The sequence below is a fragment of the Tursiops truncatus genome, chromosome 5 (genome assembly GCF_011762595.2).
Source record: "Tursiops truncatus isolate mTurTru1 chromosome 5, mTurTru1.mat.Y, whole genome shotgun sequence".
In the NCBI taxonomy this organism is placed as follows: Eukaryota; Metazoa; Chordata; class Mammalia; order Artiodactyla; family Delphinidae; genus Tursiops; species Tursiops truncatus.
In genome coordinates this window covers 44,357,563-44,475,960 of record NC_047038.1, presented here as the reverse complement: position 1 = coordinate 44,475,960, position 118,398 = coordinate 44,357,563, and the positions used below count along the sequence as shown (strand labels likewise).

The 118,398-nt window shown below is 40.7% G+C and overlaps 1 long non-coding RNA gene across 2 annotated transcripts; it reads left to right on the top strand.

The window, feature by feature from the left end:
- Positions 1-3,913: 3,913 nt before the first annotated feature.
- LOC117312390 (uncharacterized) lies at positions 3,914-71,694 on the top strand. Of its 2 annotated transcripts, none has more exons than XR_012331947.1 (3): positions 3,914-6,014; positions 28,681-28,769; positions 62,820-71,694. It is a non-coding gene; the product is annotated as an uncharacterized lncRNA (long non-coding RNA). The 2 variants fall into 2 exon arrangements; XR_012331946.1 differs by lacking the exon at positions 3,914-6,014 and adding an exon at positions 16,511-24,629.
- Positions 71,695-118,398: the final 46,704 nt, after the last annotated feature.

Here is a 118,398-nt window from a genome sequence, read left to right as displayed (position 1 = left end):
CTGTGTCCTGAGGAATACTCCCAAGTTAAGCAAGTCCCTTTCTGGCCTCTGCCTCAGTTTCCTAGAGATACATTTGCTCCATTTTCAGGGAGAATTTCTTACTAAAATTTTTGCCAATTACGTTACCTCTGGATAAAGTAATTTGGACTAGAAGTCTGACTGAGAGAAAAATTAAATGTCCCACTTGACTGGTTATTTAAGAAATACAAACTGAAACAATGAGATGGCAGTCGTACTAGGTAAATGCAGGGGAGCAAATTTGCCAGGGAAACATGTATACCTTTGGCATGAGGATTGTTTTAGGCTGATTATCTTTAAGAAGAAGAAGATTCAGGAATTCCTTCTTTTGACCTCTCCCTTAGCTGCCTAAAGATAAATTTAGACTGTTCCCAGAATAGAGCTACCACCAGAGATATCTGCAAAGAATAAGGGCGGGGTGTGGTGGGAGAGAGATCAGAGTCCACTCTGTGTCCCTTGTCTCTGCAGGGCCTAGCAAACATTTGTTTATCACACATTTTCTTTTTCATCTTCATGTGAATTGTCCTTCTCCCCTTTGAAGTCCCCAACCACTACCCTCAATGTCCTCTTTTGTCTTTAGCTAAAGATGGTATTTAAGGTGAGGGCTTCGGCCATTTCGGTGAGTTACTACTATTTTCCTGGGTCTCTCCCATGCATACATGTTATTAAACTTTTATTTGATTTTTCCTTTTAATGTGTCTCATGTCAATTTAATTCTTAGACCAGCCAGAAGAACCCAGAAGGGTAGAGGAAAATTCCCCCCCCCCACACAAACTAGTAACTAGTTTTAAAGCACGTGCTGACATGTGTTTTTGAACCCTGTTGGTGGGAGGGCCACATAGAACTGTTTAGGAGAGTAACTTGATACTCTGTCAATACTCTTAACACTTTTCACCATTTGATCTAGTAATCGCATATCTTAGATTCTATGAAATGATCAGAAACAAGACAGAATGGATAAACAGCAAGGCACTACTGTATAACACAGGGAACTATATCCAATATCCTGTAATAAACCATTATGGAAAAGAATATGGAAAAGAATGTATATATTGATATATATGCATCGCTTTGCTGTACAGCAGAAATGAACACAACATCGTAAATCAGCTATACTTCAATAAAATAAAAAAAGAAACAAGGACAAGTAATATAACAAATAAATTAATTCCTGCATCATTAATTACTGCAATCTTTGAAACAACTCAAAAGATCAACAATAAAGTATTGTTAAGTAATCACTGTAGCTAACATTTATTGAGCACTTTCTATGCTGTAGGTACGGCTTTACAAGGATTAACAAATCCTCACAATTCTATTGAAGAAACTCCTAGTTTTAAGTCCATTTTACAGTTGAGAAGAATGAGGCATAGAGAGAAGTTACTCACCCAAGTTTACACAGGAGGTAATGAGAGCCAGGATTTGAAGAGGCATTTCGACTCAGTGTTTGTGTTCTCAGCCACTACACTACAGCAGCCTGCAAATAAACCATATGATTAGCACAATTTAGTTATGCCAATAACAAATATAATACCATTATCAAAGACCACATTTTCAAACAATTCTTCTTGATATGAGAGAATCCTCAAGGAATGTGAAAATTATCTGTTGTGGAGAAATAGATTTTCGGTTAATAAAGACTTCATGCAGAATGCTTTTTTTTTTTTTTAAGCATATTTATTTCCATGGGCAGAAGCAGACCCAGTATTTTGAAGATACTTCTGCAACATCACTTTTTTGTAGTGTTTGTTCCGAATTCACAGTTTTCCTGTCTGATCTTCTAAAGCAGCCTTCTCGGGAGGCAGACGGAGGGGCTTGCAGTTTAGGAGGCCAATAGCTGGTTAGCAGCAGAGAGGCAAACAAGTTCTGAATCAGCAGTTCAGCCCGTGGTGACGGTGGGCTTTTAGCTGCTTGTGACTTCGAGTGTAGAAAAGGGAAACACTCAGGTGAGAGGAGTTTTTGAAATGTCCACTTGGTGGAGCTGTCAGCTTAGGTGGAAGTGTGATTGGCTTGCTTACCTGCAAGTAATTTTCAGTGCTATTTCAATGACTCTTGGAAATGGATGCCCCAGACAACTCCTAGCTCCTTCAAACCCAGATTCTACAATGAGAACTAAACAACTTGCAACGAGAAGATGCGTAAGTTCTGGGGATCTGATGCACAGCATAAGGATTATAGTCGATATTGCTATATTATATACTTCAGAGTTCTAAAAGAGTAGATCTTAAATGTTCTCACCACGGAAGAGAAATGATAATTCTGTGATGTGATAGAGATATTATTGAAAGCTATAGTGGTTATCATATTACAGTATATAAGTGTATCAATCAACATGATGTACACCTTTAACTTACACAATGTTATATGTCAGTTATATTTCGATAAAAACAAAATCCCAAACCCTAATCCAGTATTTGGTGTGATTATTGCCTGTTGCACCCACAGGACTGTAAGCTTCATGGGGGCACTGAATGTCAGGGCTCCCAGATACTGCCTCAGTCCGCTTCTCCCTCTAACTTTAGTTAGTTGTCAAAAGGACCATCTAGGGAGCTTATTACAAATGGATTCCTGGGACCCTCCCCAGATCTGAATCATAGTTGTAGGGTAGAGTCATGTATTGGTTGTCTGCTACTGCATAACGAATAGTGGCTTAAAAGAACAGTACTTATTATCTCCCACAGTTTCTGTGGGTCTGGAATTTGGAAGGGGCTAATTTGGGGATTCTAGCTCAGGGTGTCCCATGAAGTTGCTGTCAGATGTCATCTGGAGGCTTGACTGGGGCTGGAGTATCCACTTCCGAAGGTGCTGGGAAGTTGGTTCCAGGAACGGTACAGGACAGGAAGGATGTGCTGGACTAGTTCCGATATATTCAGCTACACGTGCTGTCTGGGAATGGCAGAGTTTTAAATGCTGGTTCTTTTGTTGGGTGCATCCCTGCTGGAGTCCTCTGACCAGCAACCCTGAATATAGTTTGTTCCTTGAGCAGGTGTAACCCTCGGCTGCTAACCTGCCATGGTTCCCTTCTGCGCTGGGCCACTTTGTCTTTCCAGGCCATTCTGCTGGGCGGTGTCCTTTACAAGATGCCGCGAGCTTGGCTCCTTCTCACATGGCCCACATCTGGCCTGTGGGAAAACATAAGCCTTTGCCTCCTGTCGCTTACAGAGAAGGGAAGGGACGCGCCATAGCTCTCCAGTAGTTCTCACCCAGGACATTGTCTCCCCGTCTGCAATCTCTCCTCTGTCACAGACTGGAGGTGGGTGTCCAGGACTCTGGTAATGACTTCCCAGGCTCTCGATGGGCCCTGCATAAATGATCTAATGCTGTGTCTGGGCATGTGGGGACCTAGTACCTATCACGTTCTCACCTGTGGGCATCAACAGAAAAACTGACACACCAGGTCCCTTTCAACTTCCTGTTCCATCTCTCGATACTCCAGCGCTAAAGCTTCCTAGGAGCTGCTTCACCCTTCCCACTTGGGTGTCCCAGAGGTAACTTGAACATGATATGTCCAAGCTTAGTATCCATCCCTGTCTTAGTCCATTCTGGCTGTCTTGGTTGGCAGGGGCTGGATCATGAAGGATCTCTGTTCAGTGAATTTTGTCTTGCAGGCATTGGGGAACCTCTGAAAGCTTAAAACATTTTTTTCCACTGTGAGGCTTTCCGCCTCCTTGCATTTTAGAAACTCCAAGCAGTGTGAAGAACGTCCACAAGGGGGCAGGCGTTGGCAATAGATGGGAACATTGGTGTGGAAAAGCAGCGTGTGAAACTGGTTCAATTTTCATTTCCTTGTGGGGCCTCTGCTCAGCTCTCTGAGTAGGTCTGAGATGGACACGTAACCTCAAGCACTGGAGACTAGCTGCTGTGCATCCTGACTTTTTTCTCTCTCCCCGCCTTCCTCCTTTCCTCTCACCCTTTCTCCCCTGCATCCTCTTGTGTACTTTCTTCACTGAAGTGGAAAGTCAGGTTTAAAAAAGTAGTAGATACTTCCTAAACATGGCCAAGCTTGCAACGTCTTAAAAGCCCAATCTCCATGCAAACAAATGACGACACACACACGAGAAACAACAACAGTTCAGACTGCTAGAATGTACACAAGCCACTGGGACAAGGACCTGTTCCCTGTCAGTATGTCAGGAGTCCCTGTAAAGTTCCCATCACCCGTACACGCTAGGAGATGGTTATTGATTCCAATTCAGGTCTCACTGACGTTTACTGAATGCCTACTGTGTGTCAGGTTAGGTGCTGGGAGATCGAGACTATGTTATTTCACTGAATCTTCACACCAGTACTTTGAGCTCAGTAGGCCTTTCCCTATTTACACATAAGGCAATTGAATCTCAGAGAGATCATGCCGCTGGCAGGTCACAGAAACATAATATAAGGCAGAGTGTGGACTTCTTACTCTAGTGTTCCTGCCATTAAACCACACTGGATTGCTTGATTTAGCCCCATCTCCCAATGTGAGAATGATTCAGGGTGACCAGTGTGGGGAAGAGAGAGGCAGCTTTTTCTTCTGATGTCAACTAAGCTCAGTGCCTAGATGCTCCAGAGGGAAAGAAGAGGCATGAGGGGACAGGGGCTGTCTATGTTCTTTTTCACTCCAAGTCAGTCAGAGGCTGGAGGGCTCAGTCAGGGGAGCAGACTTAAGGGAGCAGAGAGTGAAAACTTTGGACAACTTGGTGGTCTGTGACCCTTTGCTCAGCCAGGGACTGTCCTGGATAGTCCTGGTGGCCAGCATAGGGCTGGGGTCCAATAAATATTTGTTCCATCGAACCCCTTGCACAGATGAGAAGACAAAAGACCAGGGGTCTGGCTATGACCAGATTAAGATCAATGAATGGTCGAGCAAAGTGTGGAACTCTGGGGGCTTTGAGTGTTTCCTTACACCAGTTTTCCAAAGTATGAGCCATTCCATCGGGGCATGTGTACAGGGAGATGTGGGGTGGGACACAGGAGAATGCTTTCTATTTAATAATCATCTATTTTATATAAAAAATATATAGTAAGCTTTCAATTCCATGGATATTATGGCCAGGATGCAACTAAATTAGATAGCAAGTAAAAAGTGGATCGATTTAAATGTTACATAAAGAATACACCAGGATAGCCAACACAATATTGAAGGAGAAGAACAAAGTTGGAAGACTGATGCTACTTGACCTCAAGGCTTACTGTAAAGCTACAGTAATCAAGACAGTGATGTACTGATGGAAGAATAGACAAACAGATCAATGGGACAGAATAAGGAGCCCAGAAATAGACCCCGATAAATACAGTCAACTGATCTTTGATAAAGGAGCACAGGAAACACAACAGGGCAAAGATAGTCTCTTCAACAATGGTGCTGGACCAAAAAAATTAATCTAGACACAGTCCTTACATCCTTCAGGAAATTCACTCAAAATACAGGATCATTTCCCCATTTCACAGGCTTAAATGTAAAATGCAAAACTATAAACTCCTGGAAGATACCATAGGAGAAAACCTAAATGACCTTGGTTATGGTGATGCTTTTTTAGATACACCAGCAAACACATGATCCATGAAAGAAATAATTGATAAGCTGGAGTTCATTAAAATTAAGAAGTTCTGCTCTGTGAAAGGAAATGTAATAGAGGCGGAGCGGGCATGCAGCTGTTATCGCGAGACTCTGTGAGTCTCGCGGGCGGAGGTACGGCTGTGCAGGCAGTCAGTGTGGGTCTCGCGGCAGAGAATGCGGGAAGAGGCGGATTGCAGCCTTCTCCCCGGGACCCTCCGGGCCCTCTGGCCTTGAGGCCGGCGGGTGAGCTGGGGGTCCCGGGGAGAGCCTGAGGGCTGTGTCCTATAGAGCTCCAGAGCCGTCACCACGGCCGCCGCCTGGCCGGGCCTAGGCCTTGAAGCAGCGGTGACCCTTCTCCCCCCATCCCCACCTCGTCGACCTAATGGTGGTGGCAGTCAGCATGGGTCACAATCCACGGAGGCCTCAGCAGCTGGAGTATATGGACACGGCCATTAAGGTAACATTTTCAACCAGCTTCCGTCTCTCCGTTCAATTTTCAAAACTTGGTACAGCTGAGATGAGTTGTCTGCTCCCAGGAGGTGGCCAGAGGTCAGGGTTAAGGTGTAAGGACACTGCACAGCATTCCTTGAGGTCCACCCCTGTGGTTAGGGCTTTTCTCAGAGAAGGGCCTCTGGGAGCTGGGAATTCACCTGCTGGGTATTTGCTCCATTTGAGCCTATACAGGTGATTCTCTCCAGCTTAAATGAAAAGCCTAAGGACCGATAGATCCTGGGTGCCTGGCTCCCTCAGTGATGACGGCTGGGCGGGGTCTGGGGACCTGGCCCTGAGGGTGCCGACAGCTGAGATCTGCCTCTTTAGTCAGGCCTGGGCCCGTGCAGGAGGATCCAGACTGGGTGCTGGACGAATGCTCCTGGGCAGGGTACCCGGCCCGTGCAGCGACCCTCTCCTCTTAGCCAGGGCCTGGACCTCAGAGGGGGAAAGTTGAGCCTTGGGACCTTGCCCCTTGTCAGAACAGAGAATAACCTTTGTTTTGGAGGAGATTTATGGGAACTCTGTGACCTGACCTCAAAGAAAGGCTCTGACACCAAGAGGTTTGCAGGGACTAACCATGCCCCTCCCTCACGTTTCCTATAAAAGGGCTTTGCTGGAAGCTTTCGAGGAGTGCAGGGTTTTTAAGGCATGAGCACTCGTCTCCTTTCATGGGCCTACAATAACCCTTTCTCTGTTCCCAACTCTGACATTTTGGTATTGTTTGGTCTCACTGTGCTTCAGGCACATGGACTTGTGTTTGATAACAAAAATATCAAGTGAATTAGAAGAAAAGCCACAGACTGGGAGAAAATATTTACAAAAAACACATTTGTTAAAGGACTGTTAGCCAATATAGCAAGAACCCTTAAAAAACAACAGTAAGATAACAAACAGCCCAATTAAAAAATGGATCAAAGACTTCAACAGATGCCTCATCAAAGAGGATATACAGCTGGCAAATAAGCATATGAAAAGATGTTCCATATCATATGTCATTAGGGAAATGCAAGTTAAAACAATGAGATATCACTACACACCTATTAGAATGGCCAAAATCTGAAACAACGACACCATGTGCTGGTGAGAATGCAGTGTGGTACAGCAACTTTATAAGACAGTTCGGCAGTCTCTCACACAACTAAACATACTCTCAGGTACGATCCAGGAATCACCCTCCTTGGTCTTTACCCAAAGGAGTTGAAAACTTACGTCTACACAAAACGCTGCCCATGAAAGTTTAGAGCAATTTTAATCATACTCGCCAAACCGTGGAAGCACCCAAGATGTCCTTCAGTAGGTGAATGAATAAATGAACTGTGGTCCATCCAGACAATGGAATAGTACTCAGTGCTAAAAAGAAGTGCACTGTCAAGCCATGACAAGACATGAAGGAAACTTAAATGCATATTATTAAATGAAAGAAGTCAATCTGAGAGGGCTACAGACTGTATGATTCCAACTATATCGCATTTGGGATAAGGCAAAACTATGAAGGTAATAAAAAGATCAGTGTTGGTGGCGGGGGTCGGTAGGAGAAGAGATGAATGGGCAGAGCGTAGAGGATTTTGAGGGGAGTGAAAATACTCTGTATGATATCATACTGATGGGTACATGTCATCACACATTTGTCCAAACCCATAGCACCCTTAGATAAACTATGGATTTTGAGTGATTATGATGTATCAATGTAAGCTCATCCTCTGTAAAAAAAGGTACTACTCTGGGGAGTGATGTTGCTAACGGGGAGGCTATGCATGTGTGTGGGCTGGGAGTTTATGACAAATCTCTGTACCGTCCTTTCAATTTTTAGGTAAACTTAACCCTGCTCTTGAAAAGGTAGTCTTGAAAAAATACATTACCTAAAATAGGTTTCCTATTGCTGCTGTACCAAATTACCACAAACTTAGTGATTGAAAACAACCCAGATTTATTATTTTGTAGCTCTGGAGGTCAGAAGTCCTAAAATTAAGGGATCAGCAGGGCTGCATTCCTTCTAGAGGCTCTTGGGCACACAGCATCCCCTAGAAATTCAGATTATCAGTTATTCCTTTCATGAACTGTATCTTTGATGTTTTATCTAAAAAGGCATCACCATACCTATCATCTAGGTTTTCTCCTATGCTAGGAGTTTTAAAGTTGCATTTTGCATTGAGGTCTGTGATCCATTTCGAGCTAATTTTTGTGAAGGGTGTAATTTGTTTCCTTGCCTTTTCTAGATTCTAATCGTGCCTTTCTTGACTTGAGATCCCTTCCTTGCATCACTCCAGCCTCTGCTTCTGTTGTCACGTCTCCTTTTTCTGACTTTGACCTTCTCGTCTCCCTCTTATAAGGCGCCTTGTAATTACATCGGGCCCACCCAGATAATATAGGATAATTTCTTCATTTCAGGATCCTTAATTTAATTACATCTGCAAAATCCCTTTTTCCATGTAAGGGAACACATTCATAGGTTCTGAGATTAGGACATAAATACCTTTTGGGGACCATTATTCTGTCATAGAGTAGAGATGGTATAAATATATGGTGAAATCACGAAGGTCTTCTTTGAATGACTGAAGTTTGGGAAATACTGTCTCACATCCCAGCTGCTTCCTTGGAGAACGTTTACAGCCATGACACCAGCTTCCTTAGGGATTTGTGTATTTGAAGGGTCAGGTAGAGGAAAGCTTTGCTATCTGAGGGCATAATTGCCTGTTTTTTTTTTAAAAAATTATTTTACTGAAGTATAGTTGATTTACAATGTTGTGTTAATTTTTTCTGTATAGCAAAGTGATTCAGTTATACATATATATATATATATTCTTTTTCATATTCTTTCCATTATGGCTTATCACAGGATATTGAATATAGTTCCCTGTGCTATACAGTAGGACCTTGTTGTTTATATATAATTGCCTGTTAATGAGGGCAGGTCGTGCCATGGGAAAGCCCTTCTGAGAGCAGGTAGACATGGAGTTTAATTTGGAAGTGGGCGCTGGAAAAAACTGACTTGTTCTATGTAAAAGCATGAGAAGAATTACTGGGAAGGGTGATGCACAGCCTTGTACAGGTGGTGTGAGGCTGAGGTACATTTAAAGAACAGGATGTTGATATCTAATCTAGAGTTGTTTTCATTCTTGCCTTGTCACTCCTTCGTCTGGTCTCATGCTTGGGGTGGGATAAACATGCTTTATACATTTGTGAACCTGAGCTTGAAAAACGTTATTGGCTCCCACTGGCCAGCATTTTATCCCCGGCCCCTCCTCTTCCTAAATAAGGGAAAGACTGACTTACACGTCCAGGTCTTGAGGGACAGATTGTGAACAGAACAGGTGTCAGGACAGTGTTATAGGTTGGACCAAGTAGAGGGACCCGAGAGAGTAAAGCCTTTGCAAATATCTCAGGGGAAGTTTTGGTCTTCCTTGTGGATTATCTCACTTAATGCCCACTAGACACTCTGAGACCCAGAGACGTTATGCAGTGGACTTAATGGACCAGCTGGGTCTTTAGTCATGTCTGTGTTGGCTTGAAGGCCAGTTCTCAAATTGGTTGTCATGGGCAAACATGCCTGGTTATAGCATTTTAGAGATAGGGTGGTCTTGAAGCTAGAGCTCAGGCCTCACCTGAAACTCATTGTTACATCAATTATATTGTCCAGTATCAAATTTAATGAGTTTGCTCTGAAAATTTATAATGTACGGATAACTATGCCTGTAGGTGGGGTATGGGGCATTGTAATGGATATGCACCTGCACTCTTTCCCAAAGTGTGTTCCTAAGAACACCATTGTCTCAGGGTGGTAATAGGTCTTCGTGACAAAAAGCGTTCCTACTCAACCATAAAAAAGAATGAAATTTTGCCGTTTGCAGCAACATGGATGGATCTGGAGGGCATTATGCTAAGTGAAATGTCAGTCAGAAAAAGACAAATACTGTATGATTACTTATAGGTAGAATCTAAAAAATACAACAAACTCCTGAATGTAACAAAAAAGAAACAGATTCACAGATAATAGATAACAAACTAGTGGTTACCGGCTAGGAGAGGGAAGGGAGGGAGGGGCAAAAAAGGGGTAGGGGATTAGGAGGTATAAGCTGTTATATATAAAATAAGCCACAAGAACATATTATATAACATAGGGAATATAGCCAATATTTTACAATAACTATAAATGAAATATAACCTTTAAAAATTGTGAATCAATATATTGTACACCTGTAACTTATATAATACTGTACATCAACTATACTTCAATAAAAAAGAGATGGTAAAGATATTTTTAAAGTTTCCACAAGGAAAATACTGAGAATCAATTTATCTATCCATCCATCCACCCATTTTTTGCCTATCTCTCATTTATCTGTCTATGTATTTCTTATAGAACTTCTTAGAACCTCTAATATATGCAATGGGAATCTCTAAGAGGGAGATATAACATACAGCATTTCCTTGGGGATCAATATCTAGAGAGAATGAGTGCCTGACACAGAGCAGGTGCTCTGTGAATGTGTGTGGCATGAATAAACCAGTGGGTGAATGTTACAGATGATGTAAGGAGTTCCAGGAGGGGAAAGAGAACTTCTCTGATCAATACTCAAGACTATGGTAATGATTGAATCCCAAAGTATTTATCAAACATTTACTATGCCAACAGCTACCATTTACTAAGCACCTACTGTGTGCCAGGCATGATGCTAGATGCTTTCTTATATTATCTTTTTTAGTTAAAATGGGATCAAGAGATATAATCAGTCATCTGGGAGGACTTCTGTAGGGTCGGCCAATAGAAGTAAGTTTTACAAGGCAATAGTGGTAGCCCCACAAAGACTTAACATAACCTGCAATCATAATAGGAAGGACTAAAGACCAGGTGACCCTTCAAGCCACTTGAAATACTAGCACTTAAAAGCAGAATGTTATGCATAATTAGACAGGACTAGTGTGCAGCTCTTTTAAAAATGCAGCATTTACACTGAATGTCAATATTTCCTTTGGTCAGGGAACCACCAGTGTATGTACGTTGTTAAGTGAAAGCAAGCAGCCAAGTTAAATTCTAATTAAATGTTACCATTGTTATTTGAAAAATAACAGGTTAGTGTTGGTGTCAGATTGGCTTTTATCAGCGGATGGAATTAGAGCATTTTGTCATTTTAGGGTTGTCAAATACATGTGAATAATGTTGCCCAAGAAGGCTTCCTTGACTTTAGTTAAGGTTGAAACAAAGAGAATTAATTTGGTGAGGATGTAAATGAGAGTGTAATTAGCACAAGAAGAGGATTATGTTGTATCTGGTTTTCTTTGAGCCTCCGCAGATGCTTTGTTAGCGGGCTGGATGTTTTCCTGTGCTGTGAATTCCAAATGTAGCTCGTGTTCGTGGTTGGCAGTGCAGTGGACAAGCAGATCTCCTTCCTGGGTACAACTTCCCTAAACCGGCTGTCTGAGCAGGGAAATGAGAAACTTTTCCCCAGGGGCAGAAGGATAAAATATGAAAGAGAATTTGAGTTTTAAGAGAACAGGTACTTATCAAGAGGACAAACTAATCAAGAGTCGTTTTAGGATGGGAAGTGAATACAAGGCAGAGTTTCAAGTCTACAAAGCTGGCAGGGAGTTGGCATGATGCCAGCACTGGGCATCAGCGATCTATTAGTGGTAACTGGTCAGTCCTCCTGTGTGCCAGCACTGTGTGGTTTCCTGGTGATTCAAGACAGTTACTGCCTTTGAAGACCTTAAGATTCCAGAACAGTGGGGAAGACCTACAGTGGAATGTGACTCTGAAGTGGATGGCAGAATCCAATTCCCAAGTCTTTCCGCTTCTATCTATGTGAATTTGGACACATGACTGCACCCCTGTGATTCTCAGATTTCTCATCTGTAAAATGGGAGCACTGACACCTACCTTACAGGTTCTTTGTGGGGATGAAATGATGAACTGTATTGATAGTTTCCTGCACACACATAGCTGGCCTTCAGGAACCTGCTAGTTTCCCTTCTCTGAATGCGTCCCTTCTTAGATTAAAGAATGACATCGATTGGACCTGTAAGAAGAGGGTTGCATCAAGACAAATAGGTCACGCCAGTTCCTAGTTGCTGATAAAGAATGAGAAGGCAACTCGATCAAGGGGTTTTGTCTCTTCTCACTGGGGCTGACATTTAAGCACATCCCATTCCATTTTTGTGAATGATCTCAGAACGACGGTATTGTCCTGTTTTATTGTCAACTTAAGTCACCAGTGAGTGTTGACATCTTTCATTCTTTTATTCCACAGACATCCATAGACTACATGGGTGGTGTGGGTGAGGGACGGGTGATTGACAGAGAGCTGGGAGGGGCCAGTGCTCTGGAGTCAGGCTACTTATTGGTGACATGCTTAGGAAAGTCGCTTAACAACCATAATACATGAAGAATAATTTCTGCCTCATAGGGTTGTTACAGTGCTTAAATGAGACAATACACTGTATGGTTAAATGAGACAATATATGTTGTGTAATTCATCTGTATAGAATATATATGTGCATATGATAGAGAAAGAAGTTGGTACCCAAATTTACATGTAATATTATAATATATCTTAAAGACTGTGAGCTTCTAATGCACAGGCTGTGTCTTATTTGAAAAGCACTGTACTATCGTGGTTAAGTGCATGTGCTCTGAGTCAATCCTGGAGTTTAAACCTTGGCTCTGATACTTACCAGCTGGTGTTCTTGAGTAAAGTGCGTGTCTCTGAAACTCAGTATCCTAAAATTGAAAATTAGGATAATGATGCCACCTCACAGGGTTTTGCGAGAATTCAGTAGTACATAATGAAATTCTGCTGAAGGATGAGGGCGCAGCTAGCTGATAAGAGACTAACCCTGCCAATAGCAAAAATAGCCAAGCTGGAAACATTACAAAAACAGCTGTTTGAAGGCATCAGAGGACAACCAAGGCAGCAAATAAATTTTGGTAATATCCTGTTTCTTGATCCAGGTAGGGGTTACCTTGTGTAGATTGATAGAGCTGTACACTCATGGGCTTTTCTGTAAGTCAGCTATATTTCAATAAGGACATTTACAAAAATGTGGGTTGGATTGTTAGAAGCACTGACTATGGCACTAGAATGGAGTGTGTGCATCCAGATGTTATCTGGTCTTTCTTTTTTTTTTTTTACGCCCAGGCCTCGTCCTGTCCTGTGACCTACACGTAGATGTTCAGTAGATTTCTGTAGAGTCTAACTGAATTGAATGCTCTGTTTTTTCTTGGTGCCTTTTGAAAATCCATTTCCTCTCCTTTGTTTTCCCTCTCACTCACTGGCATATCAATGTCCTCTTCTATTGTTTATAGCAAGTTGATTATTTTGGCAGAAACTTTAATCGCACCCCTTGTTCCTGGGAGGCATCAATAGAATACTGAGGTTTGAATATGAAGAGATGTAATTTCTCCAGTACTCTGAAAGTGTCTGTCAAACCCAGGGCTGAGTTTTCAACACACCCTGAATGTGACAGCAAACCCCTGTGTGATGTCCTAATGACCATCATAGCCAGTCACCAGTGGCTTCTCCAAGAAATGTGCTATTCTCACCAAATCACACCAAAATCAAGGGCAGCAGATTTCTATAAAGTAGAGAGACTCTTGAGCAGGTGACCATTTTCCATATTCGTGGTTAAGCGAAGGAAAACAAATGTTGATACAGTAAAGAAAGATGAGCCGTTTCCTTAAAATGAGTGCACTGCTCTACTTTTTAATCCTTGAACTAAAACACTGAATTGGGAAGAAACCTCACATGAACTTGGAGCTTGGAGGTATTCTGGATAAAACATCTGAAAGCAAGTAGGCTTCATCACCCAATGGGAAGAGGGGTCACAGAGTCTGGGTTTCACTCTAAGACCTTCCACTCACCTTCCCCCCTTTCAGATACTCCCCTTCTGAACAACAAATTAATTTCAAGTTCTTCTCTACAAGTGAGTTATAGCCCTTTGTAGTACCAGCTTTATATGTAGCTTTATATGCAGCCAACATTAGAAAGGGGTAAAAATAATAATTGGCCACCTTGAGCAGACTTGGTTTTGCCTCCCACTCCTTCTTTCCAGCCCATCACCCAGGAAAGTTCAGGGTCTGTGGGGTGCAGCAGAAAACTTCAGTGAAAGTTTTAGAGCTCAATTACCTCCTGTTTTTGTCCCGTTTGTTTCTATACACTCCTTACATCTGTCGCAGCTTACCTAATGATGCATTTTATTTATTTATTTATTTTAAAATAAATTTTATTTATTTATTTATTTTTGGCATCATTGGGTCTTCGTTGCCATGCGCGGGCTTTCTCTAGTTGTGGCGAGTGAGGGCTACTCTTCGTTGCAGTGCGCCGGCTTCTCATTGCGGTGGCTTCTCTTTGTGGAACACGGGCTATAGGCACGCGGGCTTCAGTAGTTGTGACACACAGGCCCAGTAGTTGTGGCTCACAGGCTCTAGAGTGCAGGCTCAGCAGTTGTGGCGCACGGGCTTAGTTGCTCCGCGGCATGTGGAATCTTCCCGGATCAGGGCTCGAACCCGTGTCCCCTGCATTGGCAGGCGGATTCTTAACCACTGCGCCATGAGGGAAGCCCGACCTAGTGTTGCATTTAAAAGATACTTTTTAAAGATTTCATTTCACATTTTAGTGATTCTTCATTGGAAATGTAGTTCAAAGTACCTCGTCTGCCATCCTGCCAGAAATAAAAGTCCCATCACTGTATCATCCAAAAAACAGGCAGTTCTCTCCCCAAGAAGAGATCAGCTCCACCTTTTGAAATACTTTTCTCTCACTGCCACATCTCTTCTCCTATGTAGATCTGGTCATTTATTTATTCATCAAATATCTGCTGAGAGCCTACTGTGTGCCAGGTACTGCTTTGGATGCTGGGACACAGTACAAAACTACACACTGGCATTATCCGAAGAGTGTGTATAGTGGCTACTGAAAATGGGTATAAAATCAAATGTAAGAAAGTCTAAACATCAGGCTTATCTAGTATAAGGGAGGGTTTGTTCTCGAAAAGTCCAACAATATTATTTACATCTTGTCCTTTAGTTGGAATTTTGCCAATACATTTCCAACATTTCAGGATGTTTCTAAATTTGTTTTTGCTCTTCCATAATTGAACCCACCATTGCTTATGTTAAGCTCATGAGTCTGAAGCTAAAGACTTGCTGCTTTAGACACATGTATAATGATCTCCATCTACATCTCAGTTCTATCAGGTTTATGATATTTATACTTCTACCAGAGTATTAGGATTTTATTATTTTCAGATTTTTACTCATTATATGAGATAAGTATCCAATGTTCTACAACCTTGCCAAATAACATAATAGTTGATCTTTTTTATAAACTGCTTACTTTGTTATGGACACTTTGTTAAGTGAGCATGATTTCATTTAATCCTGGGGTTGGAGTTACATGGCATCTCTGGACCATATAGTAGAACTGCATTCTGTTCAGTGAGTTATTTGAGAGAAAGGAAATTTGATGTAGTTGAAAAGATCATCATGGCATAATGAATAGTACACAAACAAGATGATTAACATTCTTTCAAATTTCAAATAGAACTCTAGTTATTCCAGTGAATGAATAATCTCTTGATTATACTTTTCAAGTATATAAAGTCTAAAAATCAGGCTGTAAGCCAACAATTTCTAAGTTCTAATTAATTTGAAGTGAATATGTGGGATTCCCTTATTATGAGCCAGATAGATGTGGGTTGAGATCCCCCTTTCCCACTATTACCAGCCATCATCTGGGACAAACGACATAATTCTTTGAACCACAGTTTATTTGGCTCTACAATGGGAGCAAACATGACAACCTCAAAGTGTGGTGCAAAGGATATAATAATTTATTATTTGTAAAGGGCATAGACTGTGAAACTTGGAACATCATAGTTGTTCAAAAAATGCGTGGTTCTCCTTTTTATGCAGTCAGGTATATTGTAAGTATTTATGAATATTTATTGGAGGTTTTGAGTTATGATATTAATAATCAAAATAGGGTATAACGTTAAAATAAAATTAGTTATTGAAGTTGGAAAGAAAGCTGAAACCTTTCAAACTTAATTCTTTCTTCCTTTCCTGGTCATGGAACTCTTCAAGGCCATATGTCCTGGAAGGGGCAATTATTCGACTACTTGCTTTGTTTCTAACTACCCAGCTGGTTAGAACCCCTCTGTTACAGGAACATGACTCCAGGTAAATAAGATCATAGATGAGAAAAGAAGGGGGATACACTTCTTCCTTCCGTTCTGTGCAGTTGCAGTGTCTGATTCAGGAGATGCTGAGGACAACTTTCCTGGCTTCTTAGGTGTGTTTTAGGACAGAAGGCAAAGGTGAGAGAAGCAAGCTGCCTCTTCCCTCTGCCTTCCCTCTGCCAGTTATGTGTAGAGGTTCACAAGGGGAACAGGCTTGATAGGAAGGGCACTTGCACATTTTTAACATATAAAGTCCTTGTGAAGCCTTGGAAGTAGATTGCACCAGAGCTCACTAATACCTGGTTTCTTCTCCTTCCTGGGTCCACAGAGGACAGCGCTTCCCAGCCTTCATGCCTATTAGTGGGGTTACCTGTCTAGTTTTGGCCGAGGGGCTGTGGCTGAAACAGCATGTGTCACTTCTGAGTCAAAGCAAAGGACGTGCAGACATGAAATATCCATGCTCTCTCTTCTTCACCTTGTCTCAGAGGCACCGGGTGAGTCACCTGCATCATTGAGTTAATGCATTAGTCACAGCTGCCCTGGAGAATTGCCTGGACCCATAGTGGACTTTGCAAAAGTGAGAAATAAACTATTAAGGTGTTAAGGCCCAGAAATTTATTGATATTTGTTACTGCCTCATAATCCAGCTGATCTTGACCAGCAGAGACTCTTTAGGAGGGTTTTTAATAGGGTTGGGAGCATTCTATGCTATCAACAAAATATCTTATATCCAGACAAATAGTCCTGTCTTATGTTACGGGGGATCAAGGCTTGAGGTGGGAGGTGAGAAGAATGGAAGCAATGAATCAAGATAAGCTGCAAGAGAATTACAGCATTAAATAGTGCCTGATTATTTCTTCTGGGTTTTGAATTACCGTATAGACTTTCTGCTTTCTGGAATTCTCAAATAAATTCTGTACTCTTTGCCCAACTCAGAAGAATCCCCCTGAAGACCACTGTTTTCAAAATGCCTTGAAGATTGCTCACAGCAGAAAGCAGCTGAGTGCCTGTCTGTGGCCAGGCTCCTTTTCAAGCTGGGAATGATAATCGGGAGACTTCAAGCTCCTGTCCTTCATTCACTCGAAGTGAACAAATTTGGCTCAACATGTATGGGTTGGGGGCTTACCACATCAAGTCAGATGTCTGGCTCTGGGATGCAAAGATGAATGAGGCATGTACCCTCCCCTGGAGGAACTCACAGTGCAGTGGGAGAGAAAGATGCAGACATAACTAGCTGCAAAACAGGTTAGCCTGGGTAAGTGCTTCAATGGAGGCATAAACACAGAAAGCCAGGGTCTAGAGGAGAGAGAGATTCATTGATGGGGTGAGGGGGCCGGAGGGCATGGTGGGAAGACTATATGTTTGAGCTAGTGCTTGAAGGATGAGAAATAGACCTTGACAGCTTTCTGTGAGAAATGAAGAACAGCCAGTGTTGTATCTCTAGCTTTTTGGATTTTTATTTCTATGCTGTGGAAACACTAGTGCAGGAGTTGTGCAAGTTGGCCATTTTCAAAGCCAATGTAACCAGAGATCTGGACTAATGGGAAAATCATTGTCACTGAATGCAAGAACTTGTTGATATATTTTGCTAAATCGCCCTTATTAATGATTCATCAGATCTTTTTTGCTTTCTGCACTAAAAAAAATCTTGCTGTAGAATTTAACCCACACGTATACGCACCCAGTTGTTGGCCCTTGGCAGCCTTCCTAAGCAGTGTGCTTTCCAGATGTGGTTGTTGACAAGCGAATTTTGGAATTCCACAATAACGAATACGTACAAGGGGGATACGAGGCTCAGAACAAACCTACAATATACAAAGATCAATGTTTCTTAAACTGTGGTCCCCAGAACATTATTTTTGGAACTGTGAATAGATGAAATAAAAAGGGTTTATGTGGTGTGTTTTAAGTCAGCACTCTCAGTTCCGAATTCACCCTGACTACTACTAGCTCTGTCATGGAGCTTTCAGTAATTCTCCTTTGTAGCGGCTGTGATATTCAGCTTTGTCAGTAGAGAGCGCAGGAGAGTCACTGCAGGAAGAAGGAGATGCTCTTGCGTTTGTTTCTTCTTGCTTCTGATGCACCCTTGTCAGCAGCACTCATTCCCCAGCTGCAAGCCCAGAGCATGCGGTTCCCCAGCAAGCTCACAGCCCCTGACGAGCCTGGTGATCGCCTCACACAGTCGTCCTGATGTAGACACTCTGCACTCAGGGTTTGTGCTACCTGCTGCCCGGACAACCTTGCAGCCTGCCCCTCTGCTCTCTGGAGGGGTGTTTCCTGCTCACCTTGAGACTGTGGGCCAGCTCTAGCCCAAGGCCTTCTTGGCCATCCAGTGTGCTTCAGCCACAGCTTTTCCTCTGAATCCCAGCTGTGGGGACAGGCCCTGTCTTGCAAGATTTTGTCCTTCCTTCATTACTCTTCCTTGGTCTAGGGCATTATTTAGAGTTCTTGGTTCATTTTTATAGTTACTCCATTATTATGTTGAAAAATCCTTTATGGTTAGTAACTTTTATGTTAAGCTTTCCCTGTTCAAGTTTCCCGTGGCTTCTGTCTCCTTCATGGCTCTTGACCTTGACTACACAGCAATAGTTCTTAAACGTTGATTCTCAGGACCCCTTTATACTCCTAAAATTATTGAAGACCCCAAAGAGCTTTTGTTCAAGTACGTTGTATCTATTTTACTTACCGTATAAAAGTAAAACAAAACTTAAACACATGTATTTATTAATTCCTTTAAAACGATAAGCCCATTCATTCATTACATGTTAAATCATGTTGAAAAATATTTATAGTTTTCAAACCAAAAGTGTTAATGAGAAGAGTAGAATTGATTTATATTTCTGCAAATATCTTTCATAGCTGGCTTAATGAAGACAGCTGGATTCTCATATCTGCTTCTACAGTCTCCTATGATATGTTGTTTAGTTTGAAATTAATGAAGAAAATCTGGCTTCTCACAGATATATAGTTGGAAAGGCGGGAGTATTTAAGATAATTGTGGATATTCTCTGATGCAACATAAAAATTCAACAAGTGGTAGTTTTCAAGAGGTTAGTTGCAATGTGAAATCTGAAATTAAAATTCATTGATCTCTCTTGTACTTTGAGTGTCTTTTACCCATGCATTTCCAATTTCAAAATTGGTCATTTGGAAAATACTGGCTCACTGAGTTATACCGATCTTCCAAGTGGCGACATATTTCATTATACAATATCAGAAAACCACATTCATTAATATTACCACCGATCTCATCAGAAAAAAATCTTTATAGAAAAGTGTCAAGATCACAGTGACAGATACAAGCTTAAGAAAATTCAAATACTCACTTGAATACTAATATTCTAATATTCTAACATTAATGTTCTAATATTAATTGAATTCTAATATTCACTGAAGTGTATTATTGGCAAGAAAAATCTCTGACAATTGACTAAGTCTGAATAACCATAGCTTGTCAGTCATCCTTTCAAATAAAAAGAATTTTTTAAATGAAAGAGTGACTAATTCAGCTTGCAACTCAAAACAATTACAAGTGCCCTTCCTCACAACACAGCGTAGTACTTTGGTATTCAGCAAAAGAGCTTTATGCCCACTTTCCATTTCATCACAAAGAATATTAAGAAGATGTGTACTCAAGGGTGAGATTTAATAAAATTAGTCCTTTTTTCTGCTCCATTAAGTGATAAAGTGAAACTTGTATTTTTTAAAACTATGTGTGCATGGGGGTGAAGGATACCATGAATACTAGTACAGTTTGGTGTTACTGCTCTGATTTGTGATAAGGACCAGCTGTTTTACCCACCATTACTTTTCCATCATTAATGTAAGTGTCAACATGGTGGAAAAGGCAAACAATGCCTTAGTATTATTATGAAAATAGTTTTGACTTCTTGGATACACTGAAATCGTCTGAGGGCTCACAGGAGTTGAGAACCACACTTCGAGTGTGTTATGCCTTGATTACAAATGATTACAGAACCTCAGGGGCTTACACTGCAAAGTCTCTTTTTTTTAAAAAATACATTTATTTATTTTATTTATTTATTTTTGGCTGCGTTGGGTCTTTGTTGCTGCGCACGGGCTTTCTCTAGTTGAGGCGAGCAGGGGCTACTCGTCGTAGCGGTGCGCAGGCTTCTCATTGCAGTGGCTTCTCTTGTTGTGGAGCACGGGCCCTAGGCACATGGGCTCAGTAGTTGTGGCGCATGGGCTTAGTTGCTCCATGACATGTGGGATCTTCCTGGACCAGGGATCAAACCTGTGCCCCCTGCATTGGCAGGTGGATTATTAACCACTGTGCCACTAGGGAATTCCCAGGCTCATTATTTCTTGCTCATACTACATGTCCATATGGAATGGTTAAAGGTTTGCTCTGTGTCATCTTCACTTCAAGACCCAGGAATTGGAGCAGACTGTTTCTGGAATATTGATGACTGTCCTGGTAGAGAGAAGACACAAGAGGAGCTATGAGCTGGCTTTTAAGACTTCTGCACAGACATGGCTACAGGCAGTGATAACATGTCACTTCCATCCACATTGCACTGGCCAAACCAAGCCATATGGTCATACTTGAGCTCATCAGTGTAGAGATGTATATTCTTCCTTCAGGGAGGGAAAATGGAAACATGGCAAATAATTTTGCAATCTATCACATTAGTCATAAGAGATTAGAAAATATTGCATAATATACTTCTTCCCTGGAGAGTCACAGTAAACGAAGGCATTTTAAGAAAGACATGGAGAAATCCTGCAGTAAAGAAACTCTGCCTTTGGTTTAATTGAGAGGAGGGGTGCTGAGGGGATAGTTTAGAATTATGCCCTGGATGCTCATTTCCCCTTTACTCTTTTACTCTTTGCTGTTCCTGAGCTGAGAAAATGCCAACCTTGACTAGTTCTCTCCCCCAGGCTCAGCAACAGGTGCAAGAACACTGGGGTCATTACTCAGTGACTGACCAGTAGGGCTAAGTGACTGACCAACCGAGGCTCACTCCAAGACTTCCCTAATTCTTACCCACTGCTGTGCTAGTCAACAAGACCCCTGGATGGGACTACTTGTATCCCAAATACTGTTATTAAAACAACTAATGAGATTTGCCACCATCATAGTTTGGGGGACTTCACAGGTGGGAGTGAATCTGAGAAGTTGAATAGCAAACCTATGTCAGAGAGGGGATGAGCCACCAGCTTCTGGAAGGGCTTCATCTGTGACACCCTAGTCCTGTGACCTGCTAGGGGTCACCACCTGTTGGGACCTAGAAGTCGTCATAATTGTCTTTGGTTGTCTGACACCCTCTTACAGGGCCCCAATATTTAGATAACCTAGTTTTTAGTTCATACTCCTTTGATCATGATAAATCTTGATTATTGCCTATAGCTCAATCAAGTCCTAACTTCTCTCCAAATCTAAATTAAACCCTTCCCCATACTGGTTGCCCTTTCTCATAGCACTTTGCACAGCACTTATAACACTTTGAATGATCTCTCTATTTGTGTGACTGTTTCCTGTACATGTCTCTACCTAAACTACAAGCTCCATGATGACAGAAGTCATGTCTCTGGCTCGTCACCGTGCCTAACTCTGTGCCTGACGTGTGGCAGGTTATCGATAAATATTCCCTGAATCGATAGATGAGTAAATGAACGGACAGCTACCCCTGGAGTAAGATTTCTCTTTTTGTAGACGTCTATGGCATTTCTTGTTTGCACCATTGACGTGGTACTTATTATTGGAAGTCCAATATCACCCTAACGAGTGCCAATATTGCCCTAATAACTGAACAGTAAATTGGTAGACAGTAAAACTCTGATACTTGTAGATGGTGGGGAGTATTTGCTAGAATAACCCAGTAAATAACAGTAGTTTGTTTTTCCTTTCCCTCCAAAATAGTGGAAGCCTTTTGAGATCTTGAGAACAGTTTAGAACATATATATATGTGTATATATATACATATATATTAGAATTTATATATATATATATAACGAAAACCCATTATTGGCCCGATATTTGATGTCACAACGTGGAGAAAGTGGCCACTGCAGCAGGAAATGTTGCAGAGTATAGTTGGAGAAATATGAGCCTCCTTTATTTCCACCATTACATGGATCTATGTGGTATCAAATCAGTGGTAATAATAGCTGCAGCTTAGAAATATGGATGCTGAAGCCTGTGAGCAATGGCCGAGAGAGAAACAGAGAATTTCTCTCAACGAGCTGGTGAAATGCTGTGCAATGTAGCCATCCTTCCAGTGTAGCCTGACATATGAGTAAACATGGGAATTAAAGGAAGGTCCTTGAAAAATGTTGAACAAGGAACACAAACAATTGGATCAGGACAGGGACGTTTTTTTCCCTAAGGAAATAGTTCCCTAATAAGGAGAATTGTAGTTAAAGCCAGAATTGCACCATAGTTAAATATTTCTGTTTTGGTCATTTAGTTGTATATAAATAAGCTCAAGAAAACTATGTAGGAAACTGTGTGTAATCATCATTTCATTGATGAGTTTACTTTTACTCAGCTACTGTCTTCATTGTTCTTCAGAATGTAAATATTGAAAAAGAGCCATGCCAGGATGTTTAAAGGAAAGGATAGGAATTAGAGTGACCTGCCTATCATTTATATTCAAGATTCTGAATGGGCAGAATGGATAAGCTGCACTTCTTTACAGCATTGCACCTATTCATGTTTGGATGTGCGAAGTATTACATGATTCTGAATTAATTTTTTTAAAATTTATAGATTATATCAATAATTCTTTAAGTTCCTTGAAAACTAAGGATCTTGTTCCATTCTTCTTTTCTTTTCTACATGGCACCAGTAGAGTTGCTTGGACTTAATAGGCGCTAGGTAGATATTTGATACTTGTTGACCATCTCTTTGGCCCTTTCAACTGTTCAGGCCTTTAAAGTGGGCCTTGAGTTATAGCTGCATTATGAAAGTCACTGTGTGAATAGCAAGATGGCTTCACAAATGCCATTTTCATTCCTGCCTTGAACTTTGCTCAGGCTATTCTCTGTCCTCTCTTCTTGCTCCTCTCTCTTCAAAGTCTGGTTCAGGTTTTACCTTCTCCGTGCAGCCTTTTCCCACCAATGCAGCCCATGGTGATCTCTGATGCTACTAAATACCTCGCCTGGGTGGTTATTTTATCATAAAAAGCTAATGACCTTTAGCGCAAAATGATCAACTTAAATTGTGAATGGACTCCTGGTTTGACTTGTTTTCCTAAGAATATAATTAGCTTCATGAAAGCTAGGACTAAGTCTCATCTATTTCTGGGCAGAGCTGGACCCGCTGCTCAACTGACATCATCAGGAATCAGGTGGCTCTGCCTCTCTGTGTTGGCTTTATTCTCAGGCAGGTTATTTCTACTGGTGACAAGATGACAGATCCAGCCCAGCAACCCTAGTGGAGAGGAAGCAGCTCTTTTCTGAGACTTCCAGCAGAACATCTGGAGCTCATTCTCACTGGTTCAACAAGAGTCATGTGTTCAACTTTGAACCAATCACTGTGACCCAGAGGTTGCAGTGTTCTGATAGGCTGGAAGCTGTGCCCACCTCTATGTGTTCTGGTTTGCATGAGATGGCCCCCAGATTTATACCTGTTGGCTTTCCTAAGCGGTTTAGCATTTATCCTTGTTTCTTTATTTTTAATAAAATATTATTAACAGTGACCAAAAAAATGGGTTTGGTAGATCTCCACTTTGCACTTCTACTTTTTACCACGGACTCCTCTAGTTGTGTGAGAGAAGCATATATAGTGAACAGACTTTTGACTTTAGCCCATGGCTAAATTTAAAAGGCACCCAGTCATGATGATTCTCTAGTCTTGAGCCTTTTCTAACATAAAATAACTAACACCCCCTCAAGGACTGCAAGCAGGATGCTTGGAGAGGAGCTGCCAGGGCTTGCTAACTTTTTTGGTCTTGGGTGGTAGTGGGGTAAGTATTCCAGGCTGCTGTCCCTGCTGGTCAGGTGGTTTATAGGTACCAGACAGAAGTGCTGTGGCTTGTGCCAGGCCTCCAGCTGGCAGGATCAATGAAATTATAAGTGAGGTTTAAGTGAAGTAATGTGGAGGAAGCGTGTGTATAGCACAGAGAGTCATCTGCATGATCTTGCTACTGTGGTTTTTTCAGTTATTGTGTGGTGGAATCTGCAACTATTTATTTCATTGTCAGGTAATACTTTTCTGTTTTACGATGATATTTACATTCTTTTAACAACAATGAACTTAAAGGGAATGTTTAACGAAAAGTTAGAAAATGAATTTCCATTTCTCAAGAAAGTTGATAATGAAGATTAACTTGTACCAGATATTTGTTGACATTTATCATTCACAGTGGGGGCCATAATATTTCCCTGACTACATGATGACCAGAGGTACAAATCTGCTGGAGTATCAGAATCTACTTCAAATGTTAGTAGTTATTTTAATAATATTGTGGCTAATAATGATGAATTGATGTGTGCTGTGGCCATAGGTGCTTTTGCGTATACTCTGTGAAGCATGGCTCTTCATTTAGATCAAGTGACTTCTCTTCTAAACGAAACTTGCTCATCTTTTTTTCCAGGTTTTCCCGTGCAATAGAAAAAGTAATACGATAGCTGTTAATGGGTTGACTCCAATAAAAGAACTTTGCAAAGAGTTAAGTGGTGCTAACTTTATGTCCATGTCCTGAGATGCTTCAAATAGAAAATTAGTTAATTTCTGTAATGGTTTGAATTTTTTACCCAAATTATTGGAAACTAAATAAATTTGGAAATTTATTTTAATGAAGGTGAATCATATGATATTATGGTGACTCTTGTTGTAAATTAAGTTCAAAAGTTCAACATTAAAAATAAAATGATTTGTCTTAACATAGTAAGAGAAATACAATTTTTGGTGCCACACAATGTCAAGGTAAAACAATATTTTTACTAACTTATGAAACCATGGAGCAAATTTTTTACTCAGAATTGTTTGATTGTATACATGATTCAAAATCGCATCCAAATAAGCTGTGATATTCTACTAATGAAAATAGAGCTTTACTTGTGAAATTTTATACAGTTTTTTTGTACATACACTGTTTGAGTAACTGAACAACCCAATTTTTTATAATTAAGTTAGTGTTAGATTTAAAAAACCCTCAGAATATCAGGACATACCTTTTTTCTTAGCTGCCCACTAATAATCAGTATCTACAGACAAGTGTCAACTGAAGTGTTCAACAACTTCAAACTGATTAACCATATAATGCAATTTGGAAAAATAGGACAGGCAATTTTATGAAAACATTAAAAATGATAAAACTGTTAATTATTTAGAAAATAACTTTGACATTTTACTAGAGACAGATATGGTTAAGAAACTGAAGTATTCAATGTGTAAAGAATAATTATGCTGCCTGTTACTTTGAATGTTCAGAAAATCAACATAAAGAAAATGTCTCCCATTTTACTCTAATGGTCACAAATTTTCTTTTTAGAAAATATTTCTATATCTGTGACTCTAGGGGGAGGGATAAACTGGGAAATTGGGATTGACATATACACACCACCATATATAAAATAGATAACTAATAAGGGCCTATTGTGTAGCACAGGGAACTCTACTCAATAGTCTGTAATGACCTATATGGGAAAAGAATCTAAAAAAGAGTGGATATATGTGTATGTATAAACTGATTCACTCTGTTGTACACCAGAAACTAACACAACATGGTAAATCAACTATACTTCAATAAAAATTTAAAAAATAAAGTATTTACTTTTGAAAACAGTTTTTGAATAGGACAATTTTATAGGTCCACCAATTGAAGAAAAGCAATTTGTTGGTCAGTAAATAAATATTTCAAAAATTATGTAATTGTCATCTTAAAAAATTTAGTCTCCAGAATGCCCCAGTTTGTGACACTGCAGAAATACAAAGGATCATGAGAAATTACTACAAGCAACTATATGCCAATAAAATGGACAACCTGGAAGAAACAGACAAATTCTTAGAAAAGCACAACCTTCCGAGACTGAACCAGGAAGAAATAGAAAATATAAACAGACCAATCACAAGCACTGAAATTGAGACTGTGATTAAAAATCTTCCAACAAACAAAAGTCCAGGACCAGATGGCTTCACAGGCAAATTCTGTCAAACATTTAGAGAAGAGCTAATACCTATCCTTCTCAAACTCTTCCAAAATATAGCAGAGGGAGGAATACTCACAAACTCATTCTACGAGGCCACCATCACCCTGATACCAAAACCAGACAAAGATGTCACAAAGAAAGAAAACTACAGGCCAATAGCACTGATGAACATAGATGCAAAAATCCTCCACAAATTACTAGCAAACAGAATCCAACAACACATTAAAAGGATCATACAACATGATCATGTGGGGTTTACCCCAGGAATGCAAGGATTCTTCAATATACACTAATCAATCATTATGATACACCATATTAACAAACTGAAGGAGAAAAACCATATGATCATCTCAATAGATGCAGAAAAAGCTTTTGATAAAATTCAACACCCGTTTATGATAAAAACCCTCCAGAAAGTAGGCATAGAGGGAACTTACCTCAACCTAATAAAGGCCATATATGACAAACCCACAGCCAATATTGTTCTCAATGGTGAAAAACTGAAACCATTTCCACTAAGATCAGGAACAAGACAAGTTTGCCCACTCTCACCACTATTATTCAACATAGTTTTGGAAGTTTTAGCTACAGCAATCAAAGAAGAAAAAGAAATAAAGGCAATCCAAGTTGGAAAAGAAGAAGTAAAGCTGTCACTGTTTGCAGATGACATGATACTATATATAGAGAATCCTAAAGATGCTAAAGAAAACTACTACAGCTAATCAATGAATTTGGTAGCAGGATACAAAATTAATGAAACCTAGGGGCAGGACCGGAATAAAGATGCAGACGTAGAGAGTGGACTTGAGGACATGCAGAGGGGGAAGGGTAAGCTGGGACGAAGTGAGAGAGTAGCATGGACATATATACACTACCAAATGTAAAATAGATAGCTAGTGGGAAGCAGCCACGTAGCACAGGGAGATCAGCTTGGTGCTTTGTGACCACCTAGAGGGGTGGGATAGGGAGGGTGGGAGGGAGACGCAAGAGGGAAGGGATATGGGGATACATGTATATGTATAGCTGATTCACTTTGTTATAAAGCAGTAACTAACACACCATTGTAAAGCAGTTATACTCCAATAAAGATATTAAAAAAAATACCACTATAAAAAACAAACCAAAAATACCCCAGTTTGAAGGATAAATTATGTGGTCATTCTTGGGATGGGCATGATCAGTCCCACTGGAAATCCACAAGCTGAGAACAAGAGATGAGGGACTCTAAGGGAGATTAAAGATGGCTGCTGGGTAGGCAAAACCAACTGTGAATACCCACGTTCCAGAGTAGGACTTAGGTTTTCTGACTACACCTTTGATGCTCCAGAAGCAAGTTTCATTTTCCATTCTCCTCTACTCTTTCAGGTTATAACATACATTCCCCTTGGCCCTTTTTTTGCCAGCTCCTTAGGGCAGCTCCAAAGAGCACAGCTTCCTTTAGTGCCCTGACAGCAGCCAAGAGGTTTCCTCTTTAAACATTTCTAAAAACTGCAACAATCATGTCTCAGTTCATTGCAAAACAAATTCATAATGCTTAAATCACTGTTCTTAGCAACGTGAGTAAAAATGGAGCAGCGGCAGCAGCTTTCAAAAAAAGCCTCAGGAAAATGAGAAGACTCTCAAGTACTTACTGTATTGTTTAAGTAGTATATGTCACCTGCTTCTCCCATTCTCACCCTGTAGGGGTTCCCCACTTGCATAGTAAGTTGTAGCTGCCAAAGCAGAGCAGTCACTCCATTAATTATAAAGTAAGGAAAAAAGTGGATATTGATCTTAAGCAGTTCCATTCTACATATTCAGTATTAATTGAAAGTTACTCCTCTGATGCCACTTAAAAGAAATCTGAGGCACTCTAGAAAATAATGTTTAAAATATTCATTCACGGTTAAGTGAACTCAGAGTTGAGCTTCTATAAGCAAGATATTTAAAAATCTAAACTGGATTTTATGTGAGTGACAGTTGATTTCTGAGGTCCCTTCAGATCTCACGGTTCAACAACTTACCTGCTTATGTGCATGCCTGGGGGTGGACATAGTATATCTCTGCCAGTGCAAGGGTAACGCATTTTGCCCCTTACCCAGAAACTCTCCTTGTGAAAGCAACTTCTGTTCATTCACTTACTGATTTATTCAGTCACTCTTTCTGAGCACCAGGATCTTGGTGAGACAGCAATTGAGGTATATAACATTATGCCAATCTGGGTATAATACACCAATCTAGGTATAGACATATACCAATCTGGATATAATATTTTGGCTAATGCTTATGTTATGCTGACTACATGTAATGTATTATTCTGAATGCTTTATACGTATTAACTTATTTAACCTTTAATACAGCTTATGAGGGAAATACGATTGTCAATACCTCCGCTTTTCAGAAGAGGAAACTGAGCTATGAAGATAACCTGCCCAGGGTCACATATCTGGTAAGTAGTACAGCCAAGATTTTGACCTAGGAATCCTAGTTTTAGAGTCTCTGCTCTTAATGGCTACTCTATACCATAGCTATGCAGGTTATATTTTCTATCTGCAATAATATCCAAGATGTTCTTTGATGACTTTAAAACGGTTTGTTGAGAATTTCCATCCCCACGGTCTGGAACAAGAACTGAATACAGCCAGTGTAAGGATAATTTTATGTAATGACTATGACGCAGTGGACTTTTGAGAAATACTTATTTTCAATTCCTTTTTCAAAGAATTGGTGAATACCTTTATGCAGAAATGGCTGTCTGTGTAGGTCAGTCAGTTCTGGATCATGTTTTTTTTTTTTACATCTTTATTGGAGTATAATTGCTTTACAGTGGTGTGTTAGTTTCTGCTTTATAACAAAGTGAATCAGTTATACATATACATATGTTCCTATATCTCTTCCCTCTTGTGTCTCCCTCCCTCCCACCCTCCCTATCCCACCCCTCTAGGCGGTCACAAAGCACTGAGCTGATCTCCCTCTGCTATGCGGCTCATGTTATTTTAATTTTTTTAATGGAATGCATGTAGATTTAGGAGTAAGAAAGACCTAGTTTGCTATCCAAGCTCCACCACTGGTTTGCTTACTAGTAAAATGAGTATATCTATGTCAACTTTGCTGGGTTGTTTTGGGAGTTAAAAGAGACTGGCGTTTCTTGACTCCGGGGACATTCTATAATTTATTTTTTGCTGTAATTCAGTGCCTCACTTAGTGTCTGTTATATCACAGGTATAATAAATATTGATATAATAAATATAATATATATATTATATTATATAAATATAATATATATTATAATATAATATAAATAATATAATCAATATCAATTGAGTGATGAAACAAAAGCTATTGGACATTTACTAACTTGGAGGCAATGAGGCCGCACTCGAAAGACTTCATTTCACTTTAAATTTTGAACAATATTTTTGCTAAGTATAGAATTCTAGATCGATACTTTTTTCTTTTACTACTTTAGAGATGTTGCCCCAATGTCTTCTCACTTGCATTGTTTCCAGTGAGAAGTATGCTCTAGTTATTGTCTTTGTTCTTTTGTATGTAATATGTCTCTTTTCCCCTTTGGCTGCTTTTAAGATTTTAAAGTCCTCGTCTATTAAGTCTACCATCTGTGTCATTTCTGGGTCTGTCTCTGTCGATTAATTTTCTTCCTCATTGTGGGTTATACATTTCTGCTTCTTTGCATGCCTAGTAATTTTTTAAAATAAATATTTATTTTTTTAGAGCAGCTTAGGCTTACAATAAAATTGGGAGAAAGGAACAGAGATTTCTCATATAACCTTGCCTCCCACAAGTGCATAGCCTCCCCATAATCAACATCACTCAATAGAACGGTGCATTTTTTCACCAAGGATAAACCTACATTGAAAATTATCATCACCCAAAGTCCATAGTTTACCTAAGGGTTCACTCTTGGTGTTCATTCTATAGCATTGGACAAATATATAATGGCATGTATCTACCATTATAATATCACACAGAGTATTTTCACTGCTCTGAAAATCCTCCGTGCTCTGCCTGTTCATCTCTCTCCCTTCCCTACCTCTCACCCCCAGCAACCACTGATCTTTTACTGTTTTGCCTTATCCAGAATGTGACATAGTTGGAACCATACAGTGTGTAGCCCTATAAGATTGGCTTTTTTCACTTAATAATATGCATTTAAGATTCCTTAATGGCTTGATATCTCATTACTTTTTAATGCTTAATAGTATTGCATTGCATTGTCTGGATGTACCACAGTTCATTTATTCATTCACCTATTGAAGGACATCTTGGTTGCTTCCAAGGCTTGGTGATTATGATTAAAGCTGCCATAAACATCCATGTGCAGGGTTTTGTGTAGACATAAGTTAACTCCTTTGGGTAAATACCAAGGAGGGTGATTCCTTGATCATACCATGAGAGTATGTTTAGTTGTGTGAAAGACTACCAAACTGTCTTCCAAAGTGGCTGTACCACGCTGCATTCTCAGCAGCAGTGAATGAGTTCCTGCTGCTCCACATCCTCCCCATCATTTGGTGTTGTCAGTGTTTCAGATTTTGGCCATCCTAATAGGTTTGTAGTGGTATCTCATTGTTGCTTTAATTTACATTTCCTTGATGACATGATATGGAGCGTCGTCTCATATGCTTATTTGACATCTGTGTGTCTTCTTTGATGAGGTGGCTGTTGAAATCTTTGGCCCATTTTATAGTTGTTTTTTTTTTATTGTTAAGAGTTCTTTGTATATTTTGGATAACAGTCCTTTATCAGATGTGTCTTTTGCAAATATTTTCTCCCACTCTGTGGCTTTTCTTCTAATTTTCTTGGTAATGTCTTTCACAGAGCAGAAGTTTTTAATTTTAATAAAGTCTAGCTATCAATTATTTCTTTCATGGATTGTGTCTTTGATGTATCTCAAAAGGTATCATCATACCCAAGGTCGTCTAGGTTGCATTTAGATCTGTGATCCATTCATGCCTGGTAATTTTTGATTGCATGCCAGACATTGTTAATTTTACCTTTTTAGATGCTAATAGTAACATCTGTAGTCCTGTAAACGTTCTTGAGCTTTGTTACGAGATGCAGTTATGTGGAAACAGTTTGATCTTTTCAAAGATTATATGTAAACCTTGTCAGGTAGGACTAGAGGAGATGTTAGGTCTTACTACTGAGGCAGTATCTTTCTAACCACTCTAGCTGATGCTCCATGATGGGCAAGACTGTGGAAACAAACTATTCTTGGCTCTTTCTGAGTCCTGGTAATGATCCCTGTGCTCCTTTAGAGCATTTATCCTCCCAGCTTCAGGTTTCCTCAAAAGTATCAATAATCAGTTGAAGATTTCATGAAGAGCTTGCATAGATCTTCAGAGCTCTCTCTCTGTCTCTATCTCTCTTTGCCTCTGTCTGTCTTTCTGTCTCTCTTCTTCCTCTCTCTCTCCTCCCTCTCTCTCTCTTTGTGTATGTGAAGTTCTCTACTTTCTGGTACTCTGTCCTGCAAGATCTAGCTTTCTTGGCCTCCCTGGACTGCCAGATTTATCAACTCAAATCAGAGATACTGCCAGGCTTCTCCTATCTTTCCCCTTCCTACACTGCAGCCTGGAAATTCTCTCCAAGGGGTAAGCTGGGGCACTTAAAGGGCTTGTTTATCCTTTTCCATGGATTACTGTTCTGTGCTGCCTGATGTCCAAGAAAACTGTAATTTCATATCTGTTGTCCATTTGTTTTAGTTCAGGGCTTTGGAGTTAGATAAGCCTGGGCTTGATCCCTGGTCATAGTGCTTATTATCAGTATAACAGTGGATTATTTATAATTATCCTCATTGACCATGTTTCCTCACCTGCAAAATGGGAATGATAACACCTCCTTTGGAGAGTTATTGAGGGGATTAATGAGATAATAATGTATGTAAAACACAAAAAATAGCTCATATGAATTAAGCAGTTATGTGTTAGGCTTTTTATAGGTATCAAACAATTTAATCCTATAACAATGTCATGACATAGATACTATCATTTTACAGAGAAGGAAACAGGGAGTTTGTATAATCAGAGCCAACTTTCAAACCTAGGCCATCTCGCTCCAGAGCCTGTGTTCTCAAACACCACCCTCTACTGCCACTGTAGTCATATAGCAATTACTTAAGAAATGATAACTGTTATTATCATTCAGGGCCTGGAGTATCCAATCTTTATTTGGAATTACAGCATGTTAAGAAACCCTAACTGGTGTAGTGATGAATAAAAATGTATAAAAAGAAATATTACTTACATAAAGCTTGGAAATTGAGATATTTCAAAATAAGAAATCCACTGGGGGATACTTCCTCTCCATTTATGCTGTCCCAATCTTAGTATGGGTCTGGGCTATGATAAGCTCATGTGGTTATTTAAATTAAAATTAAATTCAGTTCCTCAATGGAAATAGTTACATCTAAAGAGCTCAGTAGCCCCATGTGTCTACCGGTCATCACATTACAAGGCATTTCCATTATCACAGAAAGTTCTCTCGGACAGCACTAGTCTAGGTTTTTATAGTTTCTCACTCATACTGCCATCTCCTAAGTGATGTCCAGGTTCTTAGTATGCCTTCCTAGTTCATTCAGTAACTATTTATTGGGCATCTCCTATGTGTGAGATATTGGGGGATGCAATGATGAACAGAATCAGACATGGGCCACCTCCCAATTCTTACAGGCTTCCTCCAGCCTCGACAATCTCCTACAGGTCATCTTCTATTGGCTTCCCAAGGCATCTGTTTTAGAATATAAGTCTGAGTGTGTCTCTCTTCTCCTTGGAACATTCTAGAAGAACCTCTTTCCCCACAAAATAACCTCATTGCTCCTTAGCATGGAGCAAGGTCCTCTAAGATCTGGCTTCTGCCTTCTCCAGCCCTCAGCCTTCACTAGTCGAGGGGTTCATGGATTACCTGCTGCCAGGGGCCCTCCTGGGTGCTGTGACTCCTGGCACCAGCGTTTCAGACTATGCTAAGCTCTGTGGGTGCAAAGCCAAATAAGACCAGTCCCTGCCTTCTAAAGAGTCCACTGAGCCACAAAATATAACATATAATGTGACACACAAGGTAATGGAAGGAACATAAAGCAGGGGAGTTGAGAGATGTTGTTTAGATAGGGGCAGTGGCTCATGGGAGACTTCTGTCTAAACACAGTGTTTGTCACATAGTAGACTTTCCATAGATAGTTGTGGAAAAAATAAGTGCACGACAATAATAGCCAACAGGTATTGAGCACACATCATGTGTCCAGCCTTGTAAGTGGCTTTACATGCATTTTATCACCTGTTCTGCATAACCATTTGTGAGTTATGTATACTGATACCATTTTACAGGTGAGGAGACTGAGGCTTAAGTCCTTTGCCCGCAGTCACCCTAGCTAGTAGGTGCTGGAGCAGCATATCAATCTAGGATGGTCTGACTTTAAAGTTTGGCCTTCTCATCACCGTGCCAAACTCTTGCCCATTATGAATGCAGTAGGGTTTCGTAGAATGAGTAGGAGTGTCTCATCTGGACAGCCAGGGTGATGGGCATTGAAGGTGGAGGGAAAAGCAAAGATAGTCTAAAGGTGAGGCTCAGAGAGGTTAACTAATTTGCTCAAGGTCACACAGTGGGGATTGAGAGTTTGAACATATTTCAGAGAACTCATTAAATGTCAAGGCTGGAGATGATGAAATGAAAAATGGAAGAAGTTTTTCTTTTTTTAAACCCCTTTTACTCTCCCACTTGCTATGTAAAAATGAAGGGACTATTGATTGGTCAGGCCGAATGTGCAGTTAGTAATAAGATTCCCTCTGAAAATCCTTTAAAGTCTCCATAATTAATTTTATTTGGGAGGTGAGACAAACCATGCACGTGAAAAGAGTTAAAATTATTAACAGGCTTGCACGGGGTCCATTGCCTGAGGCCGCCTGGCTCAGCTCTGCTGTGGCTTCTGCCCCTGTTCTTGCCCTGCTGGGTAGAGCCAAGAGCAGGGGGTATGGAGGGGAGGGCAGAAGCCCTTCAAGTCAGGCTCAGAACCCTCTACGCCATTCTCCTATGTTGCTTCTCTGAGTATATCCAGTGGAAACACATGTGATCGCAGGAAATCTAGCTACCGAGAAGCCTCTTATTGCACGACAGGATAACCTGGTTTAGAAATGATGCATTAAATTCAAGAAAAGGCAAAACTAATCTATGCTGATAATGTATCTGGGTGGGTGGGGTGTTGGCTGGGAAAAGGACATGGGGAATTTTCTGGGGAGATTGAAATGTCTGCTTTGATCCTGATGGCCTCCTAGTACAGCTAAAGTTTGTGCATTTTATTGTATGTGAATTATACCTTTAAAAGGAAAGAAATGAACTGTGTTTTATAACCTGTCTTGTTTTCTTCCAGTATAGAAAGGTAAATAGTAATAATAATAAATAATGGCTAGCTCTGAATGCATACTTTATGCTGGGCATTGTTCCAAGAGTTTGTTAATTTAAAAATTATTAAGACTTTATTTTATAAGAGCAGTTTTAGGTTCACAGCAAAATTGAAGTGAAGGTATAGAGATTTCACATATACTCCCTGCTCCCCTCCCCTCCAATGCTCCCCCATTATCAACGTCCCCCACCAAAGTGGTACTTTTGTTACAATTGATAAACCTACAATGACACACCATAATCATCCAAAGTCCATAGTTTACAGTGGGGTTCATTCTTGGTGTTGTACATTCTATGGGTTTGGGCAAATGTATAATGACATGTACCCATCATTATGGTATCCGCTTTTTGGGTTTTTTTAAATTTTTTTTTACTGCCCTAAGAACTTCTGTTCTCTGCCTATTCATTCCCCCTCTTCCAATTCCAAGCATTTAAAACTCTGTCTAATCCTCAAAACAGTTCTGTGTGGTGAGTTTATTATTAAACCCATTTTACTGATATCAAGTCACAGAGAGGTTAAATAATAATCTTGCTTAAGGTCATACAGTGACAGAACCAGGGCAGGGACCCTCCCCTGCTGTTGACCGTTATGCTTCCTGTGACCCTGCTAACCCAGGATTGTGTGCCTCGTTGACTTACTATCCCAGGGGACAATTAGCAACACCGTGTCCTCCAACACCAGGTAGTAAAGCTGGGGCTGGCTGGGGAGAGGGTGATGTTCAGGGTGGAGACGAGAACTCCACCCCCGGGAGAGTTGATCTGGGTGATGGAGAGGTGAGGATTATGTGCTCTATCCCCCAAACAGCACACAGTTGGCAGGACCTCCAGCAGAGGGACTGCATGGATGCCAGGGTACCGGACATCTGCAAGCAGCCTGGACCCAGTCAGGGCAAAGGTCCCAAACTTGAGTCTAGTGCTGAGAGACTAAGTGCTATGGGCCGTAGAGCTGTCACCTCCTGTCACACCATGCTGGCCTGAATATTGAGCATCTCAGGGGCCTCCACGAGGAGCTGAGGACCTGAGGCACCTCCCCGGGGTTTCCTGCTAAAGCCCTAGGACCCTCATTTGTCCAAGTGAGGGTAAGCCTGCCACCCAAAGGCTGGGATTAGGATTCCCATCAATGCTGAGATATAAAATAAGAAACATATTTTATCTGAGTGCCCCAGAAAAAATCATACAGGTTACATGGTTTTGCAAAGCTTTTTTTTTTTTTTTTTTGCGGTACACGGGCCTCTCACTGCTGCGGCCTCTCCCATTGTGGAGCACAGGCTCCGCACGCGCAGGCTCAGCGGCCATGGCTCACGGGCCTAGCCGCTCCGCGGCATGTGGGATTTTCCTGGACTGGGGCACGAACCCGTGTCCCCTGCATTGGCAGGCGGACTCTCAACGACTGCACCACCAGGGAAGCCCTGCAAAGCATTTTAACAAATGCCATCATTTAATCTTAACAGCAACCCTGCAAGAGAAGGATTATCATTCTCATTTGACAGATGTGGAGAGAACAAAAGCTTAAAGAGGTGGACACTGGCTGAGGCAACGTTGAAATCCAGGAGCCTAACTGCAAATCCATTGCTTGCTTTCTGATACCACGGTGTCGAGGGCATCCTTTGAGGAGACAAAAGAATTGCCCAAAAGTGTCCTATGGGAAATCATCTCGCTACAGTGCTAAATCTAAGGGAGGCTGTCGCAAAGCTCTTATAATAGAAAGGCTCAGGAACCAAGTTAAGATGCTTGAATCACATGGTTTAGTGTAGGAATTTAAAACACACAGTGCAAAGCAAGAGGAACAGGGTGGGTATTTGATGCGTTTAGTACAGGTAGCAAGTAGGGGAGAAGGACCACATTGCCCAGCAGAGCCCCCATGTCCCATCTCTGCCTGCTTCCTCAGCCTTCCCTGCTGATGGAATGGTTACAAGGAGCAAAGTTGAGGCTGAAGAGGAAGCTTGACAAATGAAAGGGGCCTGGGACCAACACAGTGTATTTGTTCTATCGGAGGGATGCAGGAGCAATTACGCCTGGTTCAAAGTTGCAGCTCACCAGTTACCCTGATAAGCAGCTATGGCTTTCATTTGGCAGACGATTCTTGGGGCCCGAATGGGAGTCACCAATGGGTGGCTGATTTCAGACACCATAAATGTTGAGTGCCTCGTGTATATTGAATATATTATGAGTATTTGAAACCTCAGGTGCCTCATGTATATTTAGTGAGTCACAAATATTTGATGCCTCTTGGTCTTTCATCCCTTTCTATGTTCAGCACACACATGCTCTCCTTACTTTATCTATGCTAATATCTCCCTATGTAACTTATTTATATATACTTAACGCATCTAATGAATTCTGCTTGTGTCTCACAAACTATTAGCTTGGCCAAGAAGTTTGTTCGGATGTTTTCCCGTAACAGGTTACGGAAGAACCCGCAAGAACCTTTTGGCCAGCCCAATATTTGCTTCTATGCTTAGTTTCGTTTATTTCCCTTGTTTGTGTTTCTGATTTTACGTAGCAGAATTGAATATCTTAAATAATACAGCAAACACATTACAAATGTGTAGGGGAGTGGGTGCAAGAATCTTTGTGGGGACTGGAAAGTAGGAGCCTTTTGGACTAATGGATACTCAGAGGCAGTCAGATGCAAGGAATGTCTGTGAGTTTTGGAGTTAGACCTGGACTTGAGCCCAGCTCCATCACTGCTTGGGGCACGTTGTTAACCTTGCTGACCCTGTTTCCTCATGTGAAAAGGGTATAAGTACACCTACCTCCCAGTGTTGTTTGAAGATTTAATAAGATAATATGTTAAGCATTAGCACAAGCCTTGCAAATGCTCTATAACTGTAGTTTTAGACTCTGATAAAGGATTCACCTCTTTCCTGTGCCTTTTAAAAGAATTGAGAGATAATTGACATTTAACATTAGTTTCAGGTGTACAACATAATGATTCAATATTTGTGTATATTGAGAAATGATCACCACAATAAATCTAGTTAACATTTGTCATCATATGTAGTTACAATTATTTTTCTTGTGCTGAGAACTTTTTTTGTTTGTTTGTTTGTTTGTGGTATGCAGGCCTCTCACTGTTGTGGCCTCTCCCATTGCGGAGCACAGGCTCCGAACGCGCAGGCTCAGAGGCCATGGCTCATGTGGGATCTTCCCGGACTGGGGCACGAACCCGTGTCCCCTGCATCGGCAGGCAGACTCTCAACCACTGCACCACCAGGGAAGCCCTGTGCTGAGAACTTTTAAGATTTACTCTAAACTTTCAAATGTGCAATACGGTAGTTTTGTTTTTTTTTTTTTTTTTACATCTTTATTGGGGTATAATTGCTTTACAATGGTGTGTTAGTTTCTGCTTTATAACAAAGTGAATCAGTTATACATATACACATATCTCCATATCTCTTCCCTCTTGCGTCTCCCTCCCTCCCACCCTCCCTATCCCAGCCCTCTAGGCGGTCACAAAGCACGGAGCTGATCTCCCTGTGCTATGTGGCTGCTTCCCACTAGCTATTTTATATTTGGTAGTGTATATATGCATGACTTAGTTATTTTATAACTGGAAGTTTGTATCATTAACCCCCTTCACCCATTTTGCCTACCCCCTATCCGCAAGCTCTGGCAACCACCAATATCTTCTCTGTATCTATGAGTTTGCTGGTTTTAATTTTTTTAGCTTCCACATATAAGTGGGATCATATGGTATTTGTCTTTCTCTGTCTGACTTACCTCACTTAGCATAATGCCTTCAAGGTCTACCTATGTTGTTGCAAATGGCAAGATTTCCTTTTTTCCTATTTTTTCTAATATTCCACTATCTATCTATCTACCACATTTTCTTTATCCATTGATCCACTGATGGACACTTAGGTTGCTTCCATGTCTTGGCTATTGTATATAATTCTGCAGTGAACATGGGCGTGCATATATCTTTTCCAGTTAGTGTTTTCATTTCCTTCAGATAAATATCCAGAAGTGGAATTGCTGTAATCATATGGTAGTTCTATTTTTAATTTTTGGAGAAACCTCCATACTGTTTTTCATAGTGGATGCACCAATTTACACTTCCACCGACAGGGCAAAAGGGTTTCCTTTTCTCCATATCTTTACCAACGCTCATATTTCTTTTTGCTAATGCCCATTCTAGAAGGTGTGAGGTGATATCTCATTGTGGTTTTGATTTGCATTTCCCTGGTGATAAGTGATGTTGAGCACATTTTCATGTACCTGCTGGCAATTTGGATATCTTCTTTGAACAAATAACTATTCAGATCCTCTGCCCAGTTTTAAAAAGAATTGTTTGTTTTTTTTGCTGTTGAATTGTGTGAGTTTTTAAAAATATGTATATTTGGGATATTAATCCCTTATCGGATATGTGATTTGCAAATCTTTTCTCCCATTCAGTAGGTTGCCTTTTCATTTTGTTGATGGTTTTCTTTGCTGTGCAGAAGCTTCCTATGTCTTATTAACCCCACTTCTAACTCTCCTGAAGAGCAAGGTTTTAGTTACCCAAGGTTACTTTTCCAACCAGAGACTATGACAGAGAGGTATTTATATTTGTTGAACCCAGAGCAGCCATTCTAGGTGCTGTGTGCCTACTGTGTTGCTATGGTCCCAGTGGGGAGGGATGCACTGGTGTTGTGTGGACACAAGTTGCATAGTCAAGAGCAGGCGAGCTCTGAGTTGAAATTTGTAGGCTGAGCAGGCATTGGCTGATTAAAATTGGGAGGTAGGAGGTAGGATGTCCTCCTTTAGGCAGATGGAGTGGCAGTGGTAAGGACTGAAGTCAAGCCTAACGCATGGTAAAAACCTGCAGGTGCCTCCCGCGAGGGGCATAATTGACAAGTGACTTCTTGCCTCACATGGGCCAGTCCTGAACTATGGAAGGTCCAAAGATGGAGGTAGAGTTGAAAAAATTATATGTGCCTTTATTCAAGTCTAAGGAGTAGGAACTGCAGTGAAATTAGGAAAATGGATGAAGAGGAGGAGTGAGAAGTGTTCGTGATTATGGAGATTTCATTTTTTTAAATGTGTGAGATGGTTCTAGCCTCCAATGAATACTACCCAATGTAATGGGTCTAATTTTATGTCAGGAGGGTGGTAGGAATAGAGGATCTGAGATGTCTCTTCCAGGATTCTTAGTTAACATGCATGAGGCTGAAAAGACAAGGTACCTATTCAAACCTGGCAATGGTGGAATTAAAAGGCAGCTTCATTTTTTCTCCCCCAAGGGAAAGTAGAAAGATGGAAGACTTAGCATCACTCAAGTTCATTCTGATTTCTTCCTGTTGGAACGTATCTCCTGTTCAGTTGCAATAGAAAGTGGCCTTGAGCGATGGAGTGGAGGTTAGTTTAATGTTTATGTTAATGTAAATAGAACTTTAAAAAATTCTTCCAGGAAGCAGCACTCAGACAAACTCTCTGACAGGTCTGAGATTTTATTGTATTAAGTGTTTCTTCCTGGGAAAGACGCAAGTGACTCTGGTCACCTCTTACTCTAACACAAGCTTTCTTCAGGAAGGGACACACAAAACTTCATTAGGGAAAGCAGAAGGCCCATTACGAATCACTTTAAAATAGCTTTTATTTGGTTGGCCATTTGTTAATTTAATAAAGATTGCATACGCCCAGTGGCTGATACTCAGAAATCTGAGATGTCAGTTCCTGAAGGGCTCACTGGAGTAGCTTAAAAGAAAGCTAAAGATGCATATTCCAAGTTTTAGAGAGGGAGGTGTGTCTGGCTCATGTTCAGAAGGAAAAGGCCATGAGGACCAAGAGAACAGTGTACCAAAGACACTGTCGGGGGTTGGAGTCCTGACTTTGACATCTTCAGGTTATGTGACCTCTCTGGGTGACTGTACCTCTCTTGAGTCTTAGCTACCTTATCTGTAAAATGGATATAATAATATCTTCCTTCTAGAACGGTGAGCATTGAATGATGAGGCATATAAAATGCTTAGCTTTATGTTTGCAACACTAAGTCTTTGCCTTCAAGTGACTTGGCACCAAAAGAGGAAAGTGAGGGTGTTCTGGGACCCAGTGCACAGGATGGAGAGCCTTGCTAAGGTGGATGACTGTGGCCAGATGCCTGCAGCCATGAGCACTGTTCCTGATGCAGGAGTGGGTGGAGGGCCTTGCTGAAGAGGCATGGGCAGAGTGGGAGGGGCCACACCTGGCTAAGGCTCTTCTGCCTTACGAGGAGCAATTTTAGGCAAGAAAGAAAGTCCAGTCAGGCATGTTGGTGAAACTCAGCACCTAAGAGGTCAAGGAAAAAGTTCAAGTGCTCTTTGGTGGCAGGGAGAGAGATGGAGCCAAGAGTTGACCAGGAGACTGTGCTCAGCTGCAGCATCTCCAGGACAGCTAGAGCTTCAGAGATGTTGACCAGAGGCCATGGTAACCCTTGATGTAGTCGATGTAGTGTTCAGTTTCAGAGTCATGATGGCGGGGGGGGGGGGGGGGTGTGCCTCTAGGAGTGAGGTCGGGGGTTCAGGCAATGTGTGATCCCCATGGCCAGGTGCATATGGCCAGGGGAGAAGATAGTTTTAGGGGAAGGAAGGTTAGGACCCTCTGATGGAAGCTAACTCCTGCTTAAAATGAGTGAAATTACAAGTGAGCTGCTGAGTCAGTCAGAAAATGCAAGAGATGGTAAAATTTATACTCTAGAAACTATAGATAATAAAACAATCTAAGAAATGCTTTCAAATGAGTACATTTATAAACTTCAACGAGATAAAGGAAGGGATAGAAACCGGTAGGAAAGAACAGGGCATCATGGCAAGAGAACAGGTGAACCTGAGGAAGAACCAAATAGAGATTAAAGAAACAAATATGCAGTCATTGAAACGACAAAAAGGATTCATTAAAAGGTAGACGAAAATATTCGAAGGGATAAGTAATGAAGTGGAAGATAGAGCTAAGTAAATGAGCAAAATGAAGCACAGATATAAAAGAGAAATTATTAGAAAAGTAAGATAGATCAAAATGATTAAAAATATATTTAATCAGAGTGTCGGAAAATTAGACTGGAGATACCGGAGAAGAGGTCCCTCCTCACGGTAAAATGATGGAGAATTTTTCAGTTTCAGAGAAACCTGTAAGGTATTAATGGAATCCTTAGAGTTTTAAAAAATATAAATGAAGCAAATTAATTTATAGCCGTATCTTAGAAAACCAGAACACGAAAGAGAAAGAAAAATATTAAATTTTGTAAAAGAAAGAGAAATTTATTAAAAATGCATGCTTATAGAAAATTTGAAATATAAAATATAAAGTAAAGAAGAGCATCCTGCGTAATTCAGTTACAGTCAACTACTGTATTTTGGGTGTACTTCTTTCAAGACTTTTTTTTCCCTGTGAATATCTCTTTTTAGGAAAGTTTAACTCTTCAAGTACATATGATTTTATGTCCTGCTTTTTCATTTAACCTATCACGAATTACCCAATATTATTTTTTAAAACAATTTTTAACATCCAGAAGTCTCAAGCCTACAGAAATGTTGTCGCAAGTACAGGAAAAAGAGCCTCCCGTCCCCCGCGCCCTTGAGTGACAGTTGCCACTGATGCTCTATCACCTCCAAGTACCTTAGTGTTTATTTCCTACAAATAAGGACATCTTCTCATATAACTGCACTACAGTGATGAAAGGTAGACAGTTAATATTAACGTATTGCACTTAATCCTCAGACCCCACTTGAGTTTTGTGGATGCAAATGGATCCAGCTAGTTCAGAATCACACATTGCATTTAGTTGTCGGTCTGGAACAGTTCTTCCGTCTTTTCTGGACTTGATGACCTCCACACTTTTAAAGATTAAAGGTCACTTATTTTACATGATGCCCCTCAGTTTGGCTTTTGCTATTTCCTTATGGCTAGATTCGGGTTATAATTTTTTGGCAGGAATATCACAAAAGTGATGCTATGTTGTCATTGCACCCTAGCAAGTGGCATAGAATTTCAGTTTGCTCCAGAATTGATGATACTCACCTTGACCACTTGATTAGTGTGCTGTTCAGGCTTCTTCATGGTAACGTTACTCCTTTTCCTTTTGTAATTAATAAGCATTTGATGGGGAGGTATTTTCAAACTATGTAAATATCCCATTCCTCACCAAACTTTCCTCTCTCAGTCTCTAATTCTCCTTATCTACTTATATCAGAGGGACTCATGGTTTCTTGTTTTATTTAGTGGGTATAATCTACAACTATCTTTTTTTTAATGCTAAAATTTCACAGATTTAACCAGTGGCATCCCTTCAAACTGGCTCCTGTGTCCTTCGACATGTTCACATCATTGTTGGAGCATTTCCTGATTCATATTGTACTTTTCTTCCTCCAGTCCTGGAATCAACCACTTCTTCAAGCACCTCTGATGCCTCTTACTAAAAAAAATGACATTTAGAAACCTAGATCTGGACACTAAGTGTTCTCATTGTTTTTAGGATATTGCTGTTTCTGGGCATTCTCAGTGGACAAAGCAAGATGACATATGTATACATACATACACGTACTTTCTCATATATTCACATTTACATCTATATCTATCTATCTATCTATGTATCTGTCTGTTGGAAACCATGCATTCACACCAATGCCTTCAGTTCCAAACCAACAATACAAAGTTCATTCTTATTTTCTCCCTTACTGCCACAGAAGGAACTTACACATATTAAAAGGGAGAAAACAAGAATGAACTTTGTATTGTTGGGATAATAATATATTATCCCTAATATATTTACTTATTCAATCTGTTACCCAGTACGTAACCAATCTCCATTGCAGTAGCTGCCCCTTCCCTGTGCAAATGCCTTCCTTGCCCCACAAGAGCTCACACTCCTGCCTAGGCTGCTGCCTCTACTCTCTCCAGCCCCATGTGGAAGTCCTCCTCGCCCAGCCTGGGCTCAGACACCCTGTGATGTGCTGCCCTCGCCTATGGACTGTCTCTTTCCCAGATTATGATTATTTTTATTACTGTAACTTTTTTCATTATGATAAAATATACGTAACTTAAAACTTAGCATTTTAACCATTTTAAAGTATATAATTCAGTGGCATTAAGTACATTTGCATTGAAGTGCAGACATTACAACGATCCAGCTCCAGGACTGGAGCTATCCATCATCCCAAACTGAAACTGTACCCATTAAGCAATAACTCCCCAGTCCCCGGTAACCACCATTCTACTTTCTGTCTCTATCCGTTTGACTATTCTAGATACCTCATATAAGTGGAATCAGACAATATTTCTCCTTTTGTGTCTGGATCATTTCATTTAGCATATTTGCAAGGTTCATCCATGTTGTAGCATGTATCAGACTTTATTAACTTTTAAGGAATAGTACTCTAATATATATATGTGTATATATACATATACATCTGTCTCTATACATATACACATATATAAGTATCTCTCTATATATATATTATGTATATTACACATATATGTATATAATTTTGTTTATCCATTCATCTATTGATGGATGTTTGGATTGCTTCCTTTTTTGGCTATTGTGAATAATGCTGCTGTGATCATTGGTGTACAAATATCTTTTTGAGTCCTTAGTTTCAATTCTCTTGGGTTTATACCAAGAGGTGAAATTGCTGGATGATATCATATTTCTATTTTAAATTTTTTGAGGATGCTGTGGATGCACTGTTTTAAATTCCCACCAGCAATGCACAAGAATTCCAGTTTCTCCACATCCTAGCCAATACTTGTTATTTTCTGTGAGATTATTTATCTGTCTTTTGATAATAGTCATTGTAATGGGTAAAGTGATATCTAATTTTTGTTTTAATTTGCATTTCCCCAGTGATTAGTGGTGTTGAGCATCTTTTCACATGATTATTGGACATTTGTGTTTCGTCTTTTGGAAAAATGTCTACTCAGGTTCTTTGCCCATTTCCTTAATGGGTTTTTTGTTGTTCTTGCTGAATTGTAGGAGCTCCCTATGTATTCTGGATATTAATCCCTTAGCAGGTTTATTTATTATTTATTTTCTTTTCCCTCCCTTCCATTCAATAATTATTTATTGATTAATGCTAATATAAAAGAAATGGTACTGGATATTACAGAACCCTGAGACACATCCATAAGAATCAAAGGAATAATATAAAGTGGAAGTAAATTATAAAATGTGCCCAATAATTTAAAAAAATCAATTATGTTATTTCAACCTTTGCCATTTGATCTTCCCTCACCCATTTTCTTCTCCATTTTCTTTCTTTTTTTTTTTAACATCTTTATTGGAGTATAATTGCTTTACAATGGTGTGTTAGTTTCTACTTTATAACAAAGTGAATCAGTTATACATATACGTATGTCCCCATATCTCTTCCCTCTTGTGTCTCCCTCCCTCCCACCCTCCCTATCCCACCCGTCTAGGTGGTCACAAAGCACCAAGCTGATCTCCCTGTGCTATGCGGCTGCTTCCCACTAGCTATCTATTTTACATTTGGTAGTGTATGTATGTCCATGCAACTCTCTCACTTTGTCCCAGCTTACCCTTCCCCCTCCCTGTATCCTCAAGTCTGTTCTCTAGTAGGTCTGCGTCTTTATTCCCATCTTGCCTCTAGGTTCTTCATGACCTTTTTTTTTTTTAGATTCCATATATATGTGTTAGCATACGGTATTTGTTTTTCTCTTTCTGACTTACTTCACTCTGTATGACAGACTCTAGGTCCATCCACCTCACTCCAAATAACTCAATTTCATTTCTTTTCATGGCTGAGTAATATTCCATCGTATATATGCGCCACATCTACTTTACACATTCATCTGTTGATGGACACTTAGGTTGCTTCCAAGTCCTGGCAATTGTAAATAGAGCTGCAATGAACATTGTGGTACATGACTCTTTTTTTTTGCGTTATGCAGGCCCCCACCGTTGTGGTCTTTCCTGCTGCGGAGCACAGGCTCTGGATGTGCAGGCTCAGTGGCCATGGCTCACGGGCCCAGCTGCTCCGCGGCATGTGAGATCCTCCTGGACCGGGGCACTAACCCATGTCCCCTGCATCGGCAGGCGGACTCTCAACCACTGCGCCACCAGGGAAGCCCCATGACTCTTTTTTGAATTATGGTTTTCTCAAGGTATATGCCCAGTAGTGGGATTGCTGGGTTGTATGGTAATTCTATTTTTAGTTTTTAAGGAACCTCCATACTTTTCTCCATAGTGGCTGTATCAATTAACATTCCCACCAACAGTGCAAGAGGGTTCCCTTTTCTCCACACCCTCTCCAGCATTTATTGTTTATAGATTTTTTGATGATGGCCATTATGACCCATGTGAGGTGATATCTCATTGTAGTTTTGATTTGCATTTCTCTAATGATTAATGATGTTGAGCATTCTTTCATGTGTTTGTTGGCAATCTGTATATCTTCTTTGTAGAAATGTCTATTTAGGTCTCCTGCCCATTTTTGGATTAGGTTGTTTGCTTTTTGATATTGAGCTGCATGAGCTGCTTGTAAGTTTTGGAGATTAACCCTTTGTCTGTTGCTTCATTTGCAAATATTTTCTCCCATTCTGAGGGTTGTCTTTTCATCTTGTTTATGGTTTCCTTTGCTGTGCAAAAGCTTTTAAGTTTCATTAGGTCCCATTTTGTTTACTTTTGTTTTTATTTCCATTTCTCTAGGAGGTGGGTCAAAAAGGATCTTGACAAAAAGGATTTATGTCATAGAGTATTCTGCCTATGTTTTAGAGTTTTATAGTGTCTGGCCTTACATTTAGGTCTTTAATCCATTTTGAGTTTATTTTGGTGTATGGTGTTAGGGGGTGTTCTAATTTCATTCTTTTACATGTAGCTATCCAGTTTTCCCAGCACCACTTATTGAAGAGGCTTTTTTTCACTGTATATTCTTGCCTCCTTTATCAAAGATAAGGTGACTATATCTGTATGGGTTTATCTCTGGCCTTTCTATCCTGTTCCATTGATCTATGTTTCTGTTTTTGTGCCAGTACCATACTATCTTGATTACTGTAGCTTTGTAGTATAGTCGAAGTCAGGGAGCCTGATTCCTCTAGCTCCGTTTTTCTTTCTCAAGATTGCTTTGGCTATTCGGGGTCTTTTGTGTTTCCATACAAATTGTGAAAATTTTTTTTCTAATTCTGTGAAAAATGCCAGTGGTAGTTTGATAGAGATTGCATTGGATCTGTAGATTGCTTTGGGTAGTAGAGTCATTTTCACAATGTTGATTCTTCCAATCCAAGAACATGGTATATCTCTCCATCTGTTTGTATCATCTTTAATTTCTTTCATCAGTGTCTTATAATTTTCTACATACAGGTCTTTTGTCTCCTTAGGTAGGTTTATTCCTAGATATTTTATTCTTTTTGTTGCAATGGTAAATGGGAGTGTTTTCTTGATTTCACTTTCATATTTTTCATCATTAGTGTATAAGAATGCAAGAGATTTCTGTGCATTAATTTTGTATCCTGCTACTCTACCAAATTCGTTGATTAGCTCTAGTAGTTTTCTGGTATCATCTTTAGGATTCTTTATGTATAGTATCATGTCATCTGCAAACAGTGACAGCTTTACTTCTTTTTTTCTGACTTGGATTCCTTTTCTTTCTTTTTCTTCTCTGATTGCTGTGGCTAAAACTTCCAAAACTATGTTGAATAAGAGTGGTGAGAGTGGGCAACCTTGTCTTGTTCCTGATCTTAGTGGAAAAAATTTCAGTTTTTCACCATTGAGGACCATGTTGGCTGTGGGTTTGTCATATATGGCCTTTATTATGTTGAGGAAAGTTCCCTCTATGCCTACCCTTATCAGCTTTATAATTTGCAAATATTTTCTCCCATTCCATGGATTGCCTGTTCACTCTGTTGATAGTGACATTTGGTACACAGAAGTTTTAAATTTTGCCAAAGTCCTATTTTACTTTTGTTGCCTATGCTTTTGGTGTCATATCCGAGAAATCATTGCCAAAGCCAATGTCATGAATATCTTGACCTATGTTTTCTTCTAAGAGTTTTATAGTTTTATCTCTTACATTTAGATCTTTGACCCATTTTTTGAGTCAATGTTTGTATATAATGTAAGGTATCCTATATTATTTTAAATGCCTTATAAACATAATTTAAAAAAGGAACCAGAGTTATCTTAAAAATTGCTTTTTTTGGGCCTTCAGAATCCTTATTTATTTTTGCTTTTATAATTTTATCACATAAAACCTCGAGCATTTCCTAAATTTTGGTACTCCCTGATGTCTGAGCGGCAGGTGGGAGACAGTGTGTCTCAGTTGAAGGCAGCAGAAGGAGCAGAGAACAGGAAGGTCAATGGAGGCTAGAGGCGTGGAGGGAGGAGGTATTGTGGGTTGGCTGCATGCCTCTAAATCTCTTTCGGCATCAATTGGTAAGAACCATGTCCCCTCCCATCCCCCAGCTCCCTCCTTTAGTCACTGCCTGCCCCTGATTTACAGGTGGCCTACAGAATTTTATTCTCCCATGAGAAGGATTTTATTCCCTCATGATTATTTTGTGGCCATAGTGAAAGTCGTTGGTCCTCAGGGTGGTACCAGTGGTTTCGTTGGAGCCCAGAGGGCCAAGGCCACTTAAAAATAGCCATCCCTAGAGATGTTGAGTAGGGCGAACAGCACGGCCAGAGAGGAAATGGCATCCATTATTTAACCCACGATCTAGGGTAATGATATTTTCCTAAGACATCTCCCAATTAGAGTGCTTAAGGAAGTTCAATTGTAACTGCTTGCCATTCTCGATTGATTTGAAAAATGAAAAACTATTGCTTATTGCAGACTTCCTCTATAAATGGAGGTCAGTGGAGAAAATCATAGACTATTGGACAAATAGAGATGAAAGGACCTTGGAGATACCATCTAGGGCAGTGTTTTTCAAAGTTTTTAGCCACTGGATATTTTTCCCCAAGTGCAATCAATCATATGATCAATCCCAGTAAATGAATAAAAATGAAAAAATGCCATCTGCTCAAACTTCTCTCCCCCTTCTGCTGAAAAGCCCATCTAGTCCAACACCCTCAAACTGAGGCTCAGAGAAAGGAGCTGATGGGTTCAGAGTCACCCAGCTTGTGATTGGTAGGGTGGCTTGGGACCAGAGCCCATGTTTCCCAATTCTTAGGTCAGGGCTCCTTAAACCAGGCAAGATGTGGCATGCTCTTCTGAGGTCTTCTGTTCTTCTAGAGTTCAGATGAAAAGAGAAGGAGAAAGAAGCAGCAGATTAATCTGGTACCTTGAGGATATCCTCCCAAGTCAGCAGGGAGTATGACTTAGCTAAGGCCACATAGCTGGCCCTGGTGAGAAGGCCTCCTAGCAGGGGTTGTCTGAGGGTGCCTCGGGGTCAAAAATAAGGCATCTCCAAGGACTGGGAAAGAGATACCCTAGGAAAACAGTGCAAACTGGTCTGAACTGGAGACATGTACAAACAGATGGAACATTCCTTTCACTAGAGTCTCCACTAGAATTCCTTTTGCAAAAAGCAGGGGGATTCACAGCCTCCCTTTTGTGGGGTGTGAGAGTGAGTTGGGTGGTACGGAGCCCTTGTTCTCCCAGCTGGAAGAAGTAAGCCTCCAGCAAGGACTTCCACTCTTTTGAATGTTGTTGTTGGGATGTGGTGGGAGAAGAAGGCTGTGCGATGGGAGGGAGAGGTGAGAGGGAAAGGTTTCTGAGCCTCTGTGATGATTGAGAAACTTTAGGCAAAGGGAAGTAGAGCCCTGTGGGCTAAATTTTATAGGGAGATTTGGAGGATGATTAGAGCTGGAGAAGAGAGCTTTTAGCAGTCACTGTCAGAGAGAGAATGTTCCTGGAGTAGAGTAGAGTCAACTGCTGGATGAAGGAGAGAGACAGCATGAGGAGAGAGACTGACCAAAAGAGCTCTACTCAAAGGATATTTAAAATATTTTGCTGTGTATGGAGAACGCACTGGCCACCTTTGTCATTTCCTCAAGTGTCTGAGTAAAGATTTGAATTGGTTTAGAATTTTTTTTTGATTGCTGGACTCTTGATTCTTTGAAATGCAGAAATTGCAACATGCATGGCCTTGACTGTGTTTGGGATACTTATGCATAGTGATATGGTGGAGATAGGAAGGGATCTTGGGCAGAGGACCTTGGCTATACTTGACTATACTCAGATTTAAGGAATTAGCACATTTCATGAAGCAATGGGTTAACTTGAAGTAGCGATGATCAGAAGCCTATAAAAATATAGTGGTGGAGAGGCTTGTAACCATCTGTGCCTGCTGACAACTGATGGCTGAATGAGTGATGCATGGGCTGAGGCGCAGCCAGAAGTCCCTTTGCTGGCCTCCTCACTGTCAACCCACTGGGGTTCTCTCAGTCCTCAATCCTGAGCTTTTTCTGGAATCCAGAGTTTTAGTTTTTTACCCACTCTGCCTTGAGACTTCCATTTGAGCATAGAATTGTTGCTAGCCAGCTTCTGTTCTGATTGCTCCATGCCCATGCAGGTCTGGTTGTTAAATATTTAGAATATCACCCCCAGTTTATCCTACTTCCCAAGTGTGCTAGTGTAAAAATCTATCCTCCTGGTGAACATATGAGATTCTGTTGCAAAAGATGTTGAAATCTGGACAGTTTGGAGTGCTGGGTGTGTATGTGGGGTGTGACTGCGAGATGGGGGTTAGTGAAATTGACAGGCTAGAGTCATAGGAAGACTGCAGGCTACATGTCTATGTTTAGGTTCTGCATTCTTGCCTCACAGGTTTTGGCTGCAAGACCTTGTTTCCAAATGCAAATACGAGTTTCTTAGTAGCCCCTCTAGGTGATAAATAGTATGAACAATTTTTACATTTATCACATCTCTTCCCACATCTATTCTGTGTTTGAAATTACACTAGAGCTGTAACTTCACATAATGGGCGCTCAGGCAAGTTTGCCAAATTTGTGAATTAAGCTTTTCTCAAGGGTAGTTTTTTGGATTAGTCAGGATTCTTGATTGCAAGTGACAAAAATTCTAGTTTAGGTAAAAGGGAAATTTATTTTCTTGGGTAGATTAAAAGGGAGCGGTATGGCTTGGGGCAACTGAAGCCAGGGACCTTTTTCTTTGGGCTTGACTTCTTTCTGAATATCAGCTTTATTGCTCTTACTACATCCAGCCTTCTTAGGAGGAGAAGGAGCAACAATTAGTAGCTTCCAGATGCAAATTTCCGTAGTGTAGCCTAAGAAGAAAGGACCCTTAACTCCAATGTAAGAAAATCTGGATAAGAATTCTGATTGGCCAGATATGAGTCATGGGACCTGGTTCTTGGACCAATCACTGTGTTCAATCAGGTTAAGATACTAAGATTGGTTCAAGATGGATCCAACACCCACCTCCGTGACCAGGAGGGTCAGTCTGCTATGATCCACTTATCCAAGGAGTTGAACTGGTGGGGGAGGTGATGAGAGGAAACTGTTCACTAAAAGAAAAGTGGTCTATTTCCCATATCACAGCAATGTTGGCAGACAAAAGAACTGCTGCCCACTTTACACATACAAAATTTAAAAACAATGGATTGAATTGGGCGGTACTAGCTCAGAGCATTAATTATACAGATGGGAGAGATGAGACTTGAGAGTCATCTTCCTGGAGAAGATGAGACTTTAGCCCGCTGTTGAAGGTTGGGCAGAATTTGAGTGTAGGGAAGAGCAGAGACAGGGTGAGGGAAAAGAAATAGATCTAATTAAAATCATAAGGATGGAGTTTGGGAGGAATAATAAAGCACTAACACCATCACCACCACCAATAGCTAACATTTATTGAGTACTCAATATGTGCTCATACCATGGAAAGTACTCTATATGCATCATCTCACTTAATCCTCACAACAACTCTTTGAGACAGTCATTAAAGCAAAGGAAGATGGAAGATATGAGGTAGAGAGAAATGGGAAACATTTTGCATAAGAGATTTCTAAACTGTTTCTTAACTAAATAGTAGTTGAGAAAAACCAATTATGCAATATTCAACAAATATTTATTGAGCCCTGATTAGGTCCTAGGCTGTGTACAACTTTGTTTTATAAAATTTAAAAAATTCTCTTGTAAGTTGGCTCCGGTAAGCTTTGCCTTTAATATCCTATATTAGTCAGGTTAAGATAAGGGATGCTGCATTAATAACCCCCTCCCCGCCCCCAGCCAATCTCAGTGGCTTAAGACACCAAAGTATATTTCTTGCTTACTCAAGTCCACTGAGCGTCTGGACAACTGTCCAGGACAAAGCTGCAATGGCGTGGCTCCTCCATCCCATCACAAGGCTTCTGATTCCTGTATGATTATCCCAGCAGGGGAAGAGAACACAGAGGGGCCTGTGCCAGCAATTAAACATTTCAAAGCTGACTTGTTACAGGACCCACCCACCTCCAAGGAAGGTAAGGAAGTGTGAGCCTTCTGGGCCTGGAATAAGGAACCTGGCTATGAAGCACACTAGAACTTCACCGTATTTCCTGAATTAAGATGCATGGTTATTTTCTTCCTCCCTCCTCTTCCTCCCTTCCTTCTTTCCACCCTTCCCTCTCTCTCCCTCTTGCGTCCCCTCTCCCTCCCATTTGTCTTCAGGATTGGCTCAAGACTTAGAAATAAGTCTAGAAATAAGAAGTCTTAGAAATAACTCTTGAATGTGACTCTCAGAGACATCTGAGGGACTGACCTTTGTTTTAGCTCTTACAGCTCTCAATTCAGTTAACATCTGGACCAGGTTGCATTGGTCCGGGGAGGCTGAGGGTGATTAATGACTGTGCTTGTGTTTGAATATACAGTATTGTACCATATTTTCAATCATATTGTGCATTCCATAACTCTAAGATTGATGAGGTTCACCTGCTCCAGGTGCAGTGGCCTCCAGGAAACACCCAGAACTGCTCCAGGCTGGGGCAGGGCAGCTATGCCACCAGGAAGTCAGATGTCTTTAGCAGTTGTTCAACTCTGAAATGCAAACTGTGGGGAAAGTCTCTCAGGAAATAGGATTCCTTTTTAAGGCTTTTTTAGCAGGGTTGGAGTCTCCTGTGTATGATGCCCAGTCTATTATGCATTTTTTTGTTGCTTTGAAGTGACAATTTTAAGATTACCTTGGCAACTTCTTCATCTGATAGAATAGGATCCGTATGTCACTGCTTTATTGCTTGAATGATTTCAAACTCCACTCCTGGATGGTCCTCTGTGGTGGCCAAAGGAAGCAACAGTGACACAAAAGCATAGTGTTCTCAACACCCCAAAGAGACTCACATCCATTTGCCTACCATTAGGTAGCACAGACACATGAAACCATAACATTTTTTCTTTTGTTAGATGTATACTGGCAGAATAACATAATGCTTAAAACTATGGCTCCCGCAGTCAGACCTGGGTTTGAATTATGGTTTGGCCGCTCACTGACTATGTGACTTTAAGGACACAGCTCTTTGAGCCTTGATTTTCACATTGATAAAAATGGGAGAAATAATAGTCCTGATCTCATAGAATTGTTATGAGTATTCAGGGAGTTAATGCATAGAAAACACTTAGCGTAGCGCCTGGCAGTCAGTAAGTGCTCAATTTACATTGGCTTTTATTATTAATAAGTCTTATCTCAGGCTGTTCTTACAGATGATAGATGTTAATCTGCTTCTTTGATGAATAAAACTTTGGAAAATGAATAATTGCTTAATAAATAATATTTATTTGGATCTGTTAAAACCTGGGGGTCTAAGTAGGAGAAATCAAAAGGGGCTTTTGGTGGTGAAAAAAAGGTTAGGAATCACTGCCCTGTACTATGAAGCAGTAGTTGCAAACTACAGCCCACAGGCACATGTGGCCTCCAGAGGAGTTTGATTTGGACAGTGTTTGTTTTGGGTTTAACTTGATTTGGCTGCTAACGTTTAAGAACCAAAAGGTTCCACATAAAAATCAGCATCTCCTTTTGGGCTTGTGTCTGGCCTGTTTTACTCTTTTACGTTACCTGCTATGGAAGATGGAATAACGTTCCTCCAAAGAGGACCATTATTGTGTCCTAATCCCTAGAACCCGTGAATGTGTTAGGTTACATGGCAATGGGAAATCCAGGTTGTAGGTGAAATTAAGGTTGCTGTTCATCTGGCCTTAAAATAGGGAGATTACCTGGATTGTCTGAGTGAGTCCCATGTAATCCCAAGGGTCCTTATAATTGGGAGAGGGACGTAGAAGAGGAAAGTCAGAGGGAAATGTAGTTATGGAAGAATGGTTGGAGAGATGCATCTCTGTTGATTTTGAAGATGCAGGAAGAGGCCATGAGCCAAAGCATGTATGTGGCCTCTAGAAGCCGGAAAAAGCAAGAAAAAAATTTTTTTTCTTAGAGCCTCAGAAGAGGGACACAGCCCTGTGACACATTGGTTTTAGCCCAGTGAGGCTTATGTTGGACTCCTGACCTCCAGAACTATAAGATACAAAATTTGTGTTTATGGAAATTCCGTGGCAGTCCAGTGGTTAGGACACCACGCTTCCACTGCAGGGGTCATGGGTTTGAACCCTGGCTGAGGAACCAAGATCCCACAAGCCACGCGCATGGCCAAAAAAAAAAACAAACAAACAAAAAACCACATTGTCTTTATTAAGTAAGATATCAAGTTTGTGGTAACTTGCTACAGCAACAATTAAAAAAATGAATGCACTGCCATATTCCTGTAGGATGAAACTATTTTTGCCTGTTCTTGATCTTTATGTTTTGAACCTAATTCTTTTGAGGTGCTTCATAATCCCGGCAAAAACACTAAGCTGAACAGAGCAACAGAAGCTCCCTGACTTTTTGCTACTGGAAAATGTTGATCAGTAAGAGTTCTTGCTACCTTTGATGTCAGGCATCTGGGCTAGCATCTATAAAGAATGGTACTTTCGGTATTTAAAAAAAAGTATTAAGTGACAATAATTGCTGTGGAATGGTTGTACTCCAGACTGTTGGGATTTTAGCACTGGATTTTCACATGGTTTGGAAGAGTTCAGCATTTTTCTCAAACACAGATTGCCTAGACTGGATGCATAATACTAGTCAGGAGGAGAAGGTCTTATCTGAGAAGGTAGGTTTTCATTTATCTCTGCATTAATGACCATGGAGACCCTTGGAAGGAACCAGGACTGAGAGAGGCAGGAAGAAACCGAGCTCTTCCAATGATGCCCTGGAGCAAGGGGCAAGGGCCTTGGGGAGCAGACACAGTTGGGACCCAGATGAGACCCAATTAGGAACATGGAAGGACACGAGTCCTACAGGCAGAGTTGCAACCAGGGTACCTTTGGGAGATTTAGGAAAAGACCTTTCTCCAGGTGGATGCATAGGTAGGGTTTCAGCTTCCCCCACCCGCCCAGAGGTCTTTTGGGTAGGGCCCAACGTACAGAAATGGATGTGGCAGCCTGATCTGTTGGGGTCTGGCTGAGTCATAGATGATACTCTTCTCTAGGCCTGAGATCAAGACCATTTCAGAGATGGATGCAGGAGTCAGAAAAATGGAGATATCAGTTCTACTTTTGGGTATATACCTGAAAGAACTGAAAGCAGGGATGAGACTAGATATTTGTACACCTGTATTCAAAGCAGTGTTATTCACAGTAGCCAAAAGGCCGAAGCAGACTAATTGTGCAACCACAGATGAATGCTTAAAGAAAATGTGGTGTATACATACAAAGGAATAGTTTTCAGCCTTAAAAAATAAGGAAATTCTGATGCACACTGTAATGTGGATAGGGACTGGGGGAGGGGGTGATGTGGAGTTACTGTTCAGTGGGTACAAAGTTTCAGTTTGGGAAGATGAACATGTCCTGGAGATGGATGGTAGTGATCTTTGTACAACAGAGTAAAGGTACTTAATTCTATTGAACAGTATACTTAAAATTGTAAATTTTATGTTATGGATGTTTACAACAATGAAAAAAAGGGGAAAAAAAGAAAGAAAGATGATAAGCACTTCTGCTTTATTTCTAGAGAAAATTGAGTTGGATGATGAGACTTGGATGTGTGGCCACGTAGGACTTGCCAGCAGTCTTTGAACTGGTGGCCCTCCCGTGGCCTCCTCGACAGCTGGCCTCTGCTTCAGGGGTGGAGCAAGCCTGAAACCTCCCCTGTGTTCCTCCTGTAATTTCTACTTTGGGCAGATGCCATGGTTCATTTTATGTGTCAACTTGACAGAGCCATGGGATGCCCAGATATCTGTTTAAACATTACTTCCGAGTGTGAATGTGGGGTGCTTCTGGAAGAGATTAGCATGTGAGAATTGGTAGGCTGAGTAAAGCAGAGGGCCCTCTCCTGTGTGGGTGGGACTCAACTCATCAGTTGAGAGCCTGAATAGAACAAAAAGGCAAAGGAAGGTTGCATTTGCTCTCTGCCTGACCGTTCGGGCTGGGACATTGATCTTCTCCTGCCCTTGGCACTCCAGTTTCTCCATTCTCAGGCCTTCAGACCCAGACTGGAATCTATACGATTGGCTCTCCAGCTCTAGGCCTTAGAACTGAACCACCAGCTTGCCCGGGTCTCTGGCTTGCAGACAGCAGATCTGGGAATTTCTCGGCCTCCATGATTACCTGAGCCAATACCTTAAATAAATCTCTTCCTAGATACATATATATTTATCTTATTGGTTCTGTTTCTCTGGAGAACCAGGACTACTACAGTGGGAGACAGTGGACATTCTCTCCCTTCTGCAGAGGCTTAAGGAGTAGGCAACGAATGCATTCACCTTGCATGTCCCTTAAGCTGTGGGGTTGTGCTTGGCAAAGGTGTCCTTTAAAAAAATACCTTGGAGCAGCTGGGGGAAGAGCCACTCTGGTGGAGATAGATCTCTCTGTGAGATGGTGCTCTTGGTTTATGTTTAATTTTGGTCTTGATCTTGAACAAATTGTGATATTGACATGACCTCAGAATAAATGCAATCATGGCATATTCCACAATTTACCCTCCTGGATTCACTCATTCTATTTCATGTTCTCTTAGGTTTCCAAGTGTTATTATACTCTTGTGGGATGATGGCGAGGGGCACTGGGACTTGGACAGGGGCAGATCGTAAGTTGGGGAGGGATGGGCCTGCCCCCTAACCCCCAGGCTTCTTCTCTATCTGACCCCCCTGCAGTGCTTTCCCACCACCAGCCCCTGCTTGGTCCTGAGTCTCAACACAGAAGTTCAGAGGATGGCAATGTTCAGAATGTTCCTCTGAGCAGAGAAGTTCTCCCTGAATACTTATTTTTCTTTTATTGCTAAGACTTAAAACTTGGGAGTACCAAGGCCCTTCAAACACAGAATCTTCTATTCTAATGCTTTGATTGCTTCCAAACCCAGAAGTTTAAAATTCACTCCAAAGTGTAAAATCTGCCACTAAAAGGAATGTTTATAATTTGTATTTCAAGACTGTGTGACTCTAAGATTCCTTCCTATCTCTCCAGAATTTGCACTGTGAAACAGAACTTTCCCCAGACACAGTCCAATCCCTTCCTTCAGCATGACAAATTTTGAATGCATTTTCCTAGATACACACAGACACCAGCACAATCTCCCAATGGAGTCTTAAAGCCAGGTTGACTGAGGAGGCCGGCTTAGTAACTTGGAAATTGCCTGAGCAGTGGTTTTCTGAGATTTATTACGTAAACCCAGGTTCAATTGGGACTTGTCTGGGAGGGAGCAGGGAAAAATCACACACACAATGGCCACCTTAAGACAGAGAAACACCAACCCAAAGACTGTCTGCCCTACTCCTTCCTTGTGGCTGGTAATTCACCAAACTGTGGAACTTGTATTGCCTGAACAAAAAAAAACAAGCAAAGCCAGCGAAAGTCTGATAATAATTACCTTTTGCAGGAGCAGAATTTACCTGAAACCTCTAGGCAGAGAAAGGGGATTCTAGCTCCCAGAAAGGATGCTGCTGAAATGTGATTTGGAAAGCGAATCCACGGGCAGGGCTTAATGCACCAGATTTATGCGTGCTGTCAACTTCTGAGCAATATAATTATTGTCATTTTTCTGCCTTGAGCTACTGCCTCCCAGTTTCTGGGAATAGGGCTCGAATATTTCCCACTTGGTGACATTTATTACCACCACCCCTCATAGCAAAGCTCACCCTTAGTCTTCCATCTCCCCCAGCCTCCAGTGAATCTCATATTTAAAAAGAACTGCTATTCCTGTTTCCAATTGTTAGTACAAATATGAATCAAGTGTCAAAGATTCATTTTTGCGGTATTGTATTGCGGTAAATTTCCTTGTCTCAGGTAGCTGAGAAATCACGTACAGTTTCAGATCCCTGTGAGCATCTGGGCTGAAACAAGATGGGAGCCCAGGCATGTGATTGCCTGCTTTGTGATGTAGACAGGTCTGTGGATATACCACGTAACAGATGCTTTGATTTATGAATGCATCATGCTGGGGGCATTGCCCCGAGAAGACTGATTTATTGGAGGTGAAGTTCTCATCTGCATGTGCATCAAACCTCCGTCTCTGATCTCCTGTCCTGTCCTGACTCTGGCTCAGAACTGGTGGTTGTGTGGCACTTGCTTACTCTTCTTCAAACTCTGCGAGTTGAGGAACCTATTCAGTGGGACTGTGCAGATGAATAATAGCTGATCTTGGTCCTCTTTTTTCAGCATCACCATCTTTATCCTCATCCTTTCCATCGTCTCCATCACCAACATCATCATCATAGTGGTCCTCTTTGTCATTATTATGACCATCATTCCTAAAATTTATTGAGTCTTCTCGGTCCAGTGCTGTGTTAGGCAATTTAGCAATATAATCTTATTTAACTCTTAAAACAACACTGCAAATTGGATATGATTACTCCCACTTGGCAATGAGGCACCTGTATCTCAGAGTGATTAAGTGTCTTATACTAAGTCACCAAGTGAGACTTGAACATCAGTCTGTTTGACTTTAAAGCCTATATCCTCAATACCATTCCGTGCTGCCCCTCTTAGAGGTCTAGCTAACGGTTTTTCTAAATAGAGGTTTGGTCATGCCCCAAATCAGTGGGATTGGTAAAGCCAAATTAAACAAAAACTTTCTTAAAGCTGCATGCTGAGATGAAACAATGAGCTCCATTCCCTAAGCTCATTACAAGTATTAAGTGTTTAGTGGTTTAATTAGGACGCATCTAGCTTTCACTGCAGTCAGTGGAATACAAATGTTTTGGAATTCGGCATTACTGTTTGGTTTTGTGTGGCTTTGACCCTTTGTGGATCCACCCACAAGCCACTTCGAATGATATGCTGCTTCTTTGTAACGGCTCATTCCATGCTTGACTGTTTTATTAGTTTTCTTGATTTCAAGGAAGGGAGAGGTTGGGGAGATTTTTCAGTTCATAAGGCTTCATAAGAAACAATGACCAGGAATGTAAAAAAAAAAAAAATCTGAAAAATTCACCTCTTCTCCTGGATTCATGAGCAACAGAGTGTCTGGGGAGTGGAGATGTCTGGGGGAGGATGGGTGGTGATGGAGGGAGGCGGTGACATTGTAGGATAAAATATAACATTTGTGGCTCATTAAACTTTTCTATGAGCTATTTTCTGCTAAACTCCATCATTGTTTCTTGAAATGTTTGGGAGCTTGGCCTGTGCCCGTTCATTTACTTTATAACAGAAACATTGGATTAGGGTAGTATAAGCAAAAAGTCATTTTGGTTATAGGCTGAAAAGAGAAGAGGAGATTTTACCAGAAAAAATGTTTGGGGAAACACATAAACTGTCATTTGCTCTAGTTTTAGTTATTTTAAAAAAAACTGCAAGGGAATATGTTGCTCTCAAAGGACTGAGTCTTAAATATGAGAATCATATTTAAGAGAAGAGAGAAGAGAGAATTATTTAAAATTGGAACTGAAACATGAGATAGTGAGGGTCTCTAGGTTCTAGAGAAATCTGGGAAATGTGTTTTCTAAGCTAAGAGAACTCTTAGGTTCTCCTTATATCCACCTTGAATTCCTTTGGTGGACTCAGTTCTTCTGGATGGGTGCAAGGGAGTGGGAGTTTAATCAATGCAGCAAGCTGGTAACTCAAGCCAATTGCAAATACCTGATGCGGGCAGGAGCTCTCCTGGCTCCAGAGTTTTCTTTCTTGCAGTGGTTGTGGTAGAATAAATCCGATGATGTGTGCTGGGCTTGCAGACATTTAAATTATTTACACTCACTGCACCCTTGTCAATAGAAGATGCATTGCAGAACCTAAGAAATTCTGACACTTAGATACAATTCTTGCTATTTACAATCAAGTTTATCTCTTCATGATCTTATCCTTTGCCCCTGCACATGTCTGCTTCCAAGGTCTACCCTTCCAAGGTCTACTTCCAAGACCCTTTCCTAAGGTGGAGCTAATTAAGCCAAATGTTGCCCTTATGTCCAGTTTCCTTCATTTGCCTGTGGCTTTAAAAATGATAGTATCACAGACTGGGGAGGGGCCTGGTTGCCAAGGCAACTCTATTTATTGCCCGTGTTTTTTCAGTGTCCCCTGGATGCTCTGCTCAATTTGCTGGATCATTGGTGGAGGGTTGGTTCCACACTGTATGACCTTTTTGAAGCTTTAATGATCCAGAACACTATGAATCGTCTCATTATCCCCAGGATGATCAGCTACTGGGAGCCCAAGGACAGAGGGATCCGAAAAGACAGATATGAGCAAGGCCAAGTTCTATTTGTCCCTTATGTATGGTCTGGGGTCTACACACCTGGCCTTAGGGATAACGTCCTGTGTGTATCTTTATGCCCCTGCCAGAATCATTCAGCTGGGCTCCCAGAATTCTTTACATGACTGAAATCTTCCCCTGGGCTGGCAGCTCCCTCTCCCCCTGGGTCCCAGCAATTTTATATTTCTTATTTACTACTTTCAGGCAATTGTTAGTTCACAAAGGTCATGGGGCCACATTTTATTTATTTATTTTTATGTTATCCAGCACCTAGCTCAGGGCCTGGCATATGGCAGTAGTTGGTAAATATTTGCTGAACTGTGTGTAAAATAATCAATTTTTCCCTTTACTTCCTGAGACCTAAGTAACCAATATGTCAACCAATAAAATTTATTAAGCACTGTATTAGTTTGCTCAGACTGCCATAACAAAATATCACAGATTGGATGACTTAAACAGCAGAAATTAATTTCTCACAGTTCCAGAGGCTAGAAGTCCAAGATCAAAGTTTTGCAAGGTTTGGTTTCTTCTGAAGCCTCTCTTTCTGGCTAGCAAATGGCTGCCTTCTCGCTGTGTCCTCACACAGTAGTTCCTGGTGTCTCCTTTTGGGTCCAAATTTCCTCTTCTTCTAAGGACACCAGCCAGATTGGATTAGGACCCATGGTAATAGCCTTATTTTTACTTAATCATCTTTTTAAAGACCCTGTCTCCAAATACAGTCACATTCTGAGGTACTGGGGGTTAAGATTACAACGTATGAATTTTGGGGACACAATCCAGCCCATAACAAGCACCTACCATTTGTCAGGACCTGTGCTAAGCCCTGAAGCCAAAAGAAAGTGATTTTCAAAATTCTTGACAACCGCTATGACACGGATGCTGAGCATTCAGGACTGAGCAGGCCGCTCAGAAGGGATGCCTGTTGTAAATGATTGGTGGACCTATGTTTGTGCATCCTGGCTTAAGTCTTGGCCCCAGAAATGGTGTTGCATGGTCCTAGGTCTCATGCAACTTGTAGTCCAGTGGGAGACCCAACAATGGAAGAGTGATTTTCAGGGTGATGAGTGTTGGAAAGATTAGTTCAGGCTGCTGTGGAGGTATAATGGGAACTTAACCTCTTGAGTGTTTGTGAGGGGCAGGGTAGGGAGGGGATCATTATCTGAGAAAACACCTCCAGTCTTGGCCACTGTTTTCATCCCCAGGTTCTTTTTTTTTTTTTTTTTTTTTTTTTTTTTTTGCGGTACGCGGACCTCGCACTGTTGCGGCCTCTCCCGTTGCAGAGCAAAGGCTCCGGACGTGCAGGCTCAGCAGCCATGCCTCACGGGCCCAGCCGCTCCGCGACATGTGGGATCTTCCTGGACCGGGGCATGAACCCGTGTCCCCTGCATCGGCAGGCGGACTCTCAACCACTGCGCCACCGGGGAAGCCCCCTCAGGTTCTTTTATATGGACACTGTTATCTGCTCCCACATTCCTAGGGGATGGGATTGTAAATCTGGTTTCTTCCTGCCCATAATACCATGAAGACTCTTATTCTTTCCATGTTTCAGCTGAAGAGTGACAGATAATATCTGACAGGATAAAATTAAGGGGTTACCTTATGTTTTGTGGAATGGTGTGAGATATTAATAATTGAATAAAAATGGTGGGGTAGCAAGGTAGAATAGAATAAGGGAATAGGAAAGACAGGACCAAAGCAATGAGGGTACAAGATACCTCCTTTCAGGAAGTATCAGGGAAGGCTTATTAATCATAATAGTAACTAACACGTTGTGCTTCTTCTCTGCATTCAACATTTATTAAGCACATACTATATGCTTGGGACTAGCATCGGTATGGGCAGCAAATAGTAGAGAAGGTGGTTACCTTTGCAGCATTTGAGCTGACTTCCTTTGTATGTTGTAGTGGATGTTGTCTTGCACCACTCAGATCCCCCTTTAGAATCGTTCCTCCAGCTCTTAACCAGTGTTGACAGCTGGTAGTTCACAGGAATTGTCATCAGCTAAAGAGTCCTGCCTTGCCTTGGGTTATTCTCCCTCTTGGAGGCAGCCTGCATCCAGTGACTAGCAGATGAGGGGTACAAAGGACCAACACTTTGCCTTAATTTCAGACTACTTTGAAGGGCTATCCCGGCTCCAGAGCTCCCCAGGGAATCAGCTGAGGCCTCTGTCATGACTGCATCCCGGTGCAGTACATCCCCCTGTCCAATCCTGCATCCCTCACTACCTCATGGGTGTTGACTTTGGGTATCACTCTCTAAAAAGCTTCCTGTGCACACTTTCCATTTGAGAGTCTTAGATGGGATACCTGACATAAGACACATGTACTTAAAAACAAAAAATCCCAACCACAACCTATGATGCTATGATATTTTATTCTACCCATTTTACAAATTAGGAAATTAAGGCTTAAAGAGGCTGAGTAACTTGCTGCAGATCACAGAGCTAAAAAGTGATAAAACTGGAGTCCGAACCCATTACTGCCTGATACCCTTAAAAAAGCATGTGCTCTTGAAGACTCCCTTACTCTATCTTGAAGGTGTCAAGGACACTGGGCCTTGAAGATGAGCAAGAAAGACTTGGACAAGCCTGGGTTTTGAGGAAAACCTTTCCCAGCTCCCAAGAGTTAACTTAGATGTGCTCATTGTCCAGGTAAGAATCATGTCATTTGCCATTGATCCTAAAAAAGTCACCGTTCTTTTTTCCTAAAGTGTCTCTGTAAATGCAACGTATTGATTTCAGAAAGACAATTCAAGCCATTTTTTAAAAAAAAAAAAAACTATGAAAGTATAGACTTTGTTAAAAACTTGAGTCTATAAAGTCATTTTGATTTCTCATTATTGTGTTCTAACTGCTGACTCTCATCAAAGAAGACCAAAAGTTAACAAAGTACGGGAAGGATTGATATTATTGACATGCTTTATCTACACGAGGCTGAATTCTTTTACTAAAGCAGTGAGGGCTTCTTAAATCCCATTGTGTGTGTGTGTGTGTGCATTTAATAGCCAACAATGTATTTCTCTGTTCATTCTTTCACTTGAGAGTCACACAAAAATCTGGCAGGAAGGTTTTTGTATCCTTATTCTACAGATGAGGAAACTAGGACTCACAGGGATTAAAGTGCCCCAGGTCACACAGCTAGAGAGAGAAGAGCCTGTACTTGAAATTCACTGCATCCGTCTCCCACCTCCTAACTACTATAGCCACTGCTTGACAAAGGCATCTCCGTCTAGAATTTGTCAGCATGTCTGAACCCAAACCTGATGTTCATCATCCATCCCTCGTCCAGGCTTATGATACAAATTTCCCCTCAATTATCTATTCCAGAAACCCCAAACATTCTTGAATCTTTCACTTCCTATTCACATCTTCGTTCCTCCTCCCTCTATCTAAAACTCCGTTTTTTATCTTGTACCAAAATATTTATCAGACCTCATTGTACTATATCTGTATCATCATCATCTGTCACAGACTAATATTAATTTGATAGTCCCCTAACTGGTATAGAGTTAGGGGTCCCTGTCTCCAATTCCCTTTCAATTCAAAGGCATCAGTGTCAATTTGTGGGGTCTGAGGTCCGACTGCTTGGATTCGAATCCTGTTTCACCAGTAACTGACACTGACTCTCTGAGCAAACTATTTAGCCTCCCTTGCCTGAAGTGCCTCATCTGCTAAATGAGGAAAATAGTAGTAATAACTTTATCGGATGGTTGTGAACATTAAATGAAATAAGATGTATCATGCCCTTGGAACAATGCCTAGGATACAGTAAGCACTCAATAAATGCTAGCTGCTGTTATCACTCAACTTCCCCTTGGATGCTGGAGCAATCTTTCTAAAACATAAATCCAATCAGACTACTTTCCTGGTGGAAAAACCTTCAGTAGCTTCCAAAACCTACAAAATACCATTCCAGACATTTTTGCAAAGTTCAAAAATACCTAGCTACCATTTATTGTATTCTACCCTATGATCCAGCCACTTCAGATGTGATATTTAATTCTTTAAAAGATAAACAGAATTATACTATATATATTCTTTTACAGCTGGTTATTTTTTCCTTTAATTCATTACCCTCTGTTTCTGGTGTACAGCAACAGAGCAACTTTCTGACTCTGAAAACCTCTTTTCTGATGGTGACAGAAGCCAACTGATCCATGGTCGGCAGCTTTCCAATCAGGTGGTTTCCTGCCTTTGTGGCAGTTTTCTCAGTCCTGATAGAGGATTATGATTCCTGGAAGTTCAGCCTAGGTGAGGCCTGTTTCTCCAGGCTTTCTAATAATTTTATAAACCTGGAAATAAATTCCTTGCTTTTAAAGAACCAGCTAGAGAAATTTTCATCGTCTGCAACTGGACCCTAAGTGAAAAGGTATCCTTTGTGAGTCTTGGTAAGTTAGCACTGGTGTTTAGACAGCTGTCAAATTTTACGTGTTGATCTTTTGACTGGTCATGTTACCAAATCCTCTTATTCTAGTAGTTTGGAAAATGGATTTTCTTTGAGTTCCTAGGTAGGTTATATTATCTACAAAGTGAAATGCTTTGTCCCTTTCTTTCTAAAAAAATTTATCTCTCTTTTTGTCTTCTATTATTGAGATTACCAGTTCCTTTAGCATAATATTGAATAATAGTGAAGATAGTTGATTTCCCTGCATTGTTCCTGATGAGCGGGCATTATTCTAGTGTTTCACCATTAAGTGTGATATTTTCTGTTGGTAGATACCCTTTATTAGCAAGATTTTGTTTGTCTATTTGTCTTTAATTAAGCTGAGTATTGAATTTTATAAAATACTTTTTCAGAATTTATACATCTAATGTGTTAGGAAGTACAGTAGTCCCTCCTTATCCATGGTTTTCCTTCCTGAGGTTCAGTTATCAATGGTTGGCCACGGTCTGATAACAGTAAGTGGAAAATTCCAGAAATAAACAATTCATAAAGTTTGAATTGGAGGCCGTTCTGAATAGTGTGATGAAATCTCACACTGTCCTCCTCAATCCCGCCTGTTAGTCACTTGGTAGATGTCCTGGTTATCAGATTGACTGGATATCACAGTGCTTGTGTTCGAGTAACTCTTATTTTCCTTAATAATGGCCCCTGATCTCAAGAGTAGTGATGCTGGCTATCTGGATATGCCAAAGAAAAGCTGTAAAGTGCTTCCCTTAAATGAAAAGGGGAAAGTTCTCAACTTAGTAAAAAAAAAAGAAAAAATATTTTATGTTGAGATATCGAGTAAGAACGAATCTTCTATCCATGAAATTGTGAAGAAGGGAAAAAATTTCATGCTAATTCTTCTGTCACATCAAATTATAAAAGTTACAGTCACAGTGTGTTATAAGTGCCTAGTTAAGATAGAAAAGTCATTAAATTTGTACAATAAGGTATTTTGAGGTAGAGAGAGACCACATTCACATAACTTTTATTGTAGTATATTGCTATAATTGTTCTATTTTATTATTAGTTATTATTGTTAATCTCTTATTGTGCCTAATTAATAAATTGGACTTTATCATTGGTAAGTATGTATGGGAAAAAAACATAGTATTATACATAGTGTTTGGTACCATATGTAGTTTCAGGCAACCACTGGGGGTTTTAGAACATATCCCCTATGGATAAGGGAGGATTACTGATTGTATACATACAGATTATGAAAAAAGAAATATAATATATGTATGTATACTATATATGTAATTATATACATATAATTATATACAATATTTCTTTTTTATAATATCTAATTATGTATATATATATTTTTTCCTAATCTGTTATGACAGCGAATTTCATTAACGTGTTTTTCCTAATGTTGACTCATTCCTGCCATTTCCCCTAATATCTAAACAATACGTGCCAGATTCGGTTTGCTCACATTTTGCAGGCATACCTCAAGAGATATTGTAGGTTCAGTTCCAGACCACCGCAAAAAGCATATATTGAAATAAAGTGAGTCACCCGATTTTTTTGGTTTCCCAGTACATATAAAAGTTATGTTTACATTATACTGTAATCTATTAAGTGTGCAATACTTTATTGCTAAGAATGCTAACCACCATCTGAGCCTTCAGCAAATCATAATCTTTTTGCAATAGTAACATCAAAGATCACTCACTGATCAGAGATCACCATAACAAATATGATAATAATGAAAAAGTTTGAAATATTTTGAGGATTACCAAAATGTGATTGATACAGAGACATAAAGTGAGCAGATGCTGTTGGAAAAGTGGCGCTGCTGGACCTGCTCGGTGCAGGCTTGCCACAGACTTTCAATTTGTAAAAAAAAATGCAATATCTTTGGAGTGCAATAAAGTGAAGTGCAATAAAACAAGGTATGCCTGTATTTGGAACTTTCTGTTTATGTTTGTAATTAAGTTTTGGCCAGAGGGGTACGTGTGTGTTTGTATGATGTCTGTGCTGTATTTTCTTTTTTTATCTGGTTTTAGAACTAGGATTATGGTAGCCCAATAGAAAAAAATTGAAAAACTTCTCATATTTTTCCATGCTCTGAAACAGTCGATATAAGGTTTAGAACTTTTCTTATAAAACAGGCCTGATGCCTGATTAGTCCTAAATCTTTGTATTTCTCATTTCTTTCTTAATTATTAACCTATTCAGTTTCTAAGTTCATGAGTCAAATTTGCTCATTTATATATTTTTAGAGAACCATACATTTCATCTAGATGAAAGTTGAAATTATACTATTATAATAATAGCTAACCTTTATACATTGCCTACTCTGGAGCCAGGAATAGTGTTAAGCATTTTTATATATGGCATTTAATCTTCCCCGAGCTTGGTACTATTATTATAACCATTTTACAGGTATGAAAATTGAGGCCCAGAAGAGAGATTTATTAACTTGCCCAGCAAGTGGTGGAACTGGGATTCAAACCCAGGTAGTCTGGCTCCAGAAACTACTATATGTTTTTTAATCCCTTCTGTATCTGTAGCTATGCCTGTCTTCTCTTTCCTAAGAGTTTGTTTTTGCCTTCTTTTATTCTTCATAATGAAACATGCCAAAGGATTGCCAGTTTTATTATTGTTGCTGTTATTTCTCCATCCAAAGGACCAATTTTCATTTTATTGATCAAGACTATTTTTTAAATTCATTCTGTACTTACAGTTTCTTTTACATTTGATTAATTTATATTTTATGTATTATTCCTTTCTTCCCCTTTCTCTATATTTATTTTTCATTTTTTAATTTCTTGACTTGAATACTTATATAATTTAACCCAAGAAACACATCAAAGACTTCTAAATACCACTGAGACTGCATCTCAGTGATTTTGATGTATGTCATTGGTGTTAATATTGAAAGAATCTATAATTTTGGTTTTGATTTTTGCTTTTACTTGGAAGTATTTAAAAGAGCTCTTTAAAATTTCTAAGTAGTTATTTTGGGGATTGGATGCTGCTCGTTATCTTTTGTTGTAAATTTCTAATGAAAATGAATTGTGTCCTTAAAAAACTAAAAATGGAATTACCATATGACCCAGCAATCCCACTACTGGAAAACGGTAATTCAAAAAGACACATGCACCCCAGTGTTCATTGCAGCACTATTTACAATAGCCAGGTCATGCAAGCAACCTAAATGCCCATCGACAGACGAATGGATAAAGAAGATGTGGTACATATATACAATGGAATATTACTCAGCCATGAAAAGGAATGAAATTGGGTCATTTGTGGAGACGTGGAAGGACCTAGAGACTGTCATACAGAGTGAAGTAAGTCAGAAAGAGAAAAAGAAATATCGTATATTAACACATATATGTGGAATGTAGAGAAATGGTACAGATGAACCTGTTTGCAAGGCAGAAATAGAGACATAGATATAGAGAACAAATGTATGGACACCAAGGGGGAAAGCGGGGTGGGGGGTGGTGGTGGTGGGATGAACTGGGAGATTGGGTTTGACATATATACACTGATATGTATAAAATAGATAACTGATAAAGAAAAAGAAAATGAATTGTGAAATAATCTCTATTTTTGGAACTTACTGAGCTATTTTGTGCCACCTTTATTTCTAAATGTTTCACGAGTGCTTAAAACTGTATTTTTTCTCTGTTGTGTACAACTTCTTTACATAGCTATTTGATTAAACTTCTTAATTGTGAAATCCTAATCTCTACTTCTGTATAGAAAACAATCATTTTCTAAGAAATGTCTATTCCATCCCATTATTATGGTTTAGTCTGTGCTTGCTTTTTTAACAATTTTTGCCTTATATATATTGAAACCATTTTGTTAAGTGCTGTTGTAGTTATTTGGTAGATTTTAATTTTTTATCAACATAAAATTTTTTTGTCTCATTTAATGTTCACCCCTTTGAATTTTATTTCACCTGAAATTAATATTGTGGCACTATTTTCTTTTGAGGTGTTCAGATTGAAGAATAGTAGCTAGCATTTGCCTGATTTATCTTTCTCCATCACTTTATTTTTAAATTTCCAAGGTCTTATTTTAATGTGATTCCTACAGAAAGCATACAGACAGTTTTTATTTGTTTGTTTGGTTTGGTTTGGTTTTCATGACCAGTCTGGGAATTTCCGTGTGGTGAATATAACCCAGATATATTTGTTGAGATTAATGATACATTTGGACTTATTCTTGCTATCTTATTTTGTTTTTTTTAGTTTCCTTTTTCTTTCTTCCTTTTGTTGAATTTATAGTACTTTTTTGTCATATTTTTTCTTTTTTTGGAACACTTGCATGCTCTATATATTCTTCTAGTAGTTTCTCTTAATTATTGATGTACATTTAAACATATTGAAAAATCAATATCTAGAATTATTCTCAATGTGCTTAATCTGATACCTTGTTCAACTATCTAAATTTCTTACTGTATGACTGTGGTTCCGTGTCTCTTGCATTTTATGGAGCAGTAATATTTCTGAAAAATAAATTGTGGACCTATACAGGGTTGTCAAATTTTATTTTGTTAAATAAGGAGATTAAAAAAAATACCTAACCCTACCTGTCATCGGTCATCTCCTGTTGCCAACATTTCATAACAAAATATTTTAATGCCAACAAATTAAGGAAGATATAATCTCATAATAAAGGATAATTTGAAAATATTGAGCGCTTTATATATTTAGCTTTATAGAAAATACTGTCCTTGTTTTTCTTATGTTACTGTGAATCAATGAAAACTCCACCATGGCCTGATACTTAAATGAGGACTGGCTTTTGGGAATCACTGGTTTACAACTAATTTTTTTCAGCCTCATTTTCCCCTCCCCCACTTCCCAATGTTTCTTGGATATTCCAAACCCTCTTCCTTCCTTTCTGCTTTCCTTCCTTTAATTTCTTCTTGCCTCTATGTATTTGCAAATAATTTTTATCTCTTCCTGAAATGTCTTTCCTCTGCTCTCATACACAGAAGTGATAATGTACATGAGGGATAGATTTTTGAATAACTTATATAAATTTTTACATAAATCAAAGAAACATAATTTAAGATTAATTTTCTCACAGATCTGACAAAGTATTTCTGATGGTGGGCATTTCTGTTCACCAGCTCAAGTACTAGTAGTGTAAACACTCTACAAGTCCCTTGGCCTAATAACATTGAAAATAAACAATTCCTGATGAGTTAAACAATGGTTTGATAATTGCATAATTTTGTGCATAAATTGGGAGTTTATTAATATTTTTATATCACATAGTTTCAGATTAATTCAATGTTGCATAATATGCAGTTGCCCTTCATTATACTCCCTTCTCTGATTTCTCATTAGTGCTTAAATATATCTGTGATGTAATTGCAACAGTTGCGGCAGGAACCTTCACCCATTCTCCTCAAGAGAGAAGATGCTGTCTGATTGGGTAAAGCCTGAGCCTTGATTAGGCAAAGTGAATGTTTAATTAATAAGAGTACAGTACCTTAAAGGGAGGTGACCCTATATCTAGTTTTCCTGGGTTAGCCCTGGTTAATTACATTAGCCACCACGTGTGCACTCCTGGCCAGGACTCATCAACAGCAGGATCCCTCATACATCCCATTTCCAGGTACCAAGCTCACCTAGACAGAGCTTGCTTCCTCTTTTGGTTCTGCCTTGCTCTCTGCACATGAGAGGATAAGTTAGGGATGCTCAGCCCCACAGACCCTGTCATCCTAGATTCAGGACAAGAGACCCACTGGCTTCTTTGAACTTTGAGCCTTTCCATATATACCAATCCAGCATTTACCTGAGCACATGGTGTTAGGCGTTTCCAGTTTCTCTCTCTTTTATTAATGCTTTGTTTCCTCCCAGTGGAGTACAGACATACCTCAGAGATGTTATGGGTTCAGATCCAGGTCACTACAATAAAGCAAATATTGCAATAAAGCAAGTCACATGAATTCTTTGCTTTCCTAGAGCATAGAAAAGTTGTGTTTATACTGTACTGCAGTGTATAAAGTGTGCAATAGCATTACATCTAAAAATAATGAACATATTTTAATTAAAAAGTACTCTATTGCTAAAAATGTTTTGCATCATCTGGGCCTTCAGCAAGTTGTAATTATTTAGCTGGTGGAGCGTCTTGCCTCAGCGTTGACGGCTGCTGACTGATGAGGGTGGTGGTTGCAGGAGTTCCCTGGAGGTCCAGTGGTTAAGACTCTGCACTTCCACTGCAGGGGGCACGGGTTTAATCCCTCGTCTGGGAACTAAGATCCCACGTGCCACAGGGCATGGCCACAAATTAAAAAAAAAAACCCAAAACTTTTCCTTTGCTTTCACAACTTGGCTAACTGTTTGGCACAAGAGGTCTAGCTTTTGGCCTATCCTGGCTTTTTACATACCTTCCTCACTCAGCTTAATCATTCTAGCTTTTTATTTAAAGTGAGAGATGTGTGACTCTTCCTTTCACTTAAACACTTAGAGGTCATTGTAGGGTTATTAATTGGCCTAATTTTAACATGGTTGTGTCCCAGGGAATAGGGAGACCTGAGGAGAGGGAGGCAAGGGGGGTGGACAGCCAGTTGGTGGAGCAGTGAGAACACATAAAACATTTCTCAATTAAGTTCACCATCTTATATGGGCATGGTTCATGGTGCCCCAAAACAATTGCAATAGTAGCAACAAAGATAACTGATCGCAGATCACCATAACAAATAGGTTAGTAATTGAAAAACTTTGAAATATTGTGAGAATTACCAAAATGTGACACAGAGACATGGATTGAGCAAATGTTGTTGGAATAATGGTGCCTATAGACTTGCTCCATGCAGGGTTGCCACAAACGGTCAATCTGTAAAATAAATGTATCTGCAAAGTTCAATAAAGCCAAGTGCATTAAGCAAGGTGTGCCTGTACAACTCTCTTTGTAGAGAGGGGAGGGGGTGTGAGTGTGGAATCGTCAACAGCCCTCTTCCTCTTGCTTACAAATGTGTCCCAGTGTTGGGTGGTTGGGTGTGAGGCAGTGCATAGTGCTCCTACGGCTCTCCCAGGTGAAGGTCCTGAGCTCAGGGACTGTCTTATTTATATTTTAGGCTCAGTCCCTGCAGGCTCTGTTGCTCAACATCTCTTTGATTAAATGAAACTGCTTCCCTGTTAAACCATTACCCATGAAGAGATAAGTCTTCCTTCTGGCTAAATGGAATATCATCCGTGCCGTATATTAAGTGTAATTTTCTCCTCTGTGTGCATGGGACCATCTGGCAGATGCCACTTATTGTGACTTTTCTGGTACCTGAAGGCAGATATTGTTACCCTCAAATTCTATTTCTCTGGATTAAAAAGCCACAATGCATCCAGTATTTCCCCATTGTGAATCTGTGATCCAACAGTGGAATCATTTTGTTCTTCCTTGGACCTTCTCCAGTTCTTTCTCATCCCTCTTCAGAGGTGGAGGCCAAAAATGCAAAAGCCAAGTCTAGAGGAGGGATTCCTCGCTGGCACTTTTATATCCTTATCTCTCAGCTCAGCCCTGATCATCTTCACTCTAGACGTGCTTCAGGCTTATTCCATTTGCAGCCCATTGTGGTCCCTGTGGGGATTTATTCTCTTTTTATTTTTTTTTTCAGGTCATTGACCCTCTTGTATCTGTGGGTTTTCTTTGTTTTGGTTACAGTCTAATATCTTAAGCCTATTAAACAACATCCTTTGATTTTGTGGTTTGTTGAATTCAGTCTACTTGACAAATTAGACTGTGGGATTTTAGCAAGTCTGCCCAAATCTTCATAAACTGTGTTTATTCCTTCTAATAACTGATTGTTATACATTTGTTTGAGATTTTATTCTAGGGCTGCACTATCCCATACAGTAGCCATTAGCCACATGTGACTGTTTAAAATTAAATTATTAAGATAAATAAAACGTAAAATTCAGTTTCTCTAGCCACATTTCAAATGCCCGATTGTCACGTGGAGCTAGGGGCTACCATAGCGGACAGCACAGATACAGGTTTTTCCTTATCGCAGAAAGTTCTGTTGGATGGCACTGGTCGAGAAGGTTTTTCAGTTTGAAGAATAGTTTTGGTGAAGGAAAGTGGCCACGTTGATGACCTCACATCACAGAGTTAGAGATACTCTAGTCCTGTAATTCTTAATATTTTTACATCTGAGAACTTCCATATATATTTTTCCATTAAAAAATTCTGTCTTGGGCTTCCCTGGTGGCACAGCAGTTGAGAGTCCGCCTGCCGATGCAGGGGACACGGGTTCGTGCCCCGGTCCGGGAAGATCCCACATGCCGCGGAGTGGCTGGGCCCGTGAGCCATGGCCGCTAAGCCTGCGCGTCCGGAGCCTTTGCTCCGCAACGGGAGAGGCCACGACAGTGAGAGGCCTGTGTACTGCAAAAAAAAAAAAAAAAAAAGTTCTGTCTTGCAGGGTTCTTATTAGATGAAAGATAATATCTTACCCCACTTGTAAAGTCAAGGCATAAACAAATGCAATACCATCTGTTAGGAGGTAGATATGACTATATTGAGTGGATATAATTCTAGCTGAAATTTAAAAAATTATTGTGGTTTTTCAGTTCTGGTGGCCTTATCACAGGTACAGCCATATTTACATTATAGTCATGAATTTCCAAAAAGGGCTTTCAGATTCCTGTTATCTTTCCTCCTAATTCTTTGAAGCAGCCTGATGCCTCCATGCTGTACAGCTGCAAGCAGTGAGCTCCCAACATGTCTGCAGCCATCTCTTTGTATGGTTCCCCTCTCGCTTGTTTTTCATCTTCTTTTGCTCTCATCTTGTCTTTGTCAATGGTCTCCCAAAGTGGAGTGCTTTCACTCTAGGAGTTATGCGGTATTAGAAGCTTTATACTTCTTTATTTTTTCTCACTGGTTTAAATTTTCTGCTTTTTTGTGTGTATTTTGTCATGCATATAACTTATTAGTACAGTTTTATACCTATGTAATTTGCATACAGTGCAGGTATACACTGTGCTCAAGATTCTTTTTTTTTTTTAAGTTTTTATTGAATTTGTTACAATATTGTTTCTGTTTTGTTTTGCTTTTTTGGCCAAGAGGCATGTGGGAATTTAGTTCCTTGACCAGGGATTGAACCCCCAGCATTGGAAGGCAAAGTCTTAACCACTGGACCTCCAGGGAAGTCCCCTCAAAATTCTTTTTAACGATGGTGCACAAGCCAAGAGCGTCAGTGTTCTGCTGACCGTTGCTTAGTCTTGGCTGTTCAGGTTGAGCTCTTATTCTCCCAGTGTTTTTCTGGTCATGCATTTGCATTTTTGCCTTCCCCTAACCCATGCTGGCCCCCTGCCCTAGCTGTGTCCCTGAGGACTCCAACCCCAGGCAGTGGCCTCTTGCTCAGCATCCTGAAAAAACAGTGACAACAGTCCTACTTCTTTGAGCAGAAAGGCTACTTGGCGACCCTTTACGACCTTCGCAAGCCTTAGCAGCCCAGGGATTCTAGGTTGGAAAACTTTGGTCTTATTCAACCACATTCTTTTCCTTTTTGTTTACTGAGTGTAAGACAAATTTCATTCAAAATTTATTAAAAGGTTCAATGAGCCAACCAAATATTGCTGAAAAGGTGGCCTATAATTTAATTTTGACTGGTCTATCACAGATTCTTCTGTCCAGCCTACTCCTGTCCAGCAACCCAGAAGGTTGCCCACCGTATAAAAAGGGTAGTTTTGCCAAGTTTCTGTTCTCAGTTTCACTCATGAACCCCTCACCTCGAGCTATTTCGTGGACCTCCTTTCATCTCACATATGGCTGACTCTCCATCCACCCTCCTGACGCAGTTTTTGTTTCTGTCTTTGTTTTGTCTGTTTGCGTTTTCAGCATCTTGTCTTCCTGGGTCTGAACTGGATTTCTCTTGACAAGGACCCAGATCTGCTCCTGGGTTGCTTAGTAAGACTTTCTTGGGAATGAATTGCCCAGGTCTTCATGCCCTTTTACCTACTTGGTCATTGCTCTCACCTCATTTATCCCAGTCCTTTAGGTGATGTCTAATATTTTTTTCAGCCTCTCACCTTCATTTCCATCAGATTTTCTCAGATCATTTCATTTATGAGTTGGGAGAGACTTCAGAACTTATCGAGCCCAACACTTTTATTTTCTCAAAGCATGAATTAAACAAAAGGACTTGCTCCAAGCTGTACAGTGAACTAAAAGGAAAGCTAACCTTGGGTTTTAGGTCTCCTGATCTTTTTCCTGGATTTCTTTTCATTTAGCTAACATTCCCAAAATGTTCTTGCTCAAAGAAAAGGTTCTGTGGTCAAATACATTTAGGTAACAATGGGTTAACCAAATTTAAATAGGTGTCTTTGCTGCAAGAGTTTTTTGAGCCCTTAAGATGGAGATCCGTAAAGTGAAACTCAGAGGAGGGTGGGCCTGCACTATATTCAAGAATTCCCAGCTTATTTGAAAAGAGAATTCTATATTCACTCAGAATTACACTAGATAGTGTTCCTTACGACACTTGGTAAAAGTGACGCTATCATTTCTTCAAGGCCAGAGGTCCTTGAATATTTTCATGGGCAATTAAGTACTCCTCAAATACACATTTTTTTTCTTTTACCCACACAAAAGTCTTTTTAATAACAGACTACTTGATTCTTGAACCATCTTTACTGGATGAGGTCAAAGTGCAAGTTGTTAAAAGAAGATGGTCTGATTCAGCTTTGCATTCCCCCCCCTCTTGGGGAATACGTGTAGGATTTTTGGCATTGTTTTGTGTTTAAGTTGGGTCCCTATTTGTCAAACCTTTAGATTCTGTTTATGAATGTCGAGGTTAAATGGAGGTGAAACCAAACAGTTCTAGGAAAGCCAAGAGGCAAATGCTCACAGTTAATCCAAGTCTGTTCTCCGGGCATTTAGCCTTTCCTAGCATTAGCACCCAGCCACTGTTATTAGCACACAGACACCCAATCACCCCATGTGCATTAGCCAAATTGGCTGTGTTGATTAAAGATACAAATTACGTGATATGTTTAAATATCAAAATAAGATGGATTTAGCTTGACAGGAGAGCATTGCTTTGCTCTGTGTGTGTGTGTGTGTGTGTGTGTGTGTGTGTGTGTGTGTGTGTGTGTGTGACTGACAGAGAGAGAGGAGAGATGGGATAAGTTAACTGCAAAATCCCTATTTTGCAATTTTTAAAAAAGCAGTTTCTGGCAAAAATCTATTTTTCACTATCTGCCACGGTATTACAGGAAGATTATTTTAAAAAATTAGTGTGACTACCCTGTGAAAATCCTAGTAAGTGTGAAATCAGTTAAGAAATCAAATAAATTAAACATTATACTTGCCAAGTGGGACGTTGCAGTATACTGATGAGTATTACACATCTTCAGCTTCTGGGTCACTAGAAGTGATTGTGTGATTCTTGCTGGAACCATGTCATTTTAAGGAACACTCTCATTTAGTAAGGAGGCGTCTTTAATGGAACAAATAAATCATGTATCATCTTTCAAAATATTCTGCACATAGGAATGATCATTGGGCAGAGGAAGGAGTTAGTTATAAAGGGCTTTGCAAGATAGCTGAATTATTTTTTATCTTTCATAAAATTCATAAAACAGGGTGGAAGAGGTGCAAGAATATCTGCATTTAGAAGATCATAAAAATGATAGTGAAGTATTATACTGACTGTTTAGCTGTAGTTAATGCAGCCCACACCCCTTCATCTCTTAAGTTTTTATCCTCATCGGCTGCCAAGATAAGCTCTCTACACTCAAACTGCATCAGATATTCACCTTGGGCATTGAGGGGCAGGAGTGACCTTCCAGGATCCCTGCAGCCATTTATTTTCAATTACTTGCTACAGGAGAGATTAGCAAAGTCCTCACACCATCCAGCTCTTAAATTCTCTGATGTTTCCTCTAAGGAAAAAATGCATATACAATAATTAGATTTCCTTGACCCTTTCCCCTTATTTCATCATGGATGTCATCAAACACCAAGGATTGTAAGATGCACCACTGTTTTATGTACCACTAAGAAAGAGAAAGGTTTCTGCTTAAACTATAATGTGTCATTATTTACAGGATGCATCATAAGTTTGAGATGTTAAAATTTGAGAAAATGTGTTATCTTACCATCAATGAAATATGAGTCTTGATTTCTGGACCTGCGTAGAAGACTTTGTAGCATTTCCAGTGCTATTTGGAGTTAGCTTGCCACCCTGATATCATGGTCAGTGACATGTACAAGAGGGTTTAATTTTTATTTGTAATTACCTATGTATCTGAATCTTTTAAAATTATTTAACTTTTCATCTACTTAGGATTTATCTTCCTAATTGGATTGTAAGATTTTTTTATTAGGTTTTCCAATGTAGCCCATAGTAGTGACTCTTATAGCATGTGTTGTTAGGCATTTCATTTATTCATTTGTTCATTCATTCAACAAAAGCCTGTGTATACTGAACACGCACCTACTGTATGCCAAGTCCTGTGCCAAGTAGAGGGAAGCCAGTGAACACGGCCCAGTGAACATGATCCTTTTCAAGGATCTCACTCGACAGTGGGAGAGGCAAACAAATATATCATCACAGTACAGAACGTGAAGTGATGTCATGTAGTGGTCCAGGGGTGCATGGGAGCACAGAGAGGGTCATCTTTTTGAGACTTGGGTCAAGGAAGGCTTCTTGGAAGCAGTGAGGAGAGCCATACTGTGGGGGGCTGGGGGGTGTAATGTGGGTGTCAGTGTTCCAAGCAGGAGCACAGCAGGTGCAAAGGTCAGAGGTATGGAGAAGATGGAGAGTTTATGAAACTGGAAGAGGCTTAGCAAGGATGGAGCACAGGCTTGAGAAGGGGGTGGGGAGATGGGAAGTAAGGTTGGACAATGGAAATAGGTATCAGATCATGAAGATCTTAGTTCTCTGATGATTTACTCTGTCACCTATATTGTCAGTTGGTCAATCAACATGCATTTAGCCTCTTTCATGTAGTTCAAAAGGAAAGAATTGTGACAACAAATGCTTACATAGCACCAAACACTGTTTCAAGTGCTTTGAATAAATTGAGCTATTTAATATTCACAGCAAACCGTAAGGCGAGTACTACTATCATCCCATCTTTCAGATGGGAAAACGGAGGAACAGAGTGGTTAAGTAAGTTGCCTGAAATCCTCCCACTTAACACCAGTCCATAATTCCTTCTGATGATCAGTGACAGCTCCTGTGCTCATCACAGCTGTGCGCCTCCGGTAGCTTGTTGGGGTGATGATGAACGGGTGGGCTAGAATTCTCTCTTCTTACCATGGCGGGAGATGAAGGCTAACAGGAGATGAAGGCATGCTGAAGTTGCGTCTAAATGGAAACAGTAAAGAAAGTAGCTTGCTTTCCAATATCGATGATGGAGATACCCACATAGGAAGGGACACCAGCCCAGGACCTGCTCCCACCACTGGTCTTTATAGCTGAAGAAACTGTAAGGTTTAAATCATATGTATCTTGGGGCTATTTGCTACTTGAGTTTGATTTTTTTCCCTTGTACCGTCTAAGCCTTTATTAATTATCTTTTTCGTGTATTAAAACAAAAACTCCATATCAAGAATATATAAAGAAATATTACAAACCAACAATAAAAGCTAAACAACCCACTTAAAACTAAGCAAAATATTTGAGCAGACCCTTTACAAAGAGAGATATACAAATGGCCTATGAAAATATGCTCAAATCATTACTAATCAGGAAGTCCAAATTAAAGCCACACTGACTAAAATGGCTAAAATTCAAAAGGCTGACAATACCAAGTGTTGGTAAGTATGCAGAACAACTGGAAGTCTCAGCCATTGCTGGTAAAATGGGAAATGGTACAGCACCTTTAGAAAACAAGGTGAAAACAGCACCTTTAGCAGTTTCTTAAAAAGGTAAATATATACTTACCATATAACCCAGCAATCACATTCCTTGATATTTTCCCAAGAAAGATGAAAACATATATTAATATTGATTTCAAAATGAACTTTCATTCGTAGTAGCATGTTTCAATAAGTATGAATAGGAAATGAACTTGAAAGGTAAGGATCTTATAATTAATTTAGAAACAAAGGCACATGGTTTTCCTTGGTGACATTTTTCTCCATGATGTTATTTGATCTCTTCATTTTTACTAGGGAAGGGGCCATCAGTCCACTCCTTCCTTCATTCCTGTTTTTTAGACATTCTATCAGAAAGCATGCATTTGGAAGAATACCAATCTCTTTTAAGTTAGCTGGTAATCATGACTCTCCAATAACCTACAATCATTACTAGGTGGGATAAATATGAAAAATTGCAATATAAGTAATTTCTTAGTTTCACAAGTTTGAGGAATAGATTTCCTTTTCCTATCACTGCATATTATCACAATGACAAGGAAAGGCACCTAAATCTTGTCCAGCAGAGGAGAATCCCGGGAGGTGATCTCAGGCAGGTTCAGAAGGTAGAAACCTTTACATAAGGTTATAAAATGAGTGTTGGGTGTAAATAAAAACTAAATTCTAAGCTGACCTCACTAATTTGTTTTCATCTTCCCTTGTTAATTTTATTTTGTGTATGACCTCACCTCCATTTACTTTGCTGGAAGCTTTTTTCCTTGAAGCTGAGCCAGTAGTTAGCACTATGTATTCTAGTTGTGTTCTAAGATTCTCTGATATGATATAAATCTCACTTCTGAGAGATGTGATTTTTAACAAGTCAGGGTACAGTTTCCTTTTAAAGACTTGGCTAAACGTGCAGTCATTTTTAAAGTGATAATCTTTTTCTTTGGGGACAAAATGTGATTTACATTTTTCAAAGTATTTTTACAAACAAGATTATTGATTGGACTTCAGAATAGGCTCCTAAAATCCTGATGGTTGACATTGAACTTGGGAGTAATGAAAAGAAACACAGAAGCCACACAATCCAGCTGATTTCCTGCTGAGACTTGAGACCTATTTCTTAATGTGTGGATGTCTTTGCTGCCACCAGTAAAAGGAGATGGGCTGCCTCCGTCTTCCCAGTGAGTGCCTGTTGGCTCCTACATGTGGGGACTGCATGGAGCCTGGAAGTTGCATCCAGAAGTCCACAGCTAGAGGTCTCTGGTCAGCCTGTTGCTGAATGGGTGACCTTGGGTTTGTCACATAAACTTGCTAAGCTTCAGTTTTCTCATGTATAACTAACGGGGTCAGCAGTTGTGGCAGACACACATAAGGTGACTCCTAGTGAGTCACAACCTTGTCTCTCCCTCTGTTTGAATGTAGGAGGAGCCTGTAAATTGCTTCTGGCCAATAGAAGTGGCAAAGGTAACGAGATGACATGTCCTTGCCCAGGTTATGTTATATAAGGCTCTGTCTTCGCAGGCTGAAGAGAGAAGCTACCCTCGCCAGCTTTGAAGAAGTAAACTGCCATGTTAGCAGAGGCCCTATGGAGATGGTGCTATAGACTGGATGTTTGTGTCCCCCTACCGCCTAAATTCATATGTTGAAACTTAACTCCCAAAGTGTTGGTATTTGGAGGTGGGGCCACTGGGAGGTGACTGGGTCATGAGGGTGGACCATGAATGGGTTTACTGACCGTATAGAAGAGACCCTAGAGAGAGCTCCCTGCTCTTTCTGTCATGTGAGGACCCAGTGAGAACATGAGAAGATGGTCATCTATTACCAGGAAGTGGGCTCTCACCGGACATCGATTCTGCTGGTGCCTGAAAGTTGGACTTCCTAGCCTGCAGAACTGTGAGAAATAAGTGTTTACTGTTTAAGCCACCCAGACTATGGTAGTTTGTTATAGCAGCCCAGACAGACTGAGACAGTGGGCCCCTGTGGCAAAAAACTACAGGCAGCCTCTGGGAGCTGAGAGCAGCCCCCAGCTGACAGATAGTGAGAAAACAGGGCCCTCGGTCATATAGCTTCAAGGAAGTGGGAACTGTCAACAACTTGGATGAACTTGGAAGTGGATTTTTCCCCAGTTGAAACTCCAGATGAAAATGCAGCCCTGATACCTTGATTGTAGCCCCGTGAGACCCTGAGCAGAAGACAGCTAAGCTGAGCTTGGACCCCTGACCCATGAAAGCTGTCAGATAATAAATGTGGGGTTTTTTTGGTAATTAGTTTAAAATGTTTGTTATTTGTAGTAAAGTACCCACAGTATACAATTTACTCTTAACCATTTTTAAGTTCAGTAGTGTTAAGTATATTCACATTGTTGTGCAACCGATCTCCAGAATGTTTTCATCTTGCAAAACTGAAAACTAGATACCCGTTAAACAGCAACTCCCCATTTTCCCTCATCCCCAGCTCTGTCAACCACTATTCTACTTTCTGTTTCCATGAATTTGACTAATCTAGGTAATTCATAAAAACAGAATCATACAGGATTTTTTGTGTGTGTGTGACTGATGTTTCACGTCGTGTACATCTTCACAGTTCATCCAGGTTGTAGCATGCGTCAGAATTTCCTTCCTTTCTAAGCCTGAATAATATTCCGTTATTCAGTGTATATATGTATATTCTGAATAGTATTCCAATCCACATTTTATTTATTTATTCACCTCTCGATGGACACTTGGGTTGCTTCCACCTTTTGGCTATTGTGAATGAATGTGTTTTTAAGCCTCTAAGTTTGTGGTAATTTTTTTACCCAGCAAAAGAAAAGTAGTACAACAATAAAAGTACTACACAGGGACATGGTAAAGATTAAGAAATAAAGTTTATAAACCAGAAAGTGTAATATAATTTTATAGTGAGGTCACATCATCTGCACATTCAATTTAATAGAACTTAGCAAACTAAAGGCTGAAAAAAAAAAGGGGAATCAAATTATATTTTAAAAAGTGTGACGGGGCTTCCCTGGTGGCGCAGTGGTTGAGAGTCCGCCTGCCGATGCAGGGGACACGGGTTCGTGCCCCGGTCCGGGAAGATCCCACATGACGCAGAGCGGCTGGGCCCGTGAGCCATGGCCGCTGAGCCTGCGCGTCCGGAGCCTGTGCTCCGCAACGGGAGAGGCCACAGCAGTGAGAGGCCCGCGTACCGCAAAAAAAAAAAAAAAAAAAAAAAAAGTGTGACGTAATCCTGCCAGTCACTGCATGCGGTGAGCTTGTGCCGTGGAGTGGGCTTGAAAAGGGAAGCGTGAATCTGTTGGTTTCAGCACCTCTAGCTGAATGAGGTTCTAGTGTTTTGGGATGTATGCTTTTTATGCCTTATAATAAATTACCTCGAACATAGCAGCTTAAAAACCACACATAATTATTATCTCAGTGTCTCTGAATCAGGAGCCCAGGCACAGTTTAACCGTGTTCTCTGTTTTAGGGTCTCATGAAGCTGTAATTGAGGTGTCAGCTGGGCTGCCTCACTTCTGGAGGCTCAGCTAGAGGAGACTCTGCTGCCAAGGTCACTCATATTGTTGGCAGAATTAATTTCTTTGTGGTTGTAGGACTAAGAACTGAAGCTTTTTGCTGGCTGTTGGCTGGTGTCTCCCCCAGCTCTCTGCCACGTGGGCCCTCCACAGGCAGCTCACCGCATGGCCGCTTGTTCCCTTAGGGCCTGCAGGAGAATGAGCATCTCTAGGACAAGTCTGTCAGCAAGATGGGGTCCTACATAATGTAACGGAACCATGGGAATGACATCCCATTACCTTTGCCATGTTCTACTGGTTAGAAGCAAGTCACAAGCCCTGCCCACCCAGCAGGGGAGGAGACTATACAAGGGCATGAATGCTGGGAGATAGGGATCATTGGGGATCACCGTTAATCTGTCTGCAACACTAGTTAGGCTAGAAATATGGATATTTCGCTTAGGAGGGGCCTAAAACATAGAACAGTCCAATGCTTCCCCAATCTCAGATATACATATAGAGAGATGGAGTTAAGCAAAACAAAACAAACCAAAAAAAGGAAGATCCCTAGAGACCTCTCTAAACCCTCAGAATCATTCTGACAGGTGGAATCCAGGCAGCTGTAGTTAAAAAAATATCCACAGTGATTCAAATGTGTAGCCACGGTTGAAAACTACTGATGTGTCTCAATCCCGCCTTTTAGGCACAAGACACTTGGACTCAGAGTGGGAAAAATGTCTACTCCCAAATTACACAGGATATCCGAGTCAGAGGCAAGCCTAGAACTCAGGGTTCTGAAATTTCATTTTGTGCTTTTTCTGTTATGTTACGCTGTCTTCTTAACTTGGAAGTTGTGGACTACATTTTACTTCTTCTCAAGCTGCTGGGGAAAAAGTTCACTAGCAAACTTCTGATTTTCAGTGGTGTGCTGGAGCTGGCTCCCCGGCTCCTGGCATCTCTCTGAGCTCCTCATCTGAGTTATTTCACAGTGGCAGCTCAAAACTGGTCATGGTAGAAATATTTACACCATGGAAATTGGCAAACTCTATCATTAGGCTTCTCACCACCGACTCCTCCTTGGACAGCTGGCAAACCTTTACCAGCACACCGCTGTTATTTTAATTTAAAAAATGCAGAACGTGTTGTACAATAAATATTATACAGTTGTGTTTACTCTTGGACAAAATGCAAATATAGTTAAGTAAATTAACACTATGAACAGTAATGCAGAATGTGTCTTCCTTCTGAGCCAGACACAATATTTTTTTTCTGATTCTTTTTTAAAAACTTTTAAAACTTTTTAATTTTTGTTGTTGTTGATTTACAATGTTGTGTTAATTTCTGCTGTACAGCAAAGTGACTCAGTTACACACATATATATTCTTTTCCATTATGGTTTATCACAGGATATTAAATCTAGTTCCCTGTGCTATACAGTAGGACCTTGTTGTTTATCCATTCTATACATACTAGTTTGCATCTGCTAATCCCAAACTCCCAATCTTTCTCTCTTCCACCCCCTGTCCCCCTTAGCAACCACAAGTCTGTTCTCTATGTCTGTGAGTCTGTTTCTGTTTCACAGATAGGTTCATTTGTGTCATATTTTAGATTCCACATATAAGTGATATATGGTATTTGTCTTTCTCTTTCTGACTTACTTCAGTTAGTATGATAATCTCTAGGTCCATCCATGTTGCTGCAAATGGCAATCGTTTCATTAAGCCAGACACAATATTAATGCTTAATGGATGTTTGGTGGATGATGGGATGAACCATTTGGGAGTTTATTTCCCACTTTTCTTGTCTGGTTGTGTTCACTCGGCAGGTTGTTAATTTATCCACAGAGCAGTCAGATTCTCCACCCTGCGAACTCTGTAAAGTATGACTTTGATTGAATTCGAGGTGCGTCTCTACACTCCAGATTCCTGAAATGGAAGTTTATGGGTCCCTTTACCTGTTTTTCTGGGCAGAGTCTTTGGTAGTCAGGGGGCAAACCCAGAAAATTGTTTACAGAAAATAAATTCTGTTGGACTCACAGAGTGAAAATTTCCATCTACTTCTGTCCCGAGGGGGGCCTTGAGGAAGTGTTTCTGTCAGTTCTGTTTCACAGCTACGAAGTGTCACTGCTTTGAGCTTTGATTTCATGGGAATCTAGGAAGTCTGAAGCCCCAGGATGGAGCAGTAAGCTGGACCATCTCTGAAAACAGTTCTGAAGAATTTTCCCTTAATGTGAGGGCTTTGTTCATTCCGTGACTTGCCAGGGCTTTTGACTCCAAATTGTGAACCATGAACTTCGTATAGATCTTTCTCCTTCCCCCTCCTACTTATTGATCTTCTACTGCTGTGCTCTTGTCTCTTTGTTTTTGAAGGAAGTCAGTATGAAGAAAGAGGCAGCATGGTTTAACTGAAAAAGCACAGGTTTGATGTCAGACAGACCTGCATGGCTCCACCACTTACCAACTGCGTGACCCCTGGGTAAGTTGCTCTCTGAGCCTCAGTCTTGGAATATGGAACCAATAATATCTGTTCTTCAGGGTTGTTTCTGTTAGGAGGATCAATGGAAATTGCATGTAAAATGATGAGCCATGTGCCTGGCATGCAGCAAGTACTCAGTGAACGGTAGTTCCCTCTAGTGGGGATTCCCTGTAATAGCAATAGTAAATTTTTGTAGAACATTTGCAATTTATGAATATTCATTATTCAGAAATTCGCAAGCATGTATTTCATTTTATCTTCACAACACCCTCTGTAATTTAGGAGATCAAATCCATCCTCAATGAGGCTTTTATTGATAATTTTATCTAAGGTTATCTCACCTACCCATTGTGATATCCCAAAGCCCTAGTATATTTTCTTTGCAGCGCTTACCATTATCTGGAATTACATTATTTATCTGTTACATATTTATTGTTTGTCTTTATCTGTTAAAATGTAAGCTCAAATGTGGGAAGAAACTTTGTTTTGAACTCAATTGTACCTCCAGTGCCTGGCATGTAATAAATAATCAATAAATATTTTTTGAACGGATGAGGTAAGTACTATTACTATCTTCATTTTGCCCCACAAAGAAATACAAACTTAGATACGTTAAATGAATTGTCCAAGGTTATGGAGCTACGAAAATGTGGAAAGAACCTGGATTGGAATTTGGATTGTTGAACTGTAGAATCCAACTTAATTACTCCCTTACCCAGGCTTGTGTTCCACAGGTGAAGTTTTTACAGAGAGTCAGTGTGTTTCTCAAAGTCATTGTTAGGCTACATTATGAGCCCAGCATTGTAGTAGGGGATGTGAGATTTAGGAAGGAAGCTTAATTCAAAGATCTTTGCTTATATCCTAACTGGGAAAACAAAGTGTACACCGTGACACAGAGAGCCACATAAGAATATGCTTGGTTAAGTGCTCAGAAGTTGAAGAGGCGGGTGTGTGGCTGTAGCTCATCAGAGATGCAGCAATAGTAGGCACAAAAGCCAAAGTTGCTTTATTTTTCCAAGTCCTCTCCAATTCACTGTTCACTTATCCAACAAACATTAAATACTTACATGCACTGCACTTGTTATGAGCTTTGAATATATAGAGGAATAAGTGATGGTCCTCCAGACGCAAGGAGTTCATGGTTCATGGGAAATGCAGACATATGCAGAGTTAGTTATGATGCAGTATGTTAAGTGTAATTATAAAGATTTTTCATAGGGCGTCAGGTACACCACAGGGAGAGGGAAGAGATAGGGTCAGCAGGTAGCCAGGGACCAGCTGAGGAAGGTCCATTTTTGATACATTAGAGATTTTTGGCTTTGTTCTCCAGGTCAGTGCTTCTCAAGTGGGGGTGATTTTGCACCCCTCCAGGGGACATTTGGTGGTGTTTGGAGACAATTTTGATTGTCACAACTTGGGGCATAACACCAAGATATGGTTAAACATCCTATAATGCAAGGACAGCTACCCACAACAAAGAATTTTCTGGCTCTGAATGTCAACAGTGCCAATGTTGAGAAATCCTGCTTTCAGAAAGGGAGATGGGTTATTGCAGGACTTTAAATGAATGAATGGCATGCTCTTGTGTTAGACAATATGTATGGATGGTAGATTTGAGGGGGCTTGAGGCAAGAGGATAGGTTCCTGCAGCAGCACAGAGAGAACCCGTGAGTGTCTGGACCAGGGCCATTGTAGTGGGAGGGAAGAAATGGATTGAGGACTTGGTGATTGGATGAGAGTGGAAAATGAGAGAGAGTGGTCAAGTTTCTGCCTTGTCTGCTGCAGCCTTTACCTGAGGTCAACCCAAGAGTAAGTCTAGATGTTGGTGGGAAGCAATGAGATTGATTTAAGCAAGCAGGTTGGAGCTCCCCATGGGTCACCCAGGACATTGAGCAGGCATTGGGCATGCAAATCTGAAGCTTAGAGAAATATGCCTCTGGAGTCATCACTTAGAGCAATGAAAATTGAATTACTCATCTGGGGAGGTTGTAGAATGAAAACAATAGTGGGTTCAGAATATTACTCTCAGAAATACACACCATAAAGGGGCAAAAAGAAGGAGAAGAACCCTTGAAAGAGGGTAGGAGGGTTAGGAGAAGGGGCTGTCATAGAAGCCGAGGAAAAAGGGTTGTATGAAGAAACGAATGTTCAGCAGAGACCAATGTTGCTGACACAGTTCCTAAGAGAAGGATTGAAAAGCATCCGGTGAGTCTGGCAATTCAAACAACATGGGTGACCTTGGGGAACGCATTCTATTGGTTTGATGTCAGCAGAAGCCAAGTTTCAATGGGTTGAGGGGTGAATGGAAATGATGGAAGTGCAGATAAGAGAGAGTAGATTATTTTTTCTAGAAATTTGACTGAGAAGGGAAGGAGAGAGAAAGAAGTGAGGTTAAAGAGGATTGCAGACACCTTACATCAGTTTGGTTATGCCCAACTCCTTGGTTCTTTTTGGTTAATAACAGAGGCCACCAAAATGTTGGCATGTGTGAGGGTGACCACTATTCTCTTACAATCTCATTGCCAGGTTATAATGAAAGCAAGTGTTAGACCAAATTCTTACACACGTATAAATATGTATTCATCAAGCATATATTGTCTAGCAGGCAAGACAATGCATTCAAATTTTCTGAAAGTCTCATGAACTCCGACCTTTCTGAACTTTTCAGTGATATGAACTTCACTTTGATGAAAGGTTCATGTGAGGCTGACAACTGTATGCCAGAGGTATGCCATCTAGTTATTATCGGGCAACCAGAAGTCCTTCAACCCAGTAGCAGGACACTGTTAGAAATCAGCTCTCAAGCACCATCTCTACAGTTAGAGGCTTGTTAAGGTCTTATACCCTCTTTAGGCATGGGAAGTGTGATGGATTGAATAGTGTGCCTCCAAATTCATGTCTACCTGGAACCTCAGAATGAAACTTATTTGGAAATGGGTCCTTGCAGACGTAGTTAGCTGAGGTCATAGTGGATTAGGGTGGACCCTAAGTCCAATGACTAGTGTCCTATAAGAAGGCTGTGTGAAGATAGTGAGACACATGGGCCGGGAAATGTAAAGATGGAAGCAGAATTTGGAATGACGCAGCTACAAACCAAGGAACACCAAGGATTGCAGAGAAATACTAGATGAAGCTGGGAAGAAGTAAGGAAGAATTCTCCTCTAGAGACTTTAGAGGGAGCATGGCTCTGCCCACACCTTGATTTCAGACTTCTAGCCTCCAGGACTGGACTTTGTGGTACTTTGTTATGGCAGCCTTAAGAAAGTAATATAGCTGGAGTGTCTCTAAAATAGTTGTCAACTCGCATATCTTCTTGAATACTGTGAATTTTACCAGTGAGAGTCCCTTTCTGATATCCCCAATGCTAATTAACAAACCACTGATTTCACCAGTGATGGCTCATTTCTGACTCTCATGCTGTTAATTATCAAAGCTTCTGGTGTTAACTGAGATGAGGATAATGGAAATGCTTACACAGTAGCACCCTCAAGAGTGTGAGTTCCGTTTAGAAGGATCCTGGAGTGAAACTTACTGAAAACGTGCTTTGTGCTGCACTTTCTATGCTGAAGTATTTTAAGTTACGGGCGCCGTTGGCAAGGGAGATTTATATTCTAGAAGAGAAAGATGTGGGCTTAGCGGGGAAATTCAGAGGTAAGGAAGACTTGGAAGGTCAAGTTACCACAAGCAGTGGTAACTGATATTCATTGATAAACTTTTCCAATCAGTGGAACCACCAGGAGCCTCTTAATGTGTTTTTCTCTTTTTACTTTTGCTAGAAAACCGTCTTCCTTTTTCCTTTTCAGTTCAGTTATGGATTTCTAAAAAAAAAATAATCACAGCACAATTAGTATCATATACAGTGTGGTTAACTTATCCCAGTCTGCCTGGATCTCTCCCCATCTTAGGAGTGAAATTCCCACATCCTGGGAACCTCCCCAGTCCCTGGCAAATGGAGACAGTTGGTCACTATCTCCATATTTGTTTGAACAGAATTCCCTGCCCATTTTCTGTCCCACCTCCCATATTTTAAAACTAAAAATAGTAAGTAAATACTAAGAGCCTGTTAGTTCCTGCTGAGCCCAGGGAGGAAGGGGTAAGAAGGGGAAAGTTACCATCCAAGGACACTCTGGCAGACAGACAACCACAATACTGTCCTGCCTTTTGCTGCTGTCTGTAAGTAACTGCTGAGCTTCTGAAAGTGTCATAAAGCCCTAAAGATATGGAGCCATTGATTGGTTTAATCAATTTGCTGAATTCCTCAAACTTAGATCTAAGTTGAAGGACATTGATTAGAAATTCTTATAACACACAATGTAGATCAATTGACTGTAAACAGGTATGTACTGAATGAAGATCAATCATTTGCAGGATAGAGTTTTGTTTTCCCTTTTCTACTGTCCCTGAGCATTTCAAGAGCAGAGTAGTAACTTCTAACTTACATTGAACTTAGCTCCCTGGAATGCAATTGATAACTAGGCAAGAGCATAAAGGGATTCCTCAAAGCCAAAGAGGGTACCAACTGAATACAGTAAATTCATATCATTTAAGTGATTGAAGAACACTTTAGGCCCTCACTCTTTCTCTGTAGATTATTACTCTTTCTCTGTAGATTATTGTTTTAAATTACATAATTTAAAGACCTTTGTTATCCCTTTTTAAGCTCTCAGCAGTTTAGTAGTGTGGATGCTACTGGAAGGTGGCCAGCAGAAGGGAGAGGTGCCCACACACCCAAGAACACAAAGGAGACAGAAAAATTGTGATGTGCAGTCACAGAATATGCAGTAGTTTGGGGGTCATTTAGTTTGGAGGCACACGATGCTATAACCCCTGATAAAATCTGAGAGTATCATAATAATAATGACAGACATATAGCACTGATGAGGAGATTCTAGACTTAGAAACTGAAGACCAGACCCTGACAAATTCACCCTGTAAGGCCAATGAACTGATCATCCCTGGGTGGAGCTCTGACTGTGTGCCTTTTTTTCAAACTTCAGTTCCACCTACAAACGAACAGATGTGAGTGTCAAAGATAGGAGTAGAGCATTCAAGAAAATGAGGTGAAACTGAATCTTTAAGTAACCCAATAACAGACTATGATCTGTAGCCACTAAACTGTAGACAATCCCCCCGCCTCTGCAGCCCCCAAACAAGAATGGCAGTACAAGATTAATGCTTTCCAATTTGGAAAGTGATCATTTGTGGATTTTATGGCATTTGGAAGCGGGGATGCAGCTGTATCACCAGACTCATTTAGGCAGAAGCATGTGTGACATGATTTGGCCAAGAGCCCTAGGCAAACCACAGTAACAGTTTAGAGATATGGATTAAATTGCAGATCTTATTATATGCAATAATTTCCCCAGAGCTTGTTGTCTGTCTACTTTTGATCCCTCCTTGTGATATCCTTCCTCCACTTTCCATCTGGAAAACTCTCTTACTCAACAGTAGGACCAGCTCCCATGCCTCTTCTGAGTTTGTAATTTATCGAGTTAAGTGTCTGTCCCTTCCACGAGATCAAGGGCTGACACTTTTTTTTTTTTTTTCCTGAAAAAGGCCAGATAGTAAATATTTTAGGCTTTTTGGTTTATCTGGTCTCTTTCACCCCTACTCAACTGTGCCACTGTTGCGCATAAGCAGCCCTAGAAAATGCACAAATGAATGGGTGTGGCTGTTTTCTAATAAAACTTTGTTTACAAACACTGAAACTGGAATTTCATATAATTTTTCTGTGTCACAAAATAGTCTTCTTTTGATTTGTTTCAATGACTTAAAAATGTTAAAATCCTCCTTAGCTCGTAGGGCATGCAGAAACAGGCAGCAGAACAAATTTGGCTCATAGGCTATAGTTTGCTGTGTTTGTTTTCTATTGCTGTGTGACAAATGACCACAAATTGAGCAGCTGAAAACAACACACATTGATTATTTCACAGTTTCTGTGGGTCAAGAGTTTATGTACAGCTTAGCTGGGTCCTCTACTCAGAGTCTTCAAAGGCTGCAATCAAGGTGTCAGCCAGGCTGTGTTTTAATCTGGGGGCTTGACTCAGCAAGAATCCACTTCTGAGCTCATTGAGGCTGTCGGCAGAATTCATTCCCCGTGGCTGTGTGACTGAGGGCTCTGACTTTCAGTTCACAGTCAGCTGTGGTTCCTTGCTATGTGGGCTTCCTCAACGTGGCCTCGTACTTTATCAAGCCAGCAAGAATGAAGCTTATATGATGTAACTTAATCATAGGGAGTGATGTCCCATCATCTTTGCCATATCATGCTGATTGGAAGCAAGTCACAGATCCTGCCCGCATTCAAGGGCAAGAGATTCTGTAAGGTCATGAATGTCAGGAGGTGGGAATTGAGGGGTCTGGCTATTACACCAACCCCTTGCACTAGTTGATGAGTTCTGGGGACAGGAGCTGTGGAAGTAACTATGCATCATTTGGTATTTTCAGCATTTAGCCCAGGGTCTGGCACAGAATGGGTGCTCAGTAATCACTGATTGAAAGAATGCCTCGATGGTTGCTTACACACACTGAAAGCAGTAGAATAAAGTTCTTGTAACTCTCCAGTAAAATAGTCATGCTATTGTAATCCTTCCTGATTCAAGGCTGCTGATAACACTAAGATATGTCTGTGGTAAATAGGATTTTCAGCAGAAAGCTAAATTTGGCCCACATTCTTGGATTTGGGTTAAGAGCGCAGTTGAGTTCATCATGTACCAAGAGGAATTTCCACGTGGTGAATACTCCAGCCACACTCCATCCAATCAGCCTGAAAACAGCGTTGAAATAGGGGAATCCATTTTAAAGCTCTAAGCAGGTTGCAAGTATGGCAAAAAATATCCAGAAGCAGTTTTATAAGACATGCCAAATGCAGCTTTTCTGGTGTTTATATCCCTAAATGAGTGTAGCTAAAAACACAGTGAATTTTAAGTAAAGCCTACAAACTTTTAAGCAATAATAGGAAGTAAGTAAGAGAGAGCTAGAATATGAAGTCAAAAGTCCAAAAAATAATGATACTGAAGTAGGTGTCTATGAAGTGAACATGACCGTAGGCAAAAGTTTCCAAACTGACAGACTTTCCCCAAAGCCTCAGTTACTGAGAATTTTCTGATTGAAACACATGGAGCCACAGTCTCAATACCCTTCTCATCTGCCAACTTTTATCAAACACCTACATCTATTGCCATTGATTGCAATTTCTGTTGCGTTATCCATCTAATTACCTATGTATCTCTTCGACTTCTGTTTTATGCTTTACCCTGTTATTTCCTTTCACATTCAGAGAAGGATCTGGGGTGAGAGTTCCCTTATATGTGGTTTGTTTTGCATCCTAAATGGAACAGATCGTTTCTCTAAGTGCACATCTGGTTGTGGACTATAAAAGGGCTCAAAGTGGACTTGCCAATGTAAAGCAAGACTTGGCTTTCCTTTTCTTTTGGGGAAAGATCCTCTTTTATTGAGATTAAGAAGAATTTTCTTTTAATGAATAAATCACAAAAGTCAGAGCCTGAAGTTTTAGACTCAAATAGCCCAATGGCTTTTTGACATGAATTGCTTTGGGTCAGCATCTTGCCAACTCTGCCCTTAGTGTCACCTTCCCAACTCAAGGTGGTAGAATGGATGGTGTCCAGGATGGAGGGTCAGAAATTTGGGTTATAGCTTGTGTTCTGGTCTTGAACCCTCAATTTCTCCAGGCCTGTTACCATATCTGTTCTTTGAGATGACTGAACCAGGTCATCTTTACGTCATCTTTACGTCTCCTTCAAACTCAAACTCTATAATTCAAGGGTTATCATGAGAATTTATTAAAAAAATTTTGGTGTGTTCAGATGATGTTTACTTTTTTGTTTATTTGAAAAAATTAATTTATTATTTTTGTCTTAATAAAATGCATGTTCAATTAAAATTATGCCTTTATTAATGAAATGCATACAAGAAAAATACCTTTGTTTTATATATCTCTAACTCTCCATCTCCTATCCAAACACACCAAAACAAGTCTGTTTTTAATGAGATTTTGGATAAAATGCTGTTGCTTGGGAACCTCATTATTATATAACAGTAGACTGGACCATCCCATACTAGACATTGGGATGAATTCATCAAAGATGAATAAAACATAGACTCTTCCCACCTTAAATCCATCCTCCATACTGTTGTTGGACATAGATGATGCAGGAAAGATGTTTCATGTTACTGTCCCATTTAAAAACTCTTTAGTGTTGTCCTTGGTTTCATCTGTTTACTCAATAGATTTTCATTGAGTGTTTACTATATTCAGACATTGGGCTTGACATTGGTCTACAGAGTGAATGAGACAGACAAGGTACCTGCCTCCATGGTGATGACTTTTCTAGTGGGAGAATTCAGGTTACAAACAGGTAAACAACAAATAAACAAGATCTTTTCAGATTGCTACAAGTGCTTGAAAGAAATAGAACCATATGTGAGATAGTTAATCTTGGTCCTAATTTACACATGTGATCAGGGCATCTTCTCTGAGGAGGTTCCATTTGAACTGATCCTTGAATGATAAGAAGGAGGAGACAGGGTACAGTGGAACCATTAGATGTAAAGGGCCTGAGGTAAAAAATACCTAGATATTTTTAAAAGAAAAAAAAAATAAAGAAAGCAACAGAAACCAGTTTCTGAAGCTTGGTAAGCAAGAAGGTGAGTAATATGAGCAAAATCAGACAGGGACCAGATCATATCAGGACTTATAGACTAAAATACTTTTTCTTAAATGCAACAGGAAGCCATTATAAGGTTTTAAATGGGTGAATGCCATGACCTGACATATTCTAAAAGGATTATTCTGGCAGCTCTGAGAATAATGATTGTGTGTACATGCTGGTTGTAGTGGAGAAAAGGGAGGGGGTCGGGAAGAGTGGCAGAGGGAGAGAAGTTAGGAGATGACTGAGGTAGAAGAGTAAGAGATTTTGGTGGCTTGGATTTAGAAGATAGACATGGGGCAGTTTGATATAGAGTTTATAGATAGAGGTGGTAGGACTTCTTGAAAGACTGAATGAGGGCACTGAGGGAAGGGAAAGATAAGGATAATTCCACATGTTTGGCTTGAGGAATGGTAAATACTGGTGTCATTTACTGAGATGGGAAAGACGGGGGGAAACAGTTTCAGGACAGAAGGTGGACTCAAAGAATTCTGGTGGATGTGATATGTTTGAGATATCTTTAGCTAATTCAAGTGAAGATGTGAAGTAGGCAGTTGGATGTGCGAGGGAAGAAGGCAAATTTGGCACTTGAGAGAATATAAGTGGTATTTTTATCCAGGGGCTAGGTGATGATTATCTAAGAGGAAAGAGAAGATGATTAAGAGAAAGGGGGCCTTGGACAGAGACATGAGATACATCAACATTTTTGGTTAGCAAGTCACAGAAACCAAGTCAAACCGCTGAAGCATATAAGGAAAAAAAAGGAATTTATCAGAAGGATTTGGGGGTATTTCAAGTGACCAGAGGCAAGAACTAGAAAGGATGTTTCATGGACTCTAGATATCCTTCTTTTTTTTTCTGGCTCCTTCTTTGCCAGGCCCACTTGTTTTATTCTTCTCATCGTGAAAAGATCTTTGTATGCTTCTCTCTGTGCATGGCCACCACATAGCTTTTACATTTTCATCTCTATATTCAAGAGAACGTCCTGGTCTTATTGGGAGATTCTCATACCAATTCTGAATTTACTAGAGAAGATCTGATTGGGTCACATGGGCACCATAGTCAAATAAGCTGTGCCCAGGAGGGTCATGTGATAGAAGCATGGCTGCTGGGAGCTTAATCCTGTGGATGAAGATGGGCTTCTCAGAGAAAGTGGGTTCCTGTCAGTTGGGCAATTACTGCCATCATCACCTGGGCCATACAGTCTTGCTTATCTCAACTTTGCACACTAGTCACATGCAGTTCTGATAGCTTCCTCCATAGTTTGTGCTGATTCATGTCACCATGCCTTTCCTTAAATGGTTGCTTCTGACAAAAAATCCAGGCCCATCACTCTTTGCCCATCTGTCTCAATCTGCTTAGGCTGCCATAACAAAATACCATAGACTGGATGGCTTAAACTATAGAAATTTATTTTTCACAGTTCTTGAATCTGGAAAGTTCAAGATCAGGGTGCCAGTGTGGTTGACTTCTGGTGAAGTCTCTCTGGTTTGCAGGCAGACACACCTTCTCATTGTGTCCTCACATGATAGGGAGAGAAAGAGAGAGAGCAAGTTCTCTGGTATCTCTTCTTGTAAAGACACTAATCCCATTGTGAAGGATTTACCCTCAGGACCTCATCTAATCCTTATTACCTCCTGAAGACCCCACCTTCAAATACCATCACATTGATGGTTAGGGCTTCAACATACGATTTGGCGCGGGAGACACAATTCAGTCCATAGTACTGCCTAACTCTTTCCCATCCTTCAGGGCTCAGATCCCCTGCTGCTTCCTCCAGGAAGACTTTTTAGATTCTCAGGGCTCAGGTATTGTCCTTTCAGATTGAAAGCACCTGGGACACACATGGATCAAAGCATTTACCATATTATGTTCAAACTCCTTGCTTACATCCTGCGTCCCCTCCAGGGCAGGGACTGTGTTAGATTCATTACTGTATGCCCAGATTCTGGCACACCAGAGGCTTTCAAAATGCTGTTAGAGCTCAAGAAACAGCTAGTTGAGGAGACAACACCAATGAATAAATCATGATACAGTCTGATCAGGAAGCAGGTTCAAGGTGCAGAGAGAAGAAATTATTAATTCTACCACTTGGGGTGGGGGATGATTTCTCAAGGGCTGTGATTCTGAGCTGGGATCTGGAGGGTGTTTAGGAACTGGTCCATCAGACTTTGGTGTGTGAGGGGCTGGGGGGATGGGATAGCCCCTCTAGTACTTTTCGTGGTATTGGGAACATAAAGAAAGACCTGTCACAATCCCTGCCTTTGGGAAGTGCATTTTAATTAGGTAGAGGGTGGTGAACTGAATCAGAAAGCAGGGCCACCAGAGCTAAGTATGGAATTATTTGCTATTTGCTGGTAAGAAAACCGTCCAGTAATGCCACAGTGGTTTGCCCCAGAGAAACAAATGTATCTGCAAAATGATTGGTAAGAGGGCTCACCCAGCCTCTTCCCCCTGCCTGCATGAGAAGGCCTAGGTAAGCCTGACCAGGGGAAGGCCTGGACCAGCCAGAGAAGGGTTAAAAAGAGTAGACTCTATGGGCAGGAAATGCTCATTCATATGCTTTGTGACCATTGGGAGCCATTCCGTAGTAGAACTTTATTCATAAAATACCAGTGGTAATAACATGTCCACCAACCATCACTGTAACTGGGCTTGTTATTTGCACCTTGTAAAGCATAACACGCACACTGTCTCACTTAGTCCTCAGAACAGCTGTCAAGGCAGGTGGGTGGGTTGGTGGGTACCTAGAGAAAATTCTCATTTTCCATCTGGGGAAAATGGGGCTCAGCCAAGGTGAAGGGACTTGGAATTCTCTTTCCCCAACATTCCTGGCTGGTCCTGCCCACCTTTCAGCTTCTGCTTAAATGTGATTCCTCAGGGGGGCCTATCCTCACCACTTAGTTTCAAGCCTGGGCTTTCTCAGGGCAGCCTGTGCTTTGTATGGGTTTTCTATTGCTGTATAACAAATTGCTACAAACTTGCTTAAACCAGCACACGTTTACTACCTCATAGTTCCTGTGAGTCAGAACCAGTTGCCCAAAAGAGCCTGGTACTTAGGTGCCCAGGAAGCATGTACTGATTACATGAATGCCTTGCTCAGGATCCACTGCTACTTATCAGGTCGGTCTGTCAGCAAAGCCTCTGATCTTTTCAGTGCAGTCACTCCATCCTATGAGCATAAAAAAAAGATGAAATATTACGTGGAAGGAACCATTGTGCTGCCTGATGAAAGGCACTGGAGACTGTTCTTCTCAAGATTGTCAAGTTAAATTGTTAATTGCTTGGCAAAATGTTGCTTCTGGAGAATGGAGAATTGACTTTGATGTCCACTAATTGATGTAATGAATTTTCTTCAACTTTATTTTCTATTTGTCATCAATTATAATGGAAAGAGCTCAAATATTTGAAAAAAATTAAAAAAATTGAGAGAAAATTCTATTGTTTTCATCCTCGCATGAACTTTTAGCCTTAGAAGACATGAAAGCCAGTCAGGATTTAATAAATAAAATACCTATCATGGTACAGTGGAAAATGTCACATGGAGTAGGTTTGAACTCTAGTTCCAACTGTAGCTCTGTGACCTTAGGGACATCTCTTAACCTCTCTGGACCTCAATATTCTCTTATAATGCTTCCTACAAGGCAGGGTTGTGGTGGTTTTTAAGAGATAATGTGTTTGAAGGTGCTGATGTTTTCTAGGCTCTCAAAAAAATGGTAGCTACTTTCTTTTCTCACCATAGACTATAGAAGAGTTAATTAACTAAAATAATGAGAAAATGAAATGTGGAGAGAAGGCAGGGACTATAGCTACCACTTCCCAGTCCTGGGTTAAGGAGAAATATGCCCTAGAGCTCTGGCTTAGGGGTGGGGAGGAAGGGGCAACCTAAGGAATACTACCCTCCGAACACTGAAGTGGGGGGTTGCCTTTGGGTCTCTGCTGAGACCAGAGCGGTCCTCAGCTTAGCCAAATTCTTGTTCTGTTATTCACTGGGGCATTCCAGAAGCAAGTGGGGAGAGTGCTCTTTAGCAGAAACCACCAGATCACAGTCAACTGAAGAGGATGCTGCATTTTTACTACTCATTCTCCGTCAGGCAGCTTGGAGCAGAGTGCCTACATGGCAGGATAAAGTTTGAAACATGAGCTTGTGTTTTGTTCTCCTTGTTTTCTCTCTCTGTTTCAAGAAGGGGATTGAGACTCCAGCTTCCTTTGCTTCCAGGGAAATGTGCTTCAAAGTTGACTGAAGACAACATGCTATTTTGGCTTTGGTTTTCGGTGGTCTCATCGGGAGTTAGAGAGGTGAGTGCCTTTGGGAGCAGGGAGGCCAAATCTCTAAGAGGAGAGGAGAAGTGGACCCAGGACTAGAAAGGGACAGGGGATTGGTGGTTTTGTAAGTAGTTAGGACCCATGTTCTGTGCCTTCAGAGTACCTGGGACAGGAGGGGGCAGGACCTCAGAGGAGGGAGGCCATGAGGGGCACAAAGTTTAGGTCTCCAGTTTCAGAGCTTCCAGGCCCAGCCAAGGCTCTCACATCCAAGCCTGGCATGTGAGGCAGATGCTTTTCATGCTTTGCCTACATCTCCAGACCCCATTGCTTCCCTGTGTTCCTGCAGGCTTCTATCTGCCAGTCTGTACATCTTTTTGGCATAGGTACTTCTCCTGCTCATGGAGGTCTGCTCTGCTCTCCATCAGAGTCAGCCAAAAGTGCCAGAGAATTAACACCTCTGGGAGCAGCCCTCTTTCAATGACTCTAGGGAGTCGGAGTATAAATACCCCAGCTCCCTCACCTCTTAGTTAGGACACTTAGTTAGGAGGGGGATATTTTGCAGCATTTCTCATAATTTTTCTATGGGATTAAGCTCCAGTTGCCCAATAATTCAATTGCTGTCTTTCCCTCCCTGCCTTCCTGCCTTCCTTCCTTCCTTCCTTCCATACTAGTGGTACCTGTACCTCCTAAATAAAGTACCTTCCCTCAAGTCCTTATCTCTGGGTCTGCTTCTGGAGAACCCAAAATAAAGCATCTGGGAAACAATGAAAGACCCCTTTCCCTCATAGCACTACCACAAGGACATTGAACACGTCAGCAGTGCGTAGACCAAAGACTGGAGGAGTCTTCCTGAATTTTCTGTTGTGAGATAGATCTCTGCACCTTCCCATAGAGTATAGTGGAGGGGGTAAGGTTCCACCTAAGTGACCATCAGGAAGAATGGTGGAAGACCAAAATGGGCAAAGATTACTCAGTGTTCTGTCTGAATACATCCTTCCTGCTTATCTCCGTCTTTCATTGACTTTGAGTTATTTTATAACTGTAAGTTGTAGAAACCTGATGCTAGTGAAAGGATTATTGTTTACAGAAATGCAAGTCAATTATGCCTGGTGGGATGCAACTGATTATTGCTATGTGGAAAGATTCATTTTGTATCCATTTGTAAATTCACTTTGGCATTCCTTACTTGTCTAAATAGGTGTAGTTCTTTGATCTCCTCTTTAAACTGGTTCTAATGCCTTGCCTTATTGGTTCATTATTTAATAAGTTATAATGAAAATTTTAACATGTATTCATTTTATATTTGTATGAAAATCATGATTATATACTGAAAAAGTTTGTTCTTTAAAATGATATTAAATTTTCTCCAGCCTAGTGTGTTGGGTGTGGAGTTAGATTTAAGAAGGGCTCTGGGGGGGGATGCATAGGAGCTTGGTAACACTGATCGTTGCCTTCAGGAAAGGAAACTGGGTGACTGGAGACTGAGGTAGAAGGGGAAAGTTTTGTTCCCTTTGAATTTCGAACCGTAATCTATTCAAATGAATTTAAATTATCAAGGAACTACTAAATAAATTAAATTAAAATTTAATTTAAAGTAAAGCTTAAAAGAAAACCCCACCAAGATATAAAAAAACATTAGTATTTCTAGTGGCCTCTCTGGGTCGTGCCTTTGGAATGGAGAGAGGGTGGACAAGTTTTTACTTATTTTGGCTTTTAGGATTTCTTTTGAGGGAAACTTTTAGATGTACTACAAATATTGAGAGATGGAGAGATTAATACACATATTTTGGACAAGGATAATCTTTGTAGCTGTTCACAAGCGTAGCAGGTAGGAATTCTCCACCAAATCAGGTGTGCCAAACTGTTATTTTAGTTTTTCTTAATCTTTTCCCCCATGTTATAGGTTAAAAGGCTTATTTTTCTAAGAGGTAACACATTCAAATAGTGCAAAATTCAAAAGGCATACAAGTTGTAAAGTGAAAAGGAAAGCATTTAAGTAGATGATAGTTTTTTATTTCAAAAAGTTATGCAATGTTGTTTGATACATGGTGTAACTGTGCTTGTTTTAGAATAACTGTAATAATGTCTATTTCCTCCTCAGAAGTGGATGTCCTCGGCGGGGGGGTGGGTGTCGATTGTGTCTTGTCTCTCACACCACCTGGCACAGACCTCACCATTCAGGAAGCCACCTTCTTCATTGAGTGTCTAGTATTTTACCTTTGGTGGAAACTAAGTGATTTAGTGAAAGTCATGCAGGCTTTGTTAGCTAATTGGAAAGGAAAACAAAGTTGTTTTAATTGTATTGAAGTTTAAACAATTAACAATAATGTTTTTTGGTTTTTTTTGGTCAAGGTTTAATAGTTGAGTAACTTATTCAGTGGATGGTTTACTTCCACATTCTGACAATAAAAGCAAATTCAATTCCAATTTCAACTCATTACTTGTTGAATGCTTTAAAAATGTAATGTGCTTAGATAAATGCTCAACAGCTATATAATGGGGTGTTGTTTTGGTTTTGTTTTCTTGTGAGTAGGGATTCCAATTTTCCTTTTGACTGACTGGGTAAAATAAAGTAATAACATTGATTTTTATTATAGGATGTTAAGTACCTGATGAAAAGGCATGTTACTTAAACTAAAATGGTGTAGATAGGCTGGATTTTCCCCAATTCTTACTGATGTGTAAAGGCAATTAAAGTGCTTACCAGATTCTGGAACTTGAGTTTTAACCTAGAATACTCATAGTTCGCCTTCATTTCTGTTTTTTTAAATCCAAATAGCTTTACCTTAAATTGCTTAGTTCCTTTTAATTGCGTCTTATAGTTCTTTCCTTATAGATAATGACATCACTTTTAAGCTTTTTTAAAAAATAATTTATTCATTGAAACAGCTGAAGTTGTACCTTGAGTTAGAGCTGCACATATTCACATGTATTTATTTAGTTTAAAATTTTGTGTAAGTACTCATAGATTCAGAAATTCTAACAAACCTAAGCATCTAAGTCTGTTTATCTGTAAAATTGGGGTTTAAGTCGCTGCCTCAGAGATTTGTTGAAAGGATAAAATGACATATCTATGTAACATTCTTAGACTATTGCCTGGCACAAAATAATTGCTATATGTATGTGATGATGATGATTATAAGGGACAGTAGTATAATATTGATTGTACTGGTGAAGGATCAGGATGATGGAAGACTTCTAGAAGAAGGTGATATTTTAATACTGGAGAAAGGAGAGGGAAGGGATAAGTGAAGTGGAGGAAAGGCACAGGAGGGTAAAAACAGCAAAAGGTGTCAACAGTATATGTGGGGCAATGATGGGGCAGAGGGAGATAAGATTAAAATTGAGTTCAGCTAATGCGTTTGAAATTTATCTTAAAAATCAAGGGACTCTCAACGCTAAATGAGATAATCAGATACTTGTTAGCATTTATCCGAAAGAAATGATAAAACAGGTGCCTGAAGATGTATGTTCAAGAATGCGCATATGTGTTGCCTGTAATCACAAACAGTTGGAAACCACCTAAATGTTCAGTAATAGAGAATTAATTAAATAGTTTAAGCCAAATTCATGACGATGTTTACGTGCTTTCATGTACCGACATGGAAAGCTGTGCATGATATTTTGAGTTAAAAGCAAACAGTTCTTAAAATAGTCATATTCTGGTATTGTTTTATAAAGATATATATGTATATATGTGTTGGTATGATGGGAGAAGTCTGGAAAGAATACACCAGCGTGTTAATAGCAGTTATCTCTTGACTGTGGAATTCTGGATGATTTAAAACTTTAACAATTTTTATTTTTCTTATCTAATTTTTCCAGTCATTTTATAATGAATATGAATTAGTGACTTGATTGAAATGACAGAAGGGAAAGGAGAGCGCTTATATTCTGTCATACTAATGTTATTCATAAGTGAAGGGGAAAAATTCTTTTGTACCAGAGAGAACAATTTCATGAGCGGTGCTAAGAAAGCAGATTGGAGTGAGTGGGAGGTGAGGAAATGGGGAGTCAGCACAACCTCCTAGAAGTGAAGAGCTGAAAAGAAATGCTGCAGCCCCTCCTAGGAGCCATGGGTCGAGGGAGGACTTTGAGAAGGTGGGGGAGGAGAGGTCTGACAAGCTTACATCCTCCTGCGCTTATTCCCCCCAGAGCCCTATTTGCCTTCTCCTCTTCTTGTCAAATCTCCCCCTTGAGACAGGTTCTCAGCTGGCCTGCTGCTAGCATAGTGTTGACCTTCTCACGTACATTGTCCAATTTTGATCAAAGTGTAAGAATGTATTTTTGCTACAACTGCATTTACCATGGCAAGGCCCATAAGGTGGGAGTGGGGTGTTGTGTGACAGTCTAATCCGAACAAATCCATGTTACTTGTGATTTTCTTATACTTAGGTAACAACATCACACACACTAGTCTTCAATCGTGAGATGCAGATATGGGTTGCATTTGTATCATTTATTAGCTCTGTTATAATTTTGGGCAAATCCCGGAACCAATAAGAACTTTTGTTTCGCTAATGGCGAAATGAGAGTGTATAAGTAAAAATGCCTATTTTGTAGTTTGAGGTTTAAAAGCCATATAATGTATGTGAAAGTGTTTAGGAAACCCCAACTCTAACGAATGTTTATGGAGCACCTTATATGTGTTAGGTAACGTTAGCTAGCATGCTGCCTGCTAAAACTGAAGTGACTGACAGGTGCGATGACCATACGGAGTGTTCTGGGTGCCTGGCGCTGCTGATACCCAGTATCTCTCCCACCATGTTACACAATAAGATCATATGGCTTGGGTCTATTTGTGTGTTTTGCAGTTTAAGCCACTGACTCAAACTTTTTTTTTTTCTCTCTCTCTCTTTACATTTGAATTTAAGTCATGGAATCATTGAGGTCATAGTTTATAGATTGTTCAGTCATTGGATCCCAGGAACTGATGCAGTGAGGGTTTGGGGATGAATTTCACAGTGATTTTTCAGAAATAGTGAGGATTTTTATCACTGGCATGTGGATTTTTGTGGCCTAGACTTTTTCATGTCTGCCTCTGAGAGGGGATGGTAGAGAAAGATGTCCTGTGAATTGGTGGTGATCACTGAAGGGTTAATGCTCAGCCAGTACTTCATTTGCTGGAAAATGCTATTTAGTTATAACACATGGTTCCAGTTTTCACCACCGTCCTCAGGAAGTGGTCCTCCTTTCTGCTGTTCGGGGTGACAGAAAGCAGAATGGAGACCTTTACTTGGTGATTTGGGCCGGGCATATTTTGAAGTGCTCTAAAAGCAAACTTCTAGGCTCCTGTTAGAAAGTGAACAGAAGGCTCATTCCATAGTGTACCAGTATCTTTGGATGACAGTTTTGGCTTTTTTAGTGCTTTCACATAATAATAACCACCACTTACGTAAGCACTAACTATATGGCAAGCACCATTCTGAATGCTTTACATCTATTAACCAATTGAATTGTCACACAACCTTTTGGCATAGGACCTTTGCTTTTTCCTGTTTCAAGTAAGGAATCTGCGGTACGGACAAGTTAAATTACTCGCCCACAGTCACGTAGCTTGTAGGTAGCAGAGGTGGAGTTTGAAACCAGTCAGTCTGGATCGTAAATCTGAGCTTTTAACCTCAATGCCAAGCTGCCTCCTAAATTTAATCTTCCCGGTGGCCCTTGAAATAGTCAAGATAGATATCATTGCTGTCTTATATTTGGATAAGAAACTCAAGTTTCAGGGAACCTAAGTGACCAAATTCAATGAAAGTCAGTGGCCTAGAGCCTGCCAAACCTAGTACAAATCTCTCTTTTCTGCATTAGACCTTGATTAATTCTTTTGATTGTCAGGAGACAGAGGCAATTCAAAGGGCTTTATGCAGACAGTGTCAGGCTATCATATCCAGTTATTACTGCCTGCTGGGGGTGGGTTGTGATATCCCCATGTCAAATGTTTCTGAGCCCCAGTGTTGCCCAGTGGCGTGAGGAGGGACTGGGGAGAAGAACATCGGTGGAATCTTGCCTGAAGTCTACAGCCAAAGCCTTGGAGGAACTGGTTCTACAAGGGTCGGGGACATACAGCTGCCTTTAAAATTTTCCCTAGGATCATAAATTGTGAGCCCGTGTTGCCATCTGATTGGAACTTACATTTTGCCTTTCGGAGGACATATGTGTAAGCAAGCCAGATTTCTAAACCAAAGGGCTTTTGAGGCAGGAGATTTGCAGATGGTATTTATTTTCCTCTCTCACTGCAGATATGTAGCCTATCTTTCAGGAAGGGACACCAGGACTTTGGAATTCCCTGCTCTCAAGATCAGTGGTCCCCATCTAGCAAGTGCATACGTGCCTAGGAGAAAGGAAAATGCAACAGTCTCAAAACGTATTGTGGGCCTTTGGAGAGTTTCCCACAACAGTCACAAAACTAGTAAATGATGGGGTCAGGACAGGAGCACAGGCCTTTGAATCTCTTATCTGTTACTGTTTCCGTGACCTCACATGACTCTTTTGAACACTTTGAAGATAGTTTTAGTGTAATTGTTCAAAGTTCTTCTGCTGCAATAGAGTCACCTCAACTATTTCTCCAACCTGTAGCTTTTCAGTGTTTGGTTTGACACTTTCAACTCCTTTTATCTCAAGTTTCATCTATAAAAATAAAACCCATTTCATGGGATTGCTGTGAAGACTAATGAATTACTATATATGAAACATGTAGTAAGCGCTCAGTAAATACCAGACTTTGCTATTGTTAGAATGGGGAAGAAGACTGGCATCTTTGACTATCTATTGCTACATGCTCTGGGCTCAGCAGCCAGCATTTGTTATATCATTTGACTACCCAGGGCAGTCTTTTGAGGTTGGCACAATTGCTGTTACTTCCTTAGAGTTGAGGAATCAAGTTTAGAGACAGGATGGGTACTTATTACCCATAGTCTGGTGTGTCTGCAAGGGTTGTGTTTCCACTCCTCTCTGCCTTCCCTCCATGAAGGTGGTTGTGAGAAGGGGTCGGTAGGAATCCAGATTATGATCCAATTACCCAAACCTTACATTTAAAAAAATATTTGAAGAGTTTGAAGATATCGATTCTGAAGACATGGCAGGTGATATATACATTGATAGATTATCCAATAAGAAAGATATTGTGGAATTTGGAAGTGCTTTTTGAAGACCCATTTAAGACTGAAGGTGGTTTGAATTATACTATGTTGAGGTTCAACAACTGAGAAAAGATTTATTAAAAGGTGTGATGGGTGTAAAGATGGTGTCAAACAAGGTACTAGGTGATGCGATAGTCTGAGGTGAGGTAGCTGTAAAATGTCCTCACTCAGGCTTCACTGGAGATTTTCATTTCTGCACCATCTCTCATTTCAGGGCTGTGAGCATTCTTGGCTGTGAAAGCCCTGTTCTTTTTTGTGGGTCTGCTGTAACATGGGGATGCGTACTTGGCTTTGAGAACCGCTCTGAGGAGTGCCCCATGGAAAGCAGTGAATCCACAGAGAAGGAAAAGACTAGAGTTTGTTTCCTATGCCTGTGAGTCTGTTTCTGTTTCGTATATAGATTCATTTGTATTATTTTTTAGATATTACCAAAGAGGAAAGGGAAGGGGCAAGGGATAAATTAGGAGTATGGGACTAACAGATACACACTACTCTACATGAAATAGATAAGCAGCACGGATTTACTGTATAGCACAGGGAACTATATTCAATATCTTGTAATAACCTATAATGGAAAAGAATCTGAAAAAATATACGTGTAACTGAATCACTTTACTGTGAAACTAACACAATATTGTAAATCAGCTGTACTTAAAAAAGACTAGAAGCCGTCAGCTCAAGGGATGCTTAACCAACCACCGGGGATGGATTGGGCTGAAGCCAGCACATTCCAACAAGTCTGAGAACAGCACTGTGACTGGTGCTCCCAGGGGCCTTTCCTCAGCTCCCAGTGTCGATACCCCCTGCATCCAGAGAGCTTGTCCCCACTGCTGTCTGCTGGGATGGTTCTTGACCCAGCATAGCAGCAAACTCTGCTGCCAGAGCCCATTTCTCTTACTTATAAACTCAAATCCTCAGGCTCCCTAAGTGTTAGCTCTTCTAGACCCAGTTCATTTCTTATTACCTCATTTTTCCAAGTGCCCTAGTGAGTAAAAGAATATAGTTCTGTACAAAATAGATGGTATCTTTCCACTCGTTTCCTTGTTTCTTCACTGATTCTTTGTAGGAAAAGGTGTTTGAATCCCTTTTGTGTGCCTGATGCTAGGCCCTAGGAGCTCTCAGATTCCTCCTGGGAAGCTGACTGCAGCCCCAAACGCAATAATTGTAGGAATGAAGACAGTTGGTGACAGAATATTATTGTAAAGGAGGGGGATCAAGTCAGCAGGGGAGGGCACGGAGGAGCCAGTGGAAGGTCAAGCGGTTATCTGACCAAGTATCTCAGAGACTTACTGAGCGAGAGGGAGCAGAATAAGGACTCGGAAGGCTGACGGGTGCAGCAGCTTCTCCCAGAGTCAGCTAATTTGGGGTCCATTTGTCCTGTGACAAGTTTGCCTAAAATTCAATGGAAAAAATTTTACCCTCTCACATTCACATTTTTCTTTAACTGAATCATTCGAGAAAAAGTTACAGATGCTGTGTCACAGCCTAATATTCCAGCAAGCGTCTCTCAGAACAAGGACATTCTCCACCAACTACAAGACCGTTAGCACACCTATCTTTTTTTTATGCTTTTGCTTACTTTTAAGGAGCTTGTTATGTTTTTTAGTCTTTTCAGGATTTTAAAACCAATAAAAATAAAACAAATGAAAGTAAATAAATAGTTTAAATAATAACCAAATTTGCAAGGACGGAGACTGCAGCTTTCAAATGTAAATGAAATAGAGTGCTCTATGCATGACAAACAGCAAAACAATCTCTTAGTGTAGGAGATGCTATAAACTGGCAATGAGAGAAATGATCCGGAAATTCAAGTGACGTGGTTGTGGTCTGAGCTCAGGTGCACCTGCTGCTAGAGTAAAGTCGAGGCTGTGGTGACTGAGGGTGAGCAGGACCCTTGGACGCCCTGCCAAGCAGTTCACATTTTATCCCGAAGGCAATAGTGAGAAGCAGGTTTTGAAGAGGTCATGACCTCTTTAAATGTGGATTTTGGAAAGATGCTCTAGCATCTTGGGGGGATGGATTGAGAGGCTGTGGGAAGGGAGTGGGCAGGAGGCATTGGCAATAGCAGGAGGGAGGATAACCGGGCCCTGAACCAGGGTGGGAGGACCCGCCAGGAAAGATGTTACTATTGTGTATCAGAGGAAACCAACCAACTGCTGCCGGCCCTCTGACCTTCTGGAAAATTACTGAATTGTGTCAAAATTACAAAAATAAACCCTGGAGTTCTCAACAGTGCCTTTCCTGCATCATGGAAAGAACTGCTAATCTTGCTTCTGGGTGTGGATCTTATTTTCATATAGGCATATTCCTAGTGATAAAAAGCTCCTGTGGCATTCCAGGAACATGGACCCGTCGCTTGGTTTGCCTTCCCTGCATTCTTGGAATTTATTTTTTGGGGGGAGTGGGAGTGCTGGCTGAGTTAAAGAGTAGGAATATTATCTGTGGCATGCAATTAGCAAATAAATTATGGTGGGATTAGATATTGACTTTTTAAACCATGTATCACAAAAGATACCATTTGTGGAGGCCAGCATATCTTCATACTTATTCAGGTAACTCCCAAATCTCAGTTTAAGTAAATAAGAAAACATCTTGAGGACCAACGGCATTCTTAAGGATACCTTGTATGATTTTGAGATTTCGAACCTGAAAATGTGTTGTAGGTAGACAAGAAATGATCCTCCTTCTTTAATTAATGCTGCTCTAAATTAGCAATTACCATCATTATCAGTGTATTGATAGCTGTGGAAAACGTGTTTGCTCATTACACACTCATAGATTCTGTTTTCTGGAGTCCATGATGCATGGAATATGTACCTGGGAGAGTGGGAAGTTCAGGGCTGGGGTGGGGTGATCTTGGAACTTGCCCTGGGAGAGCATGTGGCCGAGAGGAGGAACCTACAGTACTTGGTGTTGGAAGGCGAGCCAGTGGTGGAAGACTGGGGCTGGGGGGATAGCTATCATAGGTGCAGGGGCTATACAGGGCCACAGTACCTGACCTGACTCCACCGTGGGGAGTGGACTGTAACCTAGTGGGGGGGCAGTGGGAGAAACAGAGCAGTCAAGTCAAGAAAATGAACCTGCTTGTTTTAGTAAGAGGCTTACTTTACCCTCATGGATGATTCACCCAGCAGAGAAAGTGAAGCGGGTTAGGCATTGATGGGGATTTCCCGAATCGAACAGTAGTATAAGCAGGCAATTTTTTTTTTTTTTTTTTTTTTGCTTAGCATATAGGCATCATATGTGCATTCGTATCCTATGTCACCTTTATCCCTTGTATTTGTTTTCTAGAACTGCTGTAATTAATCGCCACACATGTGGTAGCTTAACACAGCAAAAATTTATCCTCTCACTATTCTGGAGGCCAGAATTCTGAAAATAGGGTGTTGGCAGGGCCTGCTCCATCTGCAGACTCTGAGGGAGAATCCTTCCTTGTCTTTTCCTACCCCTTGGTAGTTCCCAGCCATCTTCAGCGTTCCTTGGCTTGTAGACACGTCACTTCAATTTCTGCTCCCTCATTACATGGCCTTCTCTCTGTGCATCTCTGTGTGGACTCTCCTCTTCTCATAAGGACACCAGTCATTTAATTTAGGGCCCACTCAAATCCAGGATGATCTCCTTTAGAGAGCCTTAATTACATCTGCAAAGACCCCATTTCCAAATAAGGCCACTCACAGATACAGGGGTTAGGACTTGGACATATCTTTTGGAGGCCACTGTTCAACCCAGAAAAGAGGATGCATAAGACACAGGATGTGCCCACAAGCTACTCAGTCTCATGAGCAGGAGGCAGGCAGAGACACAGGCAGGCCCTTCTAATCCAGTGTGGGGAGGCCTGGGGAGGGTGTGGACAACTTGCTAAGGATCCCAAGGGACGAGGCTAACGCAGCCTGGGGTGGGGCTGGCATGGGCTTGGAAGTGTTCCAGGTGGAAGCTAAGGCAGAAAAGAGATGAACAAGGTGAAGGAGGTGGGGGAAGGCTTTCCAGGCAGAAGGTATAGCACATGCAGAGGGGCAGACGGAGGTGACAGACAGGGTGTGATGCAATCCAGGAGCTGCGGGTCTGATTGGAAAGCAGGGTGTAAGACGGGAGCGGTGAGGGAGGGGCAGCGAGCGAGTCAGGTCGGAAAGAGCCTGGCGTGTCACGAGCAGGGGTTGGGACCCACTTTAGGCTTCTGACCTCTGGAACTGTAAGATAATAAACTTGTATTGTTTTAAGGCTTTAAAATAAAAAAAAAAAAAAAAAGCAAATGGGAAACCAGTGAAGTGCCCTAGAAACTAAAAGTGTTCTAAAAATGTGAATAACAGTTCTAAGGTTTTTTTGGTGTATGCTGGATGTTCATAGTTAATATAAGAAATTACATTGGCTGGAAATATGGTTTTGGCACTAGAAAGAAAATATGAGTGTTTTGGTGTTGCTGAGTGACTTTTTCTAATCAGTCTCATATTAAATTTGAGAGGAAAAAAAATTTAAGAGGAATGACTGTAAATGATTCCCTTCCCCTTGCCTCCTAGTAGGAGAGAAAATTCAAGAAGGCAGATGGGCAGGTGGGCAGCTGTGGCTCTGTCCAGACAGGGGCACTAGGGCAGGGGCTGGTGAGGCAGGTTAGGCCCCAGGGGATTTCCAAGTCAAGGCAAGGGGTCAGGGTGGGACCCCGGCCCTGACAGGGCATCTGAGCTGGTTATAGAGAGAGATCCAAGCTCGAGCCTCTTCTTCGGGCTGGTGGGTGTGGCAGGCTGGGCTTCCACTCTTTACGGTCATGACTGTCCACCTGCTCAGCCAAACTCAGACAGTAGGAGTCAACCTTTCCTGGAACCTTCTTCCATCTCCCTCATACCCCACCCCCTGTTGCTTGCTAAGTTTTGTTAATTTTACCTCTGTTCACTGTGTCCATTCCCTGCGGCCACCTGTGTGGCCAGGCACCACCCCCTTCCCCATGGGTGTGGTTGTCTTTTCCTAATCAGTCCTCACGTTGCCAGTCTCTCTTTGGCTCCAATTCACCCTTCATATAGCTGTCAAAATAGTCTTTCTGGAACATGAATCTAATCCCGTGTCTCCTGTTTATTCTCCACCCCGTGGCCTCTGCCCCCTCTCTGCTCCCAGCTCCCACAGCAATTCCCAGGGCAGCCTGGACCCACACACCCTTGACCTCATCCTGTTCCCAGAGAGAAGCCTGACCCTTTCAGCATCTGTGTCTGCTGCTCATTCTGTTGCCTCTGCCAAGACTCCATTCATCTTCAGGGACAGCTCAGTTGTCCCTCCTGCAGGAATCTGCGCTCTATCCGTGCTGTTGTACTCATCTATGTGCCGTTGTACTCATCTATACCTGGGATGTATAATCATCACATCTGCGAGGTGCTGTTGTAATCATCTGTCTGGGTTCATCTCTCCCACTGGACGGTGGGCTACCAGAGGGGCAAGAATCCCTTTCTTTCACCTCATCATCTTCAGCCACCAGCCAAGTGCCTTACCAATGATGATGGCTCAGTGAGCAAATGAGGTGTAAAGGATGAATATTTACTTTCTAAACAGGGACCTTTGCAGTCCCAACTTTAAAATATGACTATGTGAGAATGTCAAGGTCTAAAGCACATTAGGAGAGATCTCAATGTTGATTCTTCTGTTGCTAGTGTACAGAGCTATGCTGTCCATTTCAGCAGCCACTGGCCACATGTGGCTATTGAGACCTTAAAATGTGGCCAGTCTGAAATACAGCTAGTGCTCTAAGTGTAAAATATACCCTAAATTATTTGAAGATTTAGTACAAAGGAGAGAATATAAAATATCTCACTAATAATTTTACATTGAGTTCACATTCAAATGATAGTATTTTGGTATATTGGGTTATATAAAATATATTATTTAAATTAATTTTACTTGTTTCTTTGTACTTTTTTTTTTTTTGCGGTACGCGGGCCTCTCACTGTTGTAGCCTCTCCCGTTGCGGAGCACAGGCTCCGGACGCGCAGGCTCAGCGGCCATGGCTCACGGGCCCAGCCGCTCCGTGGCATGTGGGATCTTCCAACACCGGGGCACGAACCCATGTCCCCTGCATCGGCAGGCGGACTCTCAACCACTGCACCACCAGGGAAGCCCTGTTTCTTCGTACTTTTAAAATTAAAAATTACATATGTGGCTTGCATTATATTCCTGTTGAACATCAGTGGTATAGAGCCCACCCTGGAAAGAGTAAATATTTAAATTGTTACAGTAACTTTTTTCAACTGGTTATAAATGCTTTTGTTCATTGCAAAGCATTTTGAAAGTATAATGATTGAAAATAGAAACCTTCAGCAGGGTCATCTCTCTGAGATGAGCAGATACACGTTTGGGGGATATTTTCTTTTATTATCCTTCATTTATAAAACAAAAATGAAACCATACTACATATCCTCTTGAACACTAAGCTTTTTTTCCACTAACAATTACGTTGTAAATATTTTATCATGTTATTAAATATTGTTAGAAAAAATAATTTTGATGGGCGCAGAGTATTCTGATAGTGATTCAGGGAGCACACATCTTTCCTCTTCTCTGTTTCCAACCAGTGGAATATACACCTAGGGATCAATAGCCAGTGATGAATGGAGGACTGTTTTATTAAGTGATGTTCAGGCAGGCTCCCAAGAATCCACCTTTCGTTACCCGGTGAAAGATGGATTGGATACCATAATTTAGGCTTGAATCTGAATCTGAGACCTGCATGGTGTGTGTGTGTGTGTGTGTGTGTGTGTGTGTGTGTGTGTGTGTGTGTGTCTGTGTGTGTGTGTGTGTGTGTGTGTGTGTGTGTGTGTGTGTGTGTGTGTGTGTGTGTGTGTGTGTGTGTGTGTGTGTGTGAAATGCCTTCCCCAAAGTTCCCCATAGAAGGGAGGATGAAGTGCCTTTTCCTATGGGCTGAATGCAGGTACAGGGGCATAAACATTATTCTACTCCTGACATATTCCAGTAGTATTAGTTCAACCTGAGCTGTTGCAAACTGTCCTGTCAGTTTGTAATTGTCATGTTGCTTTGGCGGATATTGGTTGCCTCCAAGGATCGTAGGTAGGTGAGAGCCATGGTCCCTTCCCCCGTGACCTTGTTATCAGGTGATGTTACCATGAAGTTACAATGAATTCTGCTGCGGTGCAGACATTTATTAGCAAGCAGGGCCCACAGCAGTCATAGCTATGATCTTGTCATCTTGGTGAAGTTCTAGTTCTCTACCCTTTGATAACGCTTGAAAGCACCTTGCAAGAAAGGTTTACTGCAGGCAGTTGTAGCAATAGTCCATCTAGAGGTAAGATTAGCCAGCTTTCCAGTTGGCTGAGGGAACAGAGTTCTCTATCAAGTATAACATAGTATTAAAATGAGACCAAGCCAGGGTTTCCCACTGAAGCAGACCGTTGGGCTCCTTAGATTTTTATACTCCACTTATGCTGTAGTGGAGATACCTGTGTGGTATTTCAAACCAATCTGCATGTTTGAACACTATTCATTTCAACAATATTTGAAATTATTTCAAATATTCCTTATGCTGAATGAATGAACCCTATATTTTAGATTGGGAATTTGATATTTGAAGTGATTGTCATGGAGCTCCTGGAGTTGGGACTTCTAATTAGGATCTTTCAAATGTTAATTAATACTCCTGGGGTGTATATTTCTGATAAGGGTTCTTCAAATGTTAACTAACCTACCCTATGGGGTAGATTAAAACTAATTTAGACACATGCACATGCTCGCACCCTTGTGCGCGTGCACACACACTACACTTCCTATACTGATGCACTTTAAAATAAATTATAGACATTATAACATGAAAAGTCTGAAAATTTTGGAGAACTGTACAATCCTGAACTCACTTTTCAGAGCCTTTAAAATTGAAAAATTGGTCTAGAAACATTGTAAGAACAGGTTTATTAATGAGTTTCTTGGTTCACACTATGGTTTTGTTGTCAAAATAAAGTAAGCCAAGCTGTAATAGTTTGATGCGTAAACCATTTTCTAGCTTTTCTTTCCCCAGCTCATTTTAGTAGGTTTTTTTTTTTTTTAGTGTCAGATATTTGTGGGGCAGGGGTTAAACTATTCAAAAATTTATATTAAAAACACAAAATAAAAATTCCCATGAACACAAAATGAATCAGTTAATGGCAGGAATATGAAAAATAAGTCCACAGTTTCTCTTCCCCAGTGAATTTACTTTGCTGTTTATAGCTGCTGTTGTCCAGACTCTTTCTTTTTTTTTTTAACGTCTTTATTAGAGTATAATTGCTTTACAATGGTGTGCTGTATAACAGCGTGAATCAGTTATACATATGTTCCCATATCTCTTCCCTCTTGCGTCTCCCTCCCTCCCACCCTCCCTATCCCACCCCTCCAGGCGGTCACAGAGCACCAAGCTGATCTCCCTGTGCTATGCGGCTACTTCCCACTAGCTATCTACCTTATGTTTGGTAGTGTATATATGTCCATGCCACTCTCTCGCTTTGTCACAGCTTCCCCTTCCCCCTCCCCATATCCTCAAGTCCATTCTCTAGTAGGTCTGTGTCTTTATTTCTGTCTTACCCCTAGGTTCTTCATGACCTTTTTTTTCTTTTTTTCTTTTCGTAGATTCCATATATATGTGTTAGCATACGGTATTTGTCTTTCTCTTTCTGACTTACTTCACTCTGTATGACAGACTCTAGGTCTATTCACCTCATTACAAATAGCTCAATTTCGTTTATTTTTATGGCTGAGTAATATTCCATTGTATATATGTGCCACATCTTCTTTATCCATTCATCTGTTGATGGACACTTAGGTTGCTTCCATGCCCTGGCTATTGTAAATAGAGCTGAAATATTTGCAAATGAAGCAACTGACAAAGGATTAATCTCCAAAATTTATAAGCAGCTCATGCAGCTCAATAACAAAAAAACAAACAACCCAATCCAAAAATGGGCAGAAGACCTAAATAGACATTTCTCCAAAGAAGATATACAGATTGCCAACAAACACATGAAAGAATGCTCAACATCATTAATCATTAGAGAAATGCAAATCAAAACTACAATGAGATATCATCTCACACCGGTCAGAATGGACATCATCAAAAAATCTAGAAACAATAAATGCTGGAGAGGGTGTGGAGAAAAGGGAACCCTCTTGCACTGTTGGTGGGAATGTAAATTGGTACAGCCACTATGGAGAACAGTATGGAGGTTCCTTAAAAAACTAAAAATAGAATTACCATACAACCCAGCAATCCCACTACTGGGCATATACCCTGAGAAAACCATAATTCAAAAAGAGTCATGTCCCAAAATGTTCATTGCAGCTCTATTTACAGACTCTGTCTTTTTGAGGGCTTGCAAGGAAAGCTCACTGCTGTATGCTTCTGCCAACGCATCTTGATCTGGGATTCCTGGGGTTAGAGTGGGCATACTCTTTTATGAACTGAGTAATTAGTCCATCTGGTTATAGTCTCAGAAAGGTGCTGGGACTGGAGAATTAACCTCAATACGTATTTCACATGTCTGTCATGGGAGTTAAGAGATAAAGTTCATGAAAGTGCTTTGTAAATCGTAAAGAGGTATTTATTTACCGTTATGATTACCAATGGCTCATAAACCCTTTCTCTCCACAGTCTGGCTGCTTATATGCATTTTATTAACAGGGAATATGTATCTATAGACCCTCACATTTTTGAGGTTTGGTTTGAGTCCATCAGTAAACACATATTGAACACCTTAGTAGCCCTGGGCTCAGTGAGAGCACCAGCTATGGCTTCAGCCTCTGAGGCCCATTAATACACTTGGAGAAACAAAGCCTACACTGAACATTCAGGGAACAAGGGAGCATCTGCTTAAGTGCCAGTTTGCTATTTGGTTTAAATAATTAGAGAAAGGAAGTGCTGGAGGCCAGATTAGTGGGCAGCATAGTCCAAGGGGTTCATTTTCATTTAAAAGAGTTTTAGGAAAGCTGGAAGATGCTTTATTGCACTTCATCTTCCTGCTTCTTGGGAGTTGGAAGTGGACATTGGGGATGTATTTGGAGCTAGATCGGCACTTTGATTTTCTAGAGTTTTCTCTAAAAATTTTACATGGACCCAAGAGCAGTGGGGTATATGCTGTTTCCTTGATTTATGTCTGCTCTCTCCCTTCCCCCAACACCCCCCTTAGGTCCCCTGATTTCCTGTTCAAAGAGTGATTCCTCAGGACAGACCCCTTTGCCTTAATCTGTTACAATCAGCTTCAAATATTTTCCGCTCTGTTTGGTGCTTAGTGAGTCTTCTGGTGATTTAATGACAGCTTTCTGCCCTGTTGAAATCCCTTACGTCTCGAAAGAAGTGTTACGGAAGTTATAGAAAAGTAGGAGATTTTTCTGAATGCATGCTCAAGTGACCCCATAGGTGACCCAGGAAGGGAGGATGGGTGTGAGTGAGTGTGTGTGTGTGTGTGCACGCGCACGCAATGTTGTGTTGGGAAAGCAGAGGTGAGTCTGAGGTTTTCTCTTCTTTATAGTTTAGATTCTCAGTGCACCCTGCCTCAAGTCTCCTAAATCTATTGTACATTCAACTGACTCTAAGGTATTCACTGATGAAACTTTATAAAGATAAAACCTTTATGACTACTAGTGGTTTTAAGGCTTTTATTATTCTTCTGGTAAAAAACTGTAAGTCACACAAGAAGTAAGCAACAGGTCACCTACAGCCCATTTACAGGAGTCTCTCTTGGGCAGGGATATTTAAGTCTCAAAAATCCCTTTACGAGCCTCTTCGGGTGTCTCTCTCCTAACCCACATCACTTGACGGGGGAGGGCGGGGGGGCGGTTATCAGGAAGTGGGAGTCAGCTGGCCCTGCCCAGTGTGGGCATGTCCGCCTTTCCAAGTCTCCCACAGCTTTCTTCTCGAGAATCCTTGGCCTCTTCTAACATTTACCACCAGTGCACGAGCCCTGGAGAAGTTGGACTTTTCCAACCAGCTCATCATCAGAGTGCATCTGGATATTCCCTTTTGTCTTTGCCATCACAGATCTGAAGCGTAATCATCTCAGCAGCTGCCTAGGCCCTCCTAGTGTGGCGTGATCACAGCTGATATTCTTCTTATTTGTATGATTATTTATTATCTGTCACCCCCACCAGAATGCCAGTTCCTTGAGGGTAGGGACCTGCTAGAACAGGGCTTGGACACTCAATAAATATTAGTCGAATGAATTCCAAATTTATAAAAACCCTGCCTTTCAACCAGGAGGAAGGAAAAGAGCATTCTAAAATGCTCAGTATGTAGGTCTCACTGGGTTGCTCTATTGAATGGTAAAGAATTGAGAAGGGGCACATGAATCTTGACAAATATGACTCCGAGGGGTCTCTTGAAGGGTCACATCATTGGCTGGGTCATGAATGTGATCTCTCAGCTAGACAAGCAGAAAGGATGGCAGAAGTGAGGCGGGTAGAGGACAAAGCACTGAGTTGGAGGAGCAAGGTGAGGGCAGAGCAGAAGGAAGGAGGACGTGGCCTGAGAAAGGGCATCAGCTTTGGGTGCTGCAGAGTCAATATCTTTAAAAAAGACTATTTTATTTTCAGATTGTAAATTAATGCAACCTCATAGTAAAGCTAAATAAAAATAATAAGTAGGAAAGAAATCAATGTTAATCTTACCATTTGGTCAGTCTTACCATTTGGTCATGAACATTTTGGCAGGTTTCTTCTTATTTTTTTCTACACTCACACTTCTCTTATTTTGGTTTAAAATATTTGACATGACATGTACCAGTTTTGCACCCTGCTTTTTTTCACTTAATGCCATTTAAACTGCTTTTTTCTCCATTTAGTGTCATTAAAATTATCTTGAAAACGTCATTTTTGATGGTTACATAATCTTTCATCTTCTGGTTACGTCATAAGCTCTATTGTATAATTTGCTTCCATTTTTTAAGTAATTATAATAAATTAGTGATGGTAATCTTCGTGTATAAATTACTGTCTGCACTGTTTATTTCATTAAGGTGCATTGCTAGAAGTGGAATTACTGAGCCAAAGGGTAGAATATCTTTCACAGACCTTGAAGCATGTTGTCACATTACTTTTCAGGACTGTAACAATTTACCTGGAGTGTTTCTATCTTAAGACCCTTCCTGGAACAGAGCAGGAATTGCTAGGTCTGGAGAGAACCACTTCTGGCAAAATTTGGATGAGAATTTCATGCTTTGTAAATCAGACGGATTTTAGGTTTCTCTCACCCTCTGTGTTCATTCACCTTCTATTCTCCTGCAGTAATTGTAGGAACAACGCTGGGAAAATTCCAGACTGTCTCCATGGTGCTCAGGGCCAACAGCAAAGGCACTTCTGTGCGTACTTGGGACAGAGCTGCCAAGAGGAGGGGGTGTCATGCCAGGGGTCCGGCCCTCTGATGGCAGGAGGAGACCACATGAGACCCTCAAGGGAGAGATGACACAGCGGGGAAGAGTGGAGATTTGACCTGGAGCGAAACCTTAGAGGTTCCAGGTTTTGTTTTAGAGACTGTTGGATATCCTGGTGTTCGTTAAAACAGCACACATGTTGTCTTCGACGGACTTTATCATAAACAGACACTAATCATTTTTGTCTGTTTTATATATATTGTAGGGGTCCACTTTGTTTGGAAGGGGGCTCCTCTGAGGAGCGTTTCTAACATTAGCATTTTCTGGTTCTATAGGCAGGCTTTATTATCCCATCTGATGGATGGATAAATCGAGGCATTCATAGGAGGGTCATGCAGACAGTTGGCTTTGCACTGTAGTAGTGACTGACCTTGCGCAAGCTAGTTAATTTCCCTGAGCTTCCATTAGCTCATTTCTAAGGGCGGAATGATAGTGCTCATTCAGCTATGCTGTTATAAGGATGGAAACCAAACGCCAACTTTTTCTTTACTTGAGGCTCAGGCTTTGGGAATAAGCATCTAATCCACGTTTGCCAAATTCTGACTTCTTCCTTCTCTCCCAGGCTGGCACCACACTTGACATGATTAATTTAAGGTGCCCTGGTCAGTTTAGACATAGAAAAGGAAAAAAGAAATGTGTGCATTTGGCGTGTACCTAATGGAACTTCGGATCTGTTAGAACACGCACCCTCACCGTGGCAGTTCTTTTGTAATAGCAATATTTCTTTTGTGGCCTGGGGGAAAAGAACTTTTTTCCCTTCCATTAAGGAACTAAAATCCGGTCCCATAGAATCTCTTCCAACCTTTCCTTATACTGCTTCCCAACTTGACCTTAACATGCTGTGTGACTTTTGGAGCCCCTCTTTACCTCCCTGGACCCCTCCTTCCTATAAAAAGAGGTGGTTGGGTCAGATGACATTAATGGATCTTCCAGCTCCGCAGTTTTTAAATTCTATGAGGATTTGGGAGGAAAAAACCTTATGTTTCTTTTCTGCAGAAAAAAATTACCATCATTTGAAGTTGGCCACTTGGGGTCGCTAGCGATCTGAGACTGGCTGGTGAAGGACTGAAACATGTGGCACTCCAGCTAACAGATTTGGGGTGGTTTATGAAATTTTCTTTTTGTCTCTTCCTTTAGGCCCAAGATTCATCCGAAGGCGTGATCACATTAATGTTGAGTGGACTGTAAGCCCGTGCCAGAGACTGTGTCCTAAGCCGGGCCAGGGCATCCCAATGCCCATACCAAAAGAAAGGAGAAAGAAAAGAAACAATAATCCTGGGACTCAATTGGCTTTCCTTTTCACTCCAACTGAAGTTGCTACATATTGTGGCCTTGCAATTCCTTGACTTGAAAAGTAGGTTTGGCAAAGTGAAACTGAAGGGCATAAAACTTGCCTTAGATGGTGGAATAAACCTTTGTCTCAGAGAATCGGGATTTATCAAAGGTAGCCGCATAGAAAATTTCCCATTGAAGAGCTGATGAGTATCTCTC